General features: G+C 42.6%; 1 protein-coding gene across 1 annotated transcript; it reads left to right on the forward strand.

Annotated features, from left to right (window-relative positions):
- The first annotated feature begins 2,287 nt into the window (after positions 1–2,287).
- Positions 2,288–62,476, forward strand: NECTIN3 (nectin cell adhesion molecule 3). Its single transcript, XM_066621271.1, has 9 exons — positions 2,288–2,432; positions 19,521–19,859; positions 32,908–33,204; positions 36,944–37,061; positions 38,189–38,340; positions 51,178–51,316; positions 53,467–53,551; positions 54,365–54,427; positions 60,062–62,476. The coding sequence occupies exons 1-9, from the start codon at positions 2,288–2,290 to the stop codon at positions 60,236–60,238; spliced, it is 1,515 nt and encodes a 504-aa protein (XP_066477368.1). The 3' UTR covers positions 60,239–62,476.
- Positions 62,477–144,179: the final 81,703 nt, after the last annotated feature.

Consider the following 144,179-nt stretch of genomic DNA (forward strand, 5'->3'; position numbering starts at 1 on the left):
TATTTTTCTTCTTTTTTTAGATTTTTTCTCACGCTTCTTTAGACCCACATCCAAAGTAAAAGCACCAATAATGGATTTACACTGTCACTTTTACCAGGGGCCTGAATAAGGCAGAGATTGTTGTTATTTCTTATTATTGATTATGTAATTGACCAAGCAACTGAAAGCTATTAAGTACAAGTACATCTTGCTCTTTTTTTTTTGCTGTTGTATGTTTGTAAGTTTGTAGACATAAAAACTAAGACATAAATTTTTAAAAAAGAAAAACAGATGTCAAAAACACATGCCCTCGATGGAGTCAGTAGTGCAAGCTCAGACTGGATCTATGCAAGCATCTCTGTACTGCACACAAGACATGTTCATAAATATCCTTCCATAGTTCCTTCATCTCCAAGTCCATTATTTGCTAAAGAGATCTGATTGGCTAAGAGGATTGGAAACATGATCTGCTGCTTTTCACTGGTGCCAGTTCTAATCTCTTTCCACTACGCAACTGTGATTGACACTTGCTACCATCCCAAATCTTTAATGGACTGTGCAAATTGAGTTTTGTTACAGTCCTATTGGTACAGAGGACCAAAGTCCTTAGCATAAAGAGGAGTATATCAAGAGGCACTAGGTGGAACTTGGTACTTGGATTAATGATCAGGAGCAGAACTATCTCCTCTCCCTTGTAAAGGAAGCATGGATAGAGAAGCTTGTACTGTCATTGCCTGTATTATCCTATCTTCCCACTGCCCCTCCTTGAGAGGCTACAGAACATACAACTGCAGCAGTTGTGAAGCTGGCACCTTTTACTAGCAATTAAATGTGCAGGGTAAGTATTTAATGATCCTGCAGTCCTTTGCCTTCTCTAACTTTGCCAGGTCTACTGCTATCCTTTCCTCCCAGAATGTTTGTCCTTTCCAGCCACGACCGAAACACACTGTGCAGTAATTCCAGTTTTTCCTTTGGCTGCTTCTAGTGACAATTTCCATAGAGAAGAGGGGGAAAAAACACAATTCCTTCTGCTGTGAACCGTCACCAGCTGTGTTAAGCACTCCTGGCCGCAGGTGATCATTGGAAGCCAGGACAAGACTGAGAATGATGAAGAGTGGTACCTCCTCTCCCTCCCCATGGTTAGCAGGCTCATGCAGAGGGCTTCTCTCTTGCTGTTTGCAGTACACTCTGCCTCTTTCAGCTTATCTCAGAACACAGGTTCTTGAAGAGTCCTAGCAGAGCAGCCTGACAGCCCAGTCCTAGGCATGTCTACTCAGAAGCAAGTCCCATTATAGTCAAGGGACTTACTCCCAAGTAAGTGTGAACAGGATTGTAGCCTGACAGCCCAATGCTAGGCATGTCTGCTCAGCATTATAGTCAAGGGGCTTACTCCCAAGTAAGTGTGGCTAGAATTGCAGTTTGACAGCCCAATCCTATGCACTTCTCCTCGGAAGTAAGTCCTATTACAGTCATTGGGACTTACACCCAGGAAAGTGTGGATAGGATCGCAGCCTGAGAGTCCAATCCTATGCAAGTCTACTCAGAAGTTCCATTATAGTCCATGGGGCTTACTCCCAGGAAAGTGTGGATAGGATTGCAACCGGACAGCCCAATCCTATCCACACTTTCCTGGGAGTAAGCCCCACCGACTTAAATGGGACTGACTTCTGAGTAGACGTGCATAGGATTGGGTGTGAGTCAATACGACTCAGTACTAATTGCTGAGTAGTAGTAACGAGTGAGTTACTACTAGCCCTCCACCAGAGTAAATTAGGAAGAAGGAGGAAAGTTGGGGGGGGCGTAAGAAACCGTTCTTGATGCGAACAAAGGGGAGAGCAAAGACTCGGAAGGCCAGAGATTTAAAGTGCCAGAAGAGGGACTGCGCGGCACTGATTCCGCCCCCTCCTCCTGGGGAGGCTGCAAGTGGGGAGGGGGAGGAGCGGGACCTACCACTGACTCTGGGGGGACGAGGACCTGCGGACGCCCCTGTTGGTGCCAGCGGCCCAGCCCCGTCGCCTTGCCCCCCTCTGAGCGGGGCCGGCAGCGCTGCGGGCGAGGCTGCGGGAGGGAGGCGCGGGCGGCGGCGCTCCTGGGGCCGAGCGTGTGGCGCCCCCTCCGCGGGCGGCGGGATGGTCTGCGCCGCTCCTGCGAGGGAGGGGCGGCGGGCACGGCGCTCTCTCCCTCCCTCCCCGCTCGGCACAGCGACACAGACGGACCCGGCGCTGGGCGGAGAAGGAGGCGTCGGCGGCGGCTGCGGAGGGAGCGCTCGCGCGTCGTAGCGGCGGCGGCCGGGCACGGAGCCCCCGGCATGGCCCCCGTCGGCGGCCGCCCCCCTCGGCAGCAGCTCCGCCGCCGCCCCCCCGCCTCCGCGGCGCCCCGGCGCTGCCGCCGCCACCCAGCGGCTGTGCCCGGCTGGCTGTGGCTGGGCTCGCTCCTCTCCTGCCTCTGCTGCGGTGAGTCGCGGGCGGGCGGGAAAGTTTCGGGGGGCGGCGGCGGGCGGACTTGGGGAACTTTCCGCGCTGCCCCGCTCGCTCCTGAGGGAAGTTGGCGAGGGAAGGGGCGGGGTGGCCGCGGAGGGGGAGAAGCCGGCCCCGGCGCTGCCTCGCCTGCCTGCCCCTTCCCTCCTCTCCTCTCCTCTCCGGGGCCGAAGGACCTGGGCTGGGCGGTGGAGCGGACCGCGCTCCCCCCTCTCTTCTCCCCCTTGGAAGACGATGCCTGCGCGTCGACAGCGGCGCTCTCGCTCCCTGGCATACTTACCTAGGAGTAAGCGCCGTTGGCTAGAATGGGGCTTGTTTCCGAGTAGACACGCACAGGGTTGGGCTCTTAGGCCACAATCCTGTCCACACTTTCCTGGGAGTAAGCCCCACTGACTGGAATGGGACTTAGTTCTGAGTAGGCGTGCGTAGGATTGGGCTCTGAGACGACAATCTTATCCACACTTCCCTGGAAATAAGCCCCATGAACTATAATATCTCCTTTTGAATATCGTGGGACTTAGTTCTGAGTAGGGGTGTATAGGATTGGGCTCTCAGGCTGCGAACCTAGCCACACTTTCCAGGGAGTAAGCCCCACTGACTATAATGGGACTTACTTCTGAGTAGAGACGTAGCAGAGAGACACTTTCTCTACTCTAGAGGCTAGAGTAGAGACACTGAGTAGACTTTCCTGGGAGTAAGCCCCATTGACTGTAATGGGACTTAGTTCTGAGTAGGCATGCATAGATTGGGCTCTGAGGCCACAATCCTGTCCACACTTCCCTGGAAATAAGCCCCATTAACTATAATGGGACTTAGTTTTGAGTAGACATGCGTAGGAGTGAGTTCTCAGGCTGCAGTCCTATCCAGATTTACCTGGGAGTAAGCCCCATTGACTATAATGTGACTTAGTTCTGAGTAGGCATGCGTAGGATTGCACCCTGAGAGCCCGATCCTGTCCAGACTTCCCTGGGAGTAAGCCCCATTGACTTATAATAGGACTTACTTCTGAGTAGGCATACATAGGATTGGGCCCCGGCTGGGGCACTTTTTAAGGGGAGGGGGTGATGTGTGTTGAAGAATCAGTACACAGGCGCAGGGGGTGGAAAGAAGCCAACTGGGAGGTGTGCGTAAGGATCAGTTGTAGGTCTCTAGGTAGGTGTGTCTTCTCTCCAGTGAATCTGTTTCTACATGTGAATCTCCCCCAACTTTGGGAGGCGAGCAGAAAAAAAGTGAAAGTAGTGCTGAGCACTCTTGAAGACAAGGTACAAGCTGCCATTATCATCCTCCCCCCCTTATCTTCCCCGTTAATATTCACCCCTTATCGTTACAATGATCACTGAGTGTGGCCAGCCTGAGCCTCTTTTCGTGGGCAGCTCTCCCCAAGGCTGCATGCTAGCAGGACTGCGCCTCCTCCAGGCGCATCTCTGGGGTCTGTGTGTGTGCAAAACGTTGCACGCACATACTTGTGCAAAATGCTTTTAGATGTATTCACTCCTGCGTGCCGTGCACGAAAGTGCAGGCGGCGGCTGCGGAGGAAGAACGTGTGCGTGTGTGTGCGCGCGAGAGAGAGAGACCCGCCGCCTTGTTGTGGTTTGTTGTGGACGCTGTTGCCTAGAGTTGGAGCTGTTGGGATTCCACTTGTCACTCCGAGACCGTTGCACGTCCAGCATTCTGGAAGCGGTGATGGGCAGGGGTGGCTGACTGGCTGGAGGAGGGAGGCTGCCTGCCTTCTGCTGTCTCCGCTCTGTCTAGGTTGATGACGGGGCAGCCTGATTTGTGGGGAGGACAGGCGGATGTCATTATGCAGCCGGCCGCCGCCCATTCAAACGCTTTCCCTCCCCGGCTCCTGCATCCTTTTTGGGGAAGGGAAGAAAGAAACTCCTTCTCCAAAGCCAACTGGTGTGCTTGGCTCCAATTGGCTAATTGCCAGGCTGATGTGGAGCAGCAGGTGCTAAAGCCCGCAGGAGGATGTGAGAATGGCACCTTTTGGAGCTGTTCCTTGCACAGTCTAATCAATTAGGGGTTGTTGTTGTTTTTTTGCTTCTCCCATCCTACTAGTCCTAAGAACCAGGTCTTGTCAATCGATGTGACTGGACCTGCGCAGAAAGGGAATTGCCACATTAGGGGATGCAGAGCTGTCATCAGACCCAAGAAATAAACACTGCAGTTTTGTTTTTTGAAGGACTGTGGAAGTCCTTGTGTGGAGAGTGGAAATAACATCCTTGGGATAACAGACTTCTATGTGTCAGTTCAGTAGTGTATTTTGTTCTCGTGCAGTCTGGTAGTCCTGCAGCTCAAAAGTAAGCATCATTGTGTTCATGGGTTTTTATTCCCAAGTAACAGTCCAATCCTATGCAGGTCTACTCAGAAGTAAATCCCACTGTGTTCTTTGGGGCCTACTTCCAGGAAGGTGTGCGTAGGATTGCAGCCTATGTGTGCACCAGCTTTCAATCTCTGTGTCTTTTCAGTAATTCTGCTGGATAGGTTGATTATAGGTGCATATCCTTCTTGTTTTGCCCAGTTAGTACCTTGAACCTGTAAATGAGATGTGAGGTCCTTGCATATAAAATGTCAAGCTAGGGGTGGTGTGTGTGGGGGGCAACACTGGAGAGATGAAAAATGGTTTGGCTCAAGGTAGTTGAATTATGAACCTAGTGGAAGAGTCTCTGTCCTTTCAGTCAAGGAGCAGAGTGGGTGCACTGCTTGCACTCTTTCAACTTCCTCTTAATTATTGTGATTTAGGACTACTGGAGCAGATAAGGCATACTTTGAAAGAAAGGTTGGTAAACTACTTTTCACATATAGTCAAGACAGTGGACCAGCTTCAGTATTGGTCGTTGCTCTGGAGTCTTCCAAGAGTTAAATTTGCTTAAAATACGTTTTAAAGTCATAATAATATGGAGCACTTTTGTCAGATCATAATCTAATAGAAAAAGAATTATATTTTGAAAAGATTTGTTTGTGTTAAAATTTTCAATAGATTTTATAAGGATCTATCATAGGTAGGTCTTCCTGAAGGAAGTGAAGTTTGATCTTGTAAATATGCAATAGGACTTGTTATATAAGGTTTTTTTTTGGTGCATGCCATTCTGTGTGCTGGTACTAGATAGAAAATATTGCAAAAACATATGCAACCTGAGTGTGTTGTGCTCAGACAGCTGTTCATCGATTGCATGGACTATCATTTTGGTTTAGTCATTAGGATGGGTAGGGATTCAGTGCTAGCCAAGCACTTGTGTGGCTTGCAGTTCAGATTCCCCTGAATTCCAGAAATGCCTCTTTATGGAAGCGTGAAATGCTTTGTAACACTTCAGTTTTATGGAATTTCAGTTAGTGTCTCATTGTTAAATATTCTTTTGAAGGACATGCATAGTAAGATGGTCTACATCTTTGCAGTACAGACTTAAAAATGCTCTAAACCAGCTATTTTCAACCTTTTTCGTGAAAAGGCACTAAAATTGCCAAGGCATACCATAAGTGTTTTGACAGTTGACAAGGCACACTGCACTGCCAGTGTGAGACTCACATCCCCCAGTGGACCTATTAATAAATGACCCTTCTTCAAATTTTTGTGGCACACCTGCAGCCCATTCATGGCACACCATTGTGCTGGGGCACAGTGGTTGAAAATCATGCCTCTAAACATTCACAAAATTTGCCCCATTATATATAGAAGCTGTGGTGAAAACTTACTTTTCTCTTGTTAATTATTGAACACTGGTGTTTCATTTTCAGGGATAGAGGTACCTAGTCCAACTTTGTTTATCAGTTGGAGTAGTGCACATAACACTGAAACTAGCATTCCACCACAGAACTGGCGTGATGATGAATTCATGTTCTTGCCTTATGCCAAGCTTGAGAAAGCACAAAGCAGATAATAGACTGATCAACATTGTTTGTAAAGGTTTTCTAGAAAAATATTGCATAGGATCAATCAAAAACTTTGCTGATGTCCAAAAAATGCTGTGTTGATTACATCCCCTTTGCACTATAAAGAAGTTATATATCATTAGGGAAAGAGTTGAAAACAAGTTGCTTTGGAGCTAGAAATGTCACCAAATTCTGATACCAACTAATCAGATGGAAGACTTTGTTCTCTGTAACAGATTTTCATGGAAGCTAGGAAAGGGCTTGCTGGGTTTGGGCCGTTTCCTCTTAATTCTAATTCTGTCTAATTCTTTTTCAGTGGGTAAACTGTTCCTGAAGGACCTTAGGCAGCCTCTGGTCTGCTCAGTGAGGAGTGGACTCATTGAAGGTGTTAGGTTGAAAGCAGGGCTTGATAGTTGCCTGGTGACCCTGAACACTTGGTTTTGAGCTGCTTTGGACATTTTTGTTTCTGAAAGGAAAGGCAGCATATACAGGTTGGTGGTCCTTATCTGCAAGCTTACAATATGTGGATTTGACTCGTTGCGGGTTGTAAGCCTGTGCTGGAGGGATTCAGGACCTCCTGGATATGACTGGAAGTCATGTCCAGGAGATCTTCTGAGGTGCGGGGAGGTCACATACAACCTCCCCATGCATCGAAAGCCCAGTCAGAGCCTTCAGAGAGGCACTTCCGGTTTTTGGCAGGAACCGGAAGTGTTTTTCCAAAGGTTCTGGCTGGCTTCTGAGGTGTGGGGAGGTCATATGTGGCTCCTTGCACCTCAGAAGGCCTCCTGGAGGCCTCCAATATGTATTTCCAATAAAATACTTGCTCAGTGGGAAGGGAATGGCATTCTTAATCTGCACAGAGGCATTTTTAGTGCCTTCCCTTTACGTTGAAACATAAATTGAACTTGGGAGGGAGGTGGTAACATTGGGAGTTTGCTTTGGAGATAGCGAAAACATTTTGATTTTGTTTAGCTTTCCCTGAAAAACATTTTTGTTGGCCATTTCTTTTTTAATCTTCTACTGGTTTTCTTCATTATGTTTTTATTTATTGATTGTGTTCATGTTGAAACTTTTTTGGATTGTTTTATTTTTTAGTCTGTAAATCAACTTGATAGTCCACTGAATGGGACCAAATGTGTCATAGCATTAAAAAAAATAATTTAAATGCTTGTACTCCTGAAATGTCATTCAGATGTTCATTAGATCATGCATCATTAGATTACTTTGGAGATTGGGCTTTTAAAGCCAGTGCTGTTGGAATGTGGTCACTTTGGTGTTTTACATTCTGCAGCATTTATAAGTATGTTGAGTCAAGAGTCTCTCTTCCTATTTAGCTTTGACAAAACATTAGAAATGTTTTTCTTGTCCATTTGAAGTAATGTATACTGGACTCTGTTCAAAATCTGGGTAGCTGAACAATGGCAGAAAGGTGAGAGGCTATTAACTCTTCATTAGAATGTAGTTGAAGTTGGAATCCTGAGACTGTGAGGTCTGACATTCTGTTATCACAGCACAATCTGCATGAGTGAACTTGTGTGGTGGTGGTGATGGGGGCAGGTTCATGGCAAGAAGCCCTGTTTCTTCAGTATTTGCATTAACTTGAGTCTCTTTATGGAACTGATGCATATGTAACTGTATAGGGCTCGCTCCCCAACTGGGGAACCCCAGAAAGTTGGGGACAGTCCTATTTAGGACAGTCCTATGTATGTATAGTTGTAAGTGCATTGATACCGTGCACCCATTCAAGTGAATGTGCATACTCTCTGCACATTTTTGCTCAGTTCTGAATATGAGTAGGCATATAGTTATAGACCATAACTTATGGTACTTCATTTGGGGCATGTGATAAAGGAATAGGAAGATAGGAGGAAGAAAAGTCTTAACAGATTGAGTGAGGAGAAACTAGAAGACTTTGTACTTGCTAGAGTAAAACATAGGTGTACAGGTGAGAATGAGGTAGAAGACAAATAAGTAGGGTTTGAGTGTGGCTGTGGAGTAGAAAAAAATGGCTGTTATGGGTTTGAGGTTGAGGAGAGAACATGTTAGGAAAAAAGAAGAAATAAATGGAAGTCATGGAACTCGGTTCAGCATGTGCAGGAAAGTCTTGATGGTAAAATAAGACACAGGACGCAATCCTAACTCCTTTTGTCAATGCTTTCCAGCACTGGCATAGAGTTGTTAATGGGACATGTGCTGCATGCTGCACTCACGTAGGCCTCCTCAGAGGCCTGCATTGCCCTTATGTCAGTGCTGGATTGCGTCCACACTCATGCAAAGTAGAACTTTTTAAAAAGTCTTTTGGTTGATAACTTTTGTGGTGCAGTGTAATCCAGGGTGGAAGATACATGCTTATTAGTATGCAAGTGTTTGAAAGTGCAAATCTAAATGCAAGGAGTAAGATTACAAGGATTATCATGCTACAGTTGTATACCGTATTTCCAACGGAGAGTTTAAGCTAGGGTTGGCCATCCTGTGGCACTTGGGCACTTTTCTCAGTGGCACGCACAAAGTTGTCATATCTTTGGAAAAAATTAAACAATAAAGAAATCACTGCAGCAGTTTACAGTTTGCTTTATTTCTTTGCTACTTTTTACACAGCATGCCCCCAAGTTTCTAATGCTTCAGTGGACACACTCGGGACAGCCACAGCTACTCTGCTTGATTTGCTTTAGTTGGAAAATGGGGAGAAAGGCGTGAAAGTAATGGACAGGAGAGAAAGCCAATAGGGCAGATGCTAGTGAGTTACATTCCACTAACTGGCGGGTCACTTGCTTACCCAAGAAGGCCAGTATTGGTGGAGCACTGAAGAGGTGAGGTTTGAACTGTAGAAGGCAGTGGGCACCAAAGGGGCAGTGCAGACATGGCCAATGACATCAGCAAAGCCCAGGTGGCCCAGCCAGGTGGGGAAGAGTAACAAGAGTACTGTCTTCAGGAAAATTATCCGCAAAGAGTTCCTGGCTAAGATCTTTGAGAATGAGAAGGTGGGCAGGCAGAGGGGAGTTGAGTTGTACAGAAGGGCAATGAGCGCACATTATATGGACCTTGGAACAAGACCTTCTAGGCCAGACTAAAGGTCCATGTGGGCCACCTTTCTGACCTCATCAGCAGTCAGCCAGGTGTCTTTGGAAATCCCCATATAGGCAACAGCACTCCCATGTTTCTTGCTCTGTACCTTCGGACACTTGAAGATATACCACTCTTAACTTGGAGGATCTATTTAGCTATTGTAGTCGCTAAAAGCAATTTTAAGTTGGAAGGGGCATGTTCAAGATTCTCTACATAAAAAGTGGCACATGGTGTGCTGTGGATTGGCCACCTGGTTTATGCCATCATCCCTTTAGCTGGCAGTTCTGCATCAAGACTGCATTGTCTTCTTGACCAGTACAGGAATTTATGTTGTCCATTTGGATTCTTTATCTCCATCTCAAAACATCTAATGCACTTGGAAGTCTTTTATCTGCATACTCACCAGTGAAGCAAATTCAGCTAGAGATGTGTGAAACATTTACAAGGAGTTCCAGAGAAGATCATTGCCAGGTTCTTACTTATCAGTAACTACACTAGCAGGGAGAAATAATAACATGAATGCTTCAAACAAGTGTCCCCCTGTTCAGGGGTTTTGTAGCTCATCATAGCTGAACACAGCAAAACAAATGGTGCATGTAGCCCAGCTTCACTGCCTCTGCTTATTTTAAAATATTTTACATTCATCTATCTGTTCAAACAAGATGTTCCAGGTGGCTTACAGAAGTATATGTAATGTATGTATATTAAAAACCAAAAGTAAAAATAAAATACAAAACATGAATGGCTAAAACAGCAAAGAGAATACGAATAGGACCAGCAATAAGAGCAAAAATCATCACAGTATCACATCGATTCAGCTACCCCAGTATCAGAGATCACACATGATTTTGTTCAATATAAAATAGTGAGCACACTGTTGAGTCTGACCTTCGGAACTTTTGAGATTTGGAGGGGGTGACAATTTTCTGCAGTTTGGCTTCAGAGATACTTGGAGGACCCCTCCAGTACAACTTTGGGGATGATTCAACCGTGAAGAGGATGACTTGGGCTTGGTTTCCCAGTATGCTTTTGGGATACTAGGTGCTCCTTTGGAGTGCAGTGCTGTTTCAGGTATGACTGCCTCTTGGAGCAGTGGATTATCCTGGCATTGTTTTGAGTTTTAGAGGTAAAGTGCTGACGGAAAGACAGGGTCCTAGGAAGCATAAGTTCTTGGTTGGTTATGAAAGTGACCAAAATATGTGGACCTTACTACCAAATGTACTCTGAAATAAAAAGATCTTCTCAGGGCCAACCTTAATCCGATTTGCAGATCGCCCGCTGCCTTAGCTGGGGTCTCGGCTTCTTGGAGGCTGGCAGGTGAGCAGAGCAGCTGTGGTTGGGGTTCTACCCACTCCTGTGTCTGATTGACCCAAAATGGGCCTACCAGAAGCAGTTGGCAGTAATGTCATTTAATCACCTCCAACTGTTTGCGGGTGCTGCAGTTCACTTGTGGCACCACCAGCGTTCATCTCACTGTGGCTGTTTGGTGAGTGGGGGCCCCACAGGACTGCTTTGCTCTGGATCCTGCTGCTCCTGGGGCCAACCCTGCTTCCTCTCGTAATGAAAGAAGGCAATGACAATTAGATGTGTTTCTTGGGCAGTAGTTAAAGAGCATGGATAGGATGTCTGAAAAGACTCCCTCCTATGTACCTGTCTGATTTGCATCAGATGGTGGGGAAGGACATAGAGCAGGGCCTCAGCTGGAAATTGAAGAAAATAGGGTTCACATGGAAAGATACAACCCTTAAGAGAGCCAGAAGTGAGACCATTTATGTTTTAATGGCAAATACCAGCACTTTGAATTGGGCCCCAAAGCAAATTGTAACTTTGGAAGTTGACTTGATAATGTTATATGCTGCCTGGTCTGACCACTGACTTCTTTTAAGTGGCATTGACCACTTTTGCTTTATATTCAGCCAGTTCCCCTCTGGCTGACCTATAAGCCAGGATGGGCATAGTCCTTCTTCAAAGTCTACAATGGAGATAACTTTGTATCTGTTTCTGTACTAGACAAGGATTCTAGTAAGCCAATAGGCAGTCACTGCTTAGGTGCCAAACCAGGTTTTCTGTTGTCATGGTGATTTTCCAGTCTTGAGTTTTATAGTTCCTTGGCATTTAATGTCAGTTACTCAAGTTCATATTTAACATCTAATTCTCTCAACTTTCAAATATTTCCAACCACAGTTATGTAAATGATTTCATACTTTAGATCACATAAAGCTGCTTTCCATTGAGATCACAAACTGATTTTTGTTCAAAATAAGCTCTAGGGCCTGTAAACATTGTTTTTAAATTTCTTTGCATTTATAGTTGTGGATGAGTTGGACAAATGCAACTAACTATGAATGCATTATTCAGAATAAGGAGTGGCACTGATTTGATCAGGGGGCTTTTTGTTTTCAGTTTCTATATAGTACTTAATTTTGTGTCCTTTCTGATACAAATGTTGAATTGCAAGAGTGTGAATTTTCTGATGCCCAAGTTCTTACCAAACAGTTGTGCAGCAGATCTGGGCAAGTAGCATCCTGCCAGGAGCTTGACAACCCTCCTGTTCTTGTAATCTTAGGCAGGAAGTAACAACAGGAAATGTACCAAACCTGGTGAGCTACATTCAACCTGGTGGTCACAAATTGCGTAGGACTAATCTAATTGCTTTAGGCCTCTGATTCCCAATCTGTGGTCTGGGGATAGGTGGTCTGCAAAACCTTGAGAAGTGGTCCACGAAGTCTCAGGAAACAAAAGATTGCCTCTGATCACTTCCAGTATGCTTCCCCATGGACCACCAAAGAGAATGAACTGCACACAGCCAGCAAGAAAAACAGCAACCAACAAATCTTCACTTTAAATAATACATCTAATAAATCTCTAATTAATACAAATTTAATTGTATTTTTTGTGGGATGAGGTGGGGGTTGCATGCAGGGCCCATGAGAGGGGGTATAGGATGTAATTTGTACCTGGGCACAGGGTCCAAAAGGGGACCCAGGAATCAAAGGAGAGGGCCCCCAGAAATTTTCTGGGATCTTATATTTTCTAACCTCTCCTGTACTTGCTGCCCACATGGGATACTAGGTGCACAGTAGCTGTGGATACCCCAAACCATTTGTGCTGGGCCAAAGAATGCATATATGACACTCCTGAAGCTGGCCTGCTACAGTAGCTCTTTGACTTGTGAATCTGTTTGCCATGAATGAGTGAATCAGGGACATAGCTATGGAACTACAGCTGCTACAGAAGTACATTTTCATACACACAGGACACTTTCCATTCTAGTGTGAGCCTAAATAAGATTAATTTTCTGCAATGATTTCCTACGTTTAAAATTTTTTAGAGATTTAGAAATGTGTTTGGTTTTCTGTATTACTGCATATAGCTGCTGACACTGTGAGCAGGTAGACCTGGGCTCCACATTGGGAAGCACAGTAAACCAGGGCTCCAAAGATACTTCTGCTGTTGCAACCCTCTCTGTGCCTTGTTTCCCTCCCCCTTCCCACCCTTGTTTTGCCCATCCCTGGCGCCACCCTCCCCCATTCTGTTCCCCTCTTTCCCTTTGGGAAGGGACCCAAGAGAAACATTGTATCCCCTGATAAAATTCTGCTTGGAGGCCATGTTTGCATCTGGTTCATGGCAGTTCCAATTTTTGTCTCAGTGATCCATGGGCTCCTAAAGGTTGGGAACCACTGCTTTAGGCCAACAAACCTGGATAATCAGTAGGATGGAGCAGAATTTGAATTGTTTATTTTAGCTATGCTTTTGGTTTTAGTGAAGTGAATTTGTAGTAGGTATCTTCTCCCCTCCTGGGGTGTACTTCATAAAGCAAAAATATATTTAGATAGTGGAGCAGCTGCAGCTCTGAACACTACAATGTTACATTAAGACTTGTGATAAGATTTTTTTGCTTGGACTAAATAGCAGTGCTGCTTGGTACAAGTTATGTAGGACAATGGTATGTTGGACTTTTTACTAAACAACACACTGTTAATCTTATATGCTATATAAAATACTTTTAGCTACTGTTAAGATTTCTCAGGTATTTGAACTGACATATTTGATTATGAAAACACAAAGCACCTTTAATGCATGTTTAAATTTTTTTCAAACTAATTCAAAGCTTTATTGGAATATGAGTAAATCATATGAGTAAAGACACATGAGTAAAGACAACTCAGTAGCATACACTTCCTTATACCAGAACTTGACAAATCCCAGATGCCAGGTTGCCATGGCCCCTAGAAATTTCATCTTGGTGCTTCGTACTTTTGACAATAACTATTCACTTCTTTTTGAGTGATAGTAAAACATGAACAGCAGCAGTTGCATCATTCAACTGCTCAATTCTTGTTTAGTTGAATTCTTGTTTTATGATATTTGTGACCATGTATATTGTTGTGTATAATTGGTGGGTATTTATTTGTGGGTGACACAGTAATTGGCTTGTGGGCTGATTTGAGAATCCATGTACAGTAAATGTGCAGACAGTAGATGCACGATCAGCCATGTGTTATAGTGTCAGGGTTGTGATTCTCTGAGCTGATGTATTTTATTGGTGAATATCGTAAAAATGAAGCATGCAGCAACAAATGGGAGACAAGAAAATGCAAAGCAATAGCAGAAGTGAGCAAATAGCACTTTTGTTTTATATCATAATGTTTTGTGTAACATTAAATGTCCATGAAGTTCTCTGTGCTGGTCTATATGCAACATCTAATTTATATCATTCACTGGTGGCATGTGAGCTGGTGTTTTTATTTTTATTTTTTGTGGCCTTTATTAAATTAGTTATTTATATCATTCACTGGTGGCATGTGAGCTGGTGTTTTTATTTTTATTTTTTGTGGCCTTTATTAAATTAGTTATTAAAACATAAACCCTGTAAACTGAAATTCATCTGACGCTTAAATTTTGAGGCTGGATCCCGGATTCAAAACAAATTTGTCAACTAACTCTATGCCTTTAAGGTCTCAATCCTATCCAGCTTTCCAGCACCAATGCAGCTGTACCAATGTGCTGCATCCTGCAGTAGGGAGGCAGTAATGGAGGCCTCCTCAAAGTAAGGCAATGTTTGTTCCCTTACCTCAGTCACCTGCATTGTGGCTGCCCTGGCACTGGAAAGTTGGATGGGATTGGGACCTAAGAGTATTTACATCCTAAGGGGAAAGAGCATTTATAACATACTGATTCAAGCATGCTCCAGAAACTATGTATGTGTTATACAGTTGTGCATCAGCATCTATGGGGGTTCTGTGCCTTGAATCCCCATTGATACCAAAACCCGCAGATAATGAAATCCATGGATCAGGCACCCTGTAATCCTCTGAATGCAACCAGAGCAGCTCCAGTCTCATCTTGTGGGCCTTCTGAGGGCCAGGGAAGCCTTGCTGACCCTCAGATGACCAAAAATCACAAATTCAGGCTGTGATTTTTGACTCTCTGAAGGCCTTCTGAGGGTCAGGGAGGTTTCCCTGACCCGCAGAAGGCTCTCTAGACGTGACCAGAGCACCAGATCCAGATGAACCCACAGGTTTGGAACCCCATGGTTAGATTTAACAGTGGTTCCCAAATCTGCAGTTAATCAGTCTGGACCTGTGTATGCATTAATGTTTCCTAAGGATAGTCACCTGAAAACAGTTCATTAAAAACTTTTGAAAGTGGCACTGTATCTGCTCATTACATTTGTAATTTTATGAAAGGACACCTTGCCTGTCTGCTGGAGGAATGTGTGCTTTTAGTAGCTGCGAAGACCGGGGAAGTATTTCAAACTCCAAGGACAGAAGAGATGGCATGTTGCTTAGAAAGCTGCAGGCTTGATTTCTCTTTAAGAAGTTCTATCCAAAGTCAGCACCCCACTTCATAGATGAGACCGATGTGTTGGTAACTAGAGCAATTGTAGATGCTTTCTTAAAAACTTTAAATTATCACCTCACCCCCCAAAATTTTGGGGATTCAACAATACAGTTTAAAATACAATAACCAGCAATAAAGTGTGAATTACAATACATTAAAAACTGCTCATTGGGAGAACTGAAACCAAATCAGCACCTAAACATATCCTGGGAAAGCCAAAGAAAAGAAATGGATTTTCAGGGCATGATCCCATGCAAAACCAGCATTTTGAGTTGCAGCTGCAGTTCAAGCAGAACAGGCTTTAATGTGATCATGATAGCTCATCTTCATTAACAGTGTCACTGTTGCATTGTGTATCAGCTGTAACTTTTCGATGGTCCTTGGAAGCAGGCTCCTCATAGTGTATTGTGGTAATCACAAAGAGTTACAACTAAGACATAGACAACCAAAGCAAGGTCTGACTGTGGCATCTGGTGGCCACTATGAGATACAGGAAGCTAGATTAGATGGGCCTTGGCCTCATCCAGTGGGGCTCTTCTTACGTTCTTCAGAATGGATTTAGCTGGTACCATGACCGACACCTGGGCATCAAGCCGCTAGTATGATATATCCACAGCCTCTCCAGTTGGAGGTGATATTGAGATGTATGATTAGGTGTTATACTGGTGGCACGTCACGTCAAACCCTGTGTGATCTCCCCAAGTGGCTTCATGTAGACATTAAACAGCACAGGGGACAGAATGGAATCTTGCTGGACACCACAAACCAATGGCTGTGGCATCAAACGAGAGTCCTCAGCAGGGCTGTCCCATGAAGGTTACGGGGCCCAGGGTGGCTCAACCAGTGCGGGGGAGGCACTTACCAATTAAAGCACTCAGCTGTTTCCCAAAAGGGAGTCCCTCTTTCTCTTTTTAAAATATGTATCAAATTTTTACTAACCTCATGAAGAAGAGGTAGCAAGCACCTCAAGGAGGTGAAGAAGCAAGGAAGAAAAAAGTGGGAACAAAACACCAACTAGAAAATAAAGTAGAAAAAATGGGGGGGGGAGAAGGCTTATAACTTGGTAAGGTTCCTGAGGCACCTATATCTTATGATGTATACAAAATGCTATTTTAAAGCAGCAATTTTCATTAATCTCTGCAACAGCCAGGAAATTGAAATGCTTCGCATCTCCCCTTCCTCCATGCTCAAACCCCATATTTGCTGCTGGGCTGAGGAAAGTGGGTGTGGGTGGAAAGTGTGATGGTGTGGGATGGTGTTTGGATTACTCCTTTATAACAGTCAGTTTCACCTGGTTGAGATAATGCCCACTCTGCAGGCATGAGGAACTTCCTCGGATGGTCTACAACCAGAGGCTGACATAGCCAGATAGTTATAGGAAAATCTCCCAGAGTATGACTGAGTACATGGGCAAAATATGATTAATACAAGACATTATATGCAACTAAAAGCCAAGTTGTTACCAAAATTTGGCACAATGGCAATATAAATAATTATGAAGTTTTTCTTGGAAATGATACTGGTTTGTTACTAATATTACTCACAGTTCACTGAGAGAAGATGTATAATAACTCTGGCCTGATTTTTACTAACTTCCATTTGGAAATAGGAAAAAGCCTCACTAGCTCATCATGGATATTGTATTTTTGTGGTAAACTGTAAATTGCCATCTGCCTTTACTGTCTTGCATATTTTGTCCATCTATACACATACAATGAAATGAAAGTGCAGCACATAAGCAGCTAGGAGATGGTTAACCATTGCTCTGGACACAGTGCATATGTTGTAACCTGGTGTGAGAGGGTATGCAAAAAATAAAATTAGAAAAATTTATCCATCCTCTGGCAAGCTAGACCCCTTCATCCTAATGAGCAGCCCCTGTTCGAATGTATCATGAAGCTAGCCTTGTTTAGGCAGCTTGGACAGCCTTGCTATCATGCTCTCTGTAATTTGCATTTTCATTGGAAAGGCTTAATCGGAGATGTGTATTAGCAATGCCAATGTGCCTGATCCCTGACTCTAACAGTAGACCTGGCAAGCACTAATGGTAATCAGCTGGGTTGCTCACACATTCCCATTAGTTAAGATCAGGGCTGGGCAAATTTTCATCTTTAGGGATCCTGGACCTTTAACAATTGTATAGAAGAGGGAATTTCAGCAGGTGTTACTTGTCATCTCACAGATGCCAAAGCAAGCACCTGCTGAAATTCCCTCTTCTATACAATTGTTAAAGGTCCAGGATCCCTAAAGTTGAAAGTTTGCCCACCCCTGTTCAAGACCATGCATTTGACTATGATTGAGGGGAAGTCTAGGGTGCTGAGCTTCTGTCATTGATCAGTCCAGTTAAATTTGGACTGATCAATGTCCAATGTCCATTCTCCAATTTGGGAGAATGTTTAGCTCCCAAAATGATAAAAAGGGGGGAGCAGTTTAGATACACTTTTAAATTCCAGCACTTGTAGAGTTAACCATATGTTAGTATGATTCCTCTCTGGACCCTGGATGAGCAATGAAAGCACAACTGAGTAAATTATCCTAAGGGCCAAGTCTATGTAGCTTGCATTAAGATTTGTGAACTTTGTTGAAAAGCAGTACAGTACATAAATATTTTTTATTTCAAATACCTGTATTTGCCTTCTTGAACCTTGCCTAGATTCACTTTTTACTTTTTAAAAATAAGACAGTTAAATAAGCCTGTTTCATTCAGAAGTGCCCCCCACTCTGATATAGATGATGGCTAATACAACAGAGTTGTACATACATAGGTACAGATGAGTTGGATTGGTTAAGACAGTTGGCTCCCCAAATGCTTCTTTAGCAACTGGCTTCTATGTTGAGGAAATGGCAGTAACTAGACTCACCCCAGATTGGATGAAGCATTTGGGAAGGTCCTGGTGGTCCCTCTGGGTTTTTTCCTTTACTGGTAGAAACATACTGCATGTAGAACTGCCTGTGTCAGATTGCCATTCCTGACAGTTGCCCCATGAAGTCTCTGAGAATGTACAGGAAACTCAAGTGTCTGAGCTGTTTCACCCTGATCAGTACATGCTCCCCAGAAAGAGAAAAATCCAGCACATGTGATTAGTTTGCAGAGCTCATCATTTACTCCTCAGTACTTAATTGACTTTCAGCAGGAACAATTGGGTAACTTGGTCTAGTGCGGCATATACAGTACGGCAGAGTAGCAGAAAAGTTAGAGAAACAGCCTATCTCCATGAGTCAGAAGACTGTCTCAATCCTTTTATTTTAAGAATGCAACCTACACTTAAAATTAGTGACATTCTACAAGAGTAGGAGTGTTGCATCACTACAGTCATTTTCTTTCCCTCTCAGAATAGTCTTACTCCTTTGAGCTCCCATTCATTGTGTAGAGAGCATTCGTGTGGCCTCCCTGGCCCTCTGAAGGCCTTATAAGACCTTAAAACGTCACTTCTGGTTTTTATGGAAGACTGGAAGTTATCTTCTAAGGCAGCCATTTTCAACTACTGTGCTGTGGCACACTGGTGTGCTGGGAGTGGTCCACAGGAATTTTGGTGAAGGTTATTTATTAGTAAGGCCAATGGGGGATGTGAGCCCCCCACTGGCAGCATGGTATACCTTGTCAATTGCCAAAAGCCTACTTTTCCAAAACCTTGACAATTTTAGTGTTTTGTCAGTGTGCCATGAGATGAAAAAGGTTGAAGACCACTATTCTGAAGCCTCCCAGAAGTGCAGAGCCTCCTTGGCCCTCCAAACACCCTTGGGAGGCAAGGGGAACACAGTTCTCCTTGCCTCCATAATATTTCATGGCCCCTGAAACCCACAGGTTTCCTTATCTGGGGGAATAGAACCCCTGCGGATAATGAGGGCAGCCCTGTTCTTCAGGAATGATTTCTAAAGGACTATAAACATGACTAGAATGGTACTAAAGGTTGTTTTTAATTGTTGGGCAACTAGCCCTGGTGTGTAACCAAAAGGTTGAATGGAAATATTGGAAAATCCTATAACAGGAGTTCTACTTGGAGGTTTAAAGAAATTTCAATTGTCGACTACTTAATTTAGAGCTGTTGTCTTTTCAGATGTTGCTGCCACATCTGAGCTTAATTAGCTGTGTACTTGTTAATGGTATGTAATGCTTAGAATGAACCTAGGAAATGTGATAAATTGATCATTAATTGGTAAACTGGTGCAATAATGACATAATGACATATGGGGTTAGATGACTGCCTAAAACAGCTTTTTCTATAGAAGTAATGTTTCTATAGTATAGATACTAAAACTTTGTTCTTTTTCTGCTCCTTCTAGGTGCCTTAGCTGGACCAATAGTTGATCCACGTGTGAAAGCAGTGTGGGGGAAGGATGTTACACTGAAATGCATAATTGATATAAATGAAACATTAACACAGATTACTTGGGAGAAGATACATGGAAAGACTGCACAGACCATTGCTGTTCATCATCCTGAATATGGATTTTCTGTTCAAGGAGACTATCAAGGAAGAGTATCGCTTAAAAACTACTCGCTTACCGATGCATCAATCGTTCTGTCAAATGTTACTTTCTCTGACGCTGGAGAATATGTATGCAAAGCAGTTACATTCCCTCTAGGAAATTCCCAGTCATCAACAACTGTGGTTGTATTGGGTATGCTTATTTTTGCATTTGTTCACGCCTTTTTAATCCAAAATGACTGAAGATCAAAATTGAGACTGGTGGCTTACAAGCTTTCCAACATGTATTGCAACATGTTTTACTTTTTGTTTCAATATATGTTCAGTTAGCTTCACTTCTGAAATCAACCTATTACAGCAGTGGCTTTTAAACTGTAGTTTAGGAAACTTTGGATACCAATTATCAAGAGTTTCTCACTGTGAAAATCAGTAATGGGTAGCTAGTATGTTTGAAGGGCAGTTTGTCCGCTATCAATCTTATCTTGCAATAGAGAGTTGCAGAGGTATGTTGGGTACGTTTTGGGGAATACAACTTGTGGTGTTGGACAGGTACTGTAGATCGTGAATATCTTCTCACTCAGGGTTCCATATATGTGCTCACTTCCAGTTATCTCAACATGTTCCAAGTCACCAACCAAACCAATCTGAGCATTTCACACTTCATTGAGGTTTCAATACAAACAAGTTACAAATCACAGAGAAGTTAAACGTAAGGTAACTGGTTACACAAGCAATAGTTCAGGGCTTAAGAGTTGGTTATGACAAAAAAAAAAAGTACATTGAATCCCCTGAACCTTCTGTTCAAGTGTACATTGAACCCAACCTTTGAAATAATGAACGTTTTCCACTCCTAGTTATGTTTCTGAATGTGTGGCATGCACATTGTGATGAATGCAAATTTGGTTATAATGGACTTATAGCATTCATAGATGTCCCCTGTCCCCATAACTCCATTAAATCAGTGTTCACTGTATCACTTAGGAGTCATTACTAAATCTAACATGGCATAAGAGAGAGCAGTATAGGGCAGTGGTTCCAAAACTTTTTAGCACCAGAACCCACTTTTAAAAATGTCACTCTTTCAGGACCCACCTAACTTCACAACACTTAAACAAGTTTCACTTTATTAGCTGATCAAGCCTCTATTTTATCCTTTCTACTCTGGGGTGGTGCCTTCTGGAGCATTTGTTGAGCTCCATGTTCATCGGATTGGGACCATTCTGGTGGCCTTTTGTTCCCTTTACCTGACCTTCAAAGTATATTGAGGCACAAATGCGTGCTCATGAATAAATGTGCACATGAGGCTCAATTTCTCTTTCCATAGGACTCAATACATTTTCATTGTTAGCTATCAAGTTTCACAACCCACCAACAATCAGGTCATGACCCACAGGTGTGTCCTTAGCCACAGTTAGGAAACATTGGTAAGGAGTGAGTAAATAAGTATTTACTTATTTAAAATATTACTTATAACTATATTAGCTATTTAATCTATTCAGTTCAGTTTGTAATAGTAGCTAGCATACTGCATATCTCACACTTTCTCTCTCATGCACTCTCTAAGGGCACATTCCTGTCCAACTTTCAGTACCAATGCAGCTGCAATACAGTCTCAAGGTAAGGGAACAAATGGTCCTTTACCTTGAGGAGGCCTTCATGACTACCCCTCCACCACAGGATGCAGCTCACACCCCCATTGGCATGGATGTATTGGTGCAGGAAAATTGGCTACGATTGGGCCCTAAATCCCCTGCATTTAAGAACATTTCAACTTAGTACAGTTTCCCTAACCTTTAAACTGTATTTTGTCAGAAACATTCGGTTCTTGCCAGCCCAGTGCTATTACACTTGCATGAAAGTGCCACCCAAACACACAGCCAGAAGTGCTAATGCAGCCATAAGGACATAAGAACAGCCCCACTGGATCAGGCCATAGACCCATCTAGTCCAGCTTCCTGTATCCGTAACTGGAGGAGCCAGTGTAATTCCAGAGACTAGCCTATGTGCAAAAGTATGACTTTTGGGTGTCTGCTAGGCCAAAGTAATTACAACAGCACCCTACAAATAAATATCTGAAAATACACATTTCCTGATTGACTGTAATGGAACTTACTGCTAAATAGACATGCATAGGAGTGGGTTCAGGCTGCAATCCTAACCACACTTTCCTGAGAGTAAGCCCCATTGAACAAAATAGGACTAACTTCTGAGTAGACCTGGTTAGGATTGTGCCTTTATTCTATCAATCTCTTAGAAAATGTGTCTTTTCAGATAGTTATTTGTAGGGTGCTGTTAATGGTGTATTAAGGCTGTATTATATTACATTTTTTGTTTATATTGTTGGCTTCTAGTAATGCAATATTGTGCATACAGGTGAGTTTTAAATAATAAAGCTAAATTGACCATCTGTATCTACCAGGATGACACCTGTTTATTCTTAGTTTGGAGTAGTCCAGTGGTTCTCAAACTGAGGCATCACAACACCCCAGCCTGAGGGCCCTGGGCTCTGCGCTGGGCTCCTCCGACCCCTGGGAGGCTGCTGCAGGCAGGGGTGAGTGGAAGCACGCCTCTGCGCCCCTTCACAACAACACGATGCTGGGCATTGTGTCGCTGCCTTCCTCCCACCAGAGCAAGAATTTACTCTGGAATAGTCTGTTGATGTTCCATAGTCTACTTAGCCATTGCTCTGATCAGTTAAAACCAAAACATTATTCAGAGTTTAGAATTCTAAACCACCTAATCTTCCCCAAATAAACAGCATTTAAGGGAATTCTCAGGATTGCTTCACAGCTGCATCCATAACTTGTTAACAACTCACGTCTGAAAAAGTCCTGACAACAGTGGGGTGGTTTTTCTTCCTCTTGGTGTTTTCAGTTTGACTTGTTATCTTAGAAATGCTCCTGAGCCTTTCCTAGTTATAGGTAAAGTATCACTCTCTGTTACACAGTTACCCCAGTTTAATTCGGGACTTGCCAGACCCTGGCATGTGGGCCAGATTCAGCATACATTGAAAATCCCTGCCCTGCCCTGCTTGAGCAGTGCTTACTGTTCCATTGCTCTGCTGCTTTGTTCTTCACCCTTGTGGGGATAGGGATAATCTGGGTAGTAGTGTCTATGGCCCACCTCCCAGGAGGCTTTGCATCAGGATGTCCGGGTCAGAGATGCAACTGCCCAGAGCTTCCCTGTTCCCACATGGGTGAAGAATGAAGCAGTAGTGCAGCGGAACAGTAAGTGCCGCTCGGGATGAGAAGGGAATTTTTGTTGCACAGCCAATTCCATGTTGGTTTAATCAGATGTGCAAGCTAGGTAACTGACTTCACATATCTCCTCTGCGTGGGAATAGTTCTAAAGATAAAGATGAACTAGAGTTCCTGTTGAAGAAGGACTCATTTCATCTCTTGCCACCACTCTACTTTTGAGCAAGACCAAAAGTGAGACGGTTGCAAAGTATAGCTTTTCTAAGTAACTGAAACTGCCAGAGACAGCAGCATGGACTGGCATTGAGTCCTAGCTGAAATGGCCAGGTCTTATGTGAACTATGTATGCATCATAGGACCTCCCCCAGAATCATCAATGTTTATGGGTTCCATGGCAACTGCCTGGGTGTTCCTTGATAAATAGAGCAATAGCAAAAGTAGTGAATTGGCATGTAGTTTGTTTAGACACTTGATGGAACTAATTTACATTGCTCAGTTTGTAGCATTTTAAACATGAAAACCTACATTCTAGCTTGCTAACATCCCACTTCTTTACATAATTCCCCAGTAAGACTTGCCAAATGATTTAAGATTTGCTATTACGTACTTGTTGATGCTACATAACTCACATGGTCACCAGGGGGAGCATGAGCTTATGGTTTCCCTAGTGAATGGAGAATATAGTTTATTCTCTACAGCACTTCCTCATAGTGGTATTGCCTAGGCATTTTTTCAAATTAGCTTTGTATGCTATTAGCTGGAAATAGAGTGTTGTGTTGTGAACTGCTGAATAGTTGTAATGTCAGAGCGCTGGAATTATAGATTTCTTTCACAGGTTGGTTTGGAGAAAGTTTTATCCTGTGTATTCTGTGACATGATTTTTTGTGTGTGTGCAAAAACTCTTCCCCTTTCCACCCCATCCTTAGTAGGTACGTTAAGACCAGTTTTCTGTTTATCTGTTGAGCTTGGAAATCATTCCTGTGCAACTTTTAAACTCGATACCATACCACAGTCTGCATATCCCGCTATGGCAGTGGTTCTTGATCTTTTTTTGTCACTGACCCCTTTGAGAATCTGATGAAAGCTGTGGACACCTCCTCAGAGAAATACATATAAACACATAACATACATTTTTTGCACCTGGTTCATGAACCCCCTTCTCTTAAGAACTCTTTCAGTAAGTTATATTAAAATAAAAGTAGCATATGTCTGACTACCCCAAATATCTATCAATATTCACCCTTCCTAAAATTCCCAGAGTTTAGCTTCATTATACTGGTCTTTCCATACCTATTTCTTGACACTGTTTACAAACATGTTTATATTGTTTACATTTGAAGGATGTGGTGTTGCTGGCAGTGCTACATAAAGCTCAGTTTCGTCTTCAGTCCTTGACAAGGGGTTCCTTTTTATAAGTTTGGGTTAGGTGGCTGAAAAGTTTGGACTTAAAGGTAAACAACTTATAAAGGGGATTTTCCTTCATAAAAAATGTTAAGGGGGGCTGTATGTGGATCTGTGCCCTTCACTGGACTTGGAGGGAAATTTCTCCCATAAGAAACAATGGCATAAGATAGGGATAGGGATTATACAGAGTGGCATACAGTCATGAGCAGGCACACTGATGTGCCCCCTTCAGGGGCAGCCTATCCATGATGCAAGTTGAAAACTTTGTGTCAGACACTGAATTATGGGTGGCACTGAGTTGAAAGGTTGTACACATCTGCTGTCTTCCCCAGCCTACTGCCTCCACGATGCCCAAATTGACTATGCTGTTCTCTTGTACACCACTGTGTGAGAACTGTGTGCCCATGGCATCGAGCACTACCCCTGGTGCTTCTGGAATAAACCCTGCAACCCCTCCCTGCTTCATTTGCCTCTCTTCCTCAGAGACCAGTGTTGCTGCTGCTGCTTCCTCTACTGTACATTCCATTCTAATGAGGGAATGATGGCATTTCTTCAAGTGGCTGAAGGATGAGGCTGCAGCAGCAGCACTGGCCATCAAAGGATAGAGGTAAGCCCTCCCCATCTTCCTCCTTTTTGTCCAGGGCCACCACCATCATCTCTTCCTTTTTCTCTAATAACCAGTGGAGGGAATGCATTTCAGGAAGTAGTGGCAGCATAAGATGCCAAGGGATAGAGATGTAGAGGTGTCCTTAAAATGGTGTGTTTTTTTTTGCAAATTTTGTCGTCCCCCCACCCTAGGACAAGTGCAGAAAGCGATGTTATGTGTTTTTATTTCAAGGGCACATTTTTATAAATTATAGTTTTATAATTATAAATTATAATGGCTTTAAAAGTGTACTAGATTGGTGGTATATGCAGCCACAGTCATTACACAGTCAAGTAGGTATTAGAAATGGATTTTTTGCAGAATTTTTTACAAAATGAGAAGTGTAGAAAGCGGTGTTATGTGTTTTTATTTCATTATCACCAATAAATCACACCTCTAGGGGTTGTTTCTGCCTTTGAATGCTTAATATGCACACTAAACTTTTTGGAGAGTATCTTGTTCTTTAAGTAGTCATGGCCTCAGCGTGCTGGGTAATGTGGTATACTAAGAGTGCAATCCAGATGCACGCTTGGGCTGGCACAAGTCCCTTGCAGCAGCCTGAAACCACCTCAGGATTTGGGAGGCCAAATCCTGGGCTGTTGTGCCCATAGACCAGTGAGTTTGCGCCACCTGAATCAGGTCAATGCAGGGGTCGGGAAGAGTGGAACGGGGTTGTACTGGGACAAGGGGAGAGAGGGCGGTGGGCTGATGCAAGGACTGGCCCAGGAGGGGTGTGGAGCTAGGATCCAGCACTTATACTGGATCCTAACCCTCCCCCCCCCCCAGCAGCCAGGTCTTACACTGGGCCACTCAGGTCTGCACCACCTCTTTATGTGTTGCAGATCTGAGTAGCTCCATGGGGCAGCTGCTGTGTGATGCAAGGGGAATGCATTCCCCTTACTCAGAGTTGTGCTGCAACCCAGCCCAGTCCTGCTCTGGATTCAGCACAGGCCAGCTGGTCTGCCTGCTTCAGGGCATGTTAGGATTGGGCTCTTAGTCCTGCTTGTGGTATACTTTAGTCTTGCTTCAGTCATATATTTGACAAATGCCTTGCTGAACTTTGCCTGTGCCTTTGATTGACCCAGAAGTCATCTGAAAGGGTCTTGAATGTACAGTATGTCCTTGTAGCTTCCTGAGTGCTTCCTCTGGTAAGAACATGCAGTATTGTAGTTTTTTCTTTGGGAAACATTACTTATAACATGCTCTGTCTACCATGGGACTATGCAAATTTACTTTACTGTCTTCAGTTAAAACGCTTGCATTTCTAGATATTGTTGTTGAACCTTATTTCACAAAAATAGGAAGGTTGGTTAAGATGATTTTTTTTTTTTTGTTTACAAATGTTAAAACTGCATTCCCTTACCTATTTTGTTAAGCCGAAGAACTGCATAAAGGTGTGATCGGGAGTATTCTTTGCTACACTGTTGGAAGTGCTAGGGTCACGTTGAAAAATAATGATAAATAAGAAATTAAGAGAAGTAACTATTCTAGGTTACCACTTGACATGGCAAGTTGCAATGCTCCTAGTTGTGTGTAGCTCTGTTTAGCTAAATGTTTCCCAGGATGTGTATGCAGTCATCCTTGGGAGCACTGTAAGATCAGTTAGTATTTAATTTAGAAACTTTCAGTTTCTAAGGAAAAAGCTGCATCAGTTTGAAGTGCAAACTGCTACAGCAAAACGGCTTGTATGGGCAAGTTCTTAGAAAGTGGTTTAACTTACTTCTGGGAGATTTAAACCTCACAACTGCTGTAACTTCTCCAGGCAGTTTTAAATGCACTTCGTTGAAAGGAAGCAAAACATAAATTGCCCCTAAAGCGGAACAGTAATTTATTTCAAAATTTGTGTCACAAGAAAGAGACATGCAGTCAGTGGAGGAACTCACCTTCGCTGAAACTATGAGAAGTCTCAGATTTGTTGACGTGGGTTGGATTTCAAGAAAGGAAAAAGTGCAGAGGCTTGCTGGAGAACAGGCAAGGTGCAAGCAAAGGAATTCTATGATAGTCTCAAAATTCTTTATGCTATTTTAGAAGCTCATTTGTAATTAAACCCTTAGGGCGCAGTCCTAACCAACTTTTCAGCACTGGCATAGCTGTTTCAGTGGGGCACATGTTGCATCCTGTAGTTGGGAGGCAGTCATGGAGGCCTTCTCAAGGTAAGGCAAAGTTTGTTCCCCTACCTCCAACTTACCTTGGTGTTGGAAAATTGGTTAGGATTGCGCCCTTAGTTTGATTGTCCACATGCAAGTGAATGTGAATACCACAATGAATAATAGCTTTAGATTCTTTTCAGAATAGGAAATTTCTGAGTGAAGTTTGGAAGATTTTTAACCAGCTGCAGTATCCCAGCTTGGGAAACCAAGCATTTCCAGGACAGTGAAACTGTGCCTGGGCAATTGCAAGTTTAAAGCTTTTATTGTGATACCTTAGCCTTGAATATCTTGGTTCTCAGAATTTGAATACCTGTAAAGATTCTGGTATCTTCAGTGACTACCTTGCTTAATTATCATGGTATGAATAGGTCATTGAAACATTAGTATTATTCCAGAAACTGTTGTTGGATCTGTGCATGTATTCAAGCAATAATATGAACAAAGATTATGGATGTTTTGGAAACATAGCGAGTCAGCACAATAGATTAGTTTGTTAGTATTTCTGGAAGACTTTTGAAACTGGCAGCTTTTAGATTAGTGGTTCTCAAAACTTTTAGCACCGTGACCCACTTTTTAGAATGACAGTCTGTTGGGGTCCACCAGAAGCAATGTATTTAACCTGGAGGTTATGTCATGGCTAGAAGTGACATCATCAATTTAGGCTTCAAACCTTAGCCACAATCAGCCAAAGGTCCCATGATACAGTGTGCTTGTGCTATTATTTTGCATAGCTTGGAATTCAAAAATTCCAATTTGGAAGTCAAAGCAGAACACAGACTTGAATCCTTCCCCAACTATACAGCCATCCGCCTTTCCAGTATCCCATCTTTCCACCTATTCAGGGCAAAGCACCATGCCTCTCTCCCACTGGGAGCACACCCTGCCCAGTAGCTCTGTACCCTGTATTTTGAGCTTTGTGTCTTCAGTGGTATCTGAACTAGGTGCTACGCAACCCACCTGAAATTGGCTCGCAACTCACAGTTTGAGAAACACTGTTTTATGATGTACTGAGACAGAATTTTATACAGGCATGCCCTGTATCTGCAGGGGATCTATTCTACCGACCCCATCTCCCATGAATATAAAAACCACAGGTACAAAGGATGCCTGTATTGGTGGTGGCCCAGGTGCCCCCCCCCAGCACAATACATTGTTAAAAAGCTTACTGGGGGTGAAGTATATCTTGCTTTAACAGGTTGCTGTAAGGCAGTGGTTCTCAAACTTTTCTGGCCTGTGGTTCCCCTGCTCCTTGTGGCCATTGGCCGCGGCTTCCCATTACAACACCTCACCTCAATTACCCCCAAAATGGGGATGAAGGTGTTATAATTATACACTAGAAGCAAAAAAATTGCCAGCACTCTGAGGCTGCAATCCTAACCACACTTACCTGAGATTAAGCTCCATTGAACCAAATAGGACTTACTTCTGAGTAGACCTGGTTAGGATTGTGCCCTGAGTTTGTTAGCAGCACACCTGGAGGGTTTTGGAAAGGGAGGGGGGAAGTGATGAATTTGCTGGGGGAGGGGAAGACTTTGTTTTGTGTGTATCTGCTAATTGCAAATTGATGCAAACTGAGACCCAGAGACTGTTTGGCTGCAATCCTAACCTCAGTTTCCTGGGAGTAAGTCCCATTGAACACAATAAGATTTACTTCTGAGTAGACCTAGCTAAGATTATGCCTTTTGTCTTACAATAGCAGCCGACACGGGAAGTTCCTCCCCCAGGAGGCAGGAGGAAAAAGGGGAATGGCTGAAAATTTTTAATCAATTTTTGGAAATAAAGCCATCAAGAGTGACTTTTTTTTCTTTTTTGAAGGGGGAGGAAAAAGAGAAAGGTGAAAATCCTTGGTTAAGTTGACACAGACCCCAAGCCTATGTAGGTCTACTCAGAAGTAAGTCCCATTTGAGTCAATGGGGCTTACTCCCAGGAAAGTGCAACTAGGATTTCAGCAAGATTACAACTCACCCCCTAGGTAGATGGGGGCATTCTCACATACATGCATCCCAACATGCAGATGCCACCCCTGTTCCCCCCAGGCAAGATGGAGGAATACAGGCTGGGGCATTTGGACACCCCCCCCCAGGAGCAGACTGGGTTCCCTCCTTCCCAAGCGGAGGAAAGCACTGCGCTGCCTGTACTTACTCTTCCAGTTTAAAGCCTGCCAGGAGTGCACCCTCTGCTGATGAGATGCAGCACCTCCATGGCTGCCCAGCCAGCCTTCTCTCCCACCTCCCCCCACCATGTTTCACATGCCCTCCCACCTCACACTGCCCCACCCACCACAGCCACAGAAAAGCAGCAAGTAGGGAGGCAGCATGTGGAGCTGAGCTGAGCAGCTGCGGCCACCTCTCTCCCCCAGATGCCTCATGATGCCCCTGGGAGTTAGTAATGCCTCTCTAGAGCTAGACACTTTATTAAGCTGTCCACCCCCCCCCCCCCAAAAAAAAACCTCTCTCCTAGCCACACCTAGGGACATACAGATTGAATACCTCAGCTGTAAGGATTTAGGCTTACAGCATGAGGAAATTGGTATGCAACCTGAATACTTGATTAAACTAACTCTAATGCTAAACAGAAAGCAGTTAACTGCCACTTTCTGCTTTCATCATGCTGTAAACAAAATTTCATTTACTAGGTATATGTGAGAGATGCATTTATTGTATATCTGACAAGAAAGCATAAAGCCTTTATACGTTCATTGTTCTCTGAAAACATGAAACAGAAGAGGGATCAAATAGCATTCATGATGCCTGCTGAGGGCCGGAAGTGATGCCATTAGTAAGGAAGTGATGTCATTAAATAGGTCAAAACCAGAAATAAGCACCCTGTTCTCATGTAGGGGCTCATTAGCTGCAAGTGGCAGAAGAGAAAATAAACAAATCTTGATCATATTTCAAAATATTGGAGAACCCAATCATCTTGTGGGCCAATTATCATGCGGGCTTTCAGCACTGACACCTCAGCATTGCTCATCAGCTGAGAGTGTGGGGGCTGAATGTGGCCCACAGAAGCTGTTTATCTGGCCCTCAGGCTCTCAGCTGATGAGCAATACTGAGAGCCTGAAGACTAGATAAAAGCTCTAAACTCTATCATAATTGATAAAAGTAGGCGAATAGTGATAGAGTTTCTGTGCTAAGTACACTTGCTTTGCAAGGTTCCAGCCAGCGATGGGCCACATATGTGACAGTCCATGTGGTCAGTCACTGATCACTGCCCCCCCCAGCCTCAAATGCAAAGGGGAGCTTTTCTGAGCGTGCTTCTTCTAAGGCTCAAAAGGCAGAAAAATTGCAACTTAGGAAACCGGAATTTACTTTTTTTTTTCCTTTTAAGGCATTCTGAGACCTGGAAAAGTTCCTGAAAACCAGAAGTTGCAATTTTTCTGCCATTCTGAGCCTTGTAGCATGCTCAGAAAAACTCCATGGATGCGTGCGGCCTCTGCGGGGCTCATAAAAGTCTCTGGAGGCAAGGCAAACACAGCTGCTATTCCACTTTGGAGGCTTAGGCAGATGACATCCTTTAACGTCCAGAGTCACTTGACAATGGGTGCTGGAAATCATCCCAGTCATTAAGCGACACACACCTGTAATGGAATGGTTTTCTGGAGGTTATCAAGAGATGACTTTTAGGCCCAGTTGAAATACTAACTTTAGAATGGCAAAGTCTGGTTTCTAGAGGAACATGATCACAGAAAAAGTAAGTTCTAGTAGTGCTCATAGATTGCACCTGTGAAAAGCAATCTTGGGCTCCTTTTCAGTTGTGTGTTACCACTGTGCCATGAATATGTTACTAAAAATGAAGGGAAAGCAATCCCACTTTATTTGGTGGAGGATAGTATACCCGGTAGGGAGGGTGGGGGGAAGATGGTGAGACCTGTGAACGTAAGCATGTTGACTCATGAAAACTTATAATTTTAAAATGCGTAATTAGCACTTGCAGTCTACCTGATTTATTTTCAGGAGTGCAAATTCAAAAATGGTGTAGTGATGATTGATTGCATTTAAACTTGTTTTCATTTTTTTAGTTAAAAGCAGGATGCAGGTTTAAATAGGATCAGTGCAGAAAGAGTCCCTCAATGCTGAAGTGCACTTGGTGACCATGAGACAGAAATGGTTATCTGTATGACTAGTCACTTGCCCTCAGGTGTGTGGCCAGAAGGAGGCTGGGTAATGTCAGGAAAGAATTGTGTTTTAATTAGCATGAGCAACAAATAACACGGCATAATCCTAACCAGGTCAGTTCAGAAGTAAGTCCTATTTTGTTCAATGGGGTTTACTCTCAGGAAAGTGTGGTTAGGATTGCAGCCACACAGTTACTCAACATCTACTTAAACTGTAGAATGCAAAAGATAACTTTGAAACTAAAATTATTGCATTTTAAATACTTCGTTAATCAAAATTACAGCAGTTATGAATTTGTTCTGATGAGAAATGGTTACGGCAAATCATGATGGATCTAATATAGTTTTAAAATTTGAAAAATTAAAGGAGTTCTAAAATCAGGCATTTCATGATAGTGACCCTCAGTATTGCTCTTAATAATGGTCCCAAAATATTTTCAACAAAAGTTCACAAAGCAATTTACTGGGAAAATCAAGTAACTAGATGGCTCCCTGTCTCAAAAGGGCTCATAAAAAACTGCAGAAGAACACCAACATCAGCCACTAGAAAAGACACTGTGCTGGGATGAAGAGAGACAGTTATTCCTCCCCTGCTAAAGAGCACCACCACTTGAAGTAATACTTCTTTGCTCCATAAGCAGGATACAGGTGGAGCCTGTTTATCTGCAGATTTAACATTTGTGGATCTGACTCAGTGCACTTGCCCTGAACCTGCATTGAGGCAGACTTGGCTCCACATGAACCATCTGAATAGTACCAGAGCTGTACTCTGGTCACCTCTGGAGGGCTTTCTAAAGCCTTCAGAGGCCATGCATATCATCCTGTGGCCCCTGTGGGCTTCAGAATGACCAAAAAGGTCAAAAAACTTTCAATATCCGGAGGAAAAACTGGTAATGCCTAAGCTTATAATTTTCATTTGCTTATAGATGGCTTTGGGAGCATAATTGATAAAGCATGGGTTATAAAGTAGACTTGACTTTGAATTTAATAACTTATTTCCTCGTATATTATGTCAAGGTTATTTATTTATTTATTTATTTATTTATTTATTTATTTATTTTGAGCATCAATTCCACATTTTGTAATTAGAACAAAAGGAATCTATTTAGGGTGACCATATAGATAGATTCTTCAGTTTCCACAATACTCTTTTTTCCAAGTTCAAAAGACGTTGGCGCTCCTGCCAAAAGCACTAATCACTGACTGAAGACCCATTTTTCCCCAATATATTATGTCAGGGTAACAAACTATTTGCATATCTTGACTAGAGCTTTGATTCTTTTGTTAAAGTTTAGCCACCAATATTCTCATAGAAAAAAATCTTGTAAATTCTGTTTATATTTTTAAAAAGCTAACTTGCTTTAGCTTTTTTTCAAGGTGAGCTTTGTAAATCTGTTTAAGAATTGAGGTAGATGGGTGAAATCCATTGAAATATACAGAAAATTTTTAATAGAGCTGAATTATACCCTAAGAATTGAATGGTTGATTGATCATGAATGCATAGTATGTGGGGCAAATGTTCTGGGCAAAACCATGTTCTGGTGTGATGGGGATGGTGGGGGTATGCAAGAAGAAACTGAAGCACCTCATTGGAAGGGAAAGCTCTGTTTTGGAGATGCTTTCAGATATCTAAGTCAAAGGCATTGACGACTCAATGCTGGAAGCTTTCCCAGAGAAGAATTGGTACAGTTATTGATCAGTTTATCTATATCCTTTTTTTTCTTTAGTTGAACCTATTGTGAGCCTAACAAAGGGACCAAATACTTTAATAGATGGTGCCAATGAGACAGTTGCAGCCGTTTGCACAGCAGCCACTGGAAAGCCAGCAGCAGAAGTTATCTGGGAAGGTGGTCTTGGTGAAATGGAATCTACTTCAACATCGTATCCTAATGAAACTGTGACAATTGAGAGTCACTACAAGCTTGTTCCCACCAGGTTTGCTAGAGGACGACGTATAACTTGTGTTGTGCGGCATCCAGCTTTGGAAAAGGAGATAAGGCACTCTTATATGTTGGACATTCAGTGTAAGTAATTAACATATCCTTATCACCTCATAATCTCTTCCCCTCCAGAAAATATTTCAAATTACAACTTCTAGAATGTTCTTTGCGTATCAAATGTTGTAGTCTTTGCATATTACCAGATAACTCTGAAAGGTCTTTTGGATCATGTGCAGTTTGACCTGTGTGAAAGCAGAGTCTCTAAAATTTACTCCTAACCACCGCGATTTTAGCGTGTCACCCCCAGTCTGCGTAACCCCCCTGTGTGCGTCACCTGGTGCAGCCTGCACCCCCTAGCGACACCACTAGTGTCATCCGCAAACTTTCTCATATCACTGCTTATTCCAGGTCATCTGAAAAGCACAAGTTCTAAGACTGACCCTTGAGGTACACCAGTTTTCACTTCTCTCTAATGTGAACATTTACACCCACTCTCTTTCCTGGTCTTTTTTAGTTAGTTAACATATTTTTCTACCATTTTTCAGGTACTCAGAGCAGTGTACAACATAGAAATAAAATAAAATAGAAAAGATAAAACACTGAAATTAAAAAAATTAGGGGTGCAATCTTAGCCCCTTATGTCAATGCTTTCCAGCACTTGGCATATTGATGCCAGTGGAAAATGTGCTGCATCCTGCAGTTGGGTGTCACTCATGGACGCCTCCTCAAAGTAAGGGAATGTTTGTTCCCTTACCTCAGAGCTGCATTGCCCTTATATCAGTGCTGGAAAGCACTGACATAAGGGGTTAGGATTGCGCCTTAATTCTTAACACCTTTCATAACAATTCTTTCTAAGTGATAATCAACTCTTGGTCTGATTTGGTTTCTGAATGACTGAGACACTGCAGCAAGTATTTTGCTGGAATAAAAAAACAAGCAAAAAAACAAAATATAAGCCATCACTGAGGCTTGTTTCTACCTTCTGTATTTCACCCACTCAGCAATTTATCTAAGCACTAAATTCTACTATTAATATGAGAATTGTGAAAATAGTGCACACCCTTTTTATAAGGGGGAGTGAGCAAATGATGTGGAATATGTCTGCCAAAAAATGACTCCCTCCTTCCAGGGATGTAGGGAAGAATGATGTTTTCTCTAATTTGGAACCCACTGAAAAGCAAAGGGACTTAAATCATTTCCCACACTGGAAATCATAACTCTAGCCCTGATTCATCTAGTGATGAAATTGGCCTCTTCATTGGTAATTACCATGCCACATGAACAACTTGGTATAACTCTATTGTATGTTATCAATATGACTGTTTGCATTGCAAACTAGATGAATACTACTTGGAAATATAATCACTGTTGCCAGAGTTACAAGGACAAGTCAGTTATGTACCTTTTATTTTAAATAGGCAGTTGTGATATCCATTAATCTGTGGGTCTTGGTTGCAAAAACACCTGTCTTTTTTTAAAGACAGTACTTGGAAGTATTATGTAACTTATACTGTCATTGCCCCACCATCATTGTGAAATTGTCACTTTTATGCTGTTAGTTGTAATTATTTTTAAAGCCTGTTAGTGTAAAGTCCTTGGTAACATCTGAGCACAGTACTGTACACTCTTATAAACACAATTGTATTGATTGTGCAAGTTGACATTTAGTATACAAGGTGCAAAGAGTACCAAAGTCATTTTTAAAAGGCATACTTATTAAATTAAAAATAGGCAGACAGCAGCTAGAAAATTGGTCATCACATATGTTTGAGTTCTGCTCTTATACTCTGCTCCGGAAAGGACTAAAAAGTAGGATTTTTGCTAGATCAGGGTAAAAATGCATACCTAAATATTTACTTCATGTGCATTTCCCAATTTTGAAAAGTTTGATCCAAGACCTGGATCCAACAGTGAGATCTAAACATCTCCAGCAGTGCAGTCTGAAATAGAGGAGCAGGGAGGACTGAATTATCTGCTTTCTCCTATTGTTCCTGAATAGGTTCTGTGCGATTCTAGTAAGTGTGCATGCAAGCCCCAATGTTAACTTCTGTTGACGTCATGTGTTTTGCTTTATTGAGGATAGTGTAGCCTTAAAGTTAAAAGGGGAGGGACAGAAAGCACTTGATGGAAGAAGACCTGTTAGCATTATTTTTTTCATTCTCGAACCCTTTTGTGAGGTGTGTAGTAATGACCAGTAATTGCTTTTTCAATATTCTGATGCCATCCCAACAGAATTTACCTAAAGACTCCCATGAACCACATACCTTATTGTTCCATTTATGGTTAACGTACTGTAACTAGGATGACTTAGGTCCAGAAATGCCTTGAACAGATTACCTTTTGATAAGGACTGGACCCATTACATATAACAAAGTGGGTAGTTTCTGTTAACTTGTAAATCTTCTTGATGTTGCATAAAAATCAAGATGTTAATGATAAGAGATGTGTGTGTAAGTCTTCAGTTTTACATGGGTCATATTATTATTTATACACTGATTTTCAACAAAATAGTTTGCAAAGCAGTTCACATAGCAGAACATACCAATAAATGGTTCCCTGGCCCCTAAGGGCTCACAGTCTTAAAAGGGATGCAGAGGAAAAATTTCTTAGTTTATGTATTTTATCTTTGATGTATTTGGTTGTTAGCTGCCTTGGATGCCCATCGGGGAGAAAAGCAGGGTAAAAATCAAATGAATAAATAAGACTGGAAAAGATGTTGTGCTGGGATGAAGAGAGATAGTTGCTCTCTCCCTGCTAAATACAAGAGGACACAGCTTCGAAATGTTCCTCTTTGCCTAGTTATATAGATCAACAAGATGTTTTTGAATAAAAAGCAAAATAAAATCTCAAAAAGAGGAGCATGGCAACTACCGTATTCACAGGCGTATAACACGCATCTTCATTTTAAGAGGGAAATTTCAGGAAAAAAATAAGGGTAGCTCAGAACTTTTTTTTATTAATATTATTACCACATATAAGGTAAATAATGTAAAAGGACAGTAAAAGCAACTGTTTTAACAAAAGAAACTTGGATATTTTGTTTTTACAAAAGTTTACTCAGAAATCACTATCTGGGAAACCAAGAAACTCTTCATCTTCACTGCTATCTTCAAAATCGCAATGAACACTGCTGCTTTCACTGCTACTATCTTCATAAATCAGCTCTTCTTCTTCACCATCCAAAGCATTACTTATGCCACCTCACCTCAATCCCTCCCCCTCCCCTCCCCAAAGAAAGGGTCTCCACTTACCATATTCATCAGCTGCCAGCGGCTGTGATAATATGCGGCGGGCGCAGCGCTGACATCACGTCACGACGCTGTGCCGCCCCTAGGCACTATTGGGAACGGGATCCCTTAAAGAGACATCGCCGTATAACACGCATACATCATTTGCCCCCTATTTTCAGGGGGAAAAAGTGCGTGTTATACGCCGATAAATACGGTATATTCTTCCCCCGTTCCTGGTTATCTTGATAATATGCAAGGTAGTTCACATTACTTAAATGCTTGTTTGCTGTTGTATGTTCCAACAAATGTATATGTGATCTGTCATGCAAATAAAATGCACCTAACTGGAAAGCATCTGCTATCTACTTAACAGACTTTCCCTTACTAACTCCCTTTCTTGAAAGAAGCAAATAGAGAGAAAGTGAGATACAGGTAAGTTCAGTATTCCTCACCTACTGAGCTCTGGGAAAGGATGAGTTTGAGAAGGAAGCCTATTGAAATTTGACAGAGTCCAGAAAATCTTACTCTTGGTTGAGAATTTGAAAAGTTTTCTTTATTCTGTCTCTAATACTTACCATTATGTATGTTTGTAGATTCCCCCGAGGTTACAGTAACTGGGTATGATGGAAATTGGTATATTGGAAGAGAGCATGTTTTACTCAGGTGTAATGCTGATGCAAATCCTCTGCCAATGGAGTTTACTTGGAGTCGGTAAGTTCTTGTCTAAATAAATCTGTTTATTAATCATTTTGCACTCCCAAAACGGATGTTTTTTAAAAATTTAACAGGTTTTTAAAATCTCAGAATCTTCTAATCAAATTATTCATTCAGTCCTGTCCAACCTTTGGCGATTCCATGAGCCAGCTCTCTCCATGATTTCTGATCTTGTACAGCTTCTTTCAGTTGCTTTATATTTTGGCCAGTGTCAGAACATACTCTCTATTCTTTACCTAGCAGTCTGTAAACGCTAAGTTGTTATATTCATTACCTCAAGGTGTGGTAGCTATTTGTTTGTATAGTTTTTAAAAAAGGATTAGCCAAATTTAAGGAAGATAGCATAAGGTGACTGTTGGCTCACTGGAACATGCACGGCCAAAGGCAATATACTTCGTTTTAACAGATGCTTGAAACAAAAGAGTGACTGAGCCTTCAAGGAGCATCTGGCTAGTCACTGTGAGAGATGGAATGCTGGACTGGGAGCTGGATTTGTGGTCTAATGCATCAAGTTGGGTGTAAGAAGCTTACCGTATTTTTCGCTCCATAAGACGCACCTGACCATAAGACGCACCTAGTTTTTAGAGGAGGAAAACTTACTTTTAAAGTAAGCCTGCCCTCCCCCTGTGGCGCCTATGCAAATGAGGACCTTGCCCCCTTTGTTCTCCGCCTGCCCTCCCCCGTGGCGCCTGTGCAAATGAGGACCTTGCCCCCCCGGTGCGGACCTTGCCCCCAGTAACCCCTGCTAACTGGTTAAGAGTCACTTTTTCAAGTGGGTGCTCGTCTTTTATTTAGCAGGGGGAGAGTAACTGGCCCACCTCACCCCAGCAGTGTCTTTTCTAGTGGCTGTCTGCTGGTGTTGCATCTTTTTAGATTGTGAGCCCTTTTGGGACAGGGAGCCATTAGATATTTGATTTTCTCTGTAAACCGCTTTGTGAACTTTTTGTTGAAAAGCGGTATATGAATACTGTTGTTGTTGTTGTTAGTTGTTGTTGTTGCTGCTGCTGGTGAGTTGATCCATTCTAGAAAAGTAGACTCCTTAGTACTGTTTAAAACTGTTCTCTTGTATACAATCATGTCATCTATTATCTTCTCAGAATACCTCTAAACATTTTTTTATGCAGGTTGGATGGGCAGTGGCCTGAAGGTTTACAGCCTTTAAACAATACTCTACATTTCAACAGTCCCTTGACCTATAATTATACTGGAACTTATGTTTGTAAAGTGGCCAATTCTCTTGGTCAGAGAAGTGATCAAAAGACCATCTATATATTAGGTGAGTTATTGGCACTTTTTCCCCAGTCTTAGAATATAAACTTTTGCTGTTCTGTTAGAAATACTGTAATCATAATATAGGATTGGTTAGGTTTTAATTTTGTTAGCTAGAATGGTCTTTTCCAGTTTGCTTATACATTCAGTGAACGGAAATGTGTTCCGTGAAGGATGTTTCCTTAACATCAGCAAAAGTTAGGGTGCATCTGCCTGCAACACTAGCAGATGTAACGTTTGGGCTGTTGCATTAGCCAGAGCAACAGGATGTAGGATCAGCCTTAACACAACAGCATACACACTAGCAAATGGTGTGAAAAAGCAGAACTTTCGTTTTTTATAAAGATGGTTGTCATGAGTATCCAGACTCCACTGAAATCTCTCAAAGCAAGCTAGAACTGACTTCCCTTACTGCCAATAAAATTGCAGTTGAAACCAAAATTTGGAACTTTTAACACTAAGAAGCCATGCCCCAATACTTAACAATGATACAAAACACTAGCAATAGGCTTCCTTACTATAGTAAGGAAGCTGGTGTAGAATTGTAGCCAAGAGCAACAAATCAGAAGTTTGCTGATTTGAATTTTGCTTCTGCCATGAGCTTGTTGGTAGGCGTAAGCAAATGGTTTCTTCCTTTTTATCTACAATGCAGAGAGAGAATATATTATATAGTTTGTTTTAAGGAAAACAAGGTAACCTATATTAAGTTCTTTGAACAGTTTAAAGTGCTGTATAAGTGCTATAAAAGAATGTTGTCTTTTATAGTAGTACTAGTTGCATTCTGAGTATGCATAGTAAATGGGCTGTGAACGGACTTCTTCAGTTTTGTAGGCCACTAGGGGTTGTCCGTCATATCATTAAGCATGGTTTGCTCATACAATAGTTGATATCTAGCAATATCTGTTGTTGCTTTGGTGGCAGAAGAGAGGTAAGTGCCTCTTCGCCCCACTTTCTGTTGCAGGGTATGTTATAACAGCAAGCCTGGCTCTAGGAGTCCTAGAAAAGAGCACTTGAAGAAGTTAGGTGGAGTTTGGTTTTGCCAGAGTTTATATTCTGAGTCAAAGAATTGGAGAACATGGTCACATCTTTAAAAATAAGGTACAAAAAAATGACATAACCTTGTAATCAGATTTGTTACTCCACATGTATGGATAGTGTTTCTGTATTATAATGACTTTGAGAAGTGCACAGATGATTATGTAAGACTGGAAAAATTGCAGATACATCATAATATGACTGACTGTACTTCTGGTGTAGGGAAATAAAATCGTCAGGCATTCTTCCAAATGGGGATTACATTTTCATTTTAGACTTGTCTCTGTTCCTATAATATTTAATTCAGTTCAGTATGTAATGTCTATGATTGATAATTTCATAGATGAAATTAGATAAGAAACTAAAGTTATATGATTAGAACTCTGATAAGTATATAACGGTAATTTCTAAAGTCAACCTTTTCATAAGGTAAAATGCAATCTCATTCTCAGGCTTGAGATGTAATCTGAGTTTAAGGTTAACCTGTAGTTGTTTACAAAATAAATAACACTTTACTGAGCAGCAAGTCTCCTTGCAGGCATGTGACCTGTGAGACATTCTCTGTTAAACTGCCACTTTAATTTGATGTTAAAGCAAAATAAATACTATTCAGGGCTATTGCCAAAGTATGATATAAAGATAAGTCATGGGTTTTATGCTTGGCATCTTCCTGATAACATTTATGTTTAATTTTTTTCCTCTTCCTTCTCTCTTCACCCTCTTCAGTTCATTCAGGTTGATTATTTTCTTAGAATTTCTTATAGATAAAATGTTGACAAGCTACTCATTTAATTTAGAAAACAGCAAAGCTGTAAACCTTAATATTTCAAAAGACAGTGCAAGGTTGATATGATGTTCTAATGTACATGTTCAATAGTGTTCAGAGAGAAAAAAGCTTGAAAGAAACTTTTTAAAGGGAAAAACAACAGAAGCAAATTCAGAGGACTGTTAGTGAGTTGCACTGAAAATAATGAGGCTTTGTGGCACCCTGAATACTTAATGTTAATTGTGGCATATACTTTTGTGGACTGGAGCTTTTCAGGTGCAGGACAATGTTGTTCTTGATTCACAGGGTTTGTGTGTGTGAGAGAGATTTTTGACACTTGGAGAAGGAAAATAGGAAAGAATTGCAGGCCAAAATGGTAGTAGGTTTTCCTTTCCTTTTCCTCACTCTTTTTGGATTATCTGCTCAGGGGAAAGTTGCCTGTTTTCCCTTAAAGTTGCTCCAAAGCATCCAGTGCCACCTCATGTGCCATCATTGCCCCCTTTATAGCATCTGGTTATTGAATAATCTAGGGACGAAATAGGCTTAAAGTCTATTTAATGTGCCTCTAACTCTACCACTATCAAGATCAATCCAATTCTGCCTTGTTCAGCCTTGGAGCATTAAGACTCAAAATTCACTCTCTCTCTCTCCCTCGCCCCCAACCCTGTAATTTATGTCTGTCTGTCTGTCTGTCTGTCTGTCTCTCTCTCTCTCTCTCTCTCTCTCTCTCTCTCTCTCTGAATGTGTGTGTTGTGCTCTCTGTCGTGTGAAGGTTATATCCTCTGGTTACTTGGGCCCAAGGTGTGTTACAAGCCAAACGTGTATGGCTTGACTTGGGCAGCCTGCAAAACGTATGGATAGATAATAATGCTACCTGATATCATAGCTCGACATGAACTTATACCTGGTTACAGGGTGCCATTTTCAAGGCACCAGTGACAAGTATTCCCCAGACTTCTGTAATTCAGTGATAATTTTATCTGGAAAATAGCAGGGACTAAATGTTCTTAAACTATACAATGGGGAATAGTTGGCCTTTATTAACTTATAAATAGAACAGCATTACTTTAGATCAGTGGTTCTTAACTTTTTTTGTTGGGGTTCCCCTTCGAGAATATGATGAAAGCAATGAACCCCCTTCTCAGAAAAATGCACACATACACAAACATTTGTTATCACCTGGCTCATGAGCCCCTCGTCCAATCATGTATCCCTGTTTTTCTCTGATTTCTGTAGTAACTGTCTAGTTTCCAAAATTCTGTTTTCACCTTTAGATTCACAATGTACTTTATGCATACACAAATTTCATATTAATAAATCACCTGATAGAAGTGAATGATTGTCATATAGTGACATAGTCCTAACCAATTGTTATTAAAAAAGCTATTGAAGCATTTAACTCTGTAAGCAAGACATTACAAAATGAGCAAGGATCATAAAAGTTACTGTACTATAAATGAATTGCCCGAAATACAGTGAAATATAATCGTAGTTGAAATCTCATAAGTTGTATGTGTAAAAGCACTGAATTAAATGATTCTTCTAGATTTTGTCTTACCTGCTCAGTTAATGCCATCTTGAAAGAAATAGCCTAAATGATACACTAACACGTCACTAACAACTTTGTTCAGTTTTACAGTATTTCAAGTGACTACATCAGAGGTCTCCAAACATTTTGGCCAGAGGGCTACATGAAATATCTGGCGCAGTGCTGAGGGCCGGAAAAAAATTTAAATATAAAATTTAAATAAATTAGAGATGGAACTTGGATGAATGAATAAATGAATGAGTGGGCTTATTCACTCAGCCGCTCTGGCCCTCAGAACACCCTCCAGATGCAATCAGAGCACAGCTCTGGTCATATTCAGTCAAGTGGACCAGAGGCTTTCAGGGGACAAGAAGCTGGCCTTTGACCGGATAGAGGCTCGCTGTGGGCCACATCTGGCCCCTGGGCCAGGGTTTGGAGTCCCCTGGACTACATGGTAGTAATCTAGCTACTTAAAATAAGTTTAAAAAGAAATACTTTCAACTTCTGAAAGTCTCCTAATTTTTAACTTCTGCATTTCGAGACAGTCAGTACAATGGATGATTTTATTAATCTCAAATATGTAATATTAATCATGATTGCATATCTAGTAAAATCGTTCTTTAGACTTGCCTTATACCTTGGGTGTGCTTCATGGAATTGCCTCTCTTCCTTTGATTGGGAATTCCCTGTGCCATATTTCAAAAATGCTTATGAAACTCCCTTCAGCTTCAAAATGGATAGGGTGGATGGGGTGCTATTTGAAAAGCTTAAGCCTAAACCTCCCTTGGGTGCATTGAACTAATTACATGTTCCTCGTATTTGGGCCATTGGCTTACCATCCACATTCAACTGAGTTTCCAGTACCCAAATGTAAACTTCTGTTTGACTTGCAGAACCTTGCAGATCTGAACAATATTGATGCCCAGTAAAGGAAGTGTGTGCTACTCAAAGTGCATAACTTCAGCATCAATATTAAAAGCTCATAATGTACTACTAACTATTCCGAGAAATTGAGTATATGTTAAAATGAGAAACTTAGGCTGAAATCCTATACACTCCTCTCTGGAAGTAAGTCCTATTTCAGTGGGACTACTGAGTAAGCATGTATAGGAGTGCACTTAAATTTATTTGTTCCACCAGTTCTGTGGTGGTGTGTGTGGTAAAATCCTTGTTTGGGTTAAAATGTTTCTGAGTTTTCTTCTGTTTTCTTCATCTTCAGTAACAGTTTCAGAGGCATTAGAATACATTACAAACTCTTTAAGTACATTGATTTTTAAGCATTATGGCTAATACCTCAGCATAACATTGAATGGGCTAGAGAGGTTGAAATCATATCTGGCTAACTTTGGCATGCAACATATAGTTTTTCATTCTTTAGCAGTTGTTGAAATAAGCTTCCAGACTGCATGAAAGATAAATATTTCGTTCAGTTCATAACTCTGTGGAAAATAGGACAAGGTTGTACTTCTCAGCTGATGGGATTAATTCATGTTCTAAAACAGCATGGAAAGAGTTAGAGAATATTGTTAATGTGAACTTTTTAAATTCTTCAATAATCTGCCCAGAAGCTTTAAATCACTATTGATTTCAGCTTGTTTTTCTGGTAAAAGTAGTAAGCAATTATGGAATGGAGAATGAAAAACTATGTTGAAGTACACTTACTTACTCATCAACTGTGCTTTCTTATCCGCTCTTAACTGATGTAGTTTGCATTGACATTCTCTGCCTTTTCTCTGTCTTGTGTATCTCTTTGCTCTTTCATTAGATCCTCCTACTACTACCACCTCACCACCCACGATTCCATGGCTTCCTTCAACTGATGGCATCACAGGTTTAGCAACTCAGCCAAAACTAATGAATTTTCCAACCTCACCATGGCCAAGAATGCAGGAAGACAATTGGGGCACCATCATCGGTAGTGCAGTGGGCGGGGCTCTTTTCCTGATACTTGTGAGCATTTTGGTTGGTGCTATCTGGTATAGGAGAAGGAGGACGTTCCGCGGTGACTACTTCGCTAAGAACTACATTCCACCATCAGATATGCAAAAGGAGACTCAAATAGATACTCTCCAGGTAGATGATGTGGATTCTTACCCTGACAGTGTGAAAAAAGAAATAAAACATCCAGTGAACAGTGTCATAACTAAAGACTACTTGGCAGAACCTGAAAAAAAAGAGTGGAACAATATAGAACCTATTAACAGGTACCAGGAGAGGTATGAAAGACCAATGGATTACTATGAAGGCGGAACACTGAAAATGAAATACTTGGGTGACGATTGTTATGACGAAAACGAAGATGACTTAGTTTCACATGTTGATGGCTCTGTAATATCTCGAAAGGAGTGGTATGTGTAATGACCACTTTTACACTTTGACTATACATAAAGCTCCTTCATTAGCCGATCACTTTCAGATTGTTTATACTTTTTCTTGAGGAATAAGCTTTTTGAAGTTGATTTTCAAGCTTTTTATATTCTAACTTGACAGACGAAATGTAAAGACCTTGTTTAAATGTATTGAAGCTGCTTTATTTTTTTCAATGCTGTACTACTGTCTTTCACAAGATTTGAATTTTAATATAATACGTTATTTGGCCTACAGCACAAGTTAAGAACAAGTGCTGAGAAACCAAAAAGAGAGAAATTGTTATAAAAAGTTTGAAATGAAACAACTGTCTTTCCTTGTGACTACAGATTTCAGGATCAAGAATTATCTTTTTGGTCTGTAAACGCTAGTAAAAGGTGACATGAAATTGATTCAAATATAGAGCTGATCTAAGGCATGTTTTGTTTACAAAAGGTGGTTTTTATGATATAAAAAATTCTGATGGCACAGTTTTTTCAAAGCTTTATTTTTAGGTTTTCTGCACAGAATTGAATACCTCCTACATTTTTGAGCCTTGCCATAAGTAGATATTGTAGCGGGTGGTACCTTTACAGATGACTTGTTGCACTGAACCTGCTGCAATGAACTTTTCAATGAACAAAGTCTTGTAACTTAACAGGAACACTAAATTTTATTTTTACACTGCATTTTATTTCCAAGCACTGGAATATTAGATTCCAAACACTTTAGTTATATTTCCGGAAGAGTCCCTTGTGAAGGATTAAATATTCCTTCAATAAACAGTTCACCCTATCTACAGGAAAAAGTAATGTTCTGAAAATGTTCGGTTTCCCCAAGCTCTACAGAATGTTAATTAAGCAGGAAGCTAGACATGCATTCAGGTGGAACCCATATGCAACTTCTTTATTTTAGTGAAGATGCATTTTTCAGAAATAAACATTTAACTTTTTACAGAACTTGGTGGTATTACAAGAAATGTTTGGGCTGTATAAGAAGTGAAGAGCAACCTTGCCCATGATATTAACCTGCGTGTTGTAAGCATATGTCACTCTGAAAAACCATCCGTGTTGAGACGAAAGGATGAATAGTGTGTACAAGGCTCACAAAGGGTGTTATCTTAAACTGAAAAGATGTTTAGGTATTTGCATATATATCTCCTATGAAATTCATAGAATCATTAGGAAGAAATCTGGCACTATACAAAGAAACGGCTTTACTACTAAACTGTAGTTGAATAGATGAAAGAAACAAGTATTTGCAAGGAATTTGCTTTCTCTGAAGCTTATAGGAAATGGGACAACCTTACTGTTAACACCACATCAGGCATATAGGTTTAGGAGACATAATTGTGCAGAGAACAGTGTATCCAAAGGAACCCAACAGGTGTTGGCTTTAAGCATACTTGCTTTGAAGTAAGTTCCACTGAAATCATTGGAGTCTCCTGATTGAAACATGTTCAGAATTGGAAACACAATGTGTTTTCACCATTGGAGAAATTCAAATACTCTGCTTATGGAATATTGGAAAACCTGGCAGTATAATTGATGTACACACCAGACATGCTAACAACTATTTCCCTATATATCTTTTAAGTAATATGAAAACAATACAAAATGATCTACAGTATTTTAGAGCTTTTCAGTGAGCACGGTATCTGTATAAAGGTGCAGTTTTGACAGTACACTGTGACTTGGTGGTTATGTCTTCAAAAAATGTGACTGCAGTTTAGTATTTATAAATACATGAAACTGGTTTGCTACATATCTCTATCACATTGATAATTCAAGTGGTAACATTACTTGACCAAAGTCTTCAGTACACTAGGAAGTAAACATTAAACCATGCTTGCCTGTGAACTCAAATGAGTTTCTTTAAAAATTCTCAGGGTCTGCTTCATGACTTGCTGAAGAAAAATTACTTCAGTTGGCTTTGGAACAGGCCCTAAGTGAATAGCAGTTCTACTTTTTTGTTTTAAAAAAAAGATAGCTTGTGGTTTTAAGAACATCTCCAGCATAATCTATAGCGGCATACCTCTTGTAAGCCCTGCTAAAAGCTTTCTTGTAATACTCATAATCTAGAAGTGAGTACTTATAATGTGTTTATCATAAGTTTGTTAAAATTTATCAGAGTTTTACAGTTGAATATGAGAGGTTCCTAATAATAAGTTTAAGATGTTAAGTGTTGCAGTGTTTCTTACCTAATGTACGTTTGGTGTAAATACAACTGAATGTAAGTATGAATAGCTGTTGTGTTAAATAAATCTTTTGTTAAATTAATGTCTTGAACGCAGGTCCTATGCACAAATGTTTGAAAGGCATATAAAGAGATGTAAATTTTAAATTTATGTTGAGAAAGCAAATATAGATTTGAAAAAGAACACAGCTGAATATAAAAAAGTCTATCAAATTCAGTATTTCTATACCATTTATTTTTTGCGCATTTGAAATTTTCACAGATGGTCTCTTGGTCACTGTAGTTGATGTGTATTAAACTAAATTACAAATCACTCTTACAATGACTGCTTATAAAATCCAGGGTAGTTAAGGTGCAGAAAAGGCAGTAAGATTTCTATTTTTCAGTTTTACAGAGATGGGCCTGTTTTACTTGGTGAAGCAACCAAAAACTTTGGTCTGTCAGCCACAGGCGAATGTCCAGAAAGTGTCTGAAAACACAAGTCACAGACATTCATTTTGCTTTTGATTACTGCTTTATTGTTAAGATGTCAGAGTCCCCAAAATAATATAATCTACATTTAAATCTAAAATGGCTACACCAAGGTTTTTGAACGCTTTAGATATCGAAACGTGTTTTGAAATCTGCTGCTGTAGCCAGCAGTATGCCTTTAGTTAATGGAAAGGATATATAAGCATTTGTACTGCTTAATTACAATTAAGCAACATTAATTGAGCAACATTCTGCGCTTGTTTATCTCCTTGTTTTATCCTAAACTTGATTAGAACTTGGGATCGCAAAACAAGTTCATCTTTCCAGAACTTGGAAAAAGTAATAGCTTGCCTTGTAGGTGATCTAGAAAAAGGACTACTGTACTTGTGACATAAGTTGCAGCCTGTGTTCTAGTGACCTGGTAAATGTGACAGTGTAGTGTCAGGAACTTTGTCTCTAAAAGGAGACTAATGGATGCCAATTTAGTGCTATTGAGTAACTGCCATTTGAATTGCAAAGATTTAATTGCATAGGTAGTATTGTTCATTGAGTCATGAGGCAAATTCTCTTTCAAAATTAAAATACTGAAGAACTAATAGTGTATTTAAAAACTGTGTTTATCTTGAAGACCTGGTCAGCACTGCTAGTTTAAGTTTCAGAAATGAGTAAAAATGGGCTAAAAAAAACCAGTGGAGCGTGATAAGAGCTGTTTAAAACTAGTTGTGGAAGTGCGATTAGAAGCCACAAAAGTAGTATCTGTTTGCAACAAAAAGCAGCTAGCATGAAGGAGCCACATGTACACTTGTGCGATGATCACATACTTGTGAATGTATGTGTAGGAAAGCATGAGCGTTATTGCATGTGATAGTGTGACCATTATTTTCCTACACTTGAAGTCTTCCTGCAGGATATCCTTGTGCATGAAGCATTCTTTATTAGCTGCTTTGTGAGTTATTGTGGGGATTAATGGTTTGAGAGTCTTAAAGCAGTCATAAACGTCCTGATACTTATGCTTTAATAGCTTGTTTATTGCACATTAATGCCAACTCCTCCTCTGTAAGGCTCAGAACACCATACATGTCGGTCTCCTACAGTTGCTGTTTCCAGGATCAGGTTCAGCCATAGAATTGTATCGTGTGCCTTCAGTCCATTCATTCTCTTGCCTTTAAGTTGAACAGCTCAGTGGTAGCATTCTGCAGGCTGCAAATTACATTTGGTTTTGCAATAAAGCCCAAGTTCAGGGGTATGCTTATAAGAGGGACTGAACCCTTGGTTCTAATACAGTGGTTTCCAATCATTTTAGCACCCATTTTTTAACATGACACTCTATTGGGACCCACCTAGATTTACCAGACTTTTTTTTAAAAAAGGAGATCTAGAAAGAAATATTTTATTTCTAAGTAATAATGTATTGTATTGTATTGGCAACCTTCAGTCTCGGAAAGACTATGGTATCGCGCTCTGAAAGGTGGTTCTGCCACAGCGTCTAGTGTGGCTGAAAAGGCCAATCCGGGAGTGACAATCCCTTCCACACCGGGAGTAAGTGCAGTCTGTCCCTGGTCTGTCTCCCTGGCTGTGGGCCTTCCTTCTTTGCCTCTTAGCCTCAGACTGTTGGCAAAGTGTCTCTTCAAACTGGGAAAGGCCATGCTGCACAGCCTGCCTCCAAGCGGGCCGCTCAGAGGCCAGGGTTTCCCACTTGTTGAGGTCCATCCCTAAGGCCTTCAGATCCCTCTTGCAGATGTCCTTGTATCACAGCTGTGGTCTACCTGTAGGGCGCTTTCCTTGCACGAGTTCTCCATAGAGGAGATCCTTTGGGATCCGGCCGTCATCCATTCTCACAACATGACCGAGCCAACGCAGGCGTCTCTGTTTCAGCAGTGCATACATGCTAGGGATTCCAGACGTTCCAGGACTGTGTTGTTAGGAACTTTGTCCTGCCAGGTGATGCCGAGAATGCGCCGGAGGCAGCGCATGTGGAAAGCGTTCCGTTTCCTCTCCTGTTGTGAGCGGAGAGTCCATGACTCGCTGCAGTACAGAAGTGTACTCAGGATGCAAGCTCTGTAGACCTGGATCTTGGTATGTTCCGTCAGCTTCTTGTTGGACCAGACTCTCTTTGTGAGTGTGGAAAACGTGGTAGCTGCTTTACCGATGCGTTTAGAAATTTCTATTTCTAAGTAATAATAACCAGAAAAAAAGACCCTGAAACACTTATCTCCATATATTTGTTCAAGTTTGCAAACTGCAGGAGCTGAGCTCCTCACACAGTAATTAGCAGCTACAGTATCTGATTTTTGAATAGCTTTGGGGCTTGAGGCAATTAGTTATCTGATTTTTCCATCACCATTTGGTGACCCATCAAAATCAGGTGGCAACCTACCAGTGGGTCCTGACCCACAGTTTGAAAACCACTATTCTAATAGATCAGATGGGACAGACATCGAGCAATATGGATCAGATATGGGCAGACCATATTCATAACAGTGAAAAATGCTGGGGATCTTTTTGGAGAAACTGAAATTGTATAATACTTTAGCAAGATTAAAACTTAGTTAGCCAAGACATTTTCTCTGAAAACAATTGGCTGCAAAATTAGTCTGTGCTACCCTTTTCTACTGCTTTGATGGTCATATCTAGTTTGTCCCTTGTGTGGTATTTTCCCTTACAAAATATAGCCATGGATATTGCAAGCAAAAGTGGATGATGTGGTTGAGGTAGAGGGGTTGACCAACTCCTTATTGTGTGGGTTTTTGGCCAAAAATTACCCACTTCCAGTCTCTACTTGCCCTGGAGATAGAAAAGTAGATCTTTCCCCCTGCAGCGCAAAAAGCAGTTTTATATGGGGCAGTATTAGACCACCACAAAAAAAAATCCACCATCTGGTAGGGAAAAGGATAAGAAGCTCTCTATCCTATCTTCTTGCTTTGAATTGGGTCCTCTGTTGCTACATTTTTTTTTTTTTAAATACATACTTTTTAAAAATACCTTACCTACAAATGATAATGTATGCTTAGACATTTTATTGACTATCAGGATTGGGGTCTTGTGTACAATTCCTCAAAGATTTAAATCTCCATTTTTTTCAAATACATTGTTAGCAGAACTCCTCCTCTGTCACCTAAGGGCCAAACTGCCATTATTGTAAATCCAGTGTGATCTGATGGGTTTTTGTTTCTCTTATAATTACTACATATGGTGGGGAATGTGAAGAATCCATGGTGGGATTACAGCAATTTAGTACTCTGCCCTTCCAGTCATGATTTTTTTGGGAGGGAGGGAAGGTTTGCTCACAAATCATTCATTGTAATGGAACAAAAAACATCCATCAAAAGCAGTGGCAGGCTTTTTATCTCCAATAAGATACCGGTGGGGGAGGGAACTGAGATCAGAATTTCATTGGTGGCAAGTACTAAACCTTCACTACCCTGTAGCATGGCTTCACCACATTTTGCAGTTGCTTTATGCACTTTTTATTAAAGAAACAAAAATGCACAGCATGTACTTTTTGCCTTAGGAGCTCAAAGCATGTGGCATGGTTCTATTTCAGTGTAGTAGTTAGTAGTGTACTGATTTAAAATATTGTTAGGTTGGAGAGACCTAAGAATATTCTAGTGAGTGCACTGCTAACTGCTTCAAGTAGTTCTGAAAGAAATATGCAGAGTTCCAAGAGATTGGGGTCATAATGTGTATCTACAGGTACCTAGTTCTATGTGACAAGGGAATTTTCTTATGGACCAGCCACTGTGTTTTCGTTGTGCCATGATGAAATACTGAAAATTGCAACCATCTCTGTTGTACTTGGCGCCCATCCTGTTTTTGTAATTGTAATTGACAAATGTGGCAAACCTTCAAATATTTTCCGAAAGGTAGCTTGATATATTTTATGGAAAAATAAAACTGGCTTTCTATGAAAACTAACTTGCACAGAAATCTGAAATAGAAAAACTAGATCAGTGTGTGGAATCTAATGCTTTTTCTCAGGGCTTTAGTATAAGTAAAAATTACTTGGTGAATATAACTTAAGCACCTTGTGCTTTTGCTTTCTTATGGTTTTAGGTATTTCCCAAACCAACTGACTTCATGTTTGTATGTCCTGCTGATGAATCTTCAAAAGAAAAATTTAAATAGTTCTCACTTGTAGATAAGAAAATGCAAAGCTTTACGTATGCTAAAAAATTTCCAGGAATTGTTAAATCCAAATGTCTCAAACATTGACTGTCTTGTGGGCTGGGAATTGAAAAGCATCTTGTCAATATATTTTGCCTTTTAGTGTTCATCTTTTAAAACCTTCAAATAATGTATGTGCCTCTTGGCGTCTGTTCTTGAGTTGTATGTAGCTGTTGATGATTCATATGGACTGTAAATAGTAAATTGTAGAATCTGTACAAAATATTTAATATATTCTCAAAGGCAGCCAGCCAGATTTCTTTTTTCAGAATTTGAGAGGAGTTTTGATAAAGTGACATTGCTTGAAAAATCATAATTCCAGCTACATTACATTTCAGATGTTCCATTTAAGCAGTCATCATCAGTAGCTGTAGCTGGGGCGGTAATAGGAGCAGTACTTGCACTCTTTATCATTACCATCTTTGTGACAGTACTACTGACTCCTAGAAAGAAAAGACCTTCTTACCTGGATAAAGTGTAAGTCTTGCTTTGAAACTTTATGTCCTTGCTTTGTAAACGTGCAAAACATTTTTCTGGTGTGTGCTACTTTTTTTCTCTGGAGCTTTGCTTACTTATGTATGGTGAGACACAGTCCCCTAAAATGTTAATATAAATATCAATACTTTAAATATGTACACTTAACCTAAAGCCCTTGCCTTGACAGTAGGTCAAGGGATATTTCTCTGTTGCAGCATTAGCTATGAAATCTACCCATTTTATGTATAGTTCAGCTTTCATATTTTGATTTAAAATATTGGCTTTTGTACACTAGATATTGAATGACTAGATACACACCAAAAATGCAGTTGTGCTTCCTTTGATTCTTTAATAGTCTCTTCCTGACTTTTCTGAGGTCCTGATGTGATTATATTAATCACACTGTTCAGATCTCTGTATAGTAGTGTAAATAGCAGCTATGGACCACTGGCAGCTATTTATTTTAATCGCATTGTGAATTAATGTTATCCACTTCAGTTCTGAATCGATAATCTTGTTTTGTGTGAACCTTATTTCTATATATGTACAGATTTTATCCCTCATATGGATTAGTTAACTGCCTGTTGAAATACTACTCTTAAATATGAATTGATTAATTATCTTGTAAAGCGGTTGTGTAGATAGACTCCGCTTTCATAGCTCTAGTTTCACATAAGAACCAGCTACATATAGTGATGTTTCCGAGTGACCATAGGAACTAGCAGATCCAGCAGCAAGTACTGTAGATACTCACCTATGAGGTGAGAAATTTATGTTAATAAAGTGTAAATAATTTCTTCGCCTTATCTGCAAGGTCACTCAGGGGTCAGCTGCAGAGATAATGACAGGGCAATCAATCTCTATGGTGATCAGGCTTCAAGGCAAAACTGCAGCCAAAATTAGCCTTTTTATTCTCCTGAGAACAAAAGCAAACCAGGGCTCAAGTCTTCCATTTAAATCAAGCAAGCCTCCTTCTCTAGCAGATGCTTCTGCAGCCTTGTTCCATTTTGAAAATGTTTGGCAGAGATCTGGTTTTTTTAAACACTAGGATGTAAATCTCATTTCCATTTGAAAGTCTAAGGCTACAATTCAGTACACCATTAAAGAATAACACCCATGGAAAGCAATGGAGTCTACTTCTGAGTAAATAGGGTAGCAACTATGTATAGCTGCACTTGCTCATTTTCATTTCTTGTTGCTTGTCTCTCCATTGTGAATTGAACTGCACACTCCCAGTTATGTGTTATAAGTTGTATGTTATGTCCTGAACCTCTGACTTAATACACCAGGATCCTTAAAGGATTCTATTAATGGTTCTACTGGTATGTTGTTTACAGTGCACTTACCCTGATAGTGTTTACAGAAAGGTTGTGAAGACCAGAATTTAAAAAGTTAATGAATAGAAATATATCTTATGATCTCTCTCTTTACTGAGAGACTGTACAGTTCTTATGTAACAATTACTGATAGGTTATTTTTTAGAATCTGGCCTCAAGTAAAATCAGACAAAACTATAGTCAGACACCCCCTAAGTTTAATCCCTGACCTATCTGAGGATCATAGAAAATTCCTTGATTTTTGCTTAAAACCTGCCCTAGACTTAGCTCTGAGATTGTCTTATGCTCGATTGCCTGCGGTATGTCCTCTTATATTCCAGCCCTCAGCAGTGTTAGCTTATCCACAGAGAACAGAGGATGAGCAAGTGCATGGGATGGAAGCACTGGGAGGAGTGGAAGGAGGGTTTTAAACAGATGGCTATAGCAGCTCATGGAAGAATGCTAGCTGCTACAGTTACTCAGAGGCTGCTGACCCTATGAACTTGTTAAGTGGTTTGAGACAACAGGAGCAGGGCTTATGAAAAGTCTGAGTTATTTAAAGTTTGGAAATTAAGCCTGGTGCTATTTTCTGATGTGAAGGGCAAATGGCATTTCCTTACATTTCTCAGATCTTTCCACGTGTCATGTGCTGAAGGTTTTGGCTGATACTTTATGTCCAAGTTTAAAGCAATATTTTATACCATTTGATGTGTCTTCAGCATGGAATATTTGTCAGTGTGAAATTGCCTACTGAATGACTGGACCTGTAAAACAAGTAAATTCAAATAATGCGGTGATGATTCAACAGGTTAAACTGTAATTTTCCTAATACAGGATTGATCTTCCACCAACACATAAGCCTCCCACATTGTATGAAGAAAGAGCTCTCTCCCTGTCTCAGAAAGAAATAATTCTTCCGGTAAGTTTCTGATCAAAATTATTCCTTCAAAAGCAGATACGCCTACAAAATGTTGTATCTCAATGTACAAGTACCTAAGTATACTTTTTGTAAAGAAGTTTCCCCCCACTCTGTTTACTAAGGGTCTTCAGCAGTTAAAAACAATAAAATGGTATAAAATAAACCAGTGTAAACACTAAACTTGAATTGCATTTAAAATGTCCAATTCATTATGAACTTAACAGAACTTTAAATCTGTTAAATTCTGCAGGGCAGACTATGATACATCTTAGAAAATGTGCAAATTGGGGGGGCTATCAAAGAAGTGGCAGTGAAATGTTAATAACTTTCTGGACAGAATGGGGACTCTAAGCAAGGCACCTTATCTTGCTGTTTTAGTCACCTTCTCATGTTGTGTGTAGCATATGCATTCACTAATTGAATTCCAAAAACATTTTCCAATAGCATGCTTTTTGTATTACTGGTACTTATTTATTTTATTTGTAATTCACCTTTCTCCCCAAAGGGCACTCAAGGCGGCTAACAACAATAATACATAATATATAAAAAATGATAAAATATAGCTGGAGCAGAGATAAACCCTGAAAAAAATGTCCCAAGTACCTTATCATTGAACCAATTTTGAGTTGGTTAATGCTTTCTTGTGTTAAGGAGCTTGGTTTGGGTTTAAGACAACCAAGAGGAGATTTTTTTGAGTTATTTATTTTGGTTCACTGGGTGGGGGGAGGCGAAATCTGACTGAATGGGTTTGGGGGTTTCCTTTGACTCCTTGAATTTATCAGCTTTATGTATTTTGTAAATTTTCTCCCCCAGAAAGAACACTTCTCTATGCAAAGTCAATACAGAGATAAGGATGTTGGAAATCTGCACCACAAAGTATGTAATGTTCTTTATTATTCTTAATAGAAAAGCTTCTCAAGTTCTCCTTTAAACTATGTTGGGGAAGAAAGTATGTTTTGGGATTGAAGGGTATTTTTAATGTGCAAACACTAAAGTGGAGGGCACCTGCATAAGTTGTTTCTGAAATAGTCTGTTCTTGCTGAAGAACAAGAGCAACCAGAGCAGACTGCAAGTCATTAATTCTACTCTAGTGGAACAGACTTATGGGAACCTGCTTGTCTTTATCTTTTAAATGTAGTAGAGAGCTCATTCTCCAGTGGAGGAAGGGTGCATCCCTTAGTGTTTGCCCTTGTGTTGCTCAGCAGGGTCTAATCAAGTCATATGACCTCCTCCACACAGAGAGCTCTCATTTCCCAGTTCAGCCTTGCCTCACTGGCAAGAGGGCGCAAGTCACTTTGCTCCCTCGTTTTGAGGGGCTGTTTCACTCTTTTTTCACTGAAGTAAACTGTTTTTCTACTTTCCTCCTCCGCGATGCTTTTAAATCTGTCATGGACGCAGAGTGAACAGTACCTGTGCAAAAGAAACAAACACCAAAATTGTTTGGTAAGCTTTATTCTTTACCACAGAAAGCTTTGGACACTCTTCAAATTTCCAAAGTAGATGCATCGGTGGCTGCTTTATCATCTCATGCCATCATTCCTTCTGAGGGGGAACAGGGTCCTAAAGACCCATGCAATAAGAGAGTTGAAGTGACACTTAAAAGAGTGTTTGAAAACTCCTCATTTGTGCTCAGGGCTAGTGCTGCCAATGCTAATGCGCAGGGCTACTTATTATGGGGCAGAAAAACTAGCTGGTGCTGACTCTTCTCTCCCTAAGCCTGGGACAGATACTTTAAAGAAGCTAGCTCTATCAACATTCTTGGCTGATGCGTCCCTTGATGCACTTCAAATCAGTGCACGTTCCGTGACCTCTTCCCTAATTGCCATGCACAATATCTGACTTAGGCACTGGGACGAAAATGCAGCATCCCAAGCCAGACTTGCAGCCCTGCCCTTTATGAGCAATAAACTCTTTGGCGAAGTTCTTGATCCTGTTTCAGTCAAAAACAAGGATAATAGGAAAATATTGCCTACTAATCGCAAAGAGAATGTTAACACTCAGCATCAGTCTTCTGAGGCCAAGGATGGTCTTTTCGCCCCAAAGGACAACCTGAATTAGAGCTCAGTTGAGCAAATTTATATTGCACAGCAAAGTCCTCCAACTTTCCATCTTCCAGCCACTCCTCTAAACAGAACAAGGGCAGAACTACCTGATGCCATGGCGCTCAAAGAGCCAGTGCTGGTGGGGGCAATCTCCTCAAGTTTGCACACTGGCGGCCCTCTGTGTACTCCGATGTGTGTACTCTGAAGTCTACTCGGTATTCTTCCTTGTTTAAAAAACAGCTTTTCTGGATCTCAAGTGGTTAAACTGTTTCATAGTCTACCACAGATTCCACAGGAAAAATATCAAATCAGTTCTGGCTTCCCTGGAGAAGGCAGATTTCCTCTGTTCCATAGACCTTTCAGAGGCTTACCTCCATATTTAACTAGGAGGGCCCACAAGCATGATCTCAGATTTTGTTGCACTGGCATCACTTTCAATACAGAGCACTCACACTCAGGTTGACATAATTCCCCAGGGTCTTCACCAGGATCTTGGTGACAGTTGTGGCTCATCTGTGCCAACAGGGGATCTTTGTTTACCCCTGCCTGGACAATTTTCTATTCAGGGTCAAGTCTTGAACAATGTCCTGACCATGATTAAATCCCTGGAATTCCTGGGATATGTGATCACCCGTACAAAGAGTTCCCTTGTTCCTTCCTAGACTCTGGAACACCTCAGGGTTCTCATCAATACAAGATCCTTTTAGGCAGTACCATTTCAGGAGTTTTGTGTAAAGCTAAAGGGACTCCTGAAATTAGTTCTCACATCCAGCTCCTTGGATGTGCTGCAATTATCCAGGCTACTAGGAATACTACTCTGTTTCCAGGACCTAGTAACTTGGACTCAGTTTCACACAAGGTGGCTTTAAAAAGTCCTCCATCCCTTTCAACCACAAATAGAGAGCTGGGTTCACTTACACATCAGAATTCCCCTGCTTCTCCCCTGCTTCCACGGATGGTTGCAGAAGGAATGACTCATGAAAGGGGTGAGTGTGGAGGTTCCACACAGAACCATCACAGCCAGCTTATTAGGATGGGGTGCACACACTGTGGGTCTTTTCACTCAGGGCAAGTGGACACCCCAGGAGGCTCTACAGAGCATAAACCTAGAATGGAAAGCCATTCACCTAGCTCTCAGAGTTTTCCACAGCTCCCTACAAGATAAACAAGATAAACCATAAACTTGGCAAAACAATGTATCAGCCAAAGCTTTTAAATCACCAAGGAGGCACCAAGGCCCGAGGCCTAGCTCTAGAAGCCTCACTCCTTTTTCTCTAGGCCGAGATGAAGTTACTCTCCTGATAAGCAGAATACCTAGCAGGAGTCCAGTACCCTGACACGCTCCAGAGGCTCAGGGAGGCGGAGGTTTTTAACCCCAGGCTTTCAAAGATATGACTCTTCACCTGAGCACTCCAGACCTGGTTCAGTTCACATCAAGTGACAGTGCCCAACTTTATCTTTTTCAAGGTATCAGCAGTAGGGTGCAGAAGCATGGATTATCTAAACACTGAATGGCCCATTCTGTATGCCTTCTCCTCCCCTTTTCTGCTTCTCCCTCTGGTTCTCAAAGTCATCTCTCTACTACATGCACAAGTCATTCTAGTAGCACAGAGGTGGCCAAGGGGACCCTGGTTCTCAGATTTCCTCAAGTTATCCATTAGAGATCCTTGGAAATTTCCTCCCCATCAAGATCTCCTCTCCCAGGGGCCCCTCATTTAGCCAAAACCTATGCAGTTCCACCTGACTGTGTGGAGTTTGACAGGGTAGGACTAGCTCATCTTGGCTACTCTTGCTTCCTGCCTTAATAGCATCTAGGCACCATTCCACTTACAAAAGTTATGATATCTGGAAAATATTTAGACACTGGTACCTCTACATGGCTTTTTCACCATCCAATCCCAGTGTGCCCACAGTCTTGGACTTCTTATAAGATGGCTTGGACAAGGGCCTGCGGACTAACTCCACAGACAGGTTGCAGCCTTTCAGGGCATCTTAGGAATGGATCTATTGAGTAGCCTATCAGGGCTCCATAGGAGCGGGTCTAGGAACTAAAATATTTCATCTCCCCATGTTAACCACACATTAAGAGATTCCTGAGAGGCAATAACTCTTCTGAATCCTCCTCCTGTCAAGAGAATTCCTACTGGGACTTTAACAGGGTTTTGCAGATTCTCACTGCCCCACGTTGCAAACCCCTGGCCAAAACTCCTATAAGAGAAATCATTTTTGAAGTTGCTTTTCTGGTCAAAATCACTTCTGCTCTCAGAGTTTCAGAATTGGCTGCCCTATCCGTGTGACCTTTGTGTGTTCCATAAAGAAAAGGTAATGCTATGTAATAACCGCACTTATTCCCGAACGCTTTATCTCATAGAGAGCAGGAAATCAGTCTTCCCTTCTTTTGCAACAATCAACCCATCAACGAGAGAAAATCTGGCACATGTTGGATGTGAGAAGAGCACTCCATTTTTATATATAACATACCAAGCCGCTTCATAAGTCTAAAGCTCTGTTCATTGACTTTCAGGGAAGCTCCACAGGAAAGAAAGTCTCCATTTTAGCAAACTAGACAGTGGAATGCATAATAAAGTGCTACATAGAGCATTGGAGGTCTCTCCTCTGGAGGGTGAACACAACCTCTCAGAGGCACGGTTACCTCAGGTGAGGCTACCTTTGTGAGGTGTGTTGCAAAGCAGTGACGTGGACTTCTCTCCACATCTTCACTGAACTTTATCAAATTGATACTGCTGCTTCTTCTTCCTTTGGAAGAAGGATTCTCGAAAATTGTTCTTAATCCCTAAGCGAACGTCCCTATCTCCCACCCAGAGGGGGTAATGCTCTTGAACATCCCATACTAAGGAAGGCACCCTTCCTCCACTGGAGAAAAGACGAATTCCTTACCTGGGAAGTCTAGTTCTCTGTGGAGGAAGGGTGCATTTCACCCACCTCCTAAAACTGGGGACATTCTCTCTCCTTGGGATATTTGGGGGCCAGGAGAAAGTAAAGTCAAAAACCTTTATTGGCATAAATAATAAAACCAGGGTGTTAAACAGAAAAATGTCCATATGCATTAATTAGACTCAACTTCTTGAGTCAATTCTTGTATAAATGCAATAAAGGTACTTTGCCATGTTAGTTGTTAAAATCTCGTTCCTGCTGGTTAGTAACTAGATGGGAGATAGTGGGGTACTTCCCCCTCAATTCCCCTCTCTTATTCTATGCACCATTTAACTTGACTCAAGGCTCTTCCTAGTTTCTACTTCTGACTGTGCCTGGAGATTTATTTTCCTATCAGGAGTTACTGTGGATTGGTTCTTAAGCTTGACATACTATCTGGGAAATGAGAGCCCTCTCTGTGGAGGAGGTCATGTGACTTGATTAGACCCTGCCTAGCAACACAAGGGCAAACCCATACTAAGGAATGCACCCTTCCTCCACAGAGAACAAGACTTCCCAGGTAAGGAATTCGTCTTTTCCATGTGCAGAACTTGATTTTACACACAAATGTGTTACTCAGCCTGGATTGTGCTTATTTTTTTAATTGGGAAAAATCAGTTTCTGCAAAGGGCACGCATGAAATAGCTAGGGTGCTCAACAGTTCCCGTTTGGTGCATCTCTGCTGCAGACCCACCTGCTTCTTAAATGTCTTGTCTGTAATAGATTACTCTCTGTGTAGCAGATCTTAAAGAGAGACCTTAAATAGTGGTTTTGAAGAATATTCAAAAATTACAGTAGACCAACATCAAATTGTGCATCTGTTTGATTTTTTTGTTTGTTTTTGAAGCATCTTAATGCTCTCAAAAGGTCATGTTGACCAAAACATCATGGAACTGAGGGCACAATCCAAACCCTGAATTGGGCCAGCACAAGTCCCTTGTGCTGGCCCAACAGGGTTACAGAAGTGCCATAAAGCACTTTTGTGCCACTGATTCCAGTGACATTCCAGTGACAAAGTCCGTGTCCGCCAAGTCAGGCTGGCACAGGGATCTGGACAGTGTGTGGGGAGGGTGGGAGGTAGGTGTTTCAGGTTAGGTGGTGGGCAGTTTCATGGGCGGGTGGCAGGGGAGCAGGATTCAGCAGAAGTCCTAACCCCAGTCCCTGGCAACCTGGAGCAACTCCAAGCTGCTCAGATTTGTACCGCTTATTGAGGTGGCACAGATTCAAGTAGCCCAGGGCTGTGGTGGCTTTACCCAGGATAAGGGAATCAATTCTTCTTGTCCGTGGCTGAGCTGCAACTGGCCTCCCCATTCCAGCACGCAATAGGATTGGGCTGTGAATGTGTTATGTGGCCAATAATCTTTTTCAAATAGCCCCATTTTCTATAATAGTTGATTTTGGGGATTCCACAGCTGGGGGTATACTTCTGGCTTTTGAAGTTTATTATCGTGCTGGGATACAGTTTGAGTTGAAAGCAATATAAAAGAAGCAAAATAGATTATGAAAATATGACAAATTTTTTGATGTTTTTCAGAAGATGGTAAACTGCAGGCAATTTAACTATGAAGATGAAAATCCCTTGGCTCAAGATAGCCATCAGCAAGCATATCCAACTTTCAAGCAAGTGAACTGCAAAGAGTGGAGTAACAAGAAGCATCAAAATCCAGGCAATGGAAGAGTATATATCAATCCCAGAGAACATTATGTGTGACTTATTTCCCAATTGTGAATTGCTATTCAAAGTTGTACAACTTTTGTCCTATCATTGTGTTATCATATTCATGTCTAGGTAATACATGGTTTTAGGTTCATTAAATATGCTCCTATGCCCTTTGTGAGGCAAAGGGCATAGGTGTAGTAGCAAAAATTGGATATGCTTGAAGATAAGTAATTATTGACACAGTCACTATAAGTTACTACTAAGTGAGTCAGGTTCAGCTTTTTCTTCTAAATTCACAGAATTTTAGAACATGTCATTTTTGTAATTCAGATGTGCATCTTGCAAGTTTTGACATTACTTTGAATTTTTATTCTGAAATTATGCTTAATGCACATGCATGAATGATGGCAAAAGCAGCAATTCTCCATATCCTTCACTCTTCCCCCTGTAATATTTACTGTCACACATTTTCCCCTTCCATTTACTGTCATTGGCTACTGCATGTAGATATGGAAACTCAACCACAATGTGATTATGCTGTCTCATAAGTTTTGTAATAGTTACCAGAAAGATAAGACATGGGCTCTTCCTCTTGCCAACCATTGTGTACTCTACTACCTATTTTCAACCTTAGTAAAGATTTCAGTAATTGTCTTATTTTCTTGTTGTAGAAAACAGACATGCATTGCCTACTTCATCAATAGGCAATATATATGCCTCTTTGCCATTTAGTTTGGCTCAGCCTTTGATAATAGTATTGAAAGTAAGTTCAGAAAGACAACAGATGGTGCACAACATCCAGGCTTAACTTTCATATGAACACTTTTTCACTTAAGCCTGGTTTTCTTAATTGCTGCTTAAATTAGTCATTTCAGGAGTAATTGGAGTATTGAAAAGGGAAGGAGTGGCCTCATGGACTGCAGAAAGAGGAATAAAAGTAACAGTAGTAAAAACTATAGCTATTTAAGCTGTTTTTGTTTTGCTGTTTTCTGTAGATGAAGCCGAGAAACTGTTTAATGTATAACCCAGTTGGATTTAGATTTTCTATTTACTATACAAAGTATTTTCCACTAATCCCTTTGGTCCAATTATATGTAATCCCCCTAGCCATAAAGGTCTCCCACATTCAACCTTCCTGTGTTGTTCAGAGTGCGTCCACCAATTATTTCTTTGCCTTTTGAATACAGCTGAAGGATGACTTTACCTAGTGTACCTTTCTCTGTTTTAAATCTGCAAACATAAATGGGGAGGGTTCTGTCATGCTGCCAAGAGCAGGAGAGTGGGAGGAATGTAGATTGTTCGTTCTGCAAGCCTGTGTTCTACAAGTCTACATTCCATTGGCTTTCTTCATTATTGTTGGCCTCTGTGTTAAATGTTTCATGGGGTTTTTAGAAATGCAAATAGATCTTTGAGCAGGGTGTTGCTTAAGGTAAGTAGAGGGATAAATTGTAAGATGTTAAAATGCAAATTATGTACTAATACATAGCTTTTATATGAAAAGGGTTAGATGTGTTAATGATTCCACCTGTTCAAAGAGGAAAGATTTCAGTGATTGTTGAGAGGTGTAGCATTTTTGGTTGTCAATTTGCCTATATGATGTGTTTTGCAACATGAATTTTATCTCCATGTTTAAAAAATGCAGTAGTTGAGCCCTAGTATTTTGCTGAAATGAGAGTGTGTTTATATTTTTGTGGCTTGGAAGTGTAGTGGTGGTCCTGAATTCAAAGCAAATCAAGAGTATGGCTTTTAATATTTTAACTTTGGTAACTTCATTTTGCTGAAATTTTACATGAAAATCATTTTAACTCCACGTCAAAGCAGAAGCACTTATTTTACTTGCTTTTTCAGTACAATAGAACAAGTGGTGCTGGTGTTTTCCAAGCTTAGCTGGCCATGGTGGAAAGTGGCAGACAGGAATTGCGGGGATTGTTATGGCAGGCCTCCACCTAACCCTTAGGCATCATTGTAAAACTGTGCAGTTCTCTGGTCTCTGCCCTAGGCACTGTCCTGCATGCTCACAGTAGCATTTATGGCCCAAAGGAGTACTGACAAGGGCAGCAACTACAACCTGTTTCTGTCATCACCAAGGGAGTGGTCAACGGTAGTCATAGTCTCACTAGACTCAATTCTCATGGCATGGATTATATCATTAAACATCTGAAGATCTGTGCATCCCTAAGCAAAGTGGATTGGTGAAGCATTTTGCTTCAACAGATTCAAATTCTTGCTAATGGTGGTTCATATTCAGTACATCTGTTTACATTAAAGAAATGTGTCATTTTATGCCAACCTCTGTGTATATTGGGAATTTTTTTTATAATATCCTAACTTACACAATGAACCTTAGAATGATTATGTTTAAGTTTAAATCTAAGCATTATTTAGAACTCCTTGGTTTAAATTTACCTTTCATAATATTGAAGCATATTCACATGGGTAGAACCATTGTTCAACATGTTTTCTCACAGAGGAAATATTGCGTCTAGTATTCTGCTGAACATAAGATTTCCCTTTAGTCATTACCCTGGTACTACCTAGTGCCACTTGGTTTTCCTGCACACAGCATGAGTAACAGTAGACAGAGGCCTACCTCCTTTAAAAAAAACAAAAAAAACACCCCTCCTGTTTTTCTTGTTTTCTATGTATTTCCACATTATCAGGGTAATCTTGTGCTCACATTGCTCCCTTTTTGGCTCTAATAACAATTTCAGCAAATCTCTGTTACTAGGTAATGGTCCATTTCTTACATATGCAGCTTGTGTCCTGCAATACCACCTCAGGGAATCCTAATATGTGTTCATTAAGGTAAGTTATTAAGGTAAATGGGGGGAAGATTAAGCCCTGTCTGCAACACCAACCCTTCATAAAGTATTGCTTTCGAGGGTACGAAATCAGAAAAAGGAATTTTGCAGTAGTTGCTCTGTCCTGTTCTCTCCCCCCCCCCTTTTTGGAGACGACAAAGTTTTCTTCATTAAATATTTTCATATTCCATAAAAATGGAATGCTGACTGGCTTTTACAGTGACCTGTGTAGTTACCTGGTACTTTCCATTTTACTTACTTTCTATTTTAACTGAGTTGCAAATATTTGAGATACACACAGTGTGAAAACTACCGCACTGAGTGGTAATAATTTTGAAGTACGTCCAAATTAGGTGGCTTATATAGCCTATAATTATGAACTCTTCAAAAGAAATATACAAGTATCCACAGGCAATATAGTGTAATCATTGCATAATTTATTCTGCGCTTCTGGCACTAAGATGTAGCAATACCCTGCATGTAAGGCTATGTTAATTCATCAACTTAGCAGTGGTGGCCACTTTGCCCATAAGGTTTTGTGATCTTTTTCACCTTCTCAGCTTTCACAGTGTTCCATGATAGAATTTACTATCACATTATTTTGTTTCCTTCTGTTTGAAGTTTGGTGCCAGTTGGGAATCTAGAAATAGAAAAGACAGTTCTTCTTACATATTATGTGAAATTTTCTTCAATATTTATGTTGTTCCATTCTTTAGGACACTGTCAAGGTTTATTGCAAAGTGAGAATTCAAGAACACTTCATTGCCCCATGAAACACAGTACTTACACTTTAAAATGTCAAAAACATCTGAAGCATTAACGATAGATATTGAATGTTGGGCACATGCAGAAAGTCATTGGCCTTGATGTACCAGTATGATTGATGCTGATTATTCAAGTTGTGAATTAAAACTGAAAAACAATTTATCAAATTGTTGGTATTAATTGGGCAAATTTGTTGCATTAACAGCTCACATTGTTGCTATATGTTAAAGATTGCTTCTGACAAGTTGTAGTAAACTGGAAGACTTATACTTGGGTAAAGCCTGTCTTTAAAGATAATTGCAAAACTAAAATATATTTTCAAATCCAATAGTTACTTATGGGGGAATGCACTATAGGTGCTTGTTTCTGGTCTTAACAAGAATTTAACCAGCAAGTTTGCAAAACAGTGTTGTGAGCTTCCAGTTCCTCGTAACTTCAAAATGCGCATTGAGTGCCTATGCTCTTAAGAGACATTTTTAAGAATATTTACAAGCAATAGTCAAAATATATCAGTTGACAGTTACAACCTGGGTCTCTTAAATCTATGAATTTGGGTTTTTAAAAATGTCAAAAGTGAGTTGCCTGTGAACAAGTTTCCTCTTCTTTTGAAAATTATTCTCTCCTGAAATAGTTTGGAGGTGGAAAGTATATAATGCCCCATCACTTGGTAATGAGATGAAGAAAATATAATAAATATAATCACTTGACTACTTAGGGGAAAACGTGGTTTTTATTTTTGCTGGTGATAGTTGTTTTACCCTTACCTAACTCTGAATTCTGAAAAAAAAAAATCCATCAAAATTACTGTTCCTTTCTAATCCTTAAACCAAGAAGAATTTTTGTGTTGAAGGATAGACGATATCCAAAGCAGATGATGGCATATGAACAATGTCTGATCTCCCATAAATACTGGGCAATGCATGGACACTCATTTCTCTTCTTGGCAGCTTTTGGTCCAAACTGTTTCAAAGAGCTGGACTAGTTGAAGGATTGGTTAGGCTGAGATCATAAAATGTTTACATCCAGAAGGAACTTTTAGCCATTGGATGCATATCAGTCTGTCTAGGTGAAATGTCAAACTTGCTTAACATTGGATGGTAAAGAGAAGATAAGATGCTGACAAAGACCAGATACATGTATTGTTGTCTTCATTCATGCCTCAAAGAAATCTTGAGGATCACACATGCACCTTTAGTACTATGACAGACATCTATTGGTATGCAAAAATATTTTCATAGAAGACCATTATTAGACTTCTCAAAAACTAGAAGACCTGTAGGTATGGTTTTTGACCCAATGGACTGGTATATGGAAATTGTATGGATGGCCATACTATTTTAAATTTAATCTTTGGACCTCTTATTATAAATGTAGGCACAAAAGAAGCCAGCAGAAGGGGGAACTAAGCTGTTATTCCTCAAGTATATTTTAAGTAGCATGAGTAAGTTTTAATGAGTTTTGGACTGGAATCTTAAACTATTTTGATAGTCATTCGGAGTACAACCTACCAGAAAACTCTCAGAATGTGTGATCTTCTCTAATTGTTCTTTTTGCTAGAAATAGCCATCCATAAATATTTTTTTAAACTTGTGGAATTTCATCACCCCTCAATTCAAAGTGAATTAACGGGAAGATATAGAAATTCCTATTCCTAATTCAATCACTTAATTATCTGATGGCTGCACTTTTGATGGATTGAAGGGGAATATAGTGAGAAAGTAGTGTGGACAGGCTAATTTATGTCAGCTATCAGTGATCACCTTAATCCTTCTGTACTTTTGATCCAGGTTTTTGTTATCCTGATGTCTGCTGCTGCAAATTGCAGGTGAAAACAGCAGGCTTCTCTTGCTCTAATATCTTGTCTTGTTGGCTGCTCAAGCAGGATAGGCTCTTTAGCTCAAGGGGCAACCTGGAAGGAGAGGGAAGATACCAATGGAGTTGAAGTCTGCACTCAAGGCTTGCATTGGAGGTTCTCACCTGATCTACCTAGGGACCATACTTTCAGAACTGCTGCGTTAGGAATGTTATAAAATGAAACTTTATTGAAAGCATTCTATTTGTCAAACTGTGTTAGGTGCACAGGTGGGCCTTTGTAATTCAGAAATACAAGAACTAAGTGTTTCTGCAACTAAGGGCTCAATCCTATCCAATTTTCCAGGGCCGGTGCAACTATGCCAATCGTGCGTGTGCTGCATTCTTTGGTGGGAAGGCAGTCACACAGGCCTCAATGTTAGGGAACATTTGCTCCCTTACCTCTGGGCTGCATTGTGACTGCACTGCTGCTGGAAAGTTGGATAGGATTGGGCCCTAAGGCTGCAATCCTACACACACTTACCTGAGAGTAAGCTGCATTGAACACAGTGGGACTTCTGAGTAGACATGAATAGAATTGGGCTATAAGACATTGCTGTGGTACACTTTGAAAAAATCAGATTGGTAACGAGGCTATTTGTTTAGTCTTGCTCAGCAGACTGCCTGAAACAAAACTTGTGTTGGATATTTAAATATATAGCAGAATTGTGACTACAAGCAACCATCCTAAAGGTCTGCAATCTGTTTAATATGGTTAGCAGTTGGAAAATATGTCTTGAGTGTTCTGCTGGGCTCAAAGCAGGATCTTCAATGATGGATAGTTTGGCTTTCCAGGAGGAAGTGAACAACATATATTCAACATGTGTCAACCCATTGACCTGGCTAAATATGATAGTAAGATGCCTATTCTCATTGATTGAATTGATTGTAAGAGAAGAGCTAAGTGATTTATATTTTGTGGCAGGCTGTATTCTAGTATCACTGTAACTTACCTATAATTTCTGTACCAAGAACATATTTGACATGGCCAAAGCTATATTGAACTTTGCCTATCATTATTCAAAGTCTTGGTAAAAACTGCCCTCAGCAATGCTATCTGCTACATATTTCACAAATCATGGTGAATACCTGTATGTTTTAGGTATCACATTAATCCTATTGTGTGTTTGTGTGCAATTTTTATATATTATACTAGTCCCGGCCAAACAGAAGAGGTAGTTTAAGTAACAGCATAAAATGTCAAATGGATTAAAAAAAATTCAGATGCATATTTTTACATTATGCTATCCCTATTATTCTTTTAGCCTGTGCATATGGCAGCATGCTACGTCCTTCCATGGGGATGATGGTGACTCAGGAATGGTCCTGTGTGTCTATATGTGACAATGTATACTGCTTACCCAGAGTTTCTTGTTGAGCATATGTTGAGATGTTCAACACATTGGGAAGAATGGTTGAAACCTCAATACTTGTTTCAAGATAAACTGGTTTTTTGAGTTTGTCTGGTTACATAGTAGCAAAGTGTGCACCATGCAATAGAATGGAGGTCATGTCTTTGAAATGGTGCACCACAAATGTCCTACTCTGTGCATGTGTTGCTTTTGTGTAACTATTCATCAAAATTAGCTAATTGGCAAGGGCAGGCCCTTGTGAGTAGCTATTACCTAATTGAGACCTGGAGAGTCAGCAACTCACTGTCCCAAGCTCACTGTCCCAAGCTCGCAAGCTCACTGGCTTACCCTAAAAGAGTTAGAGCTGGATATAAAAACAAATAGAAAGTGTGGATATGGGTTCATAGGTCAGTGGCAGAGTACATGTTTTGCATTCAGAAGGGTCCGAATTCAATCACTGGCATCTCCAGATAGCGCAGGAAGAGACTCCAACCCGAAAGCCTGGGGAGTTCCTGCCAGTCAGTGACAATACTGAGTTATTGGTCGAACTCTGTGTAAAGCAGCTTCCCATGTTCATTAATTGCTCTGTTAACCAGAGAGAAGGCCAGACTTCTAATATTCCTAGCAGGTCTGACCAATGCAAAGGCATCAGACTATTTACTAATTGCAAGGGTAATGTTATGTATCCTATTCCCTTCAATGCCTGAACTGAGCTTGAAGGCTTTGGTACACATCATCAATAGCACCTCATTTAGCCCTGTCTGAACATCAAACCGTGAGCTTCCCTGTCATTGCAAATTTCTGGCAATGATATTATTTACACAGTCTCTCCCTCTGAAAATGTGTCACATTAAATTGACTAGAATGTAATCTGTTTTCAACATGAATTAGTGATGCACCAAGAACTCGGTGACAATTCAGCTGTTTAAATGCTCTCGCATATAGAGCTGTAAATACCTGGTTAAAGGAAAGCATCTGATTGGAGTCTTCCATTCTTACAGTACATTCCTATGTGTCTACTTAAAAGTAAGTCCCATTAAATTCAGTGGGACTTACTCCCAGGTAAGTACACAGAAAGTTGCAGCCTTAATAGCATTAATAACTTGCCTATACTTCATGTTGAGTGTGTAAAATGTTTAATGAGAAGCGGCTTAGGTTTTTCTCTTGCTCCATTCTTCCTCTGCCCTAGTCAGGCTGCAAGCTCATTAGGTGTATGTGTTGCAAGCTTAGAAAAGACTACATCAATTGCTGATTTAAGAACTAAATAAATCCATAAAATAGTTGTAAATGTTAGCCTGTGAAGCTTAACAATGCAAAGGATAGCAGCCTGAAGCCACAAATTTTGAAAGGAACATGAAAGGTTTAATGTCATCCAGGTCCAACACATGCTGCTATAAAATACCACCCAGTTTTAACCAACTATCCAGAGAGATTCATGCTATGCGCAAATGGCTATGCAATGGCTAAATTAACCCATTTTTGCCCAGCCCACATGTGTACACACTTGGTCCCTGTTGCATATATGCAACATTGGACAGAAATGGCTTAACTGCCTTATGTTGCACAAAGACTATTTAAGGGACCAAAGGCAGTAACTCAGTGTTCAGTAGTCAAAGAATATCAAACAAAACTTTTGAGAGAAGCTTGGAGTGACTCAGCAGCATAATTTTCTCAAATGATTTCCTCCAGTTTTGCTAAGGTCTTTACTGCCATATTCTGTTACAGTAGCATCAGAAATGTACCCTGAAGTTTCATAGGGAAAATTAAGTGAAATTTTGGGAAGTACAGATCCCAGAAAGTTCGCCTGCTTCATTAGGGGAAAAAAAATAGCTAAAGAGAAATGAATATATTTTTATTTAAAATAGCAAAAGTGGCATACAATAATTAAAGCTTACAAAATCTGCTGCAGCTGTCAAATCAAGACACATAATAGTATTTTGCATAGATTTTGAATAAAAGATAAAAACCAGGAGAATGAAACTGTTTATCTGCAGCTGGGGGGGAAATATGAAGACTGTTAATATCCCCTTAAAACAGAACAAGTGAAATAGTACTTTCTGTTCATCTGGGTGAATATGGAATACTGGAATGGAACTAGCATAAGGATGTACACACTCTGGAAAAGACAGAAGTAGAGTGGCATAGTGTGAGAGTAGGTTTTTGTGGGAGCAAGCTCTCTCTAAGAACCAAGTTTGTGCATGTTGCTAACTGTATACTTGCCACTCTGATTCTAGCCCTAGAATTTGGTTCCTTGAATGCAGAAGTGAATAGAAAAGCAGCAAGTGGGGGTGCAGATACTTCAGGAAAACTAGGGGGCAGGGTAGTATACAGATTATGAAAGCCAATGACTAGTTACACCAGTAATTTCCAACCTTTTTCATCCCACGGCACACTGGCAAGGCACTAAAATGGTCAAGGCACACCGACAGTTTTTGGACAACTGACAAGGCACACTGTGCTGTCACTGGGAGGCTCACATCCCCCAATAGCCCTACTAATTCCCAAATTCTTCTCCCAAATCCCCACGGCACACCAGTGTGCCATGGCACAGTGGTTGAAAATGGCCGAGTTACACATTAAAGGCGTTCTTATTCCCTCCATTGCTCAAACAGAGAAAATGGTGAAAACTGCTGGGGAGGCACATGGACCACAATGAAAACCACATGTCCAGAGGAGCATGCATTGATCCTTTCAATGCGTAGCATCTTGATGCATCATGTTTCTATTCTTCACAGGTCTTTTATGGTTCCGGGGGCACAACTACACAAGATCCCGTATCTGTTTTCCACCACTAATGCACTCACCAGTTCAAGTGTCAGATCTCTAATAGGCTTTTTCAGCCAGGAGGGCTATGAATGATTGGCATAACTTGTGTATTTCACCCCTTCACTAGACCCATGTAATTATTTATCTCTAATGCAGCCTGGATAAGGTGACTTATCTTCCAAATGGGGCAGTTTCTGCCTGAGCACTTTGAGGCACTGAAACACCACTTTCATTCTTTCCTGTTACTGCTGAAGAAGCTTGCATTTGTGAAACCTTTGTATCCAGAGTTCTTGAAGCAACAGCAAACCTATTATTTGGGGAATAAAGTTGATAGGAACTTGGAAATGGGAAGAAGAGAAGAAAGTTTCCTTGGATTTTCGTGCTAGTAGTTTAGTAGGTGTGCATGCGTTCTTTTATTTGTGAATTGCACAAAAATCCTAGGTTTGGAGTGTTTATATTGACTGACCCTAACTGCACAATTTCACTAAATGTTTAATTAGTTCCTTACTCTGGGCAGAGAGAGTATTCTGGAATGCTGTGGGATGACAATTACAGGAGAATCCATCCTAGACTTTAAACTTGCTTGGCAGGATATGGAGGCACTCTGGGAGGAAGGACTGTTTTACCGTGTATGTGGATAGTACCTGAGATATTCTATAGTCTATTTAGTATCAAATCCTCCTCCCAGACATCATGGGGCTACATTCATCATCACTCTTAGGTTGCAGGTGCCTCTGGAAGTGAAGAAGTAGTGGTATCTCCCTCTTGTTTCCTCTTCCTGGTCCTTGCATCTGCCTACCTTTCCTTATCTGCTGTTGTGAATAGGACTCCTGATCTGCAGTATGGCAGATAGATAAGGGGACAGACAGGAGGATCAGAGCAGAAAACGGGTGGGAGTGACTTTTGCTGCATTGATTTTGAAGATAGTAGATCAGCTTGAGCATGCGAGCCTCTGTGCGAAACCCAATCAGGCTAGCGCTAAGTGACATTCACTGATAGTAATAGGTCTCACTCAACTTCAATAGGTATGTGCAAGCTCCTGATTTTTAGAAGTAAGCTACCTCAGAATGCCAGATGCAGGGGAGGGCACCAGGACACAGGTTGTGTGTTCTCTGAAGCATTTGGTGGGCTCCTCTGACATACAGGATGCTGGACTAGATGGGCCTTTGGCTTGATCCAGCGGGCTTCTTCTTATGTTTGACACAACTCTGCTGATTAAAAGGCCTACAGCCACCTGCTTGACAATATTAACCATAAAATTGGAATTTTACCTGAACATGCTATTTCTAATGACAGGTGTCTGACTAACATTACTTTGGAACACATTAGGTATCCAGTGGCTAGCTAAATAATAAATGTTTCTAGAGTGCCCTTGGAGTGATTTGGGGGATAGGAATTGGCTTCCTTGATACAGATCCCATGTGCACCCTAGCATTTGTTTGTTAACTTTGGAACACATTCCACTTTCATACTTGTCTATTTTTAATTTTTCATGCATTTGATTTTTGCACATTAAAATTAATGAGATGCATATTGACTTAAATTGTCCTGTTGGTATGGACAGGGTTTTAGCTGTTGTCTGGTCCTGTAAAATTATTGTAGCAAAAATGCCAACCCAGTTCCATTAGTTCCAAAGTATAAAAGATGCCAGCTTTACAACTGTATAAAGTGTTTCTGATAGTTCATTAGGCATGAGCTCCTGGTCCTTAGTTTGCCATCTGTCTTAGTTTCTTCCTGTAATCAGCATGGGAATAACCCAACCATCGACGACTTAAAATCTCCACCTGATCTTCTAGGCATAGTTTGGGCAGGTACTTCAGGAGCTGTTTCTCATACCTATGGGTATCTCTTGAACATGCAGCAATGATGTGCATATTTGAAAGGCCCATTGTGGAAAGAATGTCCCTAACATCACTTTTTTGCGGATTCAGTTGTATATTCATTGTTAGGCTATCAACGTACATGATGCTTTGTACAGAGTGGAAGCACAGGTCTCTGTCTCAAGGTACTTACAATCTAGATACTGATAGAAGAGAGCCAGCAAAGACAGGGAAGGATGGAGACAGGTATAAATAGGAAGTATGTGATGTACTAGTTACAAATACTTAAGCTTAGGTACAGTGGGGACCAAGATTAAGGCATAGTGTCAAATAAAAGTTGTAAGAAGGGATTTGACAGAAGTGAGCAAGGAAACACTTGGTAGGTGTTCTGGTAGGTAGTTCCAAGTATAATAGACAGTAAGGAGGAAAATGCAGAGTCACCTGAGATAGCAGGAGATCTCTGGCCATTGAGGGTGGTGGACATGGAAAAGCAAATATAGGTAGACTTGATAAAAGGACAGAGTGCCAAAAGGACAGAGTGCCAGAGTGCTTGATAGGTAGACAGAGTGCCAAAAAGCAAATATAGGTACTTGATAAAAATCAAGTAGCGGAGCTGAGAGGCAGGGGCGGGGACCATGAAGCCCAAGGTGCTTGTGTTGGATCTGGGAGCAGCCAGGAAGCCAGTGGAAGGGTTTAAAGAGGGACAGCATATAGTGTAATGACTCAGATGAATTAAGTTCAAAGCAGAGTACTGGATAGGGGCAAAGGGTTAAGATGCATCAACAGACATCAATATGGAAGTTGTGGTAGGCATGAACTAAAGTTGTTGGCAATGGGCTGTAGAGGAAAGGCCAACATCTTGCAATATTGTGGTGAAACTATGGTTTAGGGACAGGCTGAATTTGGGAAGCAAAGGAGAGATGAGTCAAAGACAGAACTGTCATGCCTATTCTATCAGTGACATTGTCAACATATGTGGAGAGTAAACAAGGAGGAATAAACTTGTGGGGGAGAATTGGAGCCTTCACCCTTGGACACATTGTCAACTCAAGCCCAATGAAGCATCCAGGCTGAAATATCAGACAGGCACTTGGAGATCTGAGGTTGACTAGAACAGCAGTTGCCAAATTCATGACTGCTGCATACCACAAAACCTGTCCCCATTCAGACTGGAGCTTAGCATTCCACCTCTGCGCCACAGGACAGCCATGTAGATCATGTGGCACAGAGGTGGAACAGTAAGCTACACTCACAGAGCAGAGGACTTCCCCAAATCCCAGCTCTGGCCCCCGGGTCAGGGTTTAGAAAGCCTTGGGTTAGAAGAAGGCAGTTCTGGGGTACACAGGTAGAGCTGGATATCATTAATACATGGTACTAAAGTGGTACTGAAATGTGTTACTAAGTGGCATGGGATTTGATCAGATCAGCCAGGACCAGCAATGCTGATCATTATGTTGAGAGACTATAGCAAGGGGTCAAAGAACAGAACCCTGGAGCATCCTAAAAAAGGGATCTAGCTGCCAGTCATCAAGCACACCACTGGTAAAAAAAAATAAACATCAAGTGAGAGTCATGCATGTGTCAACCAGCAAAGAATTAATGTTTCTGAGTGACAGAACTATTTCTAAGTCAGATTAAAATGAGAAATAGAACAAATTCCATGTGCAAACCAAGACTTGCTTTTAAAACAGGCCGTATTCCTCTTTTTCAGCTGAAATGGAAGGCACTTCCTCTTATATAGCACAAGAATGCAAAATGCATCCAAATATAAAACAAAACTGTATTTCAACATTGCTGCTGCCTTGACTCTTGACATTAACAATCATACAAAGGGCCGACTTCATCATCTCCACATGCCTGGGGGCTTGGAGCCAGTGTCACAGTAGGGGAGCCAGATGGTCACCCAACGTGAGCCCTGATTGCATTGGTGGCTACTCTAGGCACAGGAAGCAAAGCGGTGCCAGGACAGGGGAACAACATGGCACAGAGCGCCAAAATGTTCATGTCACCTTTGCCTGGCCTGTTGCCTTTTCTTCAGGTTCATGGCTTTTAGGCAACTACTCTATTGGCATGGAAAAGAGCTCTTCTCAGTCTGCAGAGGCTGCTGTTCACATTAGTTCCCACGTTAGGTCAAACTTGTTTGCTATATGTTGTAGTGTAATATGGGAATCTTGCCTGAATTGTGTGTCATTGTGGGTTGGGGTTTTTTGTATATTCCTCTTTGCATGTGACCAGCTGGTTACAGAAAAATTATAACACAATCTGAATAAGCCCCTGCAATAAAGTAATTACCTATTTTGATGCATGAAGACCCCTGCTGCTTTCAGGGATTCCTATGACAATCTCTTAATGCACATGTAGTTCAGCAACACTTAATTGATACCTGGAGAGTAGGGATGAGAATCATTAGACAAGCTGCCTCCACCATAACTCTTGAGAGGTAACTCTAGAATGAGTGGAAGGTACTCTAATAATAAAATGCTTAAAAATATCTGCGGTTGATTTAGGAATAACTGTTCTTCATTTTCCTTAAGTGACAAGATACTCAGGTGCGCATCTGGTTATCTGGACCAGTTTCCTATGCAAGCCCAGTGTCTTTCCATTTTCTGGAACCCAACTAGGCAAGATCCCTTCAACGGGGCTGACCAGAGCTGAAACTAAAGTTATTTTTTAATATGTGTATCATTCTAGCATTCATGTAAACAGCAAATACTGCAGAACCGAGATAAGGCATTCACTTCAAATGCAGATGCTGATTACTTGGATGTCCTAGGAGTAGCCACTCTCATGGCCTGAGGCTGGCTTGCCAGGTGCAGCCTTCCCTTGCCCTAGAGATTTCCCTTGCCCTTGCCTTTGTTTCACCACTCCCTGGGTAGGCTGAAAAAGGGAGAGGAAGTGTGGAAGAGAGAAGAGGGGTAGGGCAAGGTTTTAGCCCCTCTCAGCCCCAATGCAGAAGGTGATGGGTGCAACAACACTCTGTTGGGACCCACCTAGCTTTATGAGACTAAAATAAAAGCTGCTCAAGCCTCTGTTTTTATCCATTTTATTATGGGGGGGGGGGCTTCTGAAGCAAGCTCTGCATTCATCAGATAAGGAGCATTCTGGTGGCCTTCGATAAGAGCAAAGGCATGTTTGCCTACCCATGAGTAAATGAGCACATATGACTCACTATTGCTTTTCATAGGGCTCAATACATTTCGCTTGTCAGCTTGGAGGAGGAACTCCCCCCCCCCCCGTAATGCAATCCCTGCAGTGCTATCACTGCCACTGCAGCAAGGCCACTGCCCTTAAGGATAAGGCCCTACTTCCATTCTTCTGGTGGGTCGCAACCCACCAGTTTGGAAACCACTGACCTACATCCCATTTTGCTAGATCAGAAAACCTTTCCTTACACATGCTTTTGAACTGGTCATGAAATAATGGCAACATAAGCAACTTTCCCATTCCTTTTCCCTCCCCACCTCCACTGCCATCCTGACAAGGAGCAGAAACTGTTCTTAGCTTGCTTTGAGTTGGAACCACAGCAAGCAGAACGCCTAATGAGACATCATGATGATGGATAGGAGATGGCGCTCACCGAACTCCGACCTTTTGCAAAACCCAGATTGATTCCTTGATGAACTGGGAGCGCCTGCTGCTTAATCAGAAGTTGACTTTGAAGTTCTATTAGGAACTCTCCTGTCATAGTACAGTTGCCCTGTACATCCTTCAATGCCCTTGCCATAAATCAAAAGCTATCTGCAAACTTGATAATTAATGGAGCTGCAGTTCCAGCTCGGCTCAGTGGTGTGTGCTTAATCTTGCTTTCCTTTGGTCACTTCCAGTGCCTTTATCTACTTGAACAAACCCATTAGTTCAGCTGTCATCAGTTTTGCGAGATGGAAATAGTGGTCAGGAAAGAAAACAAAAACAAAACCAATTCGCTCTGAAAATATGCACCAACCAGGTGACAGCTTCTACCTTCTGACTTCCGTAAGGAAATGGAGAGCTACGGGGCTAATCGGAGGAGAGGATGCCTGCTGTTTTTCTCCATTATATGTGAAACAGTGATGGGCCTTCTGTTTGCATGCTATTGGGTCATCTGGTAATTTCAGATGTAACCCTCATATTTGGGTTTCAGAAGATGATGGGGAAATGTGTTAAATGCTCAGTCTGCAGCTGCAGTAAGTGGGAAAAACCCATGGGATACAAGCTGTGTATCTATGCAGTCAGGACCAGCCCCAAATCTCTTTATGCTGGAGGTGACATGTCAAATTCTGTCCCCCAATAACGTGCCAGCCTCTGTTCCTCCCACTAGCCGCAGTTCTAACTCAGAACTCCCTTCTCCTCCACATTGTCTCTTCCTTTCTGTCCCCTTTCCGAATCTAGGGAGTGGGAGGAAGAGGAGGCAAGTAGGCAGACAAAGATGTTTCCCCCCCCCCCATCATGCTGCCTGAGGTGACTGCTTTAGTTGGCCTTGTGAGTGCCTACCATGCAGTTGCACTGGTTGCCAGTTTGTGTCCATATGTGGGCAGACATGATTTAAGGGTGGGGAGAAGTACAGGTGTGCAGAGGTGAATGTGGCCCTCCAGAGATCACTACAGTGCCTTTTGCTTTTTGGCAGGAAATAGCAGGACATCCGTTTTTATGCAAATAAAAGGACTGCAACTAGACGATGTGGCTCCACTGTTGAGGCAACAAAACAGTTTGTGTGACTTGTGTTCTTCAAGATTAACAGCCCAGCCCTAAGGGTCCTGGCACCCGCTGAAGCAGCATCACCAAAGCGACTACCGCTGCATCCAGCAGAAACTAGAAAGCTGCCATGAGTCTTCTTAGGGGATGGGAACTTTAATCCCCTTCTCCCCCAGGGGAAGCCTCAAGCCCTGCAATGGGGCTTCTCGAGTCTGTGTCAGCTATCTTGCTGGCGCAGTCTTGAGAGACTCTTGTGTCGGGCCTTTCAGCATAGCAGACTAGCTCCACTGGTCCCATCTCCTCCCACTCCAGTTTGAATCACCATGTCATATGCAAATCAACAGGGGGGAGGGCAATTTTATCCATTAGAACAGCAGAGAGAGGTTGAAAGAGCAGACCAAGCACTGAATGAATGAATGAATGAATGAATGACATCCAAGTATAATTGAAATGTGTAGAAATAGCGGATAGTCAAAAAACGAACCATCAGAAAGCAGGGGGGATACCTGTACAATTCCGATATTCTTAGTTCAGATTAGGTCCAGTTCTCATAGCCAAGAAGATGATCCATTTCCTTGCTGCCTCTTTCCCTCCGTTTTTGCACCCCACCTGGAATTCTCCTACTGGCGACATCTACCTAAACCACAGGAGCCTGCTCCTAGACACGAGGAGCTGACATCCTAAGATGTCATAGGGATGACATCCCTAAAATGACATCCTAAGATGTACATAGGGATGCCTTGACTGAATGTAAACATTTGGTATCAAATGTTTACCTTTCTCATGCCTATTTGCTGCCCCAGGCCCCCAGCATCATTAAACAATAATTAAATCTTGACCCTTTCTTGCTGGGTAAATGCAAGAACCAAGAGCAGAATCAACATGACATCATGATCTCATGATGATGCATTATGCAGTCAATCTGAATTCACATTGTGATGTTACTATCATCCTATAGCCAAGGTAAGTGAGGTCAATGCTTTCTGCCTTTCCTCTCAATGGGAGAGTGGTTCTGTGGAACTTGGCTAGTTCAATGCTACATCCGTTCAGAAACAGGACATGACTTCCTGCTCTCAGTCTGTATGGCTGGACATTTTTGCCACTGTTAGAAGCCCATATCCAACCTCCACCCACCACTCACAAAAAAAAACAAGCTGAAAAGCATTTTTTTTTACAAGAAACAATAGTAAGGGCAAAAAGCCCCTGTTGTTACCTCCTTGCTCTAATGATGCCTCAAGTCACTACAGCAAGAATGATGTGTGCAGAGAATGGGTCCAGGCAGTGGTAGACCACATCACTGAGCCACAATAGCATACTCTTGTGCAGGGATGGGCAAACTTTCAACTGGAGGGATCCTGGACCTTTAACCATTGTATGGCAGAGGGAATTTCAGCAGGTGCAGCTTGTCATCTCACAGATAACCATCTCAGGATGGTTAAAGGTCCAGGATCCCTAAAGTTGAAAGTTTGCTCAGCCCTGTCCTAAACCAGGGTGTGTCCAAACTTTTTGGCAAGAGGACCACATCATCTGACACTGAAAAAAACAAAAAAGAATTAATTTACATTTCAAACTTGAATTTACATAATTTTATATAAATGAATATATTAGAGATGGAACTTATATGAATGAATGGAAGTCTTGCAATAGCTCAAGGCCTATAAAGGCCTTGCACAAAGCAAGGCCAGCCTTTCCTTCACTGCCACTGCTGCATCACAGACGTGAAACAGCAAGCAGTGGAGGGAGCCTTCATCCCACAGCTCACGTGAGAGGTCAAATAGTTGCCCTCACGCTGAGAGCAGTTGCATCAAGCCAGCATAGACTCCAGCAGGTCTTCTAAGGTCCGGAGGCTCATTGGAGACCTGGGACTCCCCATGGACTGGATTGGGAGTCCCAGAGGGCTGCAAATGGTCCCTGGGGCCAGAGTTTGGGCACCCCTAAACCATAGGATGCAAGAAATGCCTTTTTGGCGCAGCTTTATCAGTGCTAGCGGCAGGGAATAGGACTGGGCTGATGATCTTTGAATTCTAATCCTGGTTTTTTGACAGCTGAGTTCAGAGTTTGCTAGATTAGGTTCAAAATGTAGAATTAAAGTGAACTAGAAGGATTTCTCTGCTCTGAAAATTGAACAATAGCGAAACAATAGAGAGCAATAGTGAAGATCAAATTGCTACTCAAACATCCCTTGGAGGGAAACACAGTTTCAATGACTCACATCCACTAAATGCTCACTATCAAGCTGTTCATTATTATGGGTGGCTCACCTGGTTGAACTTTCCTGAAGCACAGAATATCTTCAAGTTTCGGCAGTTTGGCTATAAATTTCTCCACATCTGTGATGTGTTTGTCACACCAGGCATACAAGCCACTAGAGATATTTTAGTTGTTGTTACTTTTCATTTATTAAAAGAGTTATATCCTGTAAATTTCCTCTCCTGGAAGGGAGGTGCTCAAGTGTTCAAAGAACACTGATTAATGGTGTTAAAAGCACAAAAATGCAAAGCAATCATAATAGTAATAGAAGAGCAATCATAATAAGTGCAGCAAAAAAAAAGTGCAGAGGGAAGACAAAGAAAGCAGATACACAATAAGAATCATAAAAAAAATAAAAAAGGACTAAGCTAGACTTTTGCCAGTGCTGAAATTCCAGAATAGGCTGACAACCCATTTTCTGGGTGATTGGTGTCGTCATCAACAGCACCTTCAACTTGTCTGGATCTAATTGCAACTTACTTACTGTCATCCAGCCCATTACCAATTCCAGGCAATAATTCAGAATCAACACTGACTCCCATAACAGAGAAGATTCAGAGGTGGGTATCATCACCCAACCCCACACCCCCTGATGACTTCCCCTAGCATTTTCACACAGATGGTAAATAATAAGGGGGACAAAACTGAACAATTGCAGATCCCACAGGCCAGTTGCCAAAGGGCAGAGCAGGAGAGTTTCCATATCACCTTCTAGAACCTGTTCTCAGCCATCCTCCCCAGCCCTGAGCCTACTCATTGCCAGACACAATAGTTAATAGTGTTCTTCCTTCACAACATGTGGTGCTGGTGTGTGCCTTCCCACTCACTGGTACTGTAATTAACCTGGCTCTAACTGCATGCAATAGCTGTTTGTGCAAGGAGAATATATAATTAAAACACTGAGGCATTAAGATTAAATTAATTCCACCAGAATGGTGGGAGGTGTCCTGCAGGGAGGAACCTGGTTTTGCTCACTGCCTTGACAGCTTGGAAAGTGACCTATTCCTACCTCTGCTACCTTGGTAATCTGTAAGTGAGCAGATACTCTGACAAACATAAACAAGAGGCTTTTTCCTACTTTTCTTTCCCCCCTGGAGTAGCTGCATCTGGTCTTGGATTTTGTGATGGCTATAATTACTTTGCTTCTGTCTCATTGGTGCGCTGTAATTAATCTTTGTGTAATTACTTGGTTTTTGCACAGATTTATCCTGCCTTATCCCTCATGCTGGCAATGATTGTTCCACACTTTAACCAAATTCCTACAGCAGTCTATGTGCAGCATTCTCACACACAGCCTTTAAATGGTAGTTTATAGAGGTGGTATCACATATGAACTTTTTCTCTCAACATTCAGTTAAGCTGGGGATGGCTACTTTTCCCAGGGAAAACAAAATACTATTCCTGATTTTATAATTTTGGGTGCCACCCTAACAATGGCTAGCGCCACCGAAATGAAAGGCATTTGCCTCTGTTTTGCTCTAGTGGCCCGGAGGGGGAGGGGCTGCTAGCATGGCGTAGTGAGACGCCTGAAAAACTTAGTGCTTTGCACCCCCTCTAGCTACACCACTGCTTAGGAGTGTGCTGTGAATCCTTACAGCTAAAATGCAAGTCAATGGGCTTTCTGGCCCCTCTAAGTCCCAAGGCACAGAAACATGACATTTTGGTTCAGGTATATAGAAACACCTAGAATTTTTTTCTAATAGCATAAATCTCTTAATTGAGGTCCCCTGACAAGGATTCTACCAAAAACAAACAAACAAAGCAGAATATGTTACTTTTTCCCCATCCTTGGTCCCTAACAGGTTGAGAAAAAGACCCCACAGGAGTTAAGGGAGAAATCAACCCTCCAATTAATGCACCCCTAACAACCAGAATTTTATCTTTCACCAGCACCACCTCCTGGGTCCTACAGTCTAGGAATAAGTGTAGCCACCTATACACATGGTGCCTTCCAAACCCTCCCTCTCAGATGGCCCAAAAGGATGCTATAGTTGATGGCATCAGAAGAGATTCCCTCAGTCACCAAGGCAGTTTCAATCCCAAGACAGTTAAAAGTCATACTAAAATGGATCTGCATTATCAGTTTCATCCTGAAAGACCTGAAGTTGAGTTGCCACCACCGATTTTGAAAACTCCAACGGGATGGTTGAAATCAGAGGGATCTAATGACTGCTTCTTCACCAAGGGATGCACAATCACCCCTTTCAATATTGATGGCATGTGGCTTCCTTGTTGACAAGGACTAATCACCTTTGCTATGCACACAAAGTCCTGGCCTAGCAGTTTCAATGAGCTGGTACAGTGAAGGATCAAACATGCAGTTGGTTGATCGCAAACCTCCAAAATTTTGGTCTGCTTTCTGAGGTTGACTACACTAGAAAGTAAGTCACAGAAATTGACAAGGGGCCTGGAAAATCCTCATGTTCAGCATGACTACTGAACAATTGCAGCGCAGATAGGAACAGACGCAGATGACATTAGCAAATTGGTCACAGTGTGCCTCTCAGGGTTCCACCTCTTCCCTTTGACAACCAAGCTGCAGAACTTCTTTAACACTTGGGATAAGATCTGCTGGATGACAATGACCAGACATGATGATGATGGAGAAGAAAGACTTCATCATCATGGAATACATCTTAAGATGAACCTACTTTATGGACCAGTATGAACCATATAGAGGTTTAAAAAAAATTTCTACTGCTAGAGATAACTACCAGTAAAACACATATGCAGATGTTTATTTTTGAGTGTCAGGGTTTCTTTTTCAATCTGTGTGGGACATTCTTTTGCTGTAACCACTTCAGATACATTCTGAAAATGCCATCCTGTTAAATAACGTTCCTGGCACCTTGGCCTCATTAATGTTGCAAGGAACTGGTTTTGTTTAGCAAAGTATCCAGTTTAGCTGGTGTGGCACAATAAAGACCTCCCTGGAGACTGGATCCAGTTGCTAGCTTTAGCTAGTCTAGCATAAAAGGCTTCCCAGGAGATGTAGGCAACGGATGGCTTCCTTCACATCAAGGTTGCCTTAATCACAATTTTAACAATATTATTTTGAGGATAATAGCCTCTGAAAGTACTTCAACCTCCAGTATAGTTGCCTGCGCAAGGGAGGAATCAGAGGTTAAAATAAGCTGAAAGTAAATTAAATTCTACAAGAATCAGTTACCTTGAACTTTTCTTTGTTCAGTACAGATGCACAGTGGCCAGACCTGCAAATGACCCCTAGAAGAGGTAGCAAATATCTGTGGCTGAAACAACCAAGATAAGTTCTTGTAGACAGGGCTCATGACAGGACAAGTGTGAGAAGTTCTGATTCTTTCTGTAAACTTGGGCTGAGCAGATGACTTCTGTTGATCAAACTGTTACAGAGCAGAGACATCTACAATTAGACAAGCTCTTTGATTCTATAAAGCTTCGCGATGCTGAATTTATAAAGGGGATCTATCCCTCCCAAGAAAACCCTCATAATATCCACTAACCTTGTTACAAGTAGGCAGGCAGCACAAACTCTCTGAACAGGAATTTTCCAGACTTCTCTCATTACAGCGCTCAGACAATTGCTTTCTTGTAGTCTACACGGCTTATACAAATCCTACCAAAATTATGCACAAGCAAAACCTCCATTTAAAAAAATTTTTAATGCAAGTTTAAAATCTCCTGCATTTCGGTATTTGTTCTTTCCAATTGGGAAAAAAAATTATTGTAGCGAGGGATGTGCAACCTTTTTCCCACTGGAAGAAATTCACTAGTTTTATGAAAATTCATTTGGCTTTCTAAAAAAAATAATTCCTTAGATGTTTCATCTGGGACCATCCCTGCCAAATCTGATCTAATTAGTCTTGACTCAAATGGTAACTCAGTGTTTTGAAAATCAAATTCCACCAAACTGGTTACTGCAATTGTATAGATCAGGGGTGCCCAAACCCCGGCCCTGGGGCCACATGCGGCCCTCGAGGCCTCTCAATGTGGCCCTCAGGAAGCCCCAGTCTCCAATGAGCCTCTGGCCTGCCAGAGATTTGTTGAAGCCCGCATTGGCCCAATGCAACTGCTCTCAGCGTGAGGGCAACTGTTTGACCTCTCACATGAGCTGTGGGATGAGGGCTCCCTCCACTTCTTGCTGTTTCACGTCTGTGATGCAGCAGCGGCAGCAAAGGAAAGGCCAGCCTTGCTTTGTGCAAGGCCTTTTATAGGCCTTGAGCTATTGCAAGACCTTCATTCATTCATATAAGTTCGTCTTTAATATATTCACTTATGTAAACTTATGTAAATTTATTCAAATATAAATTAATTCTTTTTTCTCCCGGCCCCCGACACAGTGTCAGAGAGCTGATGTGGCCCTCCTGCCAAAAACTTTGGACACCCCTGGTATAGATCATCGATTTTCAACCTTTTTCATCTCACGGCACACTGACAAGGCACTAAAATTGTCATGGCACACCATCAGGTTTTTGACCATATGACAAGGCCTCATATTCTTATTGGTCCTACTAATAAATGACCTTCCCTCAAATTCCTGTGGCACACCTGTGGACCACTCGTGTCACACCACTGTGCCATGGCACAGTGGTTGAAATGGCTGGTATAAATAATAAATCTCACCTACTTGGCCCTTTTCTCTCTTCCTGCTTCTCTTGTTGATCCTTTCCCAATCCTTCTTAGTGATTACTCCCCTTCCATCACCATTTTGGTGGCGGAATTTCTGGCGGCAGTTTCTATGGCAATGGCCAGAAGTTAATAGTTGATAAAGTTGTATATCTTTGCTTTGTTATATTTATTATCATCGTTGGACTTTCTATATGCCAATAAAGGTTTACCAAAGTAAGTAAGTAAAATAATAAATCTATATCTGCAAGATAATCTGCAAAATAATCTAAATCTGCAAGATAATAAAAGTCTCTCTCTCTCTCTCTCTCTCTCTCTCTCTCTCTCTCTCTCTCTCATTCCTGTTAAAAATATATATGTTTATCTGCGCTTCATTAAATACATCTAAGGTCTAATCCTATTTTTTTTGTCCCCGCTGATGCAGAAACACCAACTTGGCTACCATTCAAATTCCCCCCACCCTATCCTGCCTCCCCCTCTGCCTTACCTGCGTCAGCAGGTCTTTGTTGATCCTCCGGCATGCAGGGAAGGCTTGGCCTTCCTGCTGGCACTCCAGCAGTTCTCAACTAAGTGCACTGCCAGAATGTGTTTTAAAACTGCCATAAGGCAGTTAAGGCTGGTTAAAGGCTTGTTCTGCCAACACTAAAGACCAATCACTGCTAGAATACTACTGTATTAAGAAATCTATAAGGCTGGATTTCTCTCTTGATCAGCCATGAAATGTGGTGGCTTTTATCCTGCAATCATCTCATCTATGGCCATGTAATTTCAATGCAAGCTGAGAAGGATAGACTTGTTTTTAATGATGTAATGCGTTCCCACCTCCACTGTGTGGACATGAACATGGGAAGAAGAGGCAACCTGCTTTAGCATATATACTCAGAAGGAACACTTAATTCTAACAGCCAATGGCTGCAATCTTCTACATGGGAAGATACTCCACTGAATGCAATGGAACTTACTTCTAAATAGACATGTCTATTTAAATGGCCCAGTCCTATTCTCCAGAAATGCTGGCATATGACAGCCCTGCTATCATGGCAGCTGCTCTGCCACAGAGCCGCATACTACCAGCAGCATGGCATAGATTAGCTACTGGCAGAACCCCACTGGTGAAAAGGCAGGAAAGGGTTGGGGATTGTGGCAAGATAAGGGTGGGTTGAGGCAGAGCCAGCAGCTGCTGAATTCTGAATCCCCGTCCTGGGCTGGACACAGCAGTTCCTCAGAGATGCACCAGCAACAGCGCAGGCATAGCTCTGATGGGTCCCATCAGGGACCATGAAGCAGGCCGACACAAGTAAGTGTATCCCTTCCCACCCCCTCAACACACTGGGGTGCATTGGATACAGTGAATGCTGCACTAGCGGCCCTGCATCCATCACGCCATCCCCAGATAAGATCAGGCCCTACATGTATTGGCAAAAGGTGAATAGTGTCAGCCCTTGTCTATGTCAGGTTCTTACATCTACCATGTGTTTAAGCTACTTCTGCAGTAGTATCCAAATGATAAGCTGATGCATGATTCATTATTCTATGCTTAGTGCCAGACAGACCACAAATCTGCCCACAGCAATAAGAAGTTTATATGTAAGTATTTCTGTTTCCTTAAGCTTATAATGACTTTTCAAGGCAGCCTGCAGAAGCATAAAGCAATGAAATAAAAGCAGGAAACCAACTAAAAATAAATATAATAAAATATCAATACAATGTTACGAGAGGTAATAATAAATTCAAATACGCTGCGTGGCACAATATCTGTGTTAACTTGCAAAAGATCCCAGGTTCAATCCTTGATGTCTCTAGGTAAGGTTGAAAATGGCCTCAGCCTGAAGCCCTGGAGCGGTACTGACCGTCATACACTTGCTGAAAAAAAAAAAGGAGACTATTGGCGTAAAGCAGAGCCTGATGGCAGAAGATCCACACCCTGATTGCTCCCCACCAACCCCCGCTAATTTGCTGCTAACAGAAAAATAGGAGCAGAGGCAGTAAAAAGATTTCAGAGAACACCATGTACAGTTTAAATCATGTACATGTCTGTTTGGTAGTACAGGGCCAGGACTTTGGGGCAGGGAATCCTAGAGCTATTTATTCTCTTTGCGTGCGTGGCATGGCGGACTGTATGAGGCTGAAAGAGCTCATTGAAGGAGCTACTTGCACATTGCAAGCATTGAAAAACCGTGGCCTTGCCCTGGACTGTAGCAGAGCATACAGCAGGAATCCCCCTTTTCTTTTAAAGTTTAAATGTCCCATCCCCCAGGCCAGCTGCTATAAAAACACACACAGAGGCATGGAGCAGAAGGCCGATTGAAGCTGCATGAAAGAATGTTTTCTCATGATTCTTGATTCATTTTTACCGCATCTGTTTATTATCTGAGGTGCAGTAGCCCCTCCTCATCTGCAGGTTGGAACCAATGGATTTGACCCAGATTTGCGGGTTCCAAACCCCTTGTTGGGAGGGTCCACAGAGGACCTTGCATCCAGGAGGTTTTCTAAGGCATGGGGAGGTTGGGCATGACTGCAGAAAGGTCCAACTGCAGATTTCATTTTCTGCTGTTTTTGGCATCTGCTGAGGTTTCGGGAATGTAACCAGCACGGATGCTGAGGGCAGACTTGTAGTTCTAACACTTATAGGGTGGAGAGACCCTACAGATGCTTGCACATAGGCTGAAGATGGCTGTTGGACTGAAGAACTCCGTAATGGCATGTCTTCATTGATTACTGGTCAGAAGAGAAGACAGAGCAAGGAAGTGAGGGTCAGGGAGGAAACAGTATCCAAGAACACACCCCTTACAGAAAAAGATCACAGAGAGAGGACAGGTAGGTGACCTGAGGTGATGGGTTGTTATCCTGCCCCATGTGACTTCCATAGACTATGTTGATCTAGTTCCAGCAGCAAGGCTAGACAAGAGAAAGGAAGGTAGAGAAGGAAGCAAGGTAGGGAAGGAAGTAAAGTAGGGCTCTATGACTTCACAGGTCATAGAGTACAAGAGTCAGGTAGCCTCTGAGTCATCTGCATCCTGGATAATACTCTTCTCCCCTAGTGCCAGGCAGATGGTAGTGTACCTACTTTCCCACAATGCTGAGTCAGCCTATTAGTTCATCTTGCTTAGAAATGTCCGTGACTTTTGTGTGTTCCTATCAAGGTTGTGGAAGCCACTTTGAAACTACCCTACTGTGAAGCACTGCAGCAATTTACACAAAGCTTGAATAACTGGAAGAATCACCGAGTATAGTTGAGCTCTCAGCTAGAGTGATGGTATCAGAAAATCTGTGAAAGAAACACATAGGCAGGTAATACTTTCAAGGAAAAGGTCAGGCAGTACAGCAGTTGTTAAGAACTGGGTAATCTTAGCTACCATACATTTGATAAGAATACTTCAGACCAATCCACACTGAACATAAGTCCATCTGAGTGCTTGAACAATAGATGACTGCTAATCAGCCTGTACAGCCTGCACAAACATGAACCTACCTCAACTGCAAAACTATATGAAAATGGATAAAAGGTCAATTTGGATGCTGGAGCCTTTTGATAAAGTGGTCACACTCCCATTCTCATTGCTATTAGTTTTACATTAACTCAGATGACCCAAATGAGTTTGCACCAGTTTTGGTAAAATAGATACTGTCCCTGACATGTGGAGCAAAAAAAAAAAAAAACACAAAACCTTTCCAGGCAATCATTTTTGCACTTATAGCAGAGCAGTTACTCATTTGCTTGTGTGGGGTTCCATTTTTGCTTTCCATTTTTGTTATGGAGAAAAAGGCTCACTCCCACCAAACTGAAATGTTGATTATGGTGAAACTTCATTTTTTTTTTTCTTCCAGGTAGTAAATTCATTGCAGTTATGAGTGCACCTCTGTGCTACTTAACAAGCTTTTCCTTAAAACAACAGACCACATATATGATGATGGTCAAAGCACAACAAAGAGGCTGTTAATGAGACAGTCAGGTCTCCCATTGCTTGCTGCAGAGTATCTGTTTACACAACAATGGGAGCAATCCTAACCAACTTTCCAGCACAGACCTAAAGGCAATGCAGCTCCAAGGTAAGGGAGCAAACATTCCATTACATTAAGGAGGCCTTTGTGACCCCACAGCAGCAAATACCTCATTGGAGCAGCTACTGTATTGGAATCACATAAGATCTGGCAGGGAGATAGGATGTGGTATCAGTGGCCCCTTTAAGGTTTAAGGCCTGGACTTTCAGCAGAGGGTGTGCTTCACAGCTGCAGCCACTAGTGGCAATGAGGTCTCTAGGGATATAAGAAGCACCTGATGCAGGAAGAATGTGTGGGTTGTGGGTGGAGTGAGAGGAGCTTTGTTGTCTAACTGATCTACTGGTTTGTTGACATATAGACTGACTTATGACATTACTTATTGGACTGAATCTCTGGCTAACTGACTTTCTGGCACACTAATTGATGGACTGGCCTCCTGGCTGGTGCACTGAATAATAGACTAACAGACTAATCCAACAGAGACTGCTGAGTGGTGGAGAGATGAGATGGTGCTGCTGTACCCAAAGGGACTGCTGCTTGATGGAGGGACCCTGAAGACTTACAGGCAAGCCAACCACCTATTAGTTTCCTTACTGCTGGTGCTGGGGTACAGTGGTAGTTTCTTGCAGTCTGCTAGATCTAGCTGTAGTCAAGCTGGGGGGACATTGGTTTTGGGCATATATCCTTTAGGCAAAGCTCAGAACAGGAATTTGGCCAGACAGCTATGTCAGATCTGGAAAGTTGGTTAGGATTTGGGCCAAAGAGGCTCTTAATGCAAACTAGAGACAGTCTATGTCCAATAGCTTGTGCAGTCAGCAAGTATCTGGTAGGAAAGGTCTGTTTAACCTACAAAGGCACTAGATTGGGCTGAATGGAATAAGGAACTGTCTTTTCATTACTTCAAATGAAAAGTTACATTAAACTTGTTGAAAAGGAGGATATAAACCTTCTTAACACTAATACTTTTTAAAAGTCTGAAAAGTGGTGTTTTTCTTTCTTTCTTAGAACTGTCCAAAAGGAGTACCATTAGTGGGGTATATGATATTTTTTTGGAGGGAAAGGTGGGATACAGATAATTGAGATAAAATCAGCAGATGTATTTCTGTCACTCTGGCCCTACTTTTAAATATGCTGCTAACTGCATAAGGCAGCCATTTTCAACCACTGTGCTGTGCCATGGATGGTCTGCAGGTGTGCTGTGGGGGTTTGAGGGAGGATCATTTGTTAGTAGGGCCACTGGGGATGTGAGCCCCTGCTGCCAGTGCAGTGTGCCTTGTCAATTGTCAAAAAACTGATGGTGTGCCTTGACAATTTTAGTGCCTTGTTGGTGTTTCATGAGATGGAAAAAATTGAAAATTTCTGGCATAAGGCATGAAGTGAGACTTGTCTGTGCTTCTTGTTCCCTGACATCCAGGTACCATAAACCACTCTGCATTATTTCCACAAAAACAAACATTAGTTCCTGTGAAGTATTCCAGATAGCTGAGTATCTAATTGTTGCCTTGCAGGATAGTAAGAAACCCTGTCTTGTTCCTAATGATTGTATAATAACTTGTAAATGCTAACAAGCAGCTTAGATGCACATTACTGGATTGTTCTTTTTCCTCCCTGTTAACACCCTTGAAAGTGCTGTGCCTTAATTTACGCCAATGGCCCTTGCTATGAAGTACTTGGTGGCGATGGAACATCCTCTCAGCTCTCCCCAGATCTCTGTGACTTCTTTACTGCTTGTTCGTGGCACTATAAATCTTGGCCGAATGACACGTCTTCACAGTCTTCTCTCCTGAATTATTTATCTGCCTCCGGTCTTTATGTCCTCATTTGAAATCCTGTGTTATCCCTTATTCATCAAGGAGTCTGCCTTGTGTATAAAACCCTCAGACTCCTGTGCTGAGACATGAAATTTCCATGCTTGATTGAAAGAAAAAGCATGATGGACGTAAATGGCTAATTCGTTCCTTTCCTTGTAACCTGAGTCCAGTGTCAATGATCAGCCTGGTAACAGATAAACCCTCAAAGACAGACAGATTTTTCTTGGTCAGAGTCTTGTATCTCATGGTGAGACAACATGCAGAAAGAGAGTCAGTGTGATGAGTGGCTAGCATGGTGGACTAGGACCAAGGAGACTTGGGGTGCTGGTCCTCATTCAACCACAAAGCTCTCTTGATGATCTTGGCCCAGTCATTGTGTCTCTGCCAATGTACCTTACAAGGTGGTTGTGAGGAAATAATAAACAGATTGGATGTGACAAGGAATTACCTTGTTGGATTAGACCAAGGTTCATCCAGCCCAGCATTCCGTTTCCAGATACCGCTGAAAGGAAGAGTATGTAGGACATCTCCTGTTAGTTTGGCTGTATATCTGGTATTCAGAAGTACAGGTATACCTAATTATCCACAGATTTTTCACCTATGGTTTTATCTTAATGCAAGGAGAAGGGCCCTTTCAACTAAAGGAAAAAAGTTGTTTAACAATAGCCTTGTTAATGTGGTAGAGGGCAGCTGGCATACAATCATCAATCATTCTCTCTCCAGATACTTAGAACAACTTCACTCCAAGGCAAGTGACCCCCTCTGCCCCCCAGCACATGAAAGAATGCTAAGTGGAACTGATTATCACCTCCTCCATTCTTTTCCTGCACTGCTTCAGAGTGAAGCATCTGGAGAGAGACTGATTGTCTGCCTGATGCATTACAAAGGTCAGCAAGGCTGTTTTTAAATCACTGAACAAAGAGACATTGTTTTTTAAATGGATTTGCTTTAATGTGGTTTTTGCCATTCACATGAGCTCTGGGAAAGGAACCCTCAATAGGGAGACTCAATCTGCACCTTAATTTCTGAATATGGAGATTCCTTTATCTATAATTGCCAATAGGTGCTTTAGTATCGGAGCACAGAGTCCAAGTTCAATGTAGTACTGGACAAGGTCCCTGTTATTTTTATAGTCCAAGAGAGGTTCTGTCAGCCAGGAAGACAATACCAAACTACCTGGGCCAATAATTTGACTCGCTCTAATGCAGATTTGTACATACAGTCATCTCCTCTTAAACAAAGAGCAACTGGAAGGGAACAAGGCCATATCAATAACTCATGGATAAGGGAGGCAATCTTTTTTTTTGTAGATGAGTGCCATAATCCTAACCAACTTTCCAGCACTGATGTAAGGGCAATGCAACTCCAAGGTAAGGGAACAAACATTGCTTTACCTTGAGGAGGCCTCCATGACTGCCCCCCAGTTGCAGGATGTAGCACATGCCCCACTAGCACAGCTATGCCGTTGCTGGAAAGTTGGTTATGATTGCACCCTTAGTCTTCCAAGCTCTTTAATTGCAATGTATTTTGTATTGTAATTATATTTTGTAATGTGGAGACAAGCCATTTTCTTATGGTGTACTCCAGTGCACATTTTTAAGGATTTCTGATTTAGCAGTTAAAGCTTTTGAACTCCCAGTAGAAAAGAGATGAAGAAAATGAAAGTAGGGTATTAGCTATTACCCTTGTTTGTATATGAGCAACAATGAGTTGCTTACAAAGTGTCCCTATTCCTTTCTGGATGGCTACACAGAAACAGTGAGCTGTTCTTAAAATCTGGGGCAAATTTTGCAGTGTGTGTTAATATTATGCAAACCTAACAAATGCTTTGAAAGCTCCAGGCACATATTAAGAGGCAGTGACTCATGCAATATATGCATTGAAGTAAGTGTGTGTGTGTGTGTGTGTGAGAGAGAGAGATAATGCCAAGACATAAATTGGTGTTTGATACTATTTCAAAACTGATTGGGAATCATTTGGTGAAACTTTAATTCACTTCCAGATAACGACAGAGTCAAGCTTTAAAAAGAAACCGCAATCTGGTCCAGAAGTAATGCCTCCTAAACAGTCCCTGATTTTAAGCCTACTTCTGCAAAATAGAGGCTGATTAGCCTTCTCTGTGATTCTGGTGAGGCAATGATTCATGGAACTGATGCTAAACAAGCAGGCTGGACAGCAGAACAAGCTGCCCTGATCTGGATCTGATATCTGATGGAAAACATCAGGGCTGGTTCTACTTCAAGACATATATTGGCTTGGGCCAGACTGCATGTCGGCCTTGTTTTCTGTTTCCTAAGTAGTTGCTACAGGTGGAAGGGGTAGGAAGGAATGTTATGACAATGTGAGTGGGAATAGAATGGTCCCAATCCATAGAGATCCCTTGTAGCTGCTATTTCTTCCAGGAAGGAAGGTGCCATCAGCACAAATGGAAACACCACCTGTGGGGGCAAATAGCTATGGTAGGTCCTAATCTGGATTGAATCTGATCCCCTCTATCTGACATTTAAGAAACAAAAGACAAGCACGGAAGGGCCAGAGGGGTGCTCAAAGTAATGTCATTTGACCCTCCATGTGATTTCAGTAATTTTCAGTAATTTCTTACTGGTAATGCCGGCAATTTTTGCCAGAGCCATCATTTCTGGGATTTAATGAGTTTGTTGTTGCATATATTACAGAATACATTATGAGATGTTCATGCCAGAAGAAGATGTACAGTATAGCTGATATCTGGATTTAGATTGCTCTTGCAGGTTTTGGAAAGGACTAGGGAGTTGGTGTGTGGGAGGGAGTTATTTTAAACAGTTGGTAACCAGGCCTCCTGTTCGGATTAGCTTCAGCAAGATGAAGGGAAGAGATAACTTTACCATCAGTACAGAAACTTAAATGTTGCTCTGACCTGTTAAAACCCTAAACAGAGCAGAAGATAGGCCTATAGCCAACTATTTTGTGGTGAGTGAGCCTTCGGGGGCAGGGAATCACTGAAGAACATTAATTGTATATTTTAATAAAAGACATGGCTTTCCAGTCGGTCATCCCAGTACCTTTGTGTCAATGGGCCAGAATATTGGGAGCAAATGCACTTCTTGATGAGCAATAACTTCCTTTTCCCTCCATGACTGAGTGTTGCTTTGTGCATCCCCCCACCCCTAAAATGATGAACTTTCTGAGAAAAGTATGTAGATCAATGTTTGTAATTACTTTTGAGCAGGGACCCCATTCTGGGACTTCCCAGGCCCATCCAGTCTACCAGCAATCTCTTTGGAAGACCAGTGTTTGGCTATCTTTCTTTCACAGCTTCAAGTATCCGATGCACTGCAGCACACAAGAACCTGGGCAGCAAGGTATGAAATTTTGTGTGAGCAGGACTTTCTGCCTCTGTCCTCATTTCACCCCACCCAACCTCCATGCTTTTGCCTGGAAATGAAGCTTGTGTGACTGCTCTGAAAAATGAACCCAAAGGACAAGAACTGAACAATTCTTTTATCCAGCTGTCTCATGTAACCACTAGGGTCCCAGAGTGTCATATATGAAGCATGGTGAAAATGCTTATTTTACCAATGGGAGCTATTTTTGCCAGAGCAAATTGTGGAGAAGGAACATCAATCTCCTCCATGACAGAAATAGGGAGCTAACCACCTTCCCTCCCTGCTGAGGTCCTGATCCATGGCAGGAGGCAGTAGGGCTGCAATTTCCTGAATAAAAAACAAATACATTAGGCTCAACCACAGCTGTAAAGTAACAGCTAGGTTGACCCTAAGTAGGTTGACCCACTTGATGAAACAATTACCTACTTCACATAGATGGACAATTTCTTACACTGAGTTTCAACGTCACACAAATGCAACAGACATAGTGGAGGATCAAGAAAACAAAACTGTGTGAACCCATTTACAAGGCTGAACAAATTCTTTTATAGTCCGTTTCATAATACTGATTTTGCTTCCCATCTGGTCTGACAGCAACAGCTTCCTGCACACCAGACACCATAATGAATACCCAAGGTGCTTGCTGGATGTAATAAAGTCCCACAACTTAATTTAGTAACACCATAGGATCATCAACAAGACCAACTAGTTTATCTAACAGGGTCTAGACAATGCAGGTGGTGATTTGGTCTGCAATGGTGCAACTCACAAATACCACCCACATCTCAACCCTTAGGGCTTGTGTGCCTCTGTGCCAGGAATCAGCAGCTGCCCTGATCACAGCATGTCATAGCTGCATCTGTTATGTTGTCTTGAGGAATTCCTTCTCTCTTCACCATCACCTGAGTGCTATCTCAGAAGCTAAGCAGGGTCAGGCCTGGTTAGTACTTGGATGGGAGACCGCCTGGGAATACCAGGTGCTGTAGGCTTATACCATAGTCTTTCGAGACTGAAGGTTGCCAACTGAAAACCAGAGTCAAATCATCTTCATGGGGCCCCATTCCCTTCCCCCCCAAGCCCTGCAACCCACCTGGGGCTAGTTAGTGAAACTTCTTCATCAAAGAGCTAGTGCAGCGCAGTGGCTTGGAGACTGAGTTGCAAATCAGGGCTTCCCTGGGGTCTGAACCTTATCTCTGCTATGAACTGATTACCTTAGGCAAGTAGCTCACTGGTGCATGCTGTATCCTATCCCCCTTCCCAGGCCTGATTCTCTGACATGGATCAATGTGCACTTGCACTCTCTATATAGCTGGGACAGGTCCAAGTTGACCTGCTGCAGCTGCTAGGGCTTACCTGTTGCTGGTGCCACTGTTTCAGTGTAGAGGAATTTAGGTGGGGTATCTGTATATAGCCAAATGCTATGCAAATCCATTACACGGGAATCTTCCCGCAGCATATAGGGTCTGAACATTCAGGCAGGAAAATAAACACCAATCCCAGTTCCACAGTGGTTAATTTAAATACAAATGGCTCCTTTAGGAAGTAAAGGAAGATGTTAAAACAAGAAAAGTGATGCTCACTGCCTTGCATAATACAAGACAGCTGTTGGACTCTGTTATTTAGTTTTCACTGAAGGAGAATTACAGTGCTTTGCAGGGACATCTGCTCTAGTCCATTTTGAACATTGCTCTTTCATTATCTAGGAGCCATTTCTGCAATAATTCAGCATTTTTCTTGCTTCTGAGATGTCTCGGTGTGTTTAGAACAACAAGACCACCATTGTGGTCCGGTGAAGTTGGTTGTTGGCAACCTTTTAGTCTCGAAAGACTATGGTATCACGCTCTGAAAGGTGGTTCTGGAACAGCGTCTAGTGTGGCTGAAAAGGCCGATTCGGGAGTGACAATCCCTTCCACACTGGGAGCAAGTGCAGTCTGTCCCTGGTCTGTCTCCCTGGCTATGGGCCTTCCTTCTTTGCCTCTTAGCCTCAGACTGTTGGCAAAGTGTCTCTTCAAACTGGGAAAGGCCATGCTGCACAGCCTGCCTCCAAGCGGGCCGCTCAGAGGCCAGGGTTTCCCACTTGTTGAGGTCCACTCCTAAGGCCTTCAGATCCCTCTTGCAGCTGTCCTTGTATCACAGCTGTGGTCTACCTGTAGGGCGCTTTCCTTGCACGAGTTCTCCATAGAGGAGGAAGAATTGGAACTGCATAGCTGAAATGGCTTTCATGAATTTCTCAGCATCAGTTTCCCATTGGTAAAATGGGATGAATCATTACGGATGTCACAGATTGGCAATGCACATTGAATGACTGAGTGCCAGTCACAAATCAAAGCAATAGATACTTCTTATGTTTGTCACCTAAGCCTGTAGGATTATGGGAGGTGATGTCAGTGATTTGATTGTGCAATGGGCAGGAGGAAGACTCTACCCTGCAACTGTGATGCTGTAATAACTGCTTCCAAAGATGGAAAGGTAGGGGGGCTGGGAGCATTGAGGATGAGCAAACCTGCAGAGGATAGCTGCTGCTAAGTCCTGAGGCTCAAAGTGAATGGAAGTGGGGCTGTAACTGGATGCAGAGGGAGATGATAGAGCATCCTCGGTCCCATTACAGACCGAACCCATGTGCATCAGGAAAGGGAAGGAGGAAGTGATATAAAATAATCAGCAAAGGAAAAGATTGCTTGGGTGGAAGATGCTGGGGGGAGGAATCTCACACTACAGATTTACTGACAGGTGACAGTTATCTCAGTAATCCAAGTGTGGCAGATAAGCAGCTGCTGTTATTCTAGAACTTGGAGGCTTCTGCCATGCTTGTCTGTGCAGAGGCTGAAGAGTTGCTAGTAGGAACTATGACACACCGTAGTTGGAGATACCGCTCCAATTCTGGCTAGCATTCTGGGTCGTTCTGGTACAGCAATGGTCTTGACTTGCTCAGCAAGTTTAGTTCATGAGCTTGATTGATCATATTGTATATTATATGTAATTTAGTATACAAAAAGCATTGCACTCCTCCATAAAAATTTGATTTGACTAATATTGCATTTTGCCTCATCTATTGTTATTTATGTCAGATCCTATAAATACTGTCTCAGTGTGGATAGCCTGTGCAATTCCCTACCTCCCAAGATGATGATGATCTGGGCTTCCTCAGTTTGCACTGGTTAGTTACCAAAGTTTAGAAGGTATAGTTTATTTTCACTGGCGACTTAAAAGTCCTCCATGACTGAGATTCTATTCTTTTTCAGTCTTCTCCCCCCCTCCTCCTGCACCTATTGAAAAGATGCTGCTATTTAAGAGGGTCACAAGTAAAGATGAACACTGTGCCAAATATCCAGAATCCATTACTTCTTGTTTCTTGGAAGCAGGCACTGGTGACACATGACCAAGATCTGACCACACAGGAATAATGAACACTTTCTATTTTAGAAATAGCTATTATGAAGGAGCTTCATTTGGGGTTTAGGCTTTTGTTTTTCTTTTTATAGGTCCAATTTCTGAAGCATCAGCTCTGAAACCTTTTAGTGCAAAGTGAATTAATACAACTTGCTACTCCGAAGAAAACTTTGATAAGGAAAGGAGCTGGTGCGTACACTTCTCTACATATGTCTTTGATTCTAAAAAGAGATTTTAATTAGTCTGAAAATTTCACTGTCCTGAAAAAGTTTGTGGATTTCTACTGGGAATGGAAACATCAGAAGTAATTAAGTGGGGAATTTTTTTTAATGTCTATTTGTCAAAGAAAGAGAGAGAGTTTGAATTTGTGCTTAAAAATTTCTAAGTGAGAGATGAAGGGATTCTGTTGTCATTCACATTCTAAGTAAGGGCAGCTTTGTATGGATATGGTAGCCTTAATTCATCCCTGTGATACTTCCTGCTTTGCAGAGGACACACTTATGGAAAGAGGCATCCCCCATGTAATGCTTATAAAAAGTTTCTGCTTAAAATGGCTTTTCAAATTGGGGCATTGCGACACCCCAGCCTGTGGGCCCTGGCCACTTTCACCTTAAGGGGCAGGGGCAGCCTGGAGTCAGGGAGGAGGCAGCAGTGGTGTGATCCCCAGGATTGTGGGTCACCACTCAGGGGGCTGCAGGGGCTTGGTTGCACGTACCTGAGCCTCCTGCAGCCCCCCAGCGGTGCAGGGAGCCCTGCGCAACCTTCTGCAGGGCTCCCTGCAACTTTGAAAGCAAAAGCGGAGCAATTGCTCACCACCTCCGCTAAAGTGGAAGTGGAATGCGATTGCTCCACTTTCACTTCTGAAGTTGCAGGGAGCTGCAGAAGGTCGCTCAGGGCTCCCTGCACCCCTGGGAGGCTGCAGGAGGCTCAGGTACGTGCAGCTAAGTTCCTGCAGCCCCCTTGAGCGGAGCAATCCTGGGGATCGTACCACTACCTTCCCCCCAACCCCGCTGTCCCCCTGCCCCTGCAAGAACTTAAGCAGCTCAAACTCTTTAAGAGAGTTTGAAAACAGCAGGCTTAAACTGTCAGTAAAAACAGCTGCTGCTTTTAGTAGCTATTACAAGCCATGGGATGTTTGTATATCAAGATATATTGAGTCTTCCTGGGGTAATGAATTAAACCTATGCATGTCAATAGACTGGGAATCATTCATTTTTTCAGAAAGACTAAGGACACAATCCTGACCCATTGTTTGGCTAGCACAAGTTCCTTGTGCTGGGCCAGGAGTGTTACAAACCTGCTGTAAGGCATGTCTGAAATGACTCCAGAGTCAGGAAGGTCAGCATGAGGACATGCGCCAGCCTCCCTGTGCTGGATCCAGATCAGCCAATGGTGAGTTTGCACCAGCTGAGGGTGGCCTGCGGGGGGGGGGGGGGTTGGTTGGTAAGAGTGGTGGAGGGCAGAATGGGGGCATTTGGAGGCAGGGAAGGTAGAGGGAGGGCAGGGCAGGCCGGTGAGCAGACCGGGTCCAGGAAGGGGCTGGGAGCAGCCTGGGGCACCTAGGCAGGATTCAAAGCCTCCTTCCAAACAGCTTGGAATTACACCAGGCTGTTTGGATCTGTGCCAGAAATCTCAGTGGTGCAGATCCAAGTAGCCCTATTGGGGTGGCTGCCATGCAACTCAGAGTAATAAATTTCCTTACACCAAGTTGCGTGGCAGCCACCTCCTATCCCTACACTGGATACAGTGCAGGCCAGTTGGCCTACCTATTCCGGTGCAGGATAGGATTGGGCTGTAACATAAAGTCCTTCAATATTGTTATTTTACAAAGAATCAAAATCTGCTGTGGAATGACCAAAGAGGGGTAATTACGATCAGCTTGCTTCAATGATTTCTGGTCTGTCAGCTGAAATAATTGCTGGAGACACCAGCTGGTTTCAGATGCAATGGGAAACTAACATTTATCGCTACAAGAATTTGTCTAAGGGAAGCACAAGGCTGACAAGCTGCCCCATCTCTCTACTCCTCTTTCAAACAAGAACAGTGAAAGCTTTCACTTCCACGTTTTGAACAAGCTGCAAGTCTGTTATGTCTGGATGAAACTAGCTTAACTAATTAGAGCAGCATTTCCCAATGCTGCTCCCCCAATGCATCACTTGCTGTCAAGCAGTCCTCGGAGGTACCACTGGAAGTAACTGGCAATGACATCACCAGTTACTTCTGGGATTGAAGACTGTGACCGGAGCTTCCAAGATCAGAAAGAAGCTCAGAGCAGGTGGGAGAGCTTTTCTCGTGCTCAAAAGCCATGCGCTAGAGCTTTGCCCGCCAGCTCTATTGTCATTGAAAGCTCCCTTTCTGATCTTACTGCTGGATGGTTGGTGCTATGCATATCACACAACACCAGTTGAGTATGTGAACCACCAGTTGAGAACCACTGAGTTTAACACAAGCATTGGTGTAATAAAGAATCTGACTCCTTCTCATGCTCTAGTTTAAGAAGCCACTGTTGTTGCCTGTGCATGTAAGTCTAAGTTTCCAACAGCCTTGGGCTACAGCCTTTAGCTGTTTTCATTTTGTTCCCAACAGTACTGCTAACTCACCTGTGCTGATGACATTTGTTTTTCCTGGTAGGGGAGCAGTGATGGGGAATGGTTGTCCCCAGAATGTTCTAGACCAGGGGTCTCCAAACTTTTCGGCTGAAGTCCTGCATCAAATATCTGGCACTGTGTCGAGGGCTGGAAAAAAAATGGAATATAAAATTTAAATAAATGCATTAGAGATGGAGCTTGAATGAATGAATGAATGAATGGGCTCAAATGTCCAGGATTTCTCCAAGCACCAACACAGCCCAAGAAATAAAGCGCGCGCACACACTTAAATGGACCCCCATTCCCCCACCCCACCAGAACAACTCTGGTTGTGTTTGGTCAACTGGGCCAGGGGCTCTCGGGTTCAGAGGCTGGCCGCAGGCCAGATAGAGGCACTCTGTGGGCCACATCTGGCCCCCGGGCTGGGGTTTGGAGACCCCTGTTCTAGACCAGTGTTTGCCAACATTTTGTCTCAAGGCACAGTGAGATGGCACTAAAAGCATCAAGGCAACACTATCAGTTTTGGTTTTTTTTACAATTGTCAAGACACACCACACTGCTGAATGGGGGCCCACATCCCCCAATGACCCTACTAATAAATGACTCTCCCCCAAACTCTTGCGGTACACCTGTATGGCACGCTGGTTGAAAATCACTGTTCTAGACCTAAAGCTATTTCCAGACCAGGCTGGAACTTGTACAAACACATTGAGTTTAGCAATAATTCATCCTCAACTAATAAAACTGGTTTCTGGCCTGGATTCCAGCTGAGGCAGTTTTGCCCTACTCTAGCCAATTTGCAAACTCTAGCTAATACGCCATATGGGTGCCTGGCAGCTGAAAACTCTAACTGTATGGAAGCATGTGATTACAGAGCTGTGCTGGTTTGTTAAAACTACACTCAATTCCTAAGTTTAATATAAATAGATAACCCATTTTGGACTGGCATTTTGAAATAGCCTTCCATTTATACTCCACATTTCTTTATATTCTCTTCCATTTATGATGAGAATAGATGTTTCTAGGAATGTTCATTCCATTACGGGATCCAAGAATCCTTTACAAAACAAGATAATTTTCTTATTTTAGGCACATTCATGGACTGAGCAGGGGTTGATTCTCCCAGATTCTAAAAACTCTGTGGGCTTAATCTTTTTATTTATCATTGTGGATTCATTTGAGAAAACTAAATAAAGCTTTTTACAATTCTACTAGAATAACTGAATTGTAGTGCTGGGAGAGAGATGGATGTAAAAGTTAAAGTTCCTTGCCAATGAGCTGAAATGTTTTGTACCAAAATATTTTTGATAGATTAACTCTAGGGAAAGCAACAAGCTTTCTCGCCCTTGTTTTTCCCCAACCCTTGCCTGTCACTACATTGCAGCAGTACAGACCTTTACTGGTAGAGAAAGAGACTTTGACAAAATACAGCCCACTGACCTTATGTAGCCTATCCATGGATTAGCCAATGTGGTGTTTTACCACTCATATTTCTAATGGGCTACAAGCAAACAGCAGAAGACAACAAGGAGGAGGAGAAAAGAAGGGCTTAGTCAAAATGTTTTGCATAAAAAAAATGTTGGCATCCTTCAGTCTCGGAAGACTATGGTGTCACGCTCTGAATGGTGGTAAGTTCCCTGAATTACAAAGGGTGGTTGTGGTGAAGAACCCCTTATTGCAAGCTTATACAAAGGGTGTACTAGAAGCTGCTGTACACCATTAACCTATTTACAATGCAATCTTAACATAAGAGCATAAGAACAGCCCCACTGGATCAGGCCATAGGCCCATCTAGTCCAGCTTCCTGTATCTCACAGCGGCCCACCAAATGCCCCAGGGAGCACACCAGACAACAAGAGACCTCATCCTGGTGCCCTCCCTTGCATCTGGCATTCTGACATAACCCATTTCTAAAATCAGAAGGTTGCGCATACACATCATGGCTTGTACCCCATAATGGATTTTTCCTCCAGAAACTTGTCCAATCCCCTTTTAAAGGTGTCTAGGCTAGACGCCAGCACCACATCCTGTGGCAAGGAGTTCCACAGACCGACCACACACTGAGTAAAGAAATATTTTCTTTTGTCTGTCCTAACCCGCCCAACACTCAATTTTAGTGGATGTCCCCTGGTTCTGGTATTATGTGAGAGTGTAAAGAGCATCTCCCTATCAACTCTGTCCATCCCCTGCATAATTTTGTATGTCTCAATCATGTCCCCCCTCAGGTGTCTCTTTTCTAGGCTGAAGAGGCCCAAATGCCATAGCCTTTCCTCATAAGGAAAGTGCCCCAGCCCCGTAATCATCTTAGTCACTCTCTTTTGCACCTTTTCCATTTCCACTATGTCTTTTTTGAGATGCGGCAACCAGAACTGGACACAATACTCCAGGTGTGGCCTTACCATCGATTTGTACAACGGCATTATAATACTAGCCGTTTTGTTCTCAATACCCTTCCTAATGATCCCAAGCATAGAATTGGCCTTCTTCACTACCGCCGCACATTGGGTCGACACTTTCATCGACCTGTCCACCACCACCCCAAGATCTCTCTCCTGATCTGTCACAGACAGCTCAGAACCCATCAGCCTATATGTGAAGTTTTGACTTTTTGCCCCAGTGTTCATGACTTTACACTTACTGACATTGAAGCGCATCTGCCATTTAAGGAGAAGAGGGGAATACTTACTGTATGTCAGGGCTTTTCAAACTGGGGCGTTGCGACGCCCCAGTCTGCGGGCCCTGGCCCCTGCCCCTTAAGGGGTGGGGGCAGCCTGGAGGCAGGGAGGAGGCAGCAGCATGATCCCCAGGATTGTGCCACTCAGGGGGGCTGCAGGGAGCCCGCGCAACCTGCAGCAGGGCTCCCCGCAGCAGTGAAAGTAGATGCGGAGCAATTGCATCTGTACGCAAGCCCCCGCAGCCCCCCTGAGTGGCATGATCCTGGGGATCGCCCTGCTGCCTTCCCCCCTCCCCCCTCCCACCCACCCACATAAGAACTTATGGCTCTCAAACTCTCCCAGAGTTTGAGAACCACTGCCATACATCAATAGGCTGATAAAAGAGTACATCAGAACTCCATGTGCTATTACAGACATAAGGTTGTGTTTTTATAATCACTAAAAAAAAACCCCATGTATGGGAAACTAGAGAAGGCTTGTAGGTACATACTTACAGGAACACCCAGCTCCTGAGTTCCTATGTGCATGTGGTATTCAGGCTCTAATAATGTTCACCAATGAATCCTCACCCCACACATTCTGTTATACTGGTACTGCTCTGGAATTGATTGATCTATTACAGGGGTGGGCAAACTTTCAACTTTTGGGATCCTGGACTTTTAACAATTGTATAGCAGAGAATTTCAGCAGGTGCAGCTTGCTATCTACAGATGACATGCTGCACCTGCTGAAATTCTCTCTCCTACACAATTGTTAAAGGTCCAGGATCCCTAAATTTGAAAGTTTGCCCACCCCATACCTATTAGATCAATCAATCATTCATTGTTGTAGTTGGTATGCTGGAAGAGGGCTTTAAAACTGGCAGAGTAGTGGAAAGGAGGGAGTCTATCTTATCCCAAGCCTCTGTAGAAGTCTGGCAATGACATAGTGCAGAGTTCTTCTGTCTGGGGGTTGTAAACCCAATGGAGTTGCGAAGCCTCCATTGTGGGGTTTTGGCAATTTATGAGCATGGAAAAGGTTGAACACTACTGCACTAGATCACCATCAGGTAAAGGGGGAAGCATCTTATATAACCCTCTAGGTGGTACCAGGAGATTATGTCACTGCTCAGGTTCTTAGCAATTGTATTAAAATAGCTTGCACTGGTGCCAGGCTTCATGGTTACTTTTTTTGCTCTCTCTAATAAGATTTAGTTACAATGAACAGTGCTAAGAAGGCAGAATAGGAGCAGGAAGGGTGTGGATTAGGTCCTGGGAGGAGGGCAGGACTGATGGTGGGCCCCCAGTCTCACACTTGTTTATTTCTTTGGGTCACAGCACAAAAAAGGTTGTAGAGCACTGACATAGTGAACTACAGTGGAAGGGGTTACTGCAGTCCTTGTGCTGTAGTAACTCCTCTTCTTCTCCCTGTCCCCCTTCAGCCACTTGGCACCAGCAAAAGCCCTTTTTGAAGGTCTTGGGTAGAGCATACTTTCCCCACTATTCTGGTCATGCTAGCACAGAGACATCCCACTTTTCAGGCTGCCTCTCCATTTTCATTGTTCAACACTCTTGTGCCTTTTAGAACTGGCAGAACATGGGGAAGGAATGTGTTATATATAATTGCGTGAATCCATCCTTTATGGATGGATTCTTTATCAGACTGACAGTGTCTGATAAAAACAGATAATTAACTGACACATTATAAAACATGATGTATTATGGAGCTGTTTGTAGGCGGCTCACAACGAAGCAGGCCATGCTATTGTAGACCTGAGGATGAGTAGGCAAGAGTCTCATTTATCTGGCCTGATCTTTTAGCCAAACTAAGACATCACTCTTTATGTACTTTCAGGTGCTGTGATGATGCACTGTAAGCTTGTGGCTTGCTGGGGGAGAGATGGGATAATAACTTTTACATTCTAAAACTCCAGGATAAATGCTGCCACTAGTAGGAAGAACTGGCTACCCCAAATCTAGAGGAAGTTCTCTTCCTTCCCCTACCTCCCATCTAAGGTCACCCAATAGACCAGGGTTCTCTCAGCAGAGAAGTCATATACTTCTCCCAGAGCGATCTAGGGAGCCAACTGATCAAGCTAACCTAGGTTGCACTGCACTGCCACTTGCCCTGGATAGCAGAAATCCTGAACAGACTTCAGGGATGGGTGGGGGGAGCTCTGGATAGATAAACTGAGCATAAAGCATGTAAAGCTAGCAAGAGCTTATTTTACAATAATTAAAAACAAAACAAAAGATTATTGGTGCAAATAGACAAAAAGGCACTTGCAAACAGGCCAAAAATAGGTCCTGTCATTAAAGACAAAAGGAAAACATCAAAATCTTGGCTTGCTATTAGTTGTGGCCCTGCCTTGGTTATCATTTAATCTGCTGCAGTTTCTTCAGCACCCCTTGGTCTGAGAGGTGGCCTGGTTCCTGCAGTACACAGGCCGACCTTGTGTTGGAATCAACAAGATCCCAATGGAACCTGGAGTTCTGCCTTAAGTAACTTGGTTTATAGGGGTTCCTCCCAATTGGAGGGGTCAAGACCATCTGATCTCCAATCTGGTTCTCAAAAACTTTCACATGTCAACCTTGGGGGGGGGGGGGCTCTCTATCTGTTCTTGCAGTTATATTCTCTGGTGGGCTCATCTTCCAAGGCCTGGGAATAGCTGGTGAGGATATGGCAATGCCCATCACAGCTGGTACTGCAGCAGGAAGCTGGGGTTCTTCAAGGCCAGATACTGGCTTAAAAGCTTGGCTTTGTGCCTGCCCCTGCATCATTGTTCCCTCTAAGGTACATGGCCAACCGCACCTTCCTACTGAGCTCCACGTAGCATGGAGCTCAGCAACACTGATATTTGGCAATGATGGGATGATGTAATCACCAGATGTTCAGAGGTGGCGTCACACTGGTGGGGATCCCTTTTACAGAATGTTGCTCTGCACATGCATGGTACTCACTCTTCACCTGCCCCAGCACTTTGGTGACATCTGCAGGCAGCCTGTCCTACCTCCAGTCAGGGTTACGTTCCCCTTATTCTGTAAGCTGGTCATTTTCCTTTGACTCCCCCCCCCCCAATCTTCCTTCCTTCCTTCACACCTCCTATATTTCCCCACTTTAACATCTTCCCTCCTCCCTTCTTAGCACTTTCTTTCTTCCTCCTTCCACCTCCATCTTCTCCTCTCACTGTCTTCCTCCAATCTCCTCTTCCTTCTCACTATTTCTTTCCTTTCTCCAACTTCTCCTTTATCTTTCTCCCTGACTCTGCCTGGACCAGCCCCTTTTAAGAGCTAGTACCTACAGCTAGCCCAAGACTCTTTGGTATGACTTTCTGGTACCTGAGGCAGTATGCAGAATGCTGTCTCCCTTACATGATGAAATGGAAGAGAAAGTGTGGAAGAGAACTACTCTCCTGTCCTCTGTGTGATCTTCCTTTTCCAATCTAGAAGCATGAGGAGCAGTGGAGGTGAGTGATTGGATGTAGGTGTGTGCCTCCTGATGCCACTTCAGTTGGCCTCATAGGTGAGCTCTTTTTTTTCATTGACAGCCTCACCTGGCCAGTTGGCCTTAGTGATGATGTCATTTCCAAGCACTATGGCATTTTAGTGGCAGCCACTACTTCCTGATCTCATTCTCTCTGTGAGATGGCCGAATGCCCTTAAGGGGAGGGGGGAAAGGAAACAAATTGCCCAATCCTCAGCCAGCCTGCAGGGTACAGTGCTACTGATACTACCCCCACTGCATCCTGTGGGCTGGCCAGGGACAATGACATGGCAAAGAGGTGAGTAAATGAACTATTTAGTCACCTACTCTGCTGCGCCAAGGTCCCAAATAGATCAGCTTGGATCTGTGCTAGCTCTTTGACTGACACATGTCCGAGTGGACTCAAGAAGGCATGTTGAGGCTGGGTGGGGGGCCCAGGGTATCAGTGGCACTGTTGCCACCAATAACCACCCCTGCTCTTCCTGGAATAATGCTCATTCCACCAGCAGAAGGCACCCAGAAGACTGACCTGAAAATGGTGTTCAACACAGGTGCTAATTCCCATGTAATACAAGTGCTGTTGTCATGAAATAGTAATCGGTGGTTGTGCATTCCTTGATTCCATGCTCAATCGCTAGAGCTCCCAAAAGCTACACTTACGATTGAGTATAGCTGGCCAATTTGGGCTGAGCTCAGCAAGCACCCTGCGGTTACATTTCAGACACAATCACACTGTGCTACAATCGTTTAGCCTTGGGCTGCCCAAAACCCATGCTTGCTGTGGGCTCAAGTGGTCTCGGGAATGTACTCGCAAATATAACAGTTTGCTTGAAATCTTGTAAGTAAACTGTGAGAGAAATTCCTGAAGGACAGCAAACAATAAAAGCAATCATGAAGCAAGAAAATTATATAATGTCTAGGAAACAATGGAGTTTATTCAAGGTCTTCAATTAGTTCTGTGAGAAACAAGTGAAGACCTTGACTGCCTGGCATGAATGAGGAAGCACAAATGCTCTCATTTTGTAAAGGACCATACCATTTACTTTTTTCTTTTTCTTTTTTGAGAAGTAGCAAATAACTTGCCTAATGGCTGGGCTGAAGCAGTTATCTGGTCTCATCTTTGTTCTGTGGCCAAATAACTTGTGTAATTCATTTTCTCAAGTAGCTTTTTATGAACTGACACTTGAGAGCTAGGAGTCGATGGGCGCTCTGTTTGCTCTTTATTTGGGGTTATTACAATAAAATCCACTTAACTGGGTGCCCTGAACTTGTCCCTTTGCACCCCTTTGTTTTGAGAAAAGATATTTTAAGTAAGTTACTGGTTTGGATCTCAGATTTTTTTTAAAAGACCTTTTGCTCGTTGCCTTGATTTAATAATTGCTTCTGAAGGTGCATAAAGAATCAAGCACTTAAACAGCTATGTTGTAGGCTGTCTCAGTGTTATGTTATACAACCATCCTTTCTATATTATTGCCATGGCGTTGCTATTATCTGTCACTCAGACTCAGTCTCTCCTCCGCTGTGGCCTCCTTGCTTAATTTAGAGAGTTGCCAAAAAGAAAGAGCCTGTGCAGCACTTTCTGTGACCTCGAACAAGGCGCAGAAGGGCACCTTCCAGAACGTTCTAAATAATACTGTGGCAGCATGTTAATTCTTACCACTTCTCAGGTATGAATTTGTGCCTGACAGCACTGCTTGCCAGATTTGCAAGCCTCCTACTATGGCAATCTGTATGTATGCTGTCACTGTTAGGTATTTGAGCGTTTTTAATGTTTACATAGTTTTAGGTGTTTGTGTTTGCAAGCCCTATTACGTCTAAGCACACTGATAAAATGAACAGCTGGCATAAATGGTCTTTATGCATTTGGGGGGGGGGGCAGTGGCTGTAATGACAGTTGCAAGATATCCAAAGCATCATTTACACATCCAAAGCGAATTACCACGTGAAACATAAACTCTTTGAGAGGTTTGAGTTTTTGTGGTTGATACCCTGCCTCGGGGCTTGATCCTGTTCAGGAACAACCCATGTCTGAACTATATAGCCTTTCCACTGTCATTGCAAGGTATTGGATGACCTCATACCTACTGGTCATTGCTCAGCCTTGACCAATATGGTATGATGTCCCCAGATATTGTTGTTAAGATTATTTATATGCCTCTTTTGAACAGGAGAAGTTCACAAAGTGGTTTACATAGTTAAAAAAAACAAAAACAAAAAACCAATAAATAGTTCCCTGTCCCCAAAGAGCTCACACTCTTAGAAAAAAATACAGAAGAGACACCAGCAACAGCCACTGGCAAAAATACCATGCTGGGTTGAAGAGGAACAGTTGCTCTCCCCCTGCTAAATATAAGAAGACACCACTTTAAACAGTGAATCTTTGCCCAGTTACCAGGGGTATCCTTATATATATTTATCATACCTGAAAGTGGACAGGGTCTCCATTTACTTCCTGTTAGTCCCAATACACTCTGACAACCCAAATGCATAACTGCAACTTCAGTGCTTTTATTGTGTTAGTGCCAGCAAGTTCTTTTCATGGTATCTCCTGTTCAGCTTATCTCTGGTCACCAAACTCCATACCTCTCCTTTTGGCCTTTTTTGCCAAGCTAAGCAAATAAAGGTATGGCATACATGCCAGTGGCTTAGCAAAGGGAGTTCAGGGGGTAGCAATTGCACCGGGCAACAAGCTTTAGGGGGGCAACAAGCTGAGCTTGACACTAGTGGCCAAAATGGTGAAAACCTTGGTATGGATGAATAATACCATCGTATTATATATCATTGGAAAGGTAATTTCATGCTGAATGCAATGAAACAAACCTTGCTGCAGTATCTGTATTCTATCAAAAGCTATGACCAATTAAACTGAAAAGTTTTTATCTATTTACTTAATAAATTAAATTTGATTTTTGTCAGGGGGAGGCCTACAACATCTTCTTTGATCCTGGGTAGTAGATGTCTGATGGCCTGGTCCTATCTTATTTTCCAGTAGCAGTACAGCCATGCCAATGGGGTGTGCACTGCATCTTATGGTGGGAAGGCAGTCACAGAGGCCTCCTCAATGTAAGGGAATGCTTATTCCCTTATCTTGGGGCTGCATTGCAGCTGCACTGGTGCTGGAAAGTTAGATAGGATCAGACGCTTAGCTATGCCACTGCCCCATTTTTCACCTTTTTCAAAGTCTGGATGTGACGTCACTTCTAGAAGGTTTATATTCAGGTTCACAACACTGACCCTACTACCCCCAATACAATGCACTGTGGTCCTGCCCCCAGGGCTCTGTCCATACTCAAGACTCAGCATAGACTTGCATCAGATACAGGGAGAACCAAGGGAACACATTTGTATGTGGAGTGTGTGACTCCCATCCCCCTGCCACATGTTGACAGCTTCCCTTTTCATCACATCTGCACGGTGCTATTGTGAAACCTGAAGTGGTAGAATTCTGGGCTAGGCCACTTCAAACTGCGGTAGTCAGAGTCATATTTTTAATGCTCTTTTACATAAAAAGCTCTGTGAATGCACAAAACAGCAGGGAGAATGCGGCGCTTAACCTTCCTTCCCGCTGTGCTAGTTTACTACATGTAAAAGACTTTCGAGGTGGATGGTGGGGGGATGAAAAATTACTCTTAAGTGCAAAAGTCTGAAATTGTACAGTGCAAAATTCTGCCCCCTTCTGCTGTATATTGTGTAGATTGGTTCTTAGTTACCATGAAACCATTACCAGGAGAGCAATCATATTAGCTGCCTAATGGCTGACAAAAATTTTCTGTTCAAAGATTGTAATTGATAGCTTAATAGGGCAGATGGGATACTAGGGTATATACATCCTGGATGATTGTGTCCTGGTCAAATGCATCCCTGGACATTCACATCTGGGTTATTTTTTTTTTGGGGGGGGGGGGATGCCCTGGTTATTTTTATCCCACTATAACTGGGCAACAAACCCCATATTATATATCCTAAGCTTCTTCTCCCAGCCCTAACCCTACCTTTGCATTTTAAAAATAAAAAGTACATCTGATATAATTGTACATGTATTGGGATACAAATGTCCTGGATGCAAAAAAACTGGGTGCAAATATCCAATGTGGGGATGCATTTGACACTGTCTAATTTACCAACCACAAGTAATTAATATAAGTCACTCAGGTTTCAATCTTTTGCACATTCACCTGGAAGTATGTCCCACTGAATTCAATGGGACCATGGATGGGCGACTCAACTCAAAAGACTCTGACTCAAAACATGTGTTTTACCGGACTTGTGTGGACTTGAGTGTGTTTTGAAACCAGAAGTGACTCGGAACTCAGGAGTTGTTCTTGGGAACAAGGAATGTACAGTCCTAGTCTCTTCCTCCACAGTCACATTGTAGGAAGCCCTATTGATAGCAATGAGACTCAGACTGAGATTTCTGAATAGAGCAGCAAAAGGAGTGGGTCCTATGACTCCCAGCTGCTTCGAGCAACATGTGTGTCCACCCACCTGCCTGCCACTACTGTCCCCTCACTCGCACAGCTCATCCCCTCCAGTCTTGCTGAGCTAGGATGCCTCCTACCTCCCTCATTCCCTCCCTTCCTGTTAGCCTGTCCTCCCTGTTGGTACGTCCATGCTGTTCGGCCCTCCTTCTAAGGGTGGAATCAGGAGTCATGATGTTAATAGGGGTGGGTGGGTTTGTTGCTAAGGTTCATAAGGAACCAACTGGCACTTTCTGCACTGCTGCACTGTACTGGAATCCAGAACGATCTGGTGAGGAGGTAGGGTGTGGTGTCAGCAGTGGTCCCTTTAAGGGTTAATGCCTGGGCATTCTTCAGAGAGTATGCTGCACAGCTGAAGCCACTAGAGGCAATAGGGCCCTCTGGCATAAAAGCACCTGATGAAGAGAGAGCTTGGTGTGGGCAGTAGAAGGAGGAAAACTGGAGACAAGGACTGAGGAAGTAATGGCTAATGGAACTGCTGATGGGTGAATGGATATTGGAGACACTGAGATTGGTGTGTGGCTGCCTTGCCCAAGACCTGCTGAGGACCAGGGTGCTGCTGTAGTGGTGGGAGGAGCTGCTGGCAGGAGAAGGGAGGGCCTCTGCAGGTTGAACAGGTGAGCTACCCTGGAGGTAGGGTCCAGCAGCACTGAACCACAGACATTGGTGGGGAAAGGAGGGGAGCTAATTAGCTTAAAGTGGGCATAATTCTCTAAGTGAAGTTTGGACTGGGAATCTGGCAAAACATGCACTCACTCTAAGAACAGTAGAGCTGTTGTTTACAGATGGGATGGGGACATCAGAGGAGCGTTAAATGAGAACTCTCACACACTGCCAGCAACTCCATTTTTTCTGTGGAGCTGCACTTGACTCATTTACTGAAAAGACTCTGACTTGAGTCAAATGGAGTCCCCAAGTTTCCCACTGAATCCTGACGGTTGCCCATTTAGACTCATGCGCAAGTCAAGGGAGCAGGGCTAGGCTTGAGTCTTGCCTTGGTGGATCTGTACATCCCTGCTTCTAAGTAGACATGCCTAGGATTGTATGCCTAGGATTGTCAGTGTATCTGCATGGGCATACACTTGAACAAGATTCAGCTATAGGTTTGGTTGCTATGCAATCAGTTATCCCCATCATTTGATATGTTTGATGGTAGTTTTCCATGGTAATCCAGATCTCTGATTTGCTCCCTTTCAGGGTATTTTGCTTTTCTAAGAAAAAGTCTTAAAAGAAACTTGCACCAGCGAAACTGCAATGCAGAGTTTTCCCGCTGCTGGGATTTCTTCAAAACTGACCAAAAAGAAAAAGTCTAGCTGTCAGTTCCCCCCCCCCCCTAATACGGTCAGTCAATTGGCATAATTTTTTGAGGATTTTTTTTCTTCATTCACAGTAATTAATGCACAGTTAAGCTTTGAAGCCTGAAGCTTTGGTACTGCATTTCCGCTCAGCAGCAACAGCAACTCCCCAGCTATAGGGAGAAAAAGTCATTTTCAGAACTTGGCAAAAGGCATTATTGCCTTGAAGGTCTTTTCTTTAGATCTTGATATGATACTAATTAGTGGGTGGATCTGAGAAATTTGTTTCACTTTTTCACTTCAGCAACTTGATTGTATTGGAAATGAGTGACTTTCCCTTTATTTCTGCAGAGTCACTTGAGCTTAGTCAAGTTTGAAATCCTAGTTGGTGACCTGCCTGAAAAAAGGGAGTTGAAGGGGCCTTCATTCTAAAACATGTATTATGTACATACATAACCACAGCAGTGGTTCTCAAACTTTTAGCACCGGGACCCACTTTTGAGAATAAGAATCTGTCAGGACCCACCGGAAGTGATGTCATGACCAGAAGTGACATCATCAAGCAGGAAAATTTGTAACAATCCTAGGCTGCAATCCTGCCCACTTACCTAGCAGTAAGTTTCATTTACTATCAGTGGTAAAAGTATGCACATTGTAGCTTGTTAAAATTACAGAGCTGTAACATTACCCCAGAGGCAGTCACATACCATGGTAGCATCAAGTCTAGTAAATTAAAAATAAAATATTGAAATGAATGGGGACCCACCTGAAATTGGCTCATGACCCACGCAGTGGGTCCTGACCCATGGTTTGAGAAACACTGATCTACAGTGAAAATTGGGTAAAAGTAATTGAGAAGGATGGAAATATCTCTTCACCTGTCTAGAAGAAACTGGGTTAATTTGGACACAGAAAATGATGAGAGTCTGCCTCCAAGGATTATGGAAGACAACACTGGGCTGACTGTACACAAGAGATGCAATAGCTTGATGGCCCAATCTTATGAGCATGCTGTACTACTGGAAGTTATGTTCTAGCAGCACACCACGCCTTAGGGCTGTTGCAAAGAGTGACGTACAATTTTGTACAGCCAGGCCACCACTGCAGTTGGCTGCAGCCATACTCCAGCAGCCTCTCAACAGGTCCCACAGCAGAGAAGTCAGCACATAGAGCTGGGGGAGGGGGCAGGGGTGAACAGAACAGGGCAGGGAGGGGTGGAATGGGGCGAAGACCAGGGTGGGGGTAAATTGAACAGGATGGTATTGGCAGCAGTGGTGCCACTGATATCCTATCCCCCTTCCTGAACTCTTTCTGCCTTCCCTCGTCCATTCCTACTTGCACCAGCTAAATCATTGGCACAGGTCTAAGTACACTCATTCAGGCAGCAGAGGCTTACCCCTGGGTAAGGAAGCACACACTCCTGTAGCATGTTTGAATTGGTGGGTGGGAGAGGGTTGAAAGGTTGAAGTCTGGAGAGACTGAGAATTCAAAATAGAACATCTTGAATTTATTTGTTTAAAAGATTTTTATCTTGCTTTTCCAAAGCTCAAAAACAGAAATTACATTTGAGTCACTGAAAATTTGATTCACTGAAAGTATGTTGAGTTTGTTCTGAGTGTTTTATTAAATATCTCAAGTTCAGAATTCTGTTGGTGTTTCCGCGTCAAATGAGAAGTGCATCATGGTCACATTTCCAGTTCTTGCAAAGTTTAAATTATTATACTAAGAAGAGCTGTACATCTTGGGTGTCAGCTTACTTGAATATAGGAATGGTGTGCGCTTCCCTTTGTGACTGTACAACAATATCTGTGTTAGTGAGGGTTGTCACATGTTTCAGGGAACTGCGCATGATGCATATAAGAACAAGTGTGCACGTGAATGATGTTGGCAAAAGGGGATATATGATAGTCCATCAGTGGTCTATGTTTGGCTACGGGACATACAGAAATTCTTGTTATGACTACAGAGTCTAACAGCACCTTGGACAGCTCCATGATGTTTGAAATTTATATATATATATATATATATATATATATATATATATATATATATACACACATACATACATACATACATACATACATACACACACACACACACACACACACACACACACACACACACACATATAGGTGGAATAGAGTTTGTGTTAGGGTTATACTATAACAATGGTGTTCATTATAACTATGGCATTTGTTATATTATATTAAATTATATTTAAGTGTATTAGTAAATATAACTGTGTATGTAATCTCAAAATAAATGTTATCATTTACTGTCCACCTACTTTTGGTTCACCCTGTATATATGAATATAAAACTTTGTGATCTCCAAACAACAAACACTGCTTTGTTTAACTTTCTACAGGTCTGACAGCATGATGCGGGGCAATTAACATGACATCTAAATCCATAACCTAACTGATAAATTTGAATACGCTGACTCAGTTTTAGCTTGCATGCCTGTCCAAAGTAGTTTAAAATCTCATCATTAAGCCAAAGTAGAAAGTGCCTCTTCACACTGATGGCTGGAATCAAAATAACTTGCTAGGAATAATCAAGTTGCTTGATTTATTCTATCAGAATTAAATTGATAGTGTATTAAAATAGCATGGCATGTCTTTGCCTTGTTAGTGCTTTTCTCCACCATCTTGATTAGAAAGAAAAACGTCCTGTGAAGTCATTTCACAGACAGTCTAGGCATGTCACGAAGTAAGGAGAACACATTTTGTTGTTCAGTAATAACTCAAAATTAAGGATTGTGATTTCAATATACCCTTAGAGGGGATAATAGAAAAATGTGTCCTATTTTGTCTGTGCAGGGGCAAGACAGTGCCAAAATTATCTTGCATTCATGCAGTTGATGACTCTAATCAGAACTATTGGTATTTCATTTCGTATATAGTGTTTGGCAGGCAATTCTCTTCCATGTTTCTGGTCATCTGACATAAGTAGTTTATCTGCCTGCGTCCCTTAATTGTTCTCTATTTCTATTGACATTTGATACTTTTGTTATTACCTATGGTTGAGACCAATAAATCTTGATGATCTTTGAAGCTCTAAGTAGTAGGACTTGGTATAAGTCAGATCCATAAGCATTTGTATAATCACACTATTTAAGAACATTTGGCTAGTCAAACATTTTGTTTTGTTTTTGTCCCGGGTGGTCCTCACCTCCAGCCCCCGTGGACCATCCTGCAGAGCTCCCAATGGCCTCTTCTGTGGCCTGACTGGGTCCATTACCAACCTCCCCAAGGTGACAACACAACTCTTGCTGAGCCAGCTGGAGTCAGCTCAACCAGCAGTTCCTACCAGTGACCAATGTGGCAGCCATCTCTGAGTTCTCCATAAGGTGCCTGGGTCACAGATGGCCCTGTCCCCTCCAGATAACTGACCAATCACAAGGCAATGCTGCCACAGCCTTAGCAACCTTCCAGTAGACCAGATGAAACAGCCAAGTATGGAGAAGAGACTCCTTCCAGGATTGAGGTCCATGAAGGAGCCTTACTTGCACAAGGGCAAGGGCAGGAAGGGGTGGGCTGCAGACCAGAAATGCCTACATATAAAGATCCCTCAGCAGCTGATGAGGAGCTCAGTATAGGATAGGCACCAGCCCTGAGAGGTTGGCTATCTCAATAAGGCCTGGGCATGGCCCTTAGATTCTTCCCTGGACAGCTCACCTTTGTTGTCCAGGGCAGGCCTGACTGAACAGCTAGTGCAGGGCCTCCCTTTTCTCTGCAGCTGTACAAGTTTTTTTAAAAACTGTCAGCTCATAAAGGCAAGAGAAAGACTGGAACCATGTGTTATGGTCAGAAAAGGGGGCCAGCACAGAAGGTTGCAGCTGGGATACCCAGAGCTGACCTGAGACCTCCTGATGCTTGAGACTGCTAAATGCTTCTCCCTCTTAACCGGTGATGTACCAACCTCTGCTGCTCCCACTTTTCTGTGTTCTAGTTCAGTTCTCTCTTCCTTTCTGCCCCGTCTCCTGTATCCAATCCAGGGGGGTGAAGAAGGAGCAGCAGAATAGGAAAGTTACATAAGAACAGCCCCACTGGATCAGGCCATAGGCCCATCTAGTCCAGCTTCCTGTATCTCACAGCGGCCCACCAAATGCCCCAGGGAGCACACCAGATAACAAGAGACCTCATCCTGGTGCCCTCCCCTACATCTGGCATTCTGACTTAACCCATTCCTAAAATCAGGAGGTTGCGCATACACATCATGGCTTGTACCCCATAATGGATTTTTCCTCCAGAAACTCGTCCAATCCCCTTTTAAAGGCGTCTAGGCTAGACGCCAGCACCACATCCTGTGGCAAGGAGTTCCACAGACCAACCATGCGCTGAGTAAAGAAATATTTTCTTTTGTCTGTCCTAACCCACCCAACACTCAATTTTAGTGGATGTCCCCTGGTTCTGGTATTATGTGAGAGTGTAAAGAGCATCTCCCTATCCACTCTGTTCATCCCCTGCATAATTTTGTATGTCTCAATCATGTCCCCCCTCAAGCGTCTCTTTTCTAGGCTGAAGAGACCCAAATGCCATAGCCTTTCCTCATAAGGAAGGTGCCCCAGCCCCATAATCATCTTAGTCGCTCTCTTTTGCACCTTTTCCATTTCCACTATGTCTTTTTTGAGATGCGGCGACCAGAACTGGACACAATACTCCAGGTGTGGCCTTACCATCGATTTGTACAACGGCATTATAATACTAGCCGTTTTGTTCTCAATACCCTTCCTAATGATCCCAAGCATAGAATTGGCCTTCTTCACTGCCGCCGCACATTGGGTCGACACTTTCATCGACCTGTCCACCACCACCCCAAGATCTCTCTCCTGATCTGTCACAGACAGCTCAGAACCCATCAGCCTATATCTAAAGTTTTGATTTTTTGCCCCAATGTGCATGACTTTACACTTACTGACATTGAAGCGCATCTGCCATTTTGCTGCCCATTCTGCCAGTCTGGAGAGATCCTTCTGGAGCTCCTCACAATCACTTCTGGTCTTTACCACTCGGAAAAGTTTGGTGTCGTCTGCAAACTTAGCCACTTCACTGCTCAACCCTGTCTCCAGGTCATTTATGAAGAGGTTGAAAAGCACCGGTCCCAGGACAGATCCTTGGGGCACACCGCTTTTCACCTCTCTCCATTGTGAAAATTGCCCATTGACACCCACTCTCTGCTTCCTGGCCTCCAACCAGTTCTCAATCCACGAGAGGACCTGTCCTCTAATTCCCTGACTGTGGAGTTTTTTCAGTAGCCTTTGGTGAGGGACCGTGTCAAACGCCTTCTGAAAGTCCAGATATATAATGTCCACGGGTTCTCCCGCATCCACATGCCTGTTGACCTTTTCAAAGAATTCTATAAGGTTCGTGAGGCAAGACTTACCCTTACAGAAGCCATGCTGACTCTCCCTCAGCAAGGCCTGTTCATCTATGTGTTTTGAGATCCTATCTTTGATGAGGCATTCCACCATCTTACCTGGTGTGGATGTTAGGCTGACCGGCCTATAGTTTCCTGGGTCCCCCCTCTTTCCCTTTTTAAAAATAGGCGTGACATTTGCTATCCTCCAATCTTCTGGCACCGTGGCCGTTTTGAGGGACAAGTTGCATACCTTAGTCAAGAGATCTGCAACTTCATTCTTCAATTCCTTAATAACCCTTGGGTGGATGCCATCAGGGCCCGGTGACTTATTGATCTTTAATTTATCAATGAGGTCTGAAACATCTTCTCTTTTAACCTCTATCTGACTTAACTCCTCGGTTACGAGGGGCCGTTCGGGCAGCGGTATCTGCCCGAGGTCTTCTGCCATGAAGACAGATGCAAAGAACTCATTTAATTTCTCTGCCATCTCTAAGTCTCCTTTTATCTCCCCTTTCCCTCCCTCACCATCCAGAGGGCCAATCGCTTCTCTGGCGGGTTTCCTGCTTCTAACATATTTGAAGAAGCTTTTATTATTCCCCTTAATGTTGCTGGCCATGCGTTCCTCATAGTCTCGCTTGGCCTCCAGTATCACCTTCTTACATTTCTTTTGCCACAGTTTATGTTCCTTTTTATTCTCCTCATTAGGGCAAGACTTCCATTTACAGAAGGAAGCTTCCTTGCCCTTCACAGCCTCTCTAACTTGGCTGGTTAGCCATGCGGGCACCCTCCTGGATTTAGTGGAACCCTTCTTTCTTTGCGGTATACACCTCTGCTGGGCCTCTATTACTGTTGTTTTAAGCAGCCTCCATGCACTCTGGAGAGATTGGACTCTTTTTACCCTCCCTTTCAACCTCCTTCTAACCAGCCTCCTCATTTGAGGGAAGTCCGCCCGTCGGAAGTCAAGGGTTTTTGTTAGAGATTTGCCTGGTATTCTTCCCCCAACGTGCACGTCAAAACGGATCGCAGCATGATCACTGTTCCCCAATGGCTCAGTAACGTTTACATCTCTAACCAGGTCCTACGTACCACACAAAATTAAATCCAGAGTCACCAGTCCTCTGGTGGGCTCCGTGACTAGCTGATCTAAGCCACAGTCATTTAGCACGTCAAGAAATCCGGTTTCCTTATCGTGACCAGAACACAAATTGACCCAGTCAATATGAGGATAATTGAAGTCCCCCATGATTACAACCCTGTCCCTCCTTGTCACCTCCCTGATCTGTTTCCTCATTTCAAGGTCCCCATCAGATTTCTGGTCTGGAGGACGATAGCACGCCCCCAGTATTACATCGCTGCACAAGCCTGGTAATTTAACCCACAGAGATTCTACGGTTGAGTCGGACCCACCTTCAATGTCTACTTTGCTGGATTCTATCCCTTCCTTAACATAAAGGGCCACCCCACCTCCAACACGCCCCTGCCTGTCCCTCCTGTAGAGTTTATAGCCCGGGATTGCGGTATCCCACTGATTCTCCGCATTCCACCAGGTTTCCGTTATGCCCACTATGTCAATATTTTCCCTTGTCACCAGACATTCCAGTTCTCCCTCCTTTGCTCGTAGACTTCGGGCATTCGCATAAAAGCATTTATAGACGGAATGCCCCAGGATGGGCTGCTTATTCGCTCCTTTGTCCCCGCATCCTCTCGTTGTGCCAAACTGTCTATCACATCCCATCACCCTACCTTTCCCAATTTCTTCTCCTACCCTGCCTTTGTCTTGTTGTTCTCTAACCTCCCCATCCTCATCCCATAGGGATGAGGAGTCCCGAACCGGATGCCCCTCGGCTCCTGTCGGCCTTCCCCCAGGGATCAGTTTAAAAGCTGCTCTGCCACCTTTTTAATGTTATGCGCCAGCAGTCTGGTTCCATTCTGGTTCAAATGGAGCCCGTCCCTCTTGTACAGGCCCCGCTTGTCCCAAAACGTTCCCCAGTGCCTAACGAATCTAAACCCCTCCTCCCTACACCACCGTCTCATCCACGCATTGAGACCCCTGATCTCCGCCTGCCTAGCTGGCCCTGCGCGTGGAACAGGTAGCACTTCAGAGAACGCTACCTTTGAGGTCCTGGCTTTCAGCTTCCTGCCTAAAAGCCTAAATTTGGCCTCCAGGACCTCCCAGCTACACTTGCCCACGTCGTTGGTGCCGACATGCACCACAGCCGCTACCTCTCCCCCAGCACTGTCTACTAGCCTGTCTAGACGAGAAGTGATGTCCGCAACCTTCGCACCAGGCAGGCAAGTCACCATGCGGTCCTCACATCCGTCGCAAACCCCCCTCTCTATGTTTCTAATAATCGAATCCCCCACTACAAGAAACCCCCGACCCCCCTCCCGCCGAGGAGTATCCCAAGTGCGCTCGGATACGGGCCCATCCCCTGGAGAAGGGATCCCCCCTAGGGGATTGTTTCCCTCCTCTCCAGGATGACGTCCTCCAGTCCTGAGACTTCCCACCCGGGCAGCCGAAGAGCTGCATGCCTGAGGTTGGGACGAAGCCTGATCGTCCCCGGAAGTCTCCCCACGGTCCTCCTCTGGCTGCCTGCGCTTCTCCAGGTTGGCCACCAAGGCTTCAAGGGAGCGGACGCGTTCCCTGAGAGCCTGGAGCTCCTTGCACTGAGGACACACCCATGACTTATGCCCCAGAGGCATATAATCATACATGTAGCACTCGATGCAGAACACTGGATAGCCCCCACCCTGCTGCTGGCTGTCTGACTGCATAGCTTTTTTGTTGTTGTTGTTGTTGTTTTATTTAGGAGTCCTTTTAAAAACCGTACAATGGATAGCAGCCCTTTTCTCTAGGGAAGAGGAAGGGCAGTGTATGGGGCCCTGGCCTCCTCGCCCTGCTGCTGAACTCGCCCAGATGCTAAACTCTTGTGCCTTACCTGGCACTTAGTTCCCAAGGCACTGGGTTCCCAGAGGCCACACGCGTCTGCAGAGAGCCTCACGTGATGGCCCGCCTAGCTTTATACTCCTGGCTGGCTCCTCCTCCCTCCTTCCTTCCTGATTGAAAGGGGGCTGGCCTTCCCAGGTGAGTTTACAAAAGCTCAGGAAGGCAAATGGCTGCTGATGGGCGTGACCTACTCTGCAGGCTCCTGAATGGACTGCTTGGATTAGCCTAATGGGGCTCTTAATGGGTTGGGAATTGGCCCTTCCTAGGTTCTTTCCCTCCTAGTTCTGTTCTCTTAGGCTGGACTGTTTTTGTAACCTCAAGCTAGTTTTTATTTGGGTTTGTTTAATTATTTATTGCTCTCTAGATCCTGTGTCCCAATTTACTGACCTGTTTGGCAGGTCAGTAAAGTTGGCAGTAAAGTTGGCAGAAAGAGATGAACAATCCCCCCTTCCTCAGGCAATTACTTCAGTTGGCCTCATGGATGAGCTGGCCCTGGGGACAGCAACAGAATTCTGAACTCAGTAGACCTTTAGGCTGATCTAGCAGGATGCACCTAAGTAGGAAGTAACAGAAGTGTGGGTCAAGTCAGATGATGACTGAATGACACTGGAAAACTTGGATATACCTTACTTTCTAGAAATGCCAGTGACTGCATCTTCCATCTGTGATTTGATCTGTGGCTAACCTCAACCCTGGGATCACTTAATGAGCATTGTGCACATGACACATGTGTCCAGGGGAGTGATGATAAACACATAGCATTGCCTGTCGATGTCAAGCATCAATATCTCTGAAGGGTCATTGCTTATTATAGTGTTTTATAAGCATAGAGAATTTTCTGGTGCCTTTTGTTCCCACAATTCAAATGCATAGCTACGAAGGATAAAAGGAGACACAGGAGAACACATTTTTCCCCCTTATATTTGCCCTTTCAGTATTCGTGCTGCTTAAGCCTGTGTGTCTTACTGTGATTGGAGCTTGGTGCTTTGAAGCTGTGACCTTCAAGATCTAAACAAAAGTCATTGTAGCTTTAAAGCAACAGCAGTGAGCTGACAGAATGCTAAAACTGCTCAGGCCAGGACTGGGAGAATTCTTCTGGAAAAAAAAAGTACTTGCTCTTTAATGTTCAGTAATTACCTCCTTTTGCTTTTGAGTTGTTAACATGTTAAATGTGTCCCTCTTCCTTTGTTTGGAAATAAATATGCAAGGCAGGAGGCACTGCTGACAATAGTTCAAACTGTGTCTCATCTCTTTGTAGTTAAGAAAATGGTATTGGGGCAAGGAAGGCCACCTTGTCCCCCTTGATGTAGTTCCTGCAAGGGAATTTTCAATCTTAGCCACTCTATCATTCCTATATTCTTTTTTTCTTTTTTTTTATCAGCTCACTTTCTCTGGAAAGGTAAGCAGACACAAAGAGATGGAGAAGAGCCCAGCCTCATCTCCCTAAAGTGGTAGACTCTGGGCAACATGGGAGGATTTGTAATTATATATAGATTATTGCTTTGAACCAATTCAAAGTCAACTAGACCATGATGCAAAGAGACTTGGCTACAGTAACTCCATTCACCACCATCCAAGCAGCTTTCCCATTGGTAAAAAGCTTCCTGCAGTTACACTGATAATTAAAGTTCCCTTGGTTGATCATTCTCTGCCCCTCTTTCTGTGACTTTTTTCTCCCCGAAAGTCATTCTTGCAAATATATTCCTAATCCAGAAAAGATTTTAAAATAAGAAACCATTTTATAACAGTGGAAGTTTCCACCCCAAATACCAGACAAAATGAAACCTTTGTATCTCAATGGAGGCTTTGATATCCTTGCGAAGAAAGGACATTTTTATGTTTCCCTTTGAAATGGATGCTCTCCATTCAGTCCAGCTTAGTGGCTGATGTATGTCAAGATACATGGCATTTAAAATATGAATGGAATTAAGATTTTCTTTTGGAAGCAAAATGAAGAATGTGCGACAAAAGCTAACTTGTTACCTGGGAAGGTGTGGAGCTTTTTATGCAGAGGGAAGAGATTACCATCCCTGTGTGCTTCTCTTTAATAAGGTGCATAATACTGAGCTTGATCATTATGGCCCAATACCATTCACTGGCACCAGTGAGTTGGTGGGGGAGTCTCTGCTCCCATGACTTGTCCATGAGTCATGATGGTGGCCATTGTGACTGTGAAATCCAGAGCCATTTTTTGAATCATTTTGATTCAAGTTGGAGTCTTTATGAAAAGCAAGTCAAGGCCCAGAAGTGGGGGAAAAGAAAAGCAAGCAAGCACACACAGAAACTAGTCTTGACTTGAATCTATTCAAGTCTTTTCATTTTTAGGGTAAAACCCCTGAGTCAGTGCCCAAGTTTTTGACACATGACTCGAGTCTCTACGTGTTGCAAAAATGCGCATTTTCATAACTCAAGTCCAAGTCATTCAAGTCGTGGCCCATCCCTGGCACTATGACAGGCAGAAGCTCACCAAAGTCTCAGGCTAAGGTTAGATTTGGGTTGGATCAAGTCACCAGATTTAGAGGGCAACTATATTGATTGAAGCATGATCAAATCTGGGGGTCAATAGGTTTATTACATCTTTCAATACGCAGATTGGACCCTCTCTGCTCCTCAGATTATTGCTTGAGGGCTGTGGGGAAGGTTCAGTCCATGTTAGAAGTGTGGCATTGCCCTTCAGACTGTATTATGTGCCTGATCATATTTGGGAGCATGATTGAGTCTCAGATGTCTTTTGGACCTGGTTGGCATCCTTCTGGTATCTTGCATTTCATGTGACTTTGGCATTTCATTTATTGCTTGAAAAATCCAGCAGCACAATGGCCGTTTCCTAGAAGATATGCCATACCCCAAATCCTGAATGTGTTTAGCAGGAGGCTAAACAAATAGTTAAAGAAAGGATAAAGTTAAATATTCACATTTTTCAGATGCATCAAATTTCACATACATTTTCAGGATTATCTTCTCTTGATTTACTTGCTCTGAAGCCTCTGTTAATTAAAAGAGTTGTCTTCCTTAATTCCATTTGAATGAGAAATTGTACAAATGATTCAAGCTGCTGTTTCATTTTTCTTCCATTTATTTTTAGTTCTGTCACTCCTTTCCCAATACACACAAAGCACACTTTTCTAAAATTTGACTATCATTTCTCCATCTGCACATTGCCCAAACAAATGCCCAAAATGAAAGTCACAACCAAACACTTGGCAACTGAAATGAGCTTGATATTTATATTAGAATTGTACCCTACCATACTAGGTTGTACCATCTGTTCAGCCCACTATTGGGGGAGGCAACACTGCCTTTGAGGGCTAGGTTTTGGCATTTCTGTCACTTTTTCAGCAGGAAAGTGAAAGGAATGGTCCATGGAAACAATAGTTCTGTGTTGCTTCACTGCGTAAGTGAAATTAGAATGTCCATCGGCCAATTTGTCAAGTCTGAATTTCAGGATGTAGGCCTGTTGTATTAAATGATGAGTGATTAAAGGCTCTTGCAATGGTGAACATTAAATACTCTGCAGAAGTGCAGTGTGATGTTGCCCGGTTTATTACTTTTGGGGATGCAGATTGCACTTTGGTACTTAATGATGGCCAGAACTGAGACAACTATCATTTGGACCTAGATTGTAAGGCTGCAATCTGATGCACACTTACCTAGGAGTAAGTCCACTGAACTCAATCAGCCTTACTTCTGAGCATGCATATATAGGATTGTGCTGGGCAAGCCCTAACAATTGCTTTGATTTGAATGCACTGTGTATCTTATCATAATAGAATTACATTTGGGAACCCAAAGTGGGAGTTGGGGGAGAATGAGACATGCTGCCCCAAACTTATAATATCTAGGCTTTATGGCCTTTAGCAGCAACAGTGTTTCCTACTCAGTGGGGGGGGGGGGGGAGCAGCATTTGTGGAGGTCTGCTCTGCTCCTCTGGATAAAGGAACATTCATTCCCTTACCTGGGAGTAATCCTCCATAGCGTGGCAGGATCCACTCAGACATGCGCTAACAAATTTGCTGGCACAGGTCCACATAAACACATACTACAGGGTTGGCTCCGGGAAGAGGGCTAGGATTTGCCCTCACAATCCCAGACACAATCCACCCATCCCCTACCCATATTGCCTCTCTGTTCCACTCTTCCCCCCCCCATAAGATATAAGCAAAGTTTTTATTATATTGCTGAGTTTTATGAAGAAGTTGTTTTGAGACAATGGATTTCCTTATGATGAGAAAACCTGCAGTGTCATCACCTCTGCCTCCCTCAATCATTGGGTTCTCTCTATGCAGGAAATGGTTAATGTTAATTCTATTACTTTAAGAAGATCTTCAGAACTGGTGGACCAAAAATCTAAGCCATACTGAATGGTTCTATTCTTGACATTATGGTGGCACATTTCCTCTTCTCTGTATGTCTCTTTGCCTTAGCAATGGCTTCTGGTAATTTGAGGTTAGAAATTCAAATGTGCTGGTACATTAATCTGATGCATTCAAATTAAAAAAAAAAAATTCTATGTGTTGTTGGAAATAGGATAATAAATACTCCTGCATTACAAATGTCATCCTGCAATGCTTGAGGAACGAAGACAATAGAAGCACAGAGGATCTGGCAGCACGAAGGAGATTAGCTACTAGGTACATTTCAATGACATCCCAAAAGAAGTGAGATAATGATTTGCAGTTCTAAATGTAAATCATCAATGTACAAGGTCTTATGGACAACAGCCAAGTGACATTTGATACTGATTTTAATCTTTGCGATTTCAAACAGCTCTGTCATTTGCTGACTATCATTAGGCCTATCATCATACAGTGGTAGACCTCCCCAGCCCCACGCCCAGGGCAAAGGTCTGTGATGGCGCCCCCCACGGGCTGTCACCCCCCCCTCATGTGGAAATCCCCCCACTCACCTGAGGCTCATAGAGCCTCGCGTGACCCAAGCCTGCAATGGGGAGGTTTCCTAAGCCTTCCCCAATGCTATAAACCAGGGGTGTCCAAAGTTGTTGGCAGGAGGGCCACATCATCTCTCTGACACTGTGGTGGGGGCCGGGGAAAAAAAGAATTAATTTGCATTTAAAATTTGAATAAATTTACATATGTTTTCATAAATGCATATATTAAAGATGAACTTATATGAATGAATGAAGATCTTGTAATAGCACAAGGCCTATAAAAGGCCTTGCAGAAAGCAAGGCTGGTCTTTGCTTTGCTGCCGCTACTGCATCACAGATGTGAAACAGCAAGCAGTGGAGGGAGCCCTCATCATGCAAGAGGTCAAACAGTCGCCCTCACGCTGAGAGCAGTTGCGTTGAGCAAGTGTGAGCTCCAGCAAATCTCCAGAGGGCCAGAGGCTCATTGGAGACTGAGGACTCCCAGAGGGCTGCATTGGGAGTCCTCAAGGGCCGCAAGTGGCCCCAGGGCCGGGGTTTGAGCACCCCTGCTATAAACTGTACATCTGGGAAACTGGAAGCAGTTCCTGACCCGGTCGGGAGCCTCAGAGAGGCTTCTGTGGGGTTCTAGAGGCTCGTACCTGGGGCATTTGCCACATCAATCATAATGGGAAGTCTGCTACTGTCATCATAGTACAACAACTATCATGTCCACTGTATAGGAAGGAGCTATGTCTGAGTGGGAGGGCAATTGATTTACATGAAGGTCTCCGTTTCACTCTGTCACTTCTAGTTAGATAATCCCATGCCTGAAACCCTGGAGAGTCCTGGTTGGACCAAGACTGTAAGGCTGCAATCTGATGCACACTTATCTGGGAGTAAGTCCATTGAACTCAATGGACCTTACTTCTGAGCATGCCTGTATAGGATTGTGCTGTACAAGCCCTAACGATTGCTTTAATCTGATTTGAATGGACTGTGTATTTTATCATAATAGATTACATTTGACAGAAAGGTTTGTATGCATGCCTTCTCCCCCTCCCCCGCTAAACTACCTTACCCTATGAGAACATTGTGTGTGTGTGTGTGTGCATTTTTTTTTAAACACCTACCACATCCCAGAAGGACACAGGGATTTAAAATAGCTAGCATTTTGCTCAGTGTTGATCTTTTTATCCGCCTCCACACCGTGAGCCACAGGCATGCTAGTTCCCCTGAGATTCCTGTCAAAGGCATGACCCACAATTGGAGAGATGCTGCACTAAAGGAGGATTTATTGCTGTTTTTCCTCTTAAGCAACCACTTCTATCCAGAGGCAGGGCAGGACACTGCGGGCTCCAATTTCAGAGAATGGTGAGCTGTATTTGGAGAATATGCAGATAGTGGTGGTGGGAATGCGAAGGCCCATTGAGATGTCTTTTCCCTCCCACTCATTTTATGCTCTGGGGTTGGTTGATGCTTTTGCTTGGCGATCAACTTGTTGCAGGCAAAATCTTCCATTGGCTGCGAGTGCTGAAAAGAAAAGACTAGAACAGGAAAGAGCTAACACAGGGTTTCTCAAAATGTGAGTTGCGACCCAGTTGGTGGGTCACAACCCAGTGTCTGGTGGGTCCTGGCTTGGCCCTACCACCTCCCCATGGGTCTGGTTGGCTCCAAATTGGAGCCCTTGCAATTGGAGGCAGCACTGGGCCTCCACAGGTCCCCGGAAGCAGCTGGAAAGTCACTTCCAGGTTTGTGAAAGTGACTTCTAGTTGATTCCAGAGGGCTGGTGCTGGAGAAGGAGGTGGATTGCGGCACACTCCACTGCAGAACAGGTGGGTTAAGAGCTCTTGAGTTAATGTATATTGTGCTCTGGCCATCCAAATGCCTATGAATTCAGACAAACAGGTTGACCACGTTCTTAAAAAAAATACCATTTGTGTGAATTTTCCACCAGTGCAGGTCCCTCGTTGCAATATGATTGATGCTGCAAGTCCTTCTCAGAGGGAAAAAAATGAATAATATGGAAAGTATTTGAATACCTGCACCCCATCAATTGCATAGAGGTGCAGACATAGAGTTCCCTTTCCTCCCTAGAATTTCTTCAATTAAATGAATGAAAAAGCCTGTTCATTTAAAAGCATGAAGCAAATCTGCACATATATTCCTTTGTACTTGTGGGTACGCTAATTGTACTTGAAATGAATGGGTGTTACCAGCCATTCTTTTTTTTTTTTTTTTAAAGCACATGTAACTTGGACACATGGGGAACAAGAATCACCTAGTCCAGTGGCCATTGGTGCTACTGTAATATGTTGGTGAAATGAAAATGGAGACAAGGGTGAAAGTGCACAAAAATGAACTAAAAGTGCTCAATTTTTTTTTAAAGGATGTTTTCAACTGAGTGTAACTGGTCGTAATAATAGATGCTAGCTTGATATTTTGAATTAAGAGAGACCACTTCATTCTCAAATTATTACCATCCCATATAGTACAGTCAGTTCTTCTTATATGTGAATTCACTATCTGTGGATTTGTTTATCTGTGAGGGGCAAAACTGCCACCCACTCTCCTTGTCTGTGACTCTGTACTCATTTTCCGTGAATACTGTGCTGGTGCCACATCAAATAAGAATTCGTATTGGCCCGTAGAGAATTGTCAGACATATTTGTTTCTGCTTCCAGACTCGCCCCACCATCTTGGGCACCATCTCAGGGACACTAGTTGAATCTTCACAAACCTGGCAATGATGAGAGGCTGATGATGAGAAGGTTTCTTTTTTTTTTTTTTTAATTAACACACACAGACATACAAACATATAACATACATTTAGGAGTGCTAAATACCATATACCATTACTAATTAATCATACTATATCTCCTAATCTACTTACTCATCTATTTCTACCTCTTATTGATTTATCCATTTATTTATATAATATACAATAAATTTTCCCTAATGCCCTATACTATATTTTCTAAATATTCACTTTCTACCAAGCGTAAACTAACTTCAGTTGCTCATTAATATTAAAACAAAATAATCTGATTACCAAAATTATCACCTCAGCTATTTCAACTCCAATCTAATTCCCCAATCTAATTACACTTTTTTCTTTGACATAATAACCACATATAAAACAATTCTTCCACACGTTTACATTTCCAGCTATATTTTTTAATACATTCTAATTCATATTTATCAATTTCATACATATTCTTTTTTTTTTTCCTTCAAATAAATTTGGGCCATTGTTATTAGCTGGATAAATTCTCCAATTTTCTTTAACCCTCAGATTACCCCTCAGGGTTCTTTTTCTTTCTTTCCATTTTTTCTCCTGTAGTATCTTTAATAATTTATCTCTATAACACAATCTGATAGATCCACACTTTCTTATATAGGGTGTGTTCATTCTTTCAGTTAACTGGGATATATTTTCTCCTCCTTGTTCCAACAAATTTGTGCACTCCTGTTACTCTGTCCATCATATCTTTCTTTATCTCCATCAGCACCTCTTCTTCATCCTGTTGATTTTCCTCCTTGTCCACTTTTTCACTCCCTTGTTTATCTTCTGCTTGTTTCTTCACATCTTCCAATTGTTCCTTACACACATCTATCTGTTGGGAAAGAGTCTCCAGACTGGCTTGAATGCACGAGAAGCAACTCCGCTGTTGTCGCTCCATAACAAGCAATCTCTCCGTATTAATCAAGATTTTCTGTATCCACATTTCTGGAACAGAATCCATTTTGCAATTTCTCTCTAGTCCACTAGATGTCCACAACGTATTATTCTCCTTACTTCCACCATGTCATTACTACTCTGCCTTACATACCTCTTGCAGATAACAGTCCAGTGCAGTTAACGGAGAGAAAAACGAAACGAAAGAAAAGTCTCACTGTCTCTGGTGCAGAAAAAACAAAGCTCTTTCAAATCTAATGAAAATTATATTTATATCCAATTATGTCCAAGAATAATTCTGAATTTTAGTTCGCACCCAAGTTATAGTTGTAATTATAATCCTCCACCAATTTATTCCACGTCAGAGAAAAAGAGCATTTTCAACCTCCTTAAAAAGTCTCTCGTTAATGCCTCCATTATATCCAGGGCTTTTAGCCAAATCAGTCAATCAAAGCCGGGAACAATATTAACCCTTACTTATCTTAAATTTCCAACTTAAACTTTACACCATGCTTTTTTTTTTTCTCCATATGGCATCTCAGCACAGAGCCAGCAGCTTGATTGCAGATCACTGCACCTCCCCCAATACTGTCACAAATAGTTGGATTTCTCTGAGAAGAAAGCCCCCCCCCCAGTCGCGCTTTCAGTTTCCCAGATACCTGCACCGATGAGGATCTTGTCTCTCCTAACAAAGATCTTCAGGTCCTCTTCAGACCTGCAGTATTTGGGGGAAAACAAACTGTCTCCCAGGAGCCCCTGGAGAAATGTCTGTTCATCCACTGTTGGCTCCTCCTCCTCATGAGAAGGTTTCCTGAGGGTTGTTCTGAGGCAGGGGCAAGCTCAGAGAAGGAACCAAGAGACAGGTGGAGGAGGAGGATGGGTGAAGCAATCCCCTCCCCACTGCTGATCTCTGAGGCCTCATTGTTGGGCCAGCAACCTTCAACAAGTTGAGGGATAGCCAGCAAGGAGAACTTGCCATCACCACTGCCACAACCTTCAACGCATCAAGAGATATGCAACTCAGAGGCAGAAGCATCAGGTGTTGGAGATGTAGATGAGTCCTTGCCATCACCCAGCCCCATAGACTTTAAATTAAGATTCAGGTTCATAAAGTCCATAAATTATATGATGAAGAGGGTACCCTGAAACCTAACCTCATTTTCTCCATAGGCTCAATGATTCAGTATCTGTGAATTCAGTATCCACTAGATTTTCCAGGAACCTAACCGTTGTGCAGGGGTGCCCAAACCCCACCCCTGGGGCCACTTGCAGCTCTCGAGGTCTCCCAATCTGCCCTGCAGGGAGCCCCCATTCTCCAGTGAGCCTCTGGCTGCCTGGAGACTTGCTGGAGCCCACGCTGGCCCAATTCAACTGCTCTCAGCATGACAGCCAACTGTTCGACCTCTCGCGTGAGCTGCGGGACGAAGGCTCCCTCCACTGCTTGCTGTTTCATGTCTGTGATGCAGCAAAGGAAAGGCCGGCCTTGCTTTATGCAAGGCTTTTTGTAGGCCTTGAGTTATTGCAAGCATTCATTCATATACGTTCCATCTCTAATATATTCATTTATGTAAATTTATTCAAATTTGAAATGTAAATTAATTCTTTTTTCCCCCAGCCCCCAACACAGTGTCAGAGAGATGATGTGACCCTCCTGCCAAAAAGTTTGGACACCCCTGCCATAGCAGATCATGAGAAATGACTGTACTCTGAGAGGTCTGCTTAGAAGTCAGGGCATTTCAGATTAGCACAGTGTTGGAAGAAAACAGATACAGGTTAGGAAAGTTCATTTAAGTAAGAATGTATCTGCAACTATTTTTATAATATGACTTCATCTCAGTGGGGTAAATATCTATGTTCCAAAGTGAAGCACTTGAGAAGGATCAGTTAGCACAGCAGCACCTGCACAGGCTCAGCCTTGCAGTGCTTGGAGCTCTTGATGAACTGTTCCCTGAGTTCACCCATCTGCTTCCTGTCTACTGTCTTCTCTACTAGCTGTCTTCTCTACTAGCTCTTCTAGCTAGTAGAGCTAGCTCTTCTATGAGCTCTACTAGCTCTTGCAAAGGTGTCTGGGGTCTTCTGGTTTTTTTCATTGGCTGAAAATTACAAGAGTCGGTGGAGAAGGCTTCACCTGGAACAGAGGCAAAAGTTAAGATCTTGGCTCATGTATGCTTTTACACCAGCCATTCCCAATGGGAGCCATTGGGGTGCCCTGGCACATTTAGAGGGGGCCACAGACTGAAAACCAAAAATACTGATTGATTTTATGTTTATCTGTTCTTGTTGTATCCTTGTTTGATGGGGGGGGGCAGGAACCTGAGAAGAGCTCCTACAGGGAGCCAAAAGAATTATTGAGAATGGCTGATTTATGTTACACGGCAACCCTCAGCAAATTACTGTAGCTCCGTCTGACTAAGCTGTGCCCCAGTTCTCATCTCTCCTCTGCTATGAACACATGAGGTAGCCTTAAGCAAACTATGTTATCTCAGCCTCTGCCCCTTCACCTGCCACATATAGTAAATGCTGAATATGAATGCTACCATGAGTATGGCTGCTGTAATGGTACGTGCTGCTAATATAGCAATAGAATATAGCAATAGTTATCCAGCTCCCACTGCTGGGTGTTACTAGTTACTGCATGCAAATTGATCAGGCTGCCTCTTTGTGTCTGTTCAGTCAGGTATTCAGCCAGTATTTTTCAGCAATCTGCTTTTGTACTTCTTTCTACCCCTGTCTCATTTTGCTCAACTGCCTTTTCTTTAGGTTTAAACTAGTTTCAGTTTGACCCCATGTTTGACTAGTTCATGCGTAATTCTGCAACTCATCACATCTGATTGCCAGAGCTGTTACTAGGGCTTGTGTCACCAGGCGCAAGAGCTCATTGTGTCACCCCCATGATGGACCTCCTCCTGTATCAGACCATACAGAATAAATTACTGTATCATATGCACAACCTAAATGCAGTGGCATCATTAGGGTTGGTTACACCCTCATTAACTATATATATATATATATATATATATATATATATATATATATATATATATATATATATATATATATATATATAAACAGTACAGGTCACTCACCAAATCAGTAACCAACAAGAAACTAGTGGCCAAATTGATGACACACAACTGAAATCTGACTTCTAGCATTAGCTCTGATACATGGAAATGAGAGCTGACTTATTCTAATACCTTATTAGTACCATGCTGTGTCATAATAACATCTCATTGATTCTCAGAACAATCAGTCTCATTGGCCAGTTTTGAGTTTGATTTTTTGTTACGTAAATCTGTAGGTATGCTGCTGTGTTTTCCTTTTCTGGTTATTTTGCCACAATGTTTGATAGGATACAGATATTTCAACATGGTTTGTTTCATTGTATGCTGCATTAAATTATGCATTGAATGATATATAACATGATGGTATTCAAAAATACCAAGATTTCATGTTTTGCCAGTAATGTGTCACACACTTCCCCCCCCAGTGAGTCACCAGGTGCAATCCTTACCCACCTGTACCCCCTAGCGCCGTCACTGCTGATTGCTCATGGGTGCTACTATTCCTATTTGGTTTAACAAGAACTACTGGGTTCTGTGCATCCTAGGAGGTCTTTCCCAGATCCTGCCCCTCTACCTGACTGGGTTGGGAGCAGCAGATAGAATTACGAGTCACCTCTCTCAGCTGTCCCCGTAAATATTGCTGACCCAGTAAATCAGTGAACCATGCAGCAGGAATTGGATCTGCTGAGCACTAACCACTAGGCCATACTCTCCTTAGTCAGCCTTTGGCTATCCCTAACAACATAAATAAAACCCATGGAGCTTCTAATTTAGGAGCTGGCAAACTTGCACCAAGGAACTTGTGAACTTGGATAACTATGGTGTAGCAGTTACATAGAGTGTTGGACTAGGAGTGGAGAGATGCAGATTCAAATTTCCATCCAGCCATGAAATTCATAAATGATCTGGGCCAGTCACCATCTCTCAGTCTAACCTACCTTACTGGTTCTTGTGAAGATAATATGGGGAGACAAAGAGCATCCCATATATTTTTCTGAGCAATGTGGAGAAAGAAGGTAAGAAAAATGTAATAGTGGACAGGTTCAGACTGAAGAAGTAAGTGGCCTCTGAGTCCTGAATGAATGGCAGGTGCCAGAATCCACACCCGATTGCAAAGGTGATACTGCGAACGAAGGAACATGTGTTACAGAAAGTATCTGGGGTGCATTTCACTGCACAATGGCAAATGAGCGCACACAGTATGCTGCTCAGAGCCACGTGACCTTCCTGCACTTGGCAACTGCTACAGTTCAGGACCAGCCAGCTGCTGTGATGTGTGAAATGCATCTTAGCTCATTAAGATCAAAGGAACCAGGCATTTGTTCGCAGTGTGGATGTCTCCAGCCAAAAGTATTTATGCTGATTAACTGCTTTTGCTTGAATTGTTAACCTTCAAATAAGCCATCCCTTGGGAAATCGCTGATGCCACCGCCACTTGTCTCAAAACTCAGCTGTCTGCTCTTTATTGAACTTGATGTACAAATATTTAAAAGATAATTGAAACACTAATTAAATACTGTGCCTGGGCACTCTGTTCAGGCATTCATAGATGGGGTAAATCATCTAAATAATGGGGTAAATTTCAGGAGCTAAGAACCCAGGAGAGAGAGAGAGAGAATAGCCGTTTGTAATCTGTTCCTGCTGATCTGTCATTAACTGCCTGTTGTCAGAATAAAACAGTGGGCCAGTGTAAAAAAAAAAAAAGAAAGAAAAATCCAAAATCCAAATCCTTTCAAAAAACACAGCAGCAAAAGGACAAGAAACCCAATCCTAAGTAAATTCCCACATGGCAATGCAGTGGTGCTGAAGCGGGCTTCACTGCATCCCAGTGGAGAATTTGGCTGCTGGAGATCTCCTCAGGGTGACATTTGTCCCTTTGCCTGGGGTATGCCTCAGCAGCTGCAATGGGTCAACTCAGACCTGCACCAGGGATATCACTGGTGCAAGCCTGAGTTGATCCATGTTGGGGGATCAGGCCCAGGAAGGGGAATAGGATAGGATACGGCGTGCCCTGGCACTGCTGATCCTGTTCTTCCTAGGCCTGATCCACCTGCCACTGCCCTTCCCTGCCCATTCCACCCCCTCCCCACCCTATAACATCATCCAGTTCATTATATAATCCTTGATCAACTAGGATCATTACTTCCCTGCTAACTGGTTAAGAGGCACTTTTTCAAGTGGGTGCTCCTCTTTTATTTAGCAGGGGGAGAGTAACTGGCTCACGTCACCCCCAGCAGTGTCTTTTCTAGTGGCTGTCTGCTGGTATTGCATCTTTTTAGTTTGTGAGCCCTTTTGGGACAGGGAGCCATTAGTTATTTGATTTTTTCTGTAAACCGCTTTGTGAACTTCTTGTTGAAAAGCAGTATATAAACACTGTTAATAATAATAATAATAATAATAATAATAATAATAATAATAATAATAATAATAATCTATGTCAGGGGTCTCCAAACATTTTGGCCAGAGGGCTGCATCAAGTATCTGGTGTGGTGTTGAGGGCCAGGGAAAAAATTTAAATATAAAATTTAAATAAATTAGAGATGGAACTTAGGTGAGTGAATAAATGAATGAATGGGCTCATTCATTCAACCTCTCTGGCCCTCAGAACACCCTCCAGACACAATCAGAACACAGTTCTGGTCATGTTCAGTTGAGTGGGCCAGAGGCTTTCAGGGGACAAGAGGTTGGCCGCGGGCCGGAAAGAGGCTTGCTGTGGGCCGTATCTGGCCCTTGGACCGGGGTTTGGAGACCCCTGGTCTACGTGATTGATCCTGCAAAGAGGAAGAAAGCAGCAACCATCTTTTTTTTCTTTTTTTTTTAAAGTAGAATCATAGAGAATCGCACCAAAGCAACAGCAACTAGGAGAAGCAATGGTACCAGGTGCAGGGCCTAGGAGAGGGGGGTAATTTGTACCCGGGCCCAGGATCAAATAGGGGGCCCAGGAGCCAAAGAAGAGGGCCCGGAAATTTCCTGGGATCTAACATTTTCCTATCTACTCAGACTTTTTGCCCTCAGGGGATGCTGGGGACACTACCATTAGTGTGTAGCTGCAGCTACTGCAGCTATTGGCAAGCTATATATGCTGGGCCAAGGAATGCATACATGATACTCCTTAACACAGTGACAAGACTGGGAGGAAGCTATACCACTACAGTAGGTCTTTGACTTGTGGATCTGCTTACCATGAAGGAGTGTATAGGAGCTCAGGGACACAGCCGTGGGGCTACAGTTGCTGCAGAAGCAAGTTTTGGTATGCACAGGACACTTTCCATTCTAGTGCAAACCTAAATACAACAATGCTAATTTTCTGCACGATCTTCTGTATTTAAAAGATTTTAGAGAAACTTAGGAGTGTGTTTGGTTTTCCGTTTTACTGTATCTAACTGCCAATGCCACATGGGTGGGTAAATCTGGGCTCCAAAGTCTTTTCCAGCTGTCTCCACCCTGTGCCCCACTCTGTTTTGCCTCTCCCTGCCCCCATTCTGCTTGCCTCCCAATGGCCCTGACCAGATGAGTTTGATAAGAGATAAGTATTTATAATGTACAGTCAGAGAGTTAGGGAGAAAAATATTTCTGCTCCATTGAAATAACTATTTCCATTCTGAAACATGGGCTGGAGACTATTTAGCATAGCCTAAGTGGTCATAATATCCCTGACTCCTTAACACTTGTAAAATTTGTGCTCCCATCTGAATTTCTCACCTCAAATTGCCCCAGACTTACCTATTGTCTAATATCCATATGCAGTGCACTGTTGATAGAGGAGCCTTCTGAGCCAACAAAATAAGCAACTAACAGGTTCTCTAACTACTTCCTGTAGAAAACAAACCTTATAAAGATTTAATATGCCTATGGAAACTTGCTTTTTCTCAAATGTATATGTGTAGTTCGTGGCAAGTCCCCACGGAACGCCTTCAACCTTTAAATGTTCTTTTGTCATTTTTACACACACACACACACACACACCCCGAGAGACAGATTCAAGGCAAATGATTGTGTGACAGTTTCTTGTCACTACTTAAAGGACACAGCTTGGCATTTTCCCCAAAGGATAACAAGATTTCTTTTCTTCCTGTCTGCAACCATCAGGGAGTCCTTCCCCAGGAAGCAACAGAAACCTGCTGTTTTTGGAAACTCCAGATCCCCAAAAAGTACCCAAACGTCATTCGAACTTCTAAATGAAAGGTCTGTTTGGTAGCACTTCAATTTCTCGACAAGCACCGAAGTCAGGGTGAATTGCAAGCCAGTGGGCAATAATTCATCATAGTATATGGCTGAGCCTACAAATTAGCGCATCATGTGCCTATTACTGAATCACTGAGTTGTATCAGGTCAGAGAGCAGAGTGAGGAATCCTCAGCGCCTGCTCTGTGCATGCTTACTTACTCACATTAATTTGTTTGATTTACTCTAAAGAATCTTCCCAATCCAGGTTAATTTGCTGAAAAAGAATATATTCCTTCTTGACAAACTGATTAAAAAAACCCTCATTTACAGGTTCATCTCAGCTTCTTCTCAACTGTGTGCGATAGGTCAAAAATGTGTATTGCCTCGATCCCAGTCCAGCATCCTTAAAGTTGAAAGTTTGAGCACCCCTGCCTTAGGGCATCACGGCACACTCAAAGGAGTGCCATGCAATGTCTTTGGTTGTCCCTCTTATCTGTTCCTCCAGGTGCTGCCACCTTGTTTCTCACAAAATCTCGCAAGATCAAAGATGGCAGCACTCAAATCTCACAAGATTTGGGTGCAGTCATCTTGGAACTCATGAGATTTTGTGAGATCCAAGATCATGGCACCTAAATCTCACAAGATTTAGGTGCTGTCATCTTGGATTTCATGAAATCTTGTGAGATTTGGGTGCACTATCTTGGATCTTGTGAGAGTTTGTGAGATCCAAGATGGTGGTGTACTGGCTGAGCAGGGAAGCAGAGGCTGCGGGGGCTTCGTGGGTCAGGAAAGTTTGGGAACCACTATGCTAGGACAGGGTTGGGCAAACATGTTGGCAAGAGGGCTACATCATCTCTCTGATGCTGTGTTGGGGGCCAGGGAAAAAAAGAAATAATTTACATTTCAAATTTGAATAAATTTACATAAATGAATACATTAGAGATGGAACTTATATGAATCAATGAATTTTACTGAGCTTATTTATAATACACATGAGAACTAAAATACAGGCATGCAGAACCATATGAGAACTATGAACTGTTTGCCACGCACCTCTTGCACAGTGAAAACATAAAGACCAAGCCAGAAACACATGGAGACATTTGGCAATGGGGGGCGGGGGTGGGGAGGTTAAAATAATGCCCAGTGAAAAGCAGGAAACACTTGGAAACTGTAAAGGCCTTGCTCTAACTTGGACTGCAGCACAGATCTGGAAGTTGCAACCAGCAATCACAAACCAGTGCGGGCTCCAACGGTTTCTGACAGATCAGAGGCTCATTGGAGACTGAGTGCTCCCTTTGGGCCTGTGGCCGGATCGGGGGTCCCCGAGAGCCACAAATGGCTCACAGGCCAGGTTTTCCCACACCTGTGCTAGAAGGAACATCCAAAGATATCCTGGAACCTCAGTTGCACTACAATTCTATACATGCTTACCTGGGGAGCATACAAGGTGCAGGTGTAAGAGTGGCAACAGGATATGGGTATTGTGTTGCCTTGAGTGCTCCCGGAAGCATCTGGTGGGCCACTGTGAGATATAGGAAGCTGGACTATATGGACACTTGGCCTGATCCGTCAGGGCTCTTCTTATGTACTAATGGGAGAAGATTCCATTGAACTCAGTGAGACTTATTTTTGGGTAGACATGCATTGGATTATGCCAGTGCTTCCCAAACTTTTTGGCACCAGGACCCACATTTAAAAACAATCTATCACGACCCACTAGACAAAAAAAGAGGTCTATAAAGAAATATTTTATTTATTAATAATACTGAATAAATTATTGATCAATAATTATTGGGGTTCTGTGTGACTGAGGCTGCTGGAGACCTCACATAGAGTATGTGTGTGCTAGACTCTCCCTAGAAATGGCCTTCAAAGACTGTTCCCCCAAACCTTTACCTCAGACCTATTCTATGATGCCTAGGAGGCTGAACTGGGGAGCAAGATATGCAATTAGGGACATCCAGGCCAGATAAAGTTTGAAAATGAGTTCACATGTGATCTATGGCATGCCAATTACTAGAGAAAATTGGAAAATGTGACATTTTAATTTGGGGGTATGAGGATTACCTCATACCATAGATTAGCATTCCTGCTAACAATTTTCTTCTACAAACTGGGCAAAAGTGCTTGGAGACAGAGAGAGAGAGAGAGAGAGAGATTCAAATACATTACCCAAAAATCCCACCAAAAATTGGCACGTGACCCACTGGTGGGTCCTGACCCACAGTTTGAGAAATACTGGATTAGGCTGTTGGTGAGCCAAAGTACACTCTCTTTTACTTAGTGCCACGGAGTAAAGCCCTGTACTGAAGTCCCTGCCCATTCCCTGATGATGCATGAGAAACCATCACCCAGGGATGGCATGGCCGCTGCAGTCTTGTATCTGTTGCGTCAACACCCCCCAAATTCTAACATTGTGCACTGCTGTGAAACCCAGAAGTGTGAGACTTCAACTTTCATTTACAGGGAGAGCCCTGCACTTCCAGGTTTCACAGCAGTGTGTATGGAGCACAGCAAAGAGGAAATGATCTGCTTCTTGCTGGAGTGAGAGGGCAGAGCCAATCCTGATTGTGCATGTTGGGTTCATTTACTATCAAGAATTATTATTATTAACAGTATTTATATACCGCTTTTCAACAGCAATAGAATCAGCAATAGAGCTCTGCTCCAAAACATTCGTCCAATCCTTTTAGCTAATGGCCATCAGGACAGCTTGTGGTAGAAATTGATGATGCTGTCTGATCTGAAGTACCTCCTTTTGTCTTGAATCTAACTGTCAAACATCTTCATTTCATTTCCCCAAGTCTTCCCACACTATTAGGGCCACTATCACACAAGTTGGGATGTGTCTTTCCCTTTCTCCTAATCATGTGGGGAGTAGGAAACCATCCACACACATATAATTTCAATAAATTAGTTTCAGCTATTTGTTTGATTTGGACACTTCCTCCCATGTGATCTGGAAAATGAGAATGGCATGTTGAATGGGGGAGGGGCTAGATGTGCTTGTTCCTATCGCAGCTTGTATGAGAATTGGCCTGGACAGTTTTGTATAAATTGGCCCACTAGACCCCTAGGTTGCAACATTGTGAGGACAACATTTCATCCTGATCACAACTGTCTCCACAAAGTTTTATAAAAGGGAGACATGAAATTACAAGCCCATTAGCCTAACATTTCTCCCCAAGAAACTAGTGTAGAGCATTATTAAAACTAGAATGTTTAAGCATATTGAACATGCCTGAGTCCCTTTCTACAAAAAACAACTGCCAAAACATTGATTTTCAACTTCCCATTAGCATAAAATACACACTTCACTCTCAAAGGAATTTAAATGGTAATGAACTGGTTCTAGAGAATTTGCTGATTTATATTCCTTTGTCTCCCTGTTCTATTCTTCATTTTCCAGGCAAGAGTATTTGCTGGTGTTATGTTACCTTTTTTTTAAGCTTTAAATTCAACTTTATATGAACATAGCTGCAAATAACTGAGTATGTACTTTCTATTAAAATGGTTTTACTGTTAAAAAAAAATGATCTGGCCAGAGGTACACTCCTGGGTAGGAACCAGCTTAATACACCATAGAAATGACTAATGTAGTGAAGCAAGAGAGAGCTTAACCCTGTCAAAACGTCTAATATGTCACCCTTAAGGTCTTCTTTATCATGGGTCTAAAAAATGATATCTTGTGCAGGGAATGGTGTTCTTCAGGGAAGAATAGTGACTAGATTAGATTGCTCCAGAGTTCCTGGGAACTGAGCACAGTTTATATGCCTTTGCTGAGTGCTGCTTCTTATCCTATGCTTCTTATTCTTATCTTTTCCCCTGGGAGCTGGGGATAAGAATAGGCCCTCAGTTTGGCTGTACTTGTCGTAAGAGGCGACTAAACAGCCACCGGGTAGATGGGACTTGTCAGCCTGGGAAGGCAGCTCATCTGAGAGAAGGAAAACTCTGATCCCAAACCTCCACTGCCTTGTGGCTACATCCAGTTATGGAAAAGGCTTCAGGAGTCAACCTCGAGGCAAAATCAGGAGCCGGAGTCCCTGAGGCAGTTCATGGCTGAACACAGTCACGTTCTGGCAACTCCTGCGACGCCGCTGGAACCAACCGTATTGGCCTCTGCCTTTCCATTGGACCATTTCAGCGATGTGGAGAGGGAGGATTTGCTGCATGGGTAACAGTGTATCCTCCATATCTACTTTACCCAGGCTTCACGCACTGGAGAGGACACTCTGTTCCAGAACCACCATTCAGAGCGTGACACCATAGTCTTCCGAGACTGAAGGATGCCAATAACTAGCTTCATCATACAAAACACAAGGGGAGCCTTACCATTACATTTTTGCCAGAAATGAAATATGTAGCATTTTGGGTGGAGCTGGTGTAACATCAGAGGAATCCAAAGAGAAGCCAGAAGGAGGTTCAACTGGCTGGTTCAATGGGCTGCTTCACATATCATTAAGGACATGTATGCTCATCCACTCCCCTACCCTCATGTCCAGGTGAGTTTTCTTAATCGTAACTGGGGGTGTTTGCCTTATATTGGAATTGCGGAAGATCTGGCGAGGAGACAGGATGTGGGGTCCATAGTGGCCCCTTTAAGGGTTAAGGACGGAGGAACTAATGGCTAATGGACTGCTAGAACTGCTGATGGACTGATGGGTGACTGGACTTAGGAGACTGCTTGAACAGACTGCTGGAGACACTGAGATTGATGTTTGGCTGCCATGCCCAAGATGTGTTGAGGACCAAGGTGCTGCTGTAGTGGTGGAAGGAGCTGCTGACAGGAAAGTGGAGAAGGAGGACCTCTGGAGGTTGAACAGGTGAGCTACCCTGGTGGTGGGGTCCAGCAGTGCTGCAGGGCAGAAGAAGGGCCATTGTTGGGGAACACAGGGGAGCTAATTAGCTTAATGTGGGCATAGCATATTTAGGACTGGAAATTTGGCAAAACAACACCCTTCTACAGATGCCACTACATGCACTTTTAAAGCATATAATTTAGAAAACTGGCTTGGAGGCAGGATAAGGGACTACGAGCCCGATCCTGTGGTCTTCGCAGTGCTTCTGCGGCGCGGACCACAGTCGCAAACATGCCATAAGGCACGTTTGCAGGGCTTACTGTCGCACTCCCATGGAGCCACCAGCGCGTGGTGGGCGCACAGGTTCCGCAGCTCAGCAGTCTCCATGACAGCGGGGCTGCAGAATGGGAGTTGGAGGCATGGTCGGGGGCGTGGGGGAGGTGTTCTGGGGAGGGGGGAGGCATGACTGGGGGTGTGGTGGAGGCGTGTCCAGGGGCGGGGAGAGACGGATCCACAGAGCCAAGCTCCAAAGGATCCAGGGCTCTCAGGCAGGGCTTCTCACCCTTACACGAGCACCTTCACTTTAGCCGCAACCAAACAGTTGCTGCTAAAGTGAGTAGCCCCATTGTGGGGCTGCTTCCCTTACTTGGGGGAAGGGGATGAACATCCCCTTCTCCCAAAAAGCCTCCTGCGGTTGCATGGGAGGCACTGGATCTGGCGGGAGCCCTCCGTGGAGCCACTGGGTCCTGCAGCTCCGGGCAGCTCAAGATTGGACTGTAAGCCAGCAGTTCCCAAACTTACTATGGTCACTGTGTGCTCTGTTATGGCAGCACTATTGTCTGGCTCCCATGGGTGCTGCTATCTTGAATCATGTAAGATCTCACAAGATCATGTGATTCAAGATAGCAGTGCCTGGGGGAGCCAGTAAGCATTCCTTGTGGCACTCCTGTGAGTTCACTCTGATCTCTTTCAGCACCACAGCACACATTTTAGGAACCACTGGGCTAGGCCATGCTCATCCAGTGAGGAGGCACATCCTTAAGCATTTGGTACCAGTTGGATTATTAAAGTACTGTCTGAACTAGTCCAATGAAAACAGTGAAATTCTAATCAGGAAGTTTTGTGCATTCCAAGGCTGTCATCAAACTTCACTTGGGCCACTATCCTATTGGGATCTTGCACAGCTGGAACTACTGTTCTGGCAGCAGAAGGTCCTTTATGGCTGTTGCAAAAGGCAACATAACTTTTTGTGCAACCCGGCCACCACTACAAGTGGCCACAGCCACACACCAACAGCTTCACAACTCCTGGCAACAGTATACCTGTAGAAAGTCAACACAAAGGACACTGCAGAAACATTTTGCTTCTCTTTAAAGGGACACTTTGCTTCCCTTTAAAATACACATATGGGATCTGATTATTTTCCATTTGCTGCTTACATGTATTTTAAAGGGAAACACAATGACATCTACACACCACATAATTCATTATGTCCCTGTTCATTTACTTTCTCTCAAATCAATAAGTCTCTGAGAGAGAGAGAGAGATCATTGGAAAAATATTGCAAATGACAGCTTTAGGCCTAAGCACTTAGGAAGCACTAATACTAATTCAAAGCATCTGGTCTTTATTTCCATCACTTCCTTCATTGTCCCATGGATTTGTTCCTGAATTCCAGTTCAACTGGGAGGATTCTGTGGTTAGAGTATACCCATTTTGCCACAGCTTTCAGTTTCATCTTTTTTCCCCTTCAGTATTACAAATGTGCACATGTGCATTGAATCTAATTGATGGAGCGCAATGGCTTAGAAATGAAGCTGTAAATCAGGACTTCCCTGGTTCAAATCTCACTTCTGCCATGAACCCACTAGGTGGCCATAGGCAAGTCACTTCCTATCAGCCTCAGCTGCAAGATGGGATAATACTGCTCATCTTACAGGGTTGTTGCAAGGACTACATCAAGATAATGTATGTCAAGCATTTTGAACACTTGAAAAGTATTATACAAATGCTAAGTATTATTATAATACTGCAAAATACTACTACTAATACTAATACTAATACTGCAAAAAAAAAAAAACCCACAATCTTCTTTTGATTGTTAATATGATTATATCTGTATGCTTTAGTGAGATGCATTGGTAATACAGGGGGGCCATATGCATAGATCCTGCATCCACAGATCCACAGATCTGCATCCATGGCCCCCCCCCATGCATGCCCCCTTTGAAGGCCAGCAGAGACTGGGGTCATCTGTCTGCAGCCTCTGCCAGGCTCAGACCAAGCCTTAAGGTTTGAAAAAGCTCTTTCCAGATTCTCCCTGAATTTTATCTGCAATTGGTCATAGTCACAGGTACTGCTGCATGATATGGGCTGGCCAGGGACCATGAAACAATGAGGGGTAATTAACAAAATTACTTATTCTGCTATGCCACGGTCCACAATGACTAGTTGTATCTGTGCCGGTGTCTTGCCACAGCTCCTCCCTACTGGGCCTCATGCCTGCTTAAGGCTAATTAGTTTCCCTTGTTAAACTCACAAGTGCAGCAAGCAAAAGTCAGAGTCAAGTCCCAGTCCACAGATTCCAAGTCAGTCAGTTCAATCAGTTAAAGTTGCCAAACTGGAGTCCAGAGCCAATAAACCAAGTCACAGTCTGAGGTCAGATTCCAGGTAAGCCAGTCCAATCAATGAGAGTTTCCAAATCAGAGACCAGAGCCAATAAGCCAAGTCACAGTCTTTGGTAGGTCACCTCCAACATACACTCCTTCTATAACCCACACTCCCTAGTTCCTCCAGGTGCTGTTTATATACTTCTAGGTTCACGTTAACCTCTAGTGGCTGCAGCTGTGCAGCACACCTCAAGCTACCACCTGGGCTTTAACCCTGTATTTACTTAGAACAAGGGGCACTGTGGACACCACACCCTATCTCCTAGGTGATATCTTCCGGGATGTCGCTACAGCCAGCCCTTTGGCTAGCGTGAGTCTAAGTGCTGAGGCCAAGAAGTTAGCATTGGATATTACCACCAGCTCTGATACCAGTATCTACTTCCAGGCCTCTGCATGCCCTGACTGGGCCCAATTCCTGCCGTGATCCTCCCCCACCCACTTTCAGCCCACCCCTGTGGCCACCAGGTGGCTTAGCAGTTCCGTGATGTGCATGTGAGGTTGCCAGCCATTAACCGCTTTGTGAACTTTCCATTGAATAGCGGTATATAAACAGTACTACTACTACTAATAATAATTTGCACTGGCAGCCCCATTCCAAGTGCCATTGCTGCAGCTGCCTTGTCAGTGGCTGGGCCTTCCATTGACAGAAGACAAGGTCCATCAGTGGAAGGTCCAGAGGAACTGGGCCATGGTGATACAAACTTTATTTATTCTGCCTTTCTGCCCCTGAAGATACAAAGGTGGCTCACCATGTGGGAACAAGTATGTGGGAACATTTGTTCCCTTACCTTAAGGCTGCATTGAGGCTGCACCAGTGCTGGAAAACTGGATAGGATTGGGCCCTAAGAGCTCAATCCTAACCATGTCTACTCAGAAGAAAGTCTAATTGTGTTCAATGGGGCTTACTTGCAGGAAAGTATTATAGGATTGCTGCCTAAGGGCACAATCCTAAGCAGGTCTACACAGAAGTAAATTCTGTTGTGTTCAATGGGACTTATTCCCAGGGAAGTGAGGATAGATAGGATTGCAGCCTAAGAGACATTTAGAAGTGCCCTGACTTCATATATGTCCTATGTGATCTATCAAGGTGTATCTTATTTCAAGGTCAAGAGTTGGAGCAGATGACCTGAAGTTCCCAGGCTTGACATTCTCTTTCTATGAGACGCAGAGCTTTACATGATAAATGTATGGCATATTGCATCATAATTGGCTTGTCGGGATACAGCAAGGTTGTGCTTTCTCATTTATGCAGCCTTGCACAGACTTTCCCCAATAAAATGCTCAAATTCCATATTGTGCTACGTTGGCTTTTTTCCCCCCTCTTTGTGCTCCTGGGATCACTGGCAGTTGTACAGCAACAACTGCTTGGCTAAGGATGGATTGTCTGCCTGTCTCCAATGTTGTATTCTGCAGAATTTATTGATTCTATTTGCAAACAGACCCCAGCAGCCAAAGGCAAGCATAAAACACTTGAGCACACAGCTGTAATCATGGGGGTGCTGTTCCATTGGCAGCAGTTAGCACCATGAAAAAGTGGCATTTCATAAAGTTGCATTAAAATACCATTTGCTCCAATTCTAGCACCTCTCAGACTGATTAATTTCTGAGAACTCCAACTAGTAGCTATGGGACTTCAAAGGGCAGGTTGTTTACAAGAGCGGAGAGCTCAAGCCCTTTCCCTTACTCCAATCTCATCTTTGTTTATGTGATCAAAGGGCAAGTCCCAGAAGAAACAGCTGTTCCACATATTGAAACTCTTGAGTTAACCCGTGTTTCTGCTTGGAGTACTTTAACTATGCAATACACAATATACAAAACTATAGAATGGTTTTGATTGTAACTACTATACAACTTGAACTTGGCAAAGTGCTTTTACTGAAGTCCCATTTACTCAGGTAGTAGAGGTGAAAGGATTCTGTGACCATTTTACAAAGACAAAGTCTGACAGCTGTTTCAAGACCCTTGAAAGGGTGGAAAATAAATTAACCCAAGGTGACACTTCCAAAGTGATGAAGAAAAACTATCCCACAGTAATGTTAACACTTTTGTTTTTAACAGAAATCGGAGGAAGGTGTTTTGGAGACCTATAGTAAGTATGGATATTTGGGGTCAAGGAATAGGTTTTTGGTCCATTGAAAGCATTCATTGAGACTTATTGACCTCTGAAGTAGCTTTATTTTGAACTTTCACAAAACATTGTACATTCAGGCTGCAGTCCTACACAGACTTTCCTGGGAGTAATGCCCATTAAATGGGGCTTACTTCTGATAGACATGCATAAGACTGTGCTCTAAGAGTACAACCTTAATCATTTGAAAAATAATAAATTATTGTTTCCATTTCTTAAAATAATAAATTATTATTTCCATTTCCATTTCCATTTCCATTTCGGTTGCCATGGGGTGCAAAATTCTTAGGAGTGCAAAATTTCAAAAGAAAAGAATTAGTTATAAAAATAGCCCTTTTCTACTGTGGGTTACCTTTCTTGCC

This window comes from Tiliqua scincoides, chromosome 3 (genome assembly GCF_035046505.1).
Source record: "Tiliqua scincoides isolate rTilSci1 chromosome 3, rTilSci1.hap2, whole genome shotgun sequence".
In the NCBI taxonomy this organism is placed as follows: Eukaryota; Metazoa; Chordata; class Lepidosauria; order Squamata; family Scincidae; genus Tiliqua; species Tiliqua scincoides.

Coding starts and splice junctions, on each gene's coding strand:
- NECTIN3 (XM_066621271.1), top strand. CDS start 2,288: ATGGCCCCCGTCGGCGGCCGCCCCCCTCGGCAGCAGCTCCGCCGCCGC. Junction 53,552..54,364: donor AGAAAGAAATAATTCTTCCG/GTAAGTTTCTGA, acceptor TTTCTCCCCCAG/AAAGAACACTTCTCTATGCA. Junction 54,428..60,061: donor TTGGAAATCTGCACCACAAA/GTATGTAATGTT, acceptor GATGTTTTTCAG/AAGATGGTAAACTGCAGGCA.